Raw genomic sequence first — 138255 nt, 5'->3', positions numbered from 1 at the left:
GTGTCACTCAAACTTAACAAACTGCAATGATTCACTTAACGAGGGTGGCGAGCAAGGTCGTAAAACGGGGCAAATTTTCAACACATTTCTCCCTTGGCGACATAAATTTGGCACTCGGTGGCGGCCGTTAAGCTGAGGACTGACCTGTAACGACTTTTGCTTCCGTTGGGTCAAAAGAAAGGCCCAGGGGTCTTTACTAACTAACTGAGTGGGGTGGGGTGTCCCCCAAGGGAAGACCAGCTTAGATCTCCAGGGTCTACGAAGCCCGCAGGGACCTCTCACCTTATTCCGATGGATGTAGTAGAGTCCGTTCAGGAGCATCTGCATCACTTTCTTGATCTCCGAGAGCGTGAACTTGACGTGAGCGTTGCTGAGGAGGCCAGCCAGGTCGTGCTCACAGAAGTCGAAGACCAGGTAGATGCTGCCCTTGCAACGATTGTACGGGGAGGCTGCAGGGACGACAGGAAACCGGAACCTCAAATTTTACCGGCTATTCCAATAGCTTCATCTGTGTTCGGCCGTCTTGTTGGGCTCCATGGATTATATTAGCAATAGCATTTAGACTTATATGTCGCTTCACAGTGCTTTTTGCAGCAATCTCTGAGCGGTATACAGAGTCGAACAATGGCCCCCAACCATCTGGGGTCCTCGTTTTACCGACCTCGGAAGGATGGAAAGCAGAGTGAACCTTGAGCCGGTCAGGATCGAACGCCTGGCAGTGGGCAGAGTTAGCCTGCAATACTGCATTCTAACCACTGCGCCACCACAGCAGATAGGATAGATAGATAGATAGATAGATAGATAGATAGATAGATAGATAGATAGATAGATAGATAGATAGATAGACAGACAGACAGACAGACAGACAGACAGAAAGAAAGGCACCTGGTTTACATTCGGATGCTTGACAAATGACTCATATTTATGACGGGTTGCAGCGTCCCCGGAGTCATGTGATCCCTCTTTGCAACCTTCTGACAAGCCTGATTCACTTAACAAACTTGCTGCGAACTTAACAGCTGCAGTGATTCATTGAACAACTGTTAAGGTCGTAAAAAATGGCAACCCTCACTTAAAAAATTTCTCATCTGGCAGTAGAAATTTTGCACCCAACCGTGGTCATAAATGAAGGACTCCCTGTACTGAAATGACATTATGACAACAGCGACATCCAGTTCAGATTTAACAGCCATTTGATCGGAACACAGAGGCCTTCCCTTGCAAACTATCCATTAAATTGACATTTAGAATAGAATAGAGCTGTAAGGGACCTTGGAGGTCTTCTAGTCCAGCCCCCCACTCAAGCAGGAGAACCTATGCCATCTCAGACAAGTGACTGTCCAGTCTCTTCTTAAAAACCTCCAGGGATGGAGCACCCACAACTTCTGGTAGCAAGCTGTTCCACTGGTTAATTGTCCTCACTGTCAGGAAGTTTCTCCTTAATTCCAGGTTGCTTCTCTCTTTGATCAGTTTCCAACCGTTGTTTCTTGTTCTGCCCTCTGCTACTTTGGAGAACAATTTGACCCCCTCTTCTTTGGGGCAGCCCCTCAAATACTGGACCGCTGCTATCCTGTCTCCCCTGTTTCTTCTCTTCTTTAAACTAGCCAACCCCAATTCCTGCAGCCGTTCTTCATATGTTTTAGTTCTCCAGGCCTTGGATCACCTTAGATGCCCTTCTCTGAATTTTTTTTGCAAACTCTCAACATCTTTTTTCCGATATGGTGGCCAAAATTGGCTGCAGTTTTCCAGGCGTGGCCTCACTAGGGGTTTTCGTTTTAGCAGATAAAATTAAGCCCAGCAAGTTTGGATAACTTACCTTTAGTCCGGCATATTTCAATGAGGTTGACCACATTTTCGTGTTTCAACAACTGCAGGATTTTAATCTCCCGTAAAGCTGTGATTGGAAACTAGAGAGAACAGAGAGAGAACATATTTGCATCCAAGGTGGGAAGGCCAGGTTCCTTGGCTAGAGTTTTACACTGAAATCACAACTCATGGACAGACCTCACTATAATTTTCAACTGGGAAACTTGTGTCCTTCAAAAGAGAGGATTTAAAAGAAAACAGGAAGATCTCCCAAGGCCGGCTAATTATCACACAGATAAGCAGAGATTAACACAACTAGACCAACAATCAAGTAAACAATACCCCAGTCAAGGAACTACCAACTCATACAAACAATCAAACAATACCTTATCAGGGAACAATCGAGAACTCCCAGCAACAGTGATAAGAAAAACTATCAAGAGATAAAAGACAGAACGACTCCCCACTGACGATTTTCCCCAGCTGGGCAGAGAAATGTTTCCAAGAAAATCCCAAAGGTGCTGTTTTCAAGAGGCAACTGGACTTCCTTGGTTTTTTTCCTTGGAGACGCTTCGCTTCTCATCCAAGAAGCTTCTTCAGTTCTGACCGAATGGTGGAGAAGGGAAGGATTGATATGAACCGAAGAAGCTTCTTGGATCAGAAGCGAAACGTCTTCAAGGCAAACCAAAGAAAGTCCAGTTGCCCCTTGAAGAAAAACAAAAAAGCACCTTTGGGGACAAACCATGACCTGGATGGTTGAGAATCTCCCTAGAAAAAATAATAATAATAATAATAATAATAATAATAATAATAATAATAATAATAATAATAATAATAATAAGAAGAAGAAGAAGAAGAAGAAGAAGAAGAAGAAGAAGAAGAAGAAGTAGTAGTAGTAGTAGTAGTTGGAAGGGACCTTGGAGGTCTTCTAGTCCAACCCCCTGATCAGGCAGGAAACCCTATACCATTTCAGGCAAATGGCTGTCCAGTCTCTTCTTAAAAACTTCCAGTGTTGGAGCACCCACAACTTCTGGAGGCAGGTTGTTCCACTGGTTAATTGTTCTCACTGTCAGGAAGTTTCTCCTTAGTTCTAGGTTGCTTCTCTCCTTGACTAGTTTCCATCCGTTGCTTCTTGTCTTTCCTTCGGGTGCTTTGGAGAATAGCTTGACTCCCTCTTCTTTGTGGTAGCCCCTGAGATACTGGAACACTGCTATCCTGTCACCCCTCATCCTTCTCTTTGTTAAACTACACATACCCAATTCCAGCAACCGTTCCCGATATGTTTTAGCCTCCAGTCTGCAAGAAAACATCCCAACTCGGAGAGCGCCAAGGACTTCACAATACCGACTCATTCCAACGTGGTGACTTTTTAAAATAGAGTAAGTTCTATTACTGCTCTAAATTAAAGCTGCAAAAAAACATCATGGGGAGTCCCCACTGAATTCGTCGATTTGGTCACTCGGAGGAGGCAACGAACGGCGCAGCCACAGACACACAATCAGCTTGATCCCGAAAAGATGGTGAAGAAAGAAAACCAGCTTTGCAATCTGAGATAGTACATCAACTGATCAGGTTTACCTCTTTCCCAGAGCTTGGTGTGTAACGTATACCCTTTCCAATAAACTAAATGCTCACTCAAAAGAATCCATCGCAAAATAGGGGTCGATTTAGGCAGCTTGAAGAGGTTTAATCAGGTTTTAGGCTTGATAAAAATTAAAGAGGATAAGATCTGCCGAGCGGCACAGAGCCCAGATCAAAGTAACAGGGGCGGGTGGGGTGGTCCATGATGGTCTCTGAGCTTGCCGGGTTTTCTTGCAGACGTTTCGTTACCAAACTAGGTTACATCATCAGTGGTAGAAGAGTGGGGCTTGTGGGGAGAAGGAAAAAGATGGAAGAGGTCAAAGACAGGAGGAGAAAAGAGAAGAAAAGGGCTGTGAGCTTGGTGGTTTCCTTGCGGACATTTCATTCTCTCGTTGCCTGTTTATTCCACCCAGACGCGTGGGGCGAAGCCCGCACCACTCACCCCTTCTTTTTCATTCTCCATCAACACTTTTTTCAGCGCCACTTTTTTGCCTGTCTGCCGGTGCTTCGCTTTGAAGACTTCCCTGTAAGAAAAGCCAAGGAGGGCATGAAGAGGGGAGGCCGTTTAAGCAAAGAGGAGGGGGGGGCGAAAATGGGGGTGTGGGGTGTGTAAATGCGTGCACCATGCCCACCCGGCCGAGGAGCTGGGGATGATAGGTTAAGTGGGAGCCGGATGGAGGATGGACCCTCCCCCCCCCCCCCCCGGGCAGAAGAGCCACCGGATTCCATCCGGAATGTCCGCTGCTGGGAGACCAGCAACGCTGGAAAAGGCAGGGCTGCTTGGCCCACAAGCGGCAGGACGGAGGACCGGCTGGCTGAGCTCATGAGGTCTCTCTCTCCCTCCAGGCCAAGATTCGGAGGCGCCAGGGTGGGGCAAAGGGGGTCCCTGTGCTGGGTGTGTGTGTGTGTGGAGCAGATCTAAGGGCAGCTCAGCTCGGTCCATTCCAGGAGGGGCGCTTAAAGGCCATACAAAGGGGAAGCCCCCAGGGTTGTGGGTCTGGGTTTGTGTGTTCGTGTGTGTGTTGGGGAGGATTAAAGGAGGAAGAAGACGGTCAAGAGATTTGGGGGGGTGGGAAAGGCGCAAAAGGCGACTAAGCTGGCCCCCAGCTTCCTGCACTACAGACCCCATCTTCCTGAGCTAGGAGACCGGGGTGGGGGCTCTGGTTGGGTGGGGGGGCACAGAGGGGGCACCCCAAGGCGGGTGGGGAGCCCAAGGCTGCCCCACTCCAGGTGGGAGGGGCGCTCCCGGCCGGGAGCGATGGGTCTCCGTCCCTCCCCTCGCAAGAGAGCCCCAACTCGGACCCGCAGGGCGGCGGTGCAGCATGGGGGCGGGGGTCCTGCCCCTGCCAGGGCGAGCAGGGCGCCAAGCGGCTGGGGCCGGGCAGGAGGGAGGCTGCAGTCCGGCTGGGGAGGAAGGAAGGGGCTGGTAGCCTGGCGGGGCTCAGCCCGATGGGCTCTGGGGTGCCCCCAGCCACGTGGGAGGGCCGGGCCGGGCGCGCCTTACCCGAAGGTGCCCTGCCCGATCTTGGCCAGCTTCTCGTACTTGGAGACCTCGTCGCAGTACGGGCACTCGGCCGCGTCGTATTGCTTGGCCATGGCCGTCCCCGCGACCCCCAAACGCCGCGGCCGGCCGGCAGCCTCCCTCCCCCGAGCGCGCAGGGGCGCTTCCGGTCGCGCTTCCGCCCGGCCGCGCCCTCCCTCAGCACTTCCGGCGCGGGCGGGCGGGGCCGCCGCGGGGCAGCCTGGGAGGCGTAGTTCGCAGCCGGCCGAGCTCGGGGAGGGGAAGAGGGGCTCTGGGGGCGGGGGGGATGGGCTGTGGGAGGGGATGTTGGGACTGTGGAAGGGGATGATGGGCTGTGGGAGGGGATGATGAGCTCAGGGGCGGATGATGGGCTGTGTGGAGGGTGATGGGCTCTGCGGGGGATGATGGGCTCTGCGATGGGTGATGGGCTCTGAGTGGACGTTGGGCTGTGGGAGGGGATGATGGGCTCTGCGGGGGATGATTGGCTCTGGGAGGGGATGATGGGCTCTGGGAGGGGATGATGAGCTCAGGGGCGGATGATGGGCTGTGTGGAGGGTGATGGGCTCTGGGTGGATGTTGGGCTGTGGGAGGGGATGATGGGCTCTGCGGGGGATGATTGGCTCTGGGAGGGGATGATGGGCTCTGGGAGGGGATGATGAGCTCAGGGGCGGATGATGGGCTGTGTGGAGGGTGATGGGCTCTGGGTGGATGTTGGGCTGTGGGAGGGGATGATGGGCTCTGCGGGGGATGATTGGTTCTGGGAGGGGATGATGGGCTCTGGAAGGGATGATGGGCTGTGTGGAGGGTGATGGGCTCTGGGAAGAGATGGGTTGTGGGAGGGGATGATGGGCTCTGGGAGGGGATGATGAGCTCAGGGGCGAATGATGGGCTCTGGGGGGATGATGGGCTCGGGAGGGGGTTGGGGGCGAGGCTTGACCCTTCCTCCTCCTTTTTTGCAAGGGAAGAATCCTGAACCAAGATTTCCTGGCCTCTGCAGGGATGCAACCTCGCAAAGATTTGTGCAATTAATTTGGGGGGGGGCAAAAAATCCTTATATGGGAGGCTTTTTTGGCTCCTTGCAAAAGGGCCTGCCTGCCACAAACCACCCTTGCGAAAAGGAGGCTGCATCTCCCAGTTTGGACTTTGGGGCTTCAGGTCCGCAGTGCGAGAAACGGGAGACGCGCCCAGGGGAAAGTAAGGGGAGAGTAAGTTTCCCTCCCTTTTTAACTGCATGGCAGACGTGAAATCCCTCAGCATCCTCAAAACCTCCCATTGTGATGGGAGGGGACGATGGGGTGCAAAGCCAAGTTGCAGGCCGACAAATCACACACACACACACACACACACACACACACACACACACACACACAAACAAACAGAGAAGCTTGGAAAAGCTCTCAGCCAAAGTTGCCCACAAATGGACTTGTCTCTCTCTTCTTTCTTTTTCTTCTTTTTTCCTTTTCTCCATTTTCCCCCTTTCGTTTCTCCCTTTCCCCCCTTCTTTTTCTTTCTTTTTCTCCCTTTCTCTCTCTCTCCCTCCTAACCCACTCCTCTTTTGAAATACGGTTGCAAAACGTAAAAAAAAAAAGTGCCATTCCTGCCTGAGAAATAACTAAACACAGGACTGCTCTTTTAAAAATAAGCCTTGATGAAACCAAGGGAAAGCGGTAGAAAAGATGTGATGCAATTTCAACCCTGAGTATTTTTCCTAAAAATAAACAAAAGCTCTGCCTTGTTAAGTTGTTTCCTCTTATCAACTCAACAAGGAACAGAAACACTTATTTTATTTTTTTATTTATTTTAATCCCATTTATACCCCGCCCTTCTCCGAAGACTCAGGGCGGCTTACAAGCTTAGCAGTAGCCTTCATTCTATGTATATGCCTGCTTGTTAGGGCTTTCACACACACACCCCAAGCGGCATTATTACAAAGTCAGCTTAATTGCCCCCAACAATCTGGGTCCTCATTTTACCTACCTCGGAAGGATGGAAGGCTGAGTCAACCTTGAGCCTGGTGGGACTCGAACCTGCACTAATGGCAGGCAGCTGGTGTTACTTAAGGAGGCATCAGCCCACTGCTCCACCAAGGGGGGAGGAGAGTTTTTTTTTGTTCCCCCCCCCCTTACAACCCTGTCTCGACTCAAGATGCGGCTTTGTCCCTTTTTTTTTTAGCCTATTTTGTTAAATTTTAACCCCGGCGCGAGCCAGATTTATCTCACGCTGGAAAAGCTGGGTTGTGGGTTTTTTTTCACGCTTTCTCCACGTAAGATCAAGGAGTTTGGTATGCTGGAGAAATCAAGAAATCAATCCCTTATAAATGCAAAAGGCATCTGGTTCTGTTCCTCCCCAGTTTCCTTTTTTTTTAAAAAAAAAGCCTTTGGAAAACCAAGAGAGGAGGGGAAAAAAAAAAGAACAGTTTTGAGAGATCGGCAGGGTGCAGGCGTGTCTTGTGCGAGAAGGGAGAGCGAGGAAGGGAGGCGTGGGTAGGTGGCTGGGTGGCTGTGGCAGAGGAAGAGAGGCAAGACAATGTGATGACACATCACTTGCAAAACTTCTCCGGGCCGAATCGGAGGGCCAAAAAAAAAAAAAATGGCTGAGAGCCAGAAGAAAAAAGGTGCCTTTAAAAGTAAGTTGTGGCATCAGGTGTGTGTGTGGGGGGGTAAGAGGGCAAGTAGAATTTAATGGTTTGTTCACTTGGGGCAAAAAAAACAAGCCAGGAGCCAGACTGGACGTGTGCGTTGAGTGGCTTGCACGGATGCTACTTGGGAGGGACTCAAAACAGGAGACCTGCATTTTTTTGCCCCCAGCAAAACTCCTGGATTGGCCAACACCCCCACCCCACCCCGGTCCCCATCCCCACTTTCCCCCCCCCTGTCGTGTGAATGTTCAAGCTGGGGAAAATGTACAAAGGGACGGGTAGTTTAAGCAAAAAAAAAAAAGCTCGCTTTTGCAACTTTGGGGGATAACGCAAAGGACTTGTGGCGGGGGGGGGGCCTTGAATTTTTCCTGGAATTTGGCAGCTGGATTAAATGGCTCCTGCTTTTGCCTGAGTGAGAGAGAAATTCCTGATTTAAACTGCCGCTTTTATGGGTTGGTGGGACAGTCAGGATGTTAAAAGAGGTAAGTTTCTAGCTCTCGTGATTCCGGGGCAGAGCTGCCAGGTTTGGGCTGAGCTGTGCCAAAAGGAAAGGGGAAATTCAGAACAAACTCGGCGCTAAGCGTTAGCCGGTAATTGCCTTGGCAGCAATGCAGAAATGATTTACGGTTGGATCCAGTGCTTTACCATTTACAATTCCACCCAATGTTTTAACTTGGTCTGCTTTATAGCCTGGCGTTTCCCTTTCTAAATCCAGCTTAAGTGCCTTGAGTGTGTATGTCAGCTACAGCGGTTGTTTCTCAACATGGTCTACTTTGTGATGTAGGGACTTCAACTCCCATAATCCCCCCAACGGCTGGGAAATTCTGGGAATTAAAATCCACACGTTTGCAAGTGGATAAAGTTGAGAAAACGCCGAGCTGGAAGCTGCGGTATAAACATTTGCCCACAAACTGGAGAAGAGTCCCTGTATCTCAGGAGATTTTAAGCTGGGCTCGACTTCAGGAGATTACCTCTCGGTGTGCTACGGCATTGATCGACCTTTCCAAGAGGCTAGTCCACATCGGTCTGAACGACGAACCTACAAAGCTTGGTTCCAGCAGCTTGGATGCTCGGCAGATCTTAGCCAGATACAACCGCTGCTTTTCTTAACAACCATGCCGCTAACTTAACAGCTGCAGGAAGGTTGTAAAATGGGGCAAAACCAGTGTCTCATTCCACAACAAATTTAAGCTCTTGTGGTCGTAAGTCGGGGACTTCTGTAGCAACTACAAACGGAGCAGAGTTGAGGCCTCGCTCTTTCCGAAAGCAGGTGTAGGCTGAAGGAAGCGTGAAACAGGAACCCACGCCAGGAAGTGGGCAGATTTTGATCTGCACCGCAGGCACGTCGCTCGCTCTTTCTGCTCCATAATCTCTGGGTTCTGTGAGCCCCAAAGACTGGCTTCCTGCTGCGTGGAACTAACACCACCATCCTCCCCGGCCAACTGCGGTTGTGGAGTCCACCTCTAGGGAAGACGGCGCTCAGACCTTGTGCCCGTCACGTGAAGCCCAGATGTGTCGAAATAGTGTTTATTCCGCAAGGTAACATTGGCAGGGTGTTCAAACGCGTGCACCGACTCAGAGGATTTTAAAGACAGAATTAGAATAGCATAGAATTCTTTGTTGTCCATGGACAGCACTGGACACATGCAAGGTGCAAAAGCTCTCAGTGTGCACGCAAGCAACAAGTGATAAATCGCGATCATAGTCATCGTAAAAATACTTTCATCATAAATCATAAGATACAACACTTAGTGATAGTCATAGGATGCCGGATAAGAAATGAACATAAATTAGGCTAGGATACTAAATAATGAGGGACGCGGTGGCTCAGTGGGTTAGGACGCTGAGCCTGTCGATCAGAAGGTCGGCAGTTTGGCGGGTCGAATCCTGAGTGCCACGTAACAGAGCGAGTGCCTGTTACTCGTCCCAGCTTCTGCCAACCTAGCAGTTCGAAAGCACGTAAAAATGCAAGTAGAAAAATAGGGACCACTCCGGTGGGAAGGTAACAGCATTCCGTGCGCCTTTGGCGTCTAGTCATGCCGGCCACGTGACCACGGAGACGTCCTCGGACAAGCGCTGACTCTTCGGCTTTGAAACGGAGATGAGCACCGGCCCCTGGAGTCGGAAACGACGAGCACGCATGTGCGGGGGAAACTTTACCTTTACTAAATAAAACAATATAAATTGTTAGATGCAAGCAACAAACTTCTAGTCCTAAATAGATTAGGAGGTAGGGAATAGGAAAGATCAGAAGAAGAATAGTAATACAGCCTTACTAGATACTTTGACAGTGTTGTGGGAATTAGTTGTTTAGCAGAGTGATGGCATGGGGGTGGGGGGGGGAAACTGTCCTTGTGTCTAGTTGTGGTGTGCAATATCCTATAGCGTCATTTTGAGGGTAGAAGTTAAAACAGTGTATGATGTGAGGATGTGAGATATTTTCACAGCTTTCACAAATATGATTCATGTGCAATCGAAATTAAATCATTTCCTTTGGGATTGATAAATAAAAAGTTGGGGGGGAAACGTTGCTTTTAGACGTGATAATAATGGTAGCAAGATGTTTGTGTGCACAAAGATCGAAAGATTTGGCAATACATACGACAGGGATGGAGATGATCGTACTTGCTGAAGGGGTTAAATTAAACATTGATTAGGGGGGGGGGAAAGACATTATCTACATTTATCGGTGGCTGGGAAACCCCTTGTGGACTTTTTGTGAACACCAAAACCAAAATGAACTCACAGATCTCTGGTTTTGACGCTTTGTAGAAAGAGTCACCAAGCCAACTTTAGCAGTAAGTTGACATAATTCTCAACAGAATTATATTCAAAAACAGAAAGAAAGAAAAAACACACCAGGCTGATTTTCTGCATCCTCCTGTTAAAACAGGAGAGGAGAATTTGTTTAAAATAAAAAAATATATAACTTTTGAAAATCACGCTAGGAAAAGAGAGAGCAACGTCTCTGGGGAGGGGGGATAAAAATTAAATAAATAATCCCAACGGTTTCCGATTAATTAGAGACAGTCGCAACGGGTAGAAATATGTTCGGGGAAGCTTGGGGAGGGGGAAAAAAAACACCGCATCTTGTAAATCTCAGCCAGTCTCGTTCCTGGGAAGTAAGTGACCCTCTTTCTGGTTTTTTTTTATTATTATTATTATTTCAGAGTTTTTTAAGCTCAAGGGGTTTGGAAGCCTGAGTAGCATTCCTCGCAGCTTGGGCTTCCGCAGAGTCTCCGTTGCCCCCAGACTCTCCGAGTCCTACGGAGGGGGGTCCCTCTCTTCGAAAGGCTTCCTGACCCTCAACTTTGAGATCACGCAAGACGACTTGGGGGCTGGCCCCAAAAGCCCCTCGCATTATGCCCGCTCCAGCCACATGTTCACCCACATGGGCACCATGCCCAGAGCCAGCACAAGACAGAAGGCCGGGAGCCATGGGGCCGAGAAGGCCTTGGAGCCAACGTTGCCCAGGGCCACCGAGCTTGGAGATGTGGTGAGGGCTGCTGTTGCTCCACAGACAGGTTCTCCAACGTGGGGAGAAGGAGCAGAAGCCAACGCGAAAGAGAGGTCATCGTCTGTGGTCGACATTGGCCCAAGCAGCTCCCCAGAAGCGATGGTCCAGGCTGAGAAATCTTCTCAATGTTTCCTTGAGCCTGGAGGGGTGTCCAGCCCAGGAACAAAGGAGAAAGAACAGCATGGAGCAACTGGACTCCTCGAGAGGGCCCAAGGTGACCTAGAAGTCTTCCCCTTAAGTCCATCTCACTACGCCCAGTCTTGTGATGCCTACAGCCACCTGGGCACCATGCCGAGGGCCCGTGTTGGGCAGTCCAAGAAATCCGTCAAAGAGAAGAAGCCTACAAAGACTCAGCAAGAGCTCAACCAAGATCTGCCCCCAGAAGCAATCCTGTCCTGTGAGGAGAGGGTCAAGGAGGCTAGAGACCAAGAGACGGCAGAGACAACCTCGGAGGAGGACCCAGAACAAAGGTGAGATAGGACTGTTGTGGAGCTCTGTTGGAACCAAGGTCTGGGTGGATGGTCCATCACCCACTGGTTCTCTTTGGGTAATGTGGATCTAGCTCGGGGTGTGTGTCTTCAAACCTGGCCCTTTGATGACTGGTGGACTTCAACTCAGCGTTGCTGGCTGAGGAATTCTGGGAGTTGAAGTCCACCAGTCATCAAAGGGCCAAGTTTGAAGCCCCCCCACCCCCGAGCTAGCTCCATTTCAAAACTCCCTCACTCTTCCCACCCCACCCCCCCTCCCAAGAAAAATTACAGCCGGGGAGGTCCTCTGGGATGGTGTACCTCAACCTCAGCAAAGTTAACATGGGTGGACTTCTTTCTCTGGCTGGGGAATTCTGGGAGTTGAAGTCCACCCCTCTTAAAACTGCTGAGGTTGAGAAGCTCTACCCTGTAGGGTAGAGGTTCATCTTACTGAACTAGGTTGCGGCCGAGGGAGACCAGCCCTACTCCCGTAGTGAGGGGGAAGCCCTTACGTCAGGCAGAAGAGGGACAGACGGGAGGGAGGGAGGCATCGCTGCAAGTTGGGAGAGAAGAGGACAATCCACCTTACACAAGCGACACCACCCCTTTGGGTGGTGGACAAGACAAGGTCAAGGAACCAGGCGGGAGATTTTTGCTACCCGTTGCAAAAAAGAAGGAGGAGGAGGAGGAGGAGGAGGAAGAAAAGAAAGAAAGAAAGAAAGAAAGAAAGAAAGAAAGAAAGAAAGAAAGAAAGAAAGAAAGAAAGAAAGAAAGAAAGAAAGAAAGAAAGAAAGAAAGAAAGAAAGAAAGAAAGAAATTGGTCTCCTGCCACCCAGTTGTCCTCAACGGCCCAAACATGGCTGGTGCTTCTATGCTCCAGATTCTCTCTCCATCAAGGGATGGACGCTAGGCACACACACCCTCCCAAGGGGGGGGGGGGCTTTGTGATCCCAGGAGACTGGGATTAGAGAAGGTTCCAGATCTAAGTGGGCAACCAGGAATGTCCCCCGTGCTCAGCTCCCAGGCTCTGCTGGGCTGTGCCTTCCAGGGGAAGAGGGAGGGACGGGGACTCGGGGAGGGGAAACCGAGGCCCAGAGGAAGGGAGGGAGGGGCCTGGATGGTCAAGGCTGGCAGAGGCCGAGGAGACGGAGCAGCTGAACAGAGGGGTGGGGGGGTCAGCGTGGAGAAGATCCCCACTTTCTCCTTCCTTCTGGGGTACAACCTGGCAGGAGGAGCGATGGCCGAAGTGGGGATGCGATGCCCCATCCTGGACCCAGTCAGGTAAGGCCAGCGGGATTCGTTTGGCCAGAACTGGCATTTGTTCACCTCTCAATGCTGAGTTGGGTTCTTCAGGTGTTGTTCTGGAATCCCACTAAGGTAGACGGACCCACAACATCTCAACCAGGGTCTGGCACAATTGACCATTGTTGCAACAGTACCCTAGCAATCCTGGTTTGGGCCACTGCGCTAAGCTGCGTTTTTTTTCTTTCCCCTTTCTAACTACGGGGGTGTCAAGTAAGTGACGTTAACCTTATTCTAAAAACGGGCTTTGCAAGCTGCAAGGGCCGCGCTCTCACAGGTGGGATGCCTGTGTTTTTCAGACTGAAACGGGCGGGGTCACAGGTCAGGGCTAAGCCAGGAATCGTGGTTTACGAACCAGAGTAGCCAGGTTTACATGCCAGCTTAAAAAAAATGAAAGCACGCAAAAGACTAAAAACATTTGGGCTGTATTCTCTTGTTCAGGGTTAGCTTTCCCACATTTCAAACCCGTCTCCACCTTTTGAACTATTCAGAAAGTCTCTCCACATCCCCGGTCCATCTCTTTAGGCCGCTGTTCTATTTACTGCATTTTTAAAAATGAATAAATAAATAAATAAAAATAAAAATGCAATTCTCTTCTCTTTTTCGCCCTCTTTTCTCTGCTGGTTCATCTCTAACTTCTAGCTAACTTCTAGGTGTCTTCTAGCTAACTTCTAGCTAACTTCTAGGTGTCTTCTAGCTAACTTCTAGCTAACTTCTAGGTGTCTTCTAGCTAACTTCTAGCTAACTTCTAGGGCTAACTTCTAGGTGTTTCTACCCTCTTCCTCCATATTCTTCTCCCCGCCCCACCCCCACTCCAGAAAAAAAAGAAAATAAAATAAAATCTGTGCATGTTTGAATCAAAGGACCCGATTGATCCCTTCGGGAGGAGAAGCCTGGGCTTCCCGTTAATCTCAGAAACGTTTGGGGTTTCCCGTCTGCTTAGAGAAATAAACGGCGAAGTTTTTCAAATAAATAAATAAATTAGAAAACAGTGGTGAGTTTCAAAAAAAACCAACAACAAACAGCCGTTGAAAGAAAAAAAAGAGAGGCCGGCTGTTTTGATGGTCCGACACAAGAGAGCAAGGAAATTGGAGGGGCCGATATTTTTTTCCCCACCCTAACAACGAATCTTTTGGAATCAAATGGATTCCTCCAGAGCCGTTTGCTTAGGATGGCGGTGGCTTATTAGGACGGTGGCTAGGAAACCCCGATTAATGGCGTTACAGCTATTTCTATCGTGAAAATAGCAGAGATGCAGGAAAGGTGACACCTTATTTCGGGTTTACTCTAAGCCAGAGGTCCCCCAACCTTTCGGGCAACAGGGATCACCGGTTCCGCGGAGAGAGGTTTTTCCGCGGACCGGAGAGTGCGTGGGTTTGTGTGTTGCCTGCATCCCACGGATGGGGCTTTGCTTGTTGGTGCGGACCGGCTGCTGGCATGCCGCGGCCCGGTACCGGTCCACAGACCGGGGGTTGAAGACCTTTGCTGTAAACCTCCTCTCTGCACCGTTTTGTGAGGTATAGCTTCACAACAACCCTGTGAGGTAGGCCAGGCACCAAATTCCCCCCCCATGTGAATATAACCCTGGTGGTTTTTTTTTCTGTTCTGTTTGAGTTCAGCCACTTAACCGTCTCTCCACTCCCTTCCTAATACTCGGTTGCTTGTGTCCCAATCTTACACCCCTACTTTGTGAGAGAAACGGCAAAGATCCTACTTCAGTCCCATTGCTTTGGGGTGTAATTGCACCCTTGCTGGGGAAGATGGGAGGTGTGTTCCAGGAGTAAGAGCATCTGGTTGGGACAATACAGATAATCCACAATTGAGCCAAAATCTCTCTTGTTATAAGTGAGATAGAAGCAAAACTGGCTTAGCAGCCTATTTTGCGGACCTTTCTCCCGCCCACAGTTGTTAAGTTGTTAGTAAGGCAGTTGTTAAGTGGCTCTTAAGTTTCCCTGGCTTGTCAGAAGGTGGCAAAAGGGGAATCATGTCACCCCGGGACATTGCAACGGTCATAAACGCGAGTCAGTTGTCAAGCATCCCCAGGTGAATCGCGTGGTCATTTGGGGTGCGGCAACGGTCGTCAGTGTGAAAAACGGCCGTATAAGTCACTTTTTTCAGGGCCGCTGTAGCTACGAATGGTCACTAAATGAAAGGTTGTAAGCCGAGGATTATCTGTACTTCAGATACTTTGTTTTTATTCGCTTACATCGGTTTAAAGGCCACGTTGTCTGGTTCCCACACGAGTCCTGTAAGCCTCTGGGATTTGTAGGTCAGATTGATGCCTTCCGGGGGTGGGGTGGGGGGATAAACAAGCCCAGCCTGTTGGTCTTTCAGCCCCCCCTCCCAAAAAAAACCCCAATACTTTAGCATCTATACAGAGTATCGTTAGGCTTTCTTGTACCCTAAAAAAATGATTTTATTTGGAAAGGCGCAGATTCAAAATTGCCAGGAAGCGTTGTGGCTTAAGCTGCACCCGCCACGATCGGGCTGACCCCCTCCCCAGCAGGGCCGTAAAATCCCCCACCCCACCCCGCCCTTTGACCGGCCAAGGAAAAAAGCGGGTCAGCTTCCTTCAAAAAATTCCCACCATCCTTTCCTTGCCGAATTACCCGAGCCAGCTTTTCCCTGGGAATCAAGACGCTGGCTGAGAACATCTGCTAGCAGTTAGGAGGCCAAAGAGACAGATATTATACACACACACACACACACACACACACACACACACACACACATATATATATATATATATATATATATATATATATATATATATATATTTAAGTATTTGTCAAGGCTTTTTGAATGGACCTTGTTAATTAACTCTTTCATTCCTGTTTTGGCCCGACTAGGGCTTATCCACAGGACATAGTCAACTTATGACAGCTCATTATTTGTGCAAATTATTCAAATTGCTAATAAAGAATTCGGGAGGCTAAGATGATCATTTCGAACTCTTTATGTTCTCATCAGTTAGTCATACCCTTTATCTGAGATTTGAACCTGGGCTGATTATATATCAGCCTTCTTTATTAGCAATTTGAATAATTTGCATATATATATATATATATATATATATATATATATATATATATATATATATATATATATATATATATATATATATATATATATATATATATATATATATATATATATATATATATATTATTCCCTGCGTGGGAGTCTGGGGGGTGGAGGATTTGGGGAAGAGTTTTTTTTTAGCAGGGCTTAAGATGACAAGCAAGGAGAGGGATTGGGGGGGGCTGTCTTAGGAAGACAGCAGACGGAGGATTTCTGCTTTTTTCAGATTTAGTCCCCAGTTGCTCTCCAATTCTTGGTTTCCTGCCCAGAATCCCCCCCCCACACACACACACCACCCTCCAGCCAGATTCGCAACCTTGGAATTTTTCTCACGGTCCCCCCCCCACCACATCCCCAAAGCCTGTCTTCTTCTGGCGCTTCGCGCTGGGTGGAAAACTTTGGGGGCAACTGGGGTGGGGGGCTGCAAAAAGGCCCACGAAGTTCGGAATGAGGTGACGGTAGCAAATTTGGGGGGGGGGAAGAGCCCTTAGAGTTGCGGGGTGGGGGGGTTTGTTCCGAGATCAGGAGAGTCTGCTTGTGCTTTTGCAGATTGGTTCCCACGCTTCTGACCTTACCCTGACAACCCAGGGTTGTCGGCTGGTTCAAAACTCAGCCGAGCGTTTGAAACAGCAGGGCCAGGCAAATCTGGCCTATCGCGGGAGAAGGGGGGGGGAATAAACTATGGTTAACGAAAAACCAGGACATCGTCGTCTCCCCTGGAGCTCCCTCCGGCTCCTCCCTTCCTTCGCCCAGCTGTTGTTCGGCACAAGATGCTCTTTATTTTTTATTTTTTTAAGCCATTTCGCTCTGAAATGGAGATCCAGCCTTTGCATTCATCTCTGAATGAGTCACTGTTCGGTCTCTTTCATCCAAAGGGCTCCCGTGCTGAACTTTGCACGTCTGAAAAAGGCCCTTCGGCTGGGCAGGGAGGAGGCAAACAGCTCTTTGTGGATGGTGGCCTCTCCTTCCCTCCAAGGCAGATAGACTGCCCCTGGATGTGGAGGCTCCAAAGGAGCTAACGGGCGGTGTGGGCTGGCAGCCACCGTGTTACAAGAGCCTGTATTTCAGCTCGCCTTCACAGCCGTTTTAGAATTATTATTATTATTATTATTATTATTATTATTATTATTATTATTATTATTATTATTATTATTATTGCTATTGTTATATTGATGTGTGGTTTTTTAGCGAGAACGACCGGAACACCGAGCAGAAAAACACACGTACTCTCCTAAGAGGAATTATTGCTATAGTAATCATTAAAAAAAAACCAGACTGAGATCATTCCTCAAATGAAGGTGGCTTGTTGAATATTTAAACGGCAGACGCCCTGCTAGCCTCCCCCATCTAACCTGTCTCCTGGCTTCCCAATTTATCTCCCGCATCAGCAAGGACTTTGTTGATCTCAGCCTAACTTTAGACCCAGTTTAACCACTTGGCCGAAACCAGACGGAGGAAGATCCTTAAGTTCAGGGACTGTTTCTTCACTTGTGTGGGTGAAAAAACAACAATAATCAAATGTTCCTTTGGTGGCACTACAAGTCTTTTTTTCCCCCTGTTCTTTTATAGCCTGTCCAACTGAGTTGCAAATGTCATTTTCTGGATTGTGTTCAAGAGGGCAGAAGCGATGGCCGATGGGTGGGAGACAAACAGACTGATAGCAAATCATATAAGTTAGCCGATAAGCTGAGGGTAGAAGAGAGAGGTTAAGGGGAGAATAGAATAGAATAGAATAGAATAGAATAGAATAGAATAGAATAGAATAGAATAGAATAGAATAGAATAGAATAGAATAGAATAGAATAGAATAGAATAGAATAGAATATGGAATGGAACAGCATAGAAATAACAATAGAATAGAATAGAATAGAATAGAATAGAATAGAATAGAATAGAATAGAATAGAATAGAATAGAATAGAATAGAATAGAATAGAATATGGAATGGAACAGCATAGAAATAACAATAGAATAGAATAGAATAGAATAGAATAGAATAGAATAGAATAGAATAGAATAGAATAGAATAGAATAGAATAGAATAGAATAGAATAGAATAGAATAGAATAGAATAGAATAGAATAGAATAGAATAGAATATGGAATGGAACAGCATAGAAATAACAATAGAATAGAATAGAATAGAATAGAATAGAATAGAATAGAATAGAATAGAATAGAATAGAATAGAATAGAATAGAATAGAATAGAATAGAATAGAATAGAATAGAATTCTATTCTACAGTATTCTATTCTATTCTATTCTATTCTATTCTATTCTATTCTATTCTATTCTATTCTATTCTATTCTATTCTATTCTATTCTATTCTATTCTATTCTATTCTATTCTGCCAAGTGTGATAGACACACAAGGAATTTGTCTCCAGCGCATAAGTTCTCAGTGTACATGCAAAGCAACAGAGTAATAATAATCACAATATCCAACTAATAATAATAACAACAATAATGATACCAACAAGAGAAGGTAGTGGAATAGACGAGAAGGATAAAAGTAATTCAGTCCTACTCCACGGATAAATAGACGCACGGGTAAACATACTTAAACGTATTTAAATTTATGTTCAAATACACTTAGACAAGGGGAGAAATGTGCAAGCAGAAAAAAGAATAGACCGATGCGTTCGGGTGTAAAAAAAAAGGTTTCCTGCCCCAAGAAAACAATTTAACCTGTAGAAGAGACAGGAAAAATGTCCTCATATTTAGCCACATCCTACTTCTCCATGGAGAAATTGGCCCCAAAGGGGAAAAGGATGAAGACTAACCACTTCCAGCACAGGAAGCCCGCCTGGTGGCTGACCCCAGGACCCTCCCAGCTATTTTCGTCCCTCTTCTCCAGCCCCCACAGTTTCCATCCTGCAAGATGGGCCATGGTGTTCCCGCCATTCAGGAACCCGTCGGAGGGAAACAGATGGGGCGGGGTGAGCCGGCCAGGGAAGCAGCGAGGAAATGGGTGTTGCGCACATCTATGCATTCCTCGCTTCCTCCCGGATCCTGGGGGACAGGCAGATAAACAGAAACCCAGCAAAAGCACGTGTTGAATCAAAGTGTGTGTGTGTGTGTGTGTGGGTGTGGGTGTGGGTGTGGGTGTGTGTGGGTGGCAGGGGGAAAAAGACCCCAATCGTCCTTGCCAAACAGCCCGGCTGTTGACAAACAGTGTGCAGGCCACCAGCTTTGTCTATCGTATTTTTTAAATGTCCAAATCGCTTTTTAAAATAAGAATAATAATAATAGTTTTTATTGGGCATTGCTGTAGATTGCGATGTTAAAGAAACCAATCTGATGTTGAATTTGATAACAGCAGCACGGTTACTGGTGGGACAATATTGGAAGAAGGATAGTTTGCCTACCATAGAAGAATGGGTGTTTAAAGTTTCGAATCTTGCAGAAATGTCTAAGATTTCTGCTTATTTGAAGGATCATTCACAAGAAAGATGTATTTCAGTTTAGAGGAGATGGATAGATTATATTCAGAATAAATATGGGACTAAAAAGCTCCATTTAGCTTATGAGTAGATTTTAGAGGGATATTGTTATTAATTTTAGTGTTAGTACTTTGTATGTATCTATGTTAAAGGGGAGTTAAAGCACATTATGAAATTGGTTAATTTTATATTATGGATAATCTTTAGTTAGAATATGATTATTATAACTATAACCCTGTATTTAGCTCTGGGAAGTGGGGGGGGGAAGGGGGTGGTTTGGGGTGGGTGGGATTTGGGAATGTATTGTAAAAAAATTTTTTGTAAAACTCTTTAATAAATAATAATAATAATAATAATAATAATAATAATAATAATAATAATAATAATAATAATAATAAGTCTCAACGGTAAGAATAGACCCACTTTTAAGCCATGTTGATGGGATACCTGGCTAGATACGCCAAAGAGGTTCCTATTATTTCTGGGACAGTACAGGCAAGTCCTTGACTTATCGATCGCAACTGAGGCCAAACGGTCTGTTGTTAAGGGAGACGTTTGTTCGGCGGGTTTCGTTCCGTTTTATGACCTTCCTTGCCGCTTCCGCGCTCAAGCGAATCGCTGCCGTTGATAAGCCAGGAACACAGTCATTCATTGCATACGGCTTTCCCCATTGGCTTTGCTTGTCAGAAGGTTGCAAAAGGGGACTCTCACGTGACCCCGGGACATTGCGACCGTCATAAGTATGAGTCAGTTGTGCCAAGTGTCTGAATTTTGATCACACGATCCTTGGGGACGCTGCAAAGGTCGTAAGCGTGAAAAAAAGTCATGTCTTTTTTTTGCTGTGCCATGGTAACCTTGAAACTATCTATTACTATCGGCTTGCTCTACAGGGTTGTTGTATCACTGATTGACAGAATATGTTAAACCCGGTGTTCTGAATTCTCCAAAGAGATACATACAGGAATGCCAAGGCTGGAAAAGAGCACAGTCGGTGATACGTAATTATAAGGAAAATATCCCAAGACTTTATTAATGCAGTGATGTCATTGTTCAATTTTCAAGGTGCAAAATGGAAAGAAAGAAAAAAAAAACTTTGCTGGAAGCTTTCAGTGGGTTTTTAACTAGAAGGCACTCAAAGCAAGAGAAAAATATTCATTGATAGATATATAGCATAATATGTCTGAGAGCCATCAGAGATCATTCAACGGAAGACATTCATTGCCCTTAAGCCAGGGTTTGCTGCAATGTAGGCTTGTGCCTATGCTGGGTTCAGCCTGTGGATTGACGGCTTCTAAACCAGGGTGGTCAGTCTAGAAACCTCCGAGGACCCCTTTCAAAGGAGCGGGGGTCAGGTAGCCGAGGTTGAGCTTTCAAAAAGAAGCACCTGGCAGTGAGGCATATAATTTTAATAAGCAACATAAATAAAAGATGATTTTGAATACCTAAAAGGGGGGGGCGGGTTAACGGTTTGCGCGTTTTGTCCGCTACTAACTGTGGCCTGTTAAGTTTCCTATTGGTTTATTTTAGCAATATTTCTGCACTTCGCCTAAGGTTTCGCCAAATTGCCATCTGTATTTCGGCCAGCTTTGCCCATTTTGTAACGATGTTCTCGTTTTTTCTAGGCATTCCGACGGATTGGGATCCTCGAGTGAATATGTTAAGGTAGGGAAGCCATTCTCTCTCCTTTCTCCTCTTTCGGTAACCTGGGATTACAAGGCATCTGGATCTTATCGATGCCCTCAACCCCGCCCAAAATGCGTTCCTTAAGCTTTGACGCTCGCACTTCATTGCTTCGGCTTGGGATATCTGGGATTTCAGGATTTGAACCTGTCATGATAAGACAGCAGGTTGAGCCCCTGACCACAGGACCTTTGTTTGGCTGGATGCCTGCTGGCCTTGCGAGGGTCACAATTGTCCTGGCGCAACAATTCAGGCCGCAGAGCCGCAAGCCTGACCGAAGGGTGAAGGAGGAGGCATAAATCTGGCCGAAGGAAATGAGAACTGGGTGGGGATGAGGATTGTAGGTCAAAAAAAAACCACCACACCGATTATTGCAAAGGGAGTAACAGAAAACCTATAAAGGTAAAGGTTCCCCCTGCACATGTGTGCTAGTCGTTTCCGACTCTAGGGGCCGGTGCTCATCTCCGTTTCAAGGCCGAAGAGCCAGCGCTTGTCCGAGGACGTCTCCGTGGTCATGTGGCCGGCATGACTAGACACCAAAGGCGCACGGAACGCTGTTACCTTCCCACCGGAGTGGTCCCTATTTTTCTACTTGCATTTTTACGTGCTTTCGAACTGCTAGGTTGGCAGAAGCTGGGACGAGTAACAGGCGCTCACTCTGTTACGCGGCACTCGGATATATTCGACCCGCCAAACTGCCGACCTTCTGATCGACAAGCCCAGTGTCCTAACCCACTGAGCCACCACGTCCCTAGAAAACCTATACGGGGAAGTAAATGAATGCAATGCTGGCAAAACCCAGCTTTGCTTGCAGCCAATCCCTACAAAGGGCACCAAAATAAATTTTCAGGCGGGCATCGCCGGCTTCTGCCTCTGCATAGGAAGGCGCCGTGCTCCGAAGCTGCCAAGCCTCAACCAGAAGGTGAGAATTCTTCTCCAACCACTTCAGTCCCTGCCAACATTCTTGGCTGCCTGGCATCGCGTTCCAACCCGGCTGCCACCTGGGTCCCCAAAACAGGCAAAAGGAAAGAGCTGGCAACTCTGCTTTTTTTTAGCAAGGGAGAAGCCACGGGGCTGAGGGGGCCACGTCCGTGGCCCTGAGAAGCAGAATTAATGCCGAAGCTGGAAAAGGGGGTGATGGTTGGCGGAGGCCGAGCCGTACTCCCCGATGGGGACAGGCGGACCTGGGACATTAGGCAAGGAAATTAAGATTGCAATCTAAATGGGAGGGATTGCCAAGCAATTTGCAACCTGCTCTGGGGACACCGGGAGCGAAAGACACACACACACACACACACACACCGAACGGCTCATGCTCAAAACAAAGCTGAGCGAAATGGCTGCACTTCAGGGAAATAATTCTCAGAATTCTTTGGAAATAATTCCAGCTATTTTGCGCAGCCCGAAAGAGAGCCACGGTTGCTGGAACTGGGTGCGTCTAGTTTAATGAAGAGAAGGACGAGGGATGACATGATAGCTGTGTCCAAATATCTCAGGGGCTGCCCCAAAGAAGAGGCAGTCAAGCTCTTCTCCAAAGCGCCCGAAGGCAGGACAAGAAGCAACGGATGGAAACTAATCAAGGAGAGAAGCAACCTGGAACTAAGGAGAAACTTCCTGACAGTGAGAACAATTAACCAGTGGAACAACCTGCCTCCAGAAGCAGTGAATGCTCCGTGGAAGTTTTTAAGAAGAGACTGGACAGCCGTTTGTCTGAAATGGTGTAGGGTTTCCTGCCTGAGCAGGTGGTCACTCCCAGGCTGTGGAACTCCCTGCTACAGGAAATAAAGCTACCTCTCCCTCCTCTCTCTTTCAGCTAGAGGTAAAAATATGTTTCTTTAGATGGGCCTTTGGTGGGCAGGCAGGTTTTAACTGCTGAGGTTTTTTTGGAACCAGAGTCCTGAAAACTTCCCCTAATTTTAATTGGGCTCCGATCCATATAATTCCAATTTCTCTCAATATGCTCTCAAGCTCTTCATTTGTTTTCCCTGCCCCCCACAAAAAAAAAACATTACTTCTAAATCGTTGGGACATCTGGCTAAGGATGATGGGCATCAAATGCCCACTTTCCTGGCTTCAGAAAGCTCGTGCTGGGGAGAAAGACACCCGTTCTTCCTCGTCCGGTTGGGCCATGAGCCCTTCGGCGGACAGTGGGGCAGAATCTGCCAGAGGGCTGGAAAAACTAAAAAAGCAAAAAAAAAAAAAAAACACAAAACAACACAAAACCCTGCTTGGAGACATTAAAATGATATTTAATGCAGCATTGTCGAGAATCAGCCACAAGGTCAAACCTAGGATAAACTCTGCATTGAGTTTAATGCCTGGCAGCAGCAGGTGAGGGTTTTAAAGATTGCAATCGCCGTGCCAAGCCATTTCTGCCGCAGCGCCAAATCGGGCGTCCCTCGCTTAAGAGCCTCCCTGTTTAGCAACGGAAATTCGGACAGACACACACACACACCCAATCGTGGTCGTAAAGTTGAGGACTACCTATATAGGATCATTTTTCAGCTTCTAAGGGCAAATTACGGGGGCAGAAGCAGCTTTAGATGGGCACCGATGCTTTTATGTGTGTGCGTGCGCGCACGCGTGCGCTTTCCCGAACCCGCAGCCAGATTAGCACCAAACCAGGCTGATAATTCAGGGCTGACTTTTAGCCACAGGTGGTTTGTCTGTGGCAAGATCTTGCCCAGCAGCCCAGTGGCAAGATCTTGCCCAGCAGCCCAGTGGCAAGATCTTGCCCAGCAGCCCAGTGGCAAGATCTTGCCCAGCAGCCCAGTGGCAAGATCTTGCCCAGCAGCCCAGCCGCCGCGACCGACAATCCCAAGTTTCTTGGGCTGCAACATCCGGACAGGTCAGACTCGCAGGAGGTTGTGTGAATGCAACGGGGGTCTGTCTGCCACTACTGCAGGGAAAGGCAATCCCCTGATGGGCGTGTGTGTGTGTGTGTGTGTGTCTGTGTGTGTCTGTGTGTGTCTGTGTACACACACAAAGCAAAAAAAAAAGGGGAGGGGAGTGACCAAGCTGGGGGGGGGTCTTTGGAGACCGCAACCCAGGAATCAGCAGAGAGATAATGACCCCAACCTTGGTTGCATCCCGAGCATCCCGGGGCAGGGATGCTGAGGAGGCCAGGGGACCCCCCCCTCCAACGCCCCCCCCTCCTTAGGCTCCGCCCCCGCCCCGCCCCCGCCCAGCGATGAGGTAATGTGGGAAGCAGCCGCGGCTGAAGTTAAAGCGCTGCCGCCGCCGCCGCCGCAGGACTGGATCCCCAGCCGGGCGCCCGCCGCCGGACGGAGCCATGACGGACCGCTGCAGCCTCTGGAGCGCCCTGTCGGCCGCCGCCTGCTGCTTCTACCGCGGCTCCTTCATGCAAGTGCAGGTGAGGGAGGGTGGGGGGGTTGGGGGGGGCGCTTGGGACCCCCTCGCCGGGCGCTTTGCAAGCAGGGTTGGCTGGCTCTGGAAGCAACGCTTGGGGGGGGGGACGGGGAAGGCGCACAAAATTAAGGAGGAGGGGGGGACAGCTGCTGCGGATGCATGAATTGGGTGGGGGGTCGCAGGAGCATGCCTTCTCCAAAGGGTCTGCAAGGGGCTGCCTTTGTGTGGCTGCAGAAGCGGGAGCCGGCAGCCCCGGGAGCCGGCGGAGTCTGGCTGGCTGGGTGGGTGGGTGGGTGAGTGGGTGGGCCGGCGGGAGGCAGCGAGCCAAGGGATTCCCCGCTTTTCCAGGCGAGCTTTCCCCGCCCGGATGCTTTTTTTTGGGGAGGGGGGGAGCATCTCCCCACCCGTGTTTGCTGCCTGCGGGGATCCAGGTGGACGCGGCTTGGGTGGGTGGGTGGGAGGGTCCCTCCTGTCGGAAGGATGAGGGGTGGGCTTCCATTTCTGGATCAGGGGGGGGAGCGAAATTCTTGGGAGGGGGCTGGCTCCGTGGGTCAGCATCCTTCAGCCATCCTCCCCTCCCTCCCCCCCCCCCGCCTCTGTAAAAACCGGCTGCCTTCAGCCATCTCCAGCCTGGAGGGCCCTTAGGAAGTGTGCTCAGACTACAGTCCCCATCCTCCCCAGCCAGCGGGGAGGGTATGGGTTGGAGAAGGTGTGTGTCTGTGTGTGTCTTCGCCCACCTGCTTGGCCTTCCAGAGGGAGAGGGGGTGAAGAAGGGGCCTCTGGAGGAGGAAGAGGAGGAGTGGGTGGGTGGGTGGGTGGGCTTGCCTTAAGGGTCAGAAAAGCAGGTGGGAGGGAAGCGCTTACACACATACGCCCACTGACACCCACTCGCAACCCTGCTCCTCTTGCTTCTGTGCAGAAATCCGGGGTGGGTGGGGCAGGCCCCCCCCTCCCATCCCATCCCGTCACCTTAGCTAGCTGGGAAGCCTCTGCTCTCTTTGACCCAGGCTGGTTGCAGAGGTCAGAGGTCAGGAAAAGATCTCTACCCACCCACCCCCGCCCCAGCCTTGGGGGTGGGGGGCAGCCAAGCCGAGATTGACATGTGCCATCAGCCCCTTTTCTTTCTCCTAGCCTAGCTGGAGAGATACTGGCTCTCCAGAAGGATTTGCAAGCAGGGAATCCCTGGGGCAAGGGAGAAGCAAGAAGAATAAAGACAGACCGGAAAGAAAAAAAGAGGTTGGACTACAGTTCCCATGCTCACTCAGCCATGGGAGTTGCAGTCTTGCTTCTTGAGAAAGGGAAGAGGGAGCCAAGTCAGTCTCTCCATCCCTCCGTCGTATCCATCCCTCGCAACCATCTATCAGACAAAGATAGGCATAAGGGGTGCCCTTAAAGAGAAAAAAATAATAATTGTACAGTATTCCGATTGGAAGGATGGAAAAAGAGTGTGTGGGTTTGACACAGACACCCCCGTGTGTGTGTGTGTGTGTGTGTGTGTTCAAATATCAGTTGCCTATGATGTCACGGCAATGCAGGACTCCGAAATTTACATCTTGCCCTCACCCTGGGGCTGCAGCTCGTCATGCCTTGAATGACAGCTGCCTTCCCCACCCACCCCAGTCGCCTCCGTTTTGTCTCCTGCTTTCCTTGGAGGAGAGGGGTGGTGGTGGTCCTAGAGGGGGTTACCCTTTGGGGAAGGGGATTTCTGCTCGAACAGCACTCCCACTATTTCACACGCCTGCCCCCCCTCCTCCGGTTTAAGCAGAACCTCAATGCAGGGGAAGAGATGCTAAGAAAGAAAGAAAGAAGAAAGAAAGAAAGAAAGAAAGAAAGAAAGAAAGAAAGAAAGAAAGAAAGAAAGAAAAAAGAAAGAAGAGAAAAGAAAAGAAAGAAAGAAAGAAAGAAAGAAAGAAAGAAAGAAAGAAAGAACATAATTTTAAGGGGGCTGGTGATGACGTCCTTGCCAACCAGCGGAAAGAATGAAAATGATTTCTACGCCCACCCCTTCCTAAGCAGAATTTTGGCATTTTCTTAGTCATGCCAGCCAACCTGGGAAGTAGCCGAGCAGGGAATTAGCTGCTAGCAGGATCCTTCAGCAGAAGCATTCCAGATTTTAAAAAAGGGAATTGCTGGAAGGGAGCAGATAAACCTGGTTAATTCAGCTCATCGGAACTGTCCGCGGTGCTTAAAAAAGGGTCTTAAAAACCAGCTAAGTTGAAAAATTTTAAGAGAGTTCGCGGGAGGCTTGTAGGACTTCGAAGGAGATGGCTTGGCCCAACCTCAGTGGGGTTTCCACTGACTTAAGGTCAATTCCTGGTGATTAGATGGTTTGTACGGATGTTATCTCCTTAGAAATGAGTTCTGAGGGGTTTTTTTCCCCCCCTAGTTCAAAGATTTGGGATTTTATTTTATTTTTGCTCATCTCCCCTTGAAGTACTGACCCGGTCTAAATGTTGTTAAAGCAGGAACCAATGAAGATTGGTTAAGGGTGGCAGAGAAGAAATAAATCAAATTTCGGCCGAAATATTATTTTGCTGACGGTGGTGGAAAGGGCAGGCTAGCAGAACTGGGCCACCACCTATAATATTTTAATTATTTTGCTATTATTATTTTTTGCTTCTTGGCTTAGAATTCAACCAGAGAAGGTTGGTGCTGAAGACCCAGAAATTTGGTCTATCTTTTATTTACAGGTACAACCTCAGGGACTCACACGCTAGGTGGAGGCTCCATCTGTGGTGTTAAGAGAAACAGGAGACGATGGGTTTGGCGTCTCCTCTTTATGCAGGGACTTATCTTGCCGCGGTGAAGGACTCTGGGTTCCGATTCAGCCCATTTCTTGGCATTTCTCTCCGGGAACCTTATAGCAATCCCACGTATGTCAACTCAGAAAGCAGACAATGTCCCTTCATCTCCTCCACATCTAAACATCCGCTGCCCTTGAAGTCTATCCAGATTCAATCCTGGAACCCACTTGATTCCTTCCATCTATTGATCGGGCAATTCAGAGGCTGATTTGCCTGGAAAGAATTTTATTCTGACTTCTTGTGCCCTTCTTAAGAGCTTTGTGAAGCCGGATGGTTGGCCATTTACCAGGTTTAAAACTGGATTTTTGCCCACTTTTTTTTTCTTTCTTCAACAAGCCACTTTCCATCTTGGCTTGTCAGAAGCCAACTGGGAAGGTCACAGCCCGGGACCCTGCAACTGTCATATATACATACCAGTTGCCAAGAGCCCCAAATTTGGATCACGTAGCTGTGGGGATGCTGGGATAGTCGTAAGTGACATCTTGCAAGTCACTTTTACCAGTGTCGTAACTTACGATTCATTTAATGACCATTCTAAGTCGAGGACTAACTGTACAGCTCTGATTTGAGCAGCATATCCTTTTAATTTATTTTTTTGCATCCTCTTGTCTCCCTCTCTGCAGTCAAAGATTGGGGTTCCAGAGCCCCCCCCCCCACACACATAATTGTAGGACAGGGCCCTGTTTTAACATCTGGTCCTCTTGGATCAGTTTTGATCCTTCTCTGGCCCAACCATCATGGGCGACGTGGACGACTAATAGATTTGCTGGAGCTTTCCCCAAACTAGATCCTTGCAGACATCACACCTCTCCAGAGTAACACCGCTGGGATCTGCCACCCGGCCCTGTCTCTCCCCACCCACCCCCCATAACACCTAGGCTCCCCACCTGTTCTTTGGGGTAGAGACCTCTTTGCATATGTCAGTGGGTCTGGTTGCCTGCCTTGATGAACTCTGCGTGAATGACTTGGTGTGTGTGTGTGTGTGTGTGTGTGTGTGTGTGTTTCAGCTGACAGCAGCATCTCTGCCTCTCCCCACCAATGGCAGCGCAGCCGGTCTTTGAAACCATTACATCATTGGCAGCCAATGGGAAGCTGGGGAAGGGATGCAGCATTCAGAGCGAAAGGGATGGAGAAAGCCCATCGGGTGGAATCCAACTCTAAGTGAAACGGCAAGCCCTGTTTGTCTAGCTGAACTTCCTTTGGAGCCATTGAATCAAAGGGAATTTGAACCCCTGGCTCTTGTGCCCTCTCCTCCTCCTCCTCCTCCTCCTCCTCCTCCTCCTCCTCCTCCTCCTCCTCTCTCTTGGCCTGGGTCAAAGGCAGTTGGGCCCCAGGGAGCCAAGACATGACATCATTGCCTCCCCTTTCCCCTGGAGAGGCTGGGCAGAAATGGAGAGGGTGGGATTGTATGCTTAAGGCTCAGGTGTGGGCCAGGAAGGCAAAACTCATCTTTATGCAGAAGGTTCCCTATCAAAATCTGTCATTATTATTCATTACCCCAGCAGGCTTCAACCACGGAGGGGATTAACCCTTGGCAGGAGAGAGCCGGTTTGTTAAAGCTTTCCCCCACGACTCCCAAAGAAAGCAGATCCGACCTTTCCTCCTGCTCCTGTTTCCCCCCCCCAAATAAACACTCCCCACACAGGCAGCAGTTAGCACAGACCCCTTGACGAAACCCGTCCTTTCCGTATTTGCACCCCGAATACGAAAGCAGCAGAGTTAGTTTTGGTCGCCACACTATAAAAAAAAAGATGTTGAGGCTCTGGAAAGAGTGCAGAGAAGAGCAACAAACAAAGATGATTATGGGATTGGAGGCAAAAGCATATAAGGAACGGTTGCTGGAACTGGGTATGTCTAGTTTAATGAAGAGAAGGGTGAGGGGGGACAGGATAGCGAGTCTTCCAATATCTGAGGGGCTGCCCCAAAGAAGAGGGGGTCAACCTATTCTCCAAAGCTGCTGAAGGCAGGACAAGAAGCAACGGATGGTAACTAACCAAGGGGAGAAGCAATCGAGAACTAAGGAGAAACGTCCCGACAGTCAGAACAATTAATCAGTGGAACGACTTGCCTCCAGAAATTGTGGGTCTTCAAGAAGAGACTGGACAACCATTTGTCTGAAATGGTATAGGGCTTCAGGCCTGAGCAGGGGGTCAGACTAGAAGACCTCCAAGGTCCCTTCCAGCTCTACTCTGATTGATTGAGCTTGTATCGCAAACGTCACAATGCACGCATTGTCATCCGCAGCATTTAGGAATGGGCGTAAGGTCTGTCAGGTAGCTTGGACAGTTGACAGTAATTGGCCCAAAGTCTTCCAGAGTCTGGGGCCAGTTTGGCTTGTGCAGATCCTGGTCCAGCATCTTAATACTTCGCCATGGCGATCGGAGCAGTAGAAAAAATAGAAGGGGAAGAATTTTGCATGTGCTCAGCGTTCTCTCTCTCTCTCTCTCTCTGTCTCTTGGCTGCGAGGCTCATCTTCATGGGTTTTATTTTTTTTTCTCAGCTGAATGCACTCAGTTGACTAGGTAATCAGAGCACCGAGACTCGGAAGGGCCTCGGCGGTGTCTGCCTTCCCATCACGCCGCCGTTGGGATCGTGTTAATTTCCCACGTCTTTGTAAATGCATCCTCATGCCTGCGAAGGAAGCAAGCGTTTGCACCCACATACCCGTGCGCAATAGTTGGCAAACAGGTTGGGATTCATTCTGTGGGGCACGCAAGAAGTCTGCCCAGTTTGTTCCGGCTTTGTTGGCCGACTTGTCGGGTTGTTAGGAAGATTGTGAGCCAGGAAACCGTTTTGTCTCCAAAGGGGAGAGAAAGCAGAGCTGGGTGGCAAGCAATTAAAATTCCTTCTTTGCTTCGAGTGATGCTGTCATCCCCTGCCAATTTTTTTCCCCCCTTTTTAAACGAGGTGGAAGTCATGCTGTTGAATTATTATTGGTTGTTGTAGAAATGTTCCTCCTTCTAAGTGGTCTTCTGAGCTGGTGGGTTTAGGGTTTGAGGACCTCTCCTTTGAGCCAAATGCTAGTTCAGCTTATTACAACATTGCTACAACATAGGGTGGCACCCATCTCTAAATCCACGCGCAGTAAACGCCGAGACGATTGCCAGCAGAATTCAACGGCAACTCCGAAAAGCTAAAAGCAAAGAGGACGTTTAAAAAAAAAGACACACACGCACACCCCAGCTACTCTAGCAGCTGAAAAAGGGATATTATTTTTTTTAAGGGGTTGATGCCATTAAAGAGCACAGAATGGTGGGTAAACATTTTAGGAGGAGGAAGGCAGAAATGAGCCTTAACTTCACCATCAAGGTGGGCTTTCTTCTATACCGAGCGGGTCTGCCCCAAGCCCTCCGTGCTCACGAGAGCAGGGGAGGGAAGCAGCTGCTGCAATAATTGGTCAAGCAGGGTGGCGGGCGTGTGGTGGCCCTGCTGTGTTTGCCTGCTGGCAAAAAAACAACAACAACGTTGGCTATCCTCCATCCCTCTCAAGATGCTGAGCCCACGTCAGTGTCTCCCCAAATAACCAGCTCTGTGCTTGGAGAAGCAGAAGGAGGATTGCATCCTGCAGGAGAGTGACGGGTTACGAGGGAGACAAGCCTTCCAAGGAGGAGACTTGTTCTGGCTTTGGCTGCAGCCACTGGCTCCAATGCGCACCAGTCCAGGCCCTGGACAATCGAGCGGATCTCGCAGCCGAGGCGTCTGCTGCCAGCCGCCCATGCGCCGCCTTCCAAACCACTTCAACAACTCATGTTCGCCGGCAGGCCCGTTTCCTTTTGGCTGCCTTCCCATGTTTAGCAGGGATACGGCAACTGCGATTGGACGCGATTCAGGCATCGCCCCGTTCGTGCTGAACCGAAGTGGCCTTGCCGGTCCGCCGTCGGTTTGCGTTTGGGCGGCCTTTGCTTAAATGCGTCGCGAAAGAAAGAGCTGGGCCCAGCGTGGTTTTCTGCCTCAGAAGTTAAAAACAACAACAACAAAAAGCCCCATGGTTTGCAGCAGTGAAGTTAGATTGCGTGGCGGTCCCGAGACAAAACCAAGTTACTCAACTGCTCCGGTTTGCCTTTCAAACATAAGTGGACTGTCCGATCCAGCTAACTTTGAGGAATCAATCCGCCAGTCCTGTTCTTTTTTCCTAGTTTAAAAACAAAAAAAACCCATCAATCCTTTTTTCTTCAAGAGCTTCTGTTTTGAGGTGTCACAAGTATCTCTTCGGGGGGGGGGCTCTCTTCAAAAGCTCTACTTTTCATTTGGGGGTGGTCGGCGGCTGACTTAAAAAGTTCCCTTTCTTCTTCTCGGCAGTTCTCCAAGGAGAAGTACATCCTCGACTCTTCCCCTGAGAAGCTACACAAGGAGTTGGAAGAGGAGCTGAAACTCAGCAGCTCGGACCTGAGGAGTCACGCCTGGTATCATGGCCGCATCCCCCGGGAGGTGAGACCTTTGGCACGAGGGCACCTCGGGCCAACATGGGGTCGGGAGTTGGGTTGATCAAGAGAAGGGAGGGCAATCAGCTGGGTGGTGCTGGTGTCCCTCAGCCTGGTTGGAGAAATGGAGGAACGTGTAGTTGACTCTTTCCAGAATGAGGAGGCTGACGGTGTAGACGTAAATAAGACTGCACCACGAATTACAGGCCAGGTGGAAAGAAGATTAGAAAATTGGTTTTTTAATGATTGATGTAAATTTGTTTTGTCTGTAATTGTTCTTATTGGGTATTTTTATTGACACTACTGTTATGGATATCAAGCGGATGCTGAATTTAATTACGGCAGCAAGACTTTTAGTAGGGCAATATTGGAAGAAGGAAGAACTGCCGATTATAGAAGAATGGACTGTAAAAGTTTCCAACTTGGAGGATATGGCAAAGATTTTAGTGTACTTGGAAGACTATTTGCAACAGAGAAATACTGTGGAGTAAATATGGGACTAAAAAGTATTATCCAGCATTTGAATAATTATTGATGTGATATTTATACTGCTTGGAGTTAATTTATAAGAGTTAAAGTGCGATAGTTTTAATAGTTTATGATTGTTTGCATAAGGTAGATTATGATTGTTTGTATTCTTATACCCTGTACTTAGCTCTGGGAAGTCGGGGAGGGGGGAGGGGGAAGGGAGGGAGGGGTTGGGGAGGGTTGGGGAGTGGGAAGGGGGTGGGGAGGGGTTGTGTTTTGTTTGTTAAAAATAAAATGTATTGTAAAACTTTTAATAAAAAAAAATAAGACTGCACCACCTCCTTACTAATTGTACGGAGGAAAGAAATGTAAGCTAAAAGCTCTTTTGAGATGAGGTTACTGCTGGCTTCTAAATGGGGCCCAAGAGGAACCCTGTTTATTATTGGGGTAACCCAAGGGTGCACCTCAACGTCGGAGGCAGATACTCAGGGACAAGCACTCTCAAACCTTTCTAAAACCAAAGCAACCCGTCAAATGCTTACTCCTGCTTCCTTTCCAGTGTAGGGCCAGGCTTATATTCTCTGCAGATGCTCAGAGGAACTGCTGCAAACTTTGCACCCATGCTCTGGCGCTCAGAAGACTAAATAGCGCTAGCTAGGTTCCTTGGATAGTGGTTGTTTTTTTTAAGTTACTCATTGATTTTTGTATTTATATTATTAATCAAGTTTGGGCTCATCTCACGGACGGTTCTCATCCCCATCTAGATTTATTTATTATTTATGTGTAATTTTTTTTTCCCCAGGTGTCGGAAAGCCTGGTGCAAAGGAACGGGGATTTTTTGATCCGCGACTCGCTCACCAGCCTGGGCGATTACGTGCTGACGTGCCGCTGGCGGAACGAAGCCCTCCACTTCAAGATCAACAAGGTGATGGTGAAATCCGGTGAAGGGCGCACCCACATCCAGTACCTCTTCGAGCAGGAGAGTTTCGACAACGTCCCGGCCTTGGTGCGCTTCTACGTGGGCAACCGGAAGCCCATCTCGGAACAGAGCAATGCCATCTTCTATTGCCCCATCAACCGCACGTTCCCGCTGCGCTACCTAGAGGCCAGCTACGGACTGGCCAATGGGAAGCACAGTAGCTCCCATAGCCACCCTGGCCAGAAAGGGGGGCACATCAAAAGGAGGAGCATCACCATGACGGACGGACTGACTGCGGACAAGATCACGAGGAGCGACGGGTGTCCCACCAGGTAAAAAAAACCAAAAACTCTCGGAAAAACTCCCATCTTGGAGGATATGGAGGTTCCTGCCCAAATCCCAGAAGTGTGTGGGTGGGGGATTGTGGGGCAAATCCTGAGTTTTGCAATGGGGTTTACTCCAGCCCCAATGGAGGAGTTAAGCTGGAGAAAGACGGTTTTGTAAATTCAACCAGACCGGAGTTTCTGCTTTTCAAGGAAATGCAATTTCTGGGTTTCTTGTTTCAAAGCAGCCCTTCCAGCTGGGCTTCATTCAGTGGCCCCCATGCTACAACTCTGCTCAGTTCTTGGGGTGGTGGTGGATTTTCACCCATTTTAATCTCTTCCTCTCTTAGTGTCTCCTTGCCGCATCACCGGGACATCATTCGGAACTGCGCTGTCAGTGTGGACCAGATCCAAGACCTCCACTCCCCAATGTCACCCATCGCCGAGACCCCAGCCACTCCGGCTTATAGCACTGGTAGGCAGAGCATTGTCTAAAGGGGGCAAAAAAAGTTGTTAACCTGTACAGTACAAAAGATAGGTTTCAAAGATTCAAGACTGCATAATACCTTTCAACTAACCCATTTTCTGGGATTTGTATCACGCGTCCAACTAGAGAGGAACCTGCCTCTAACTACAACAATGCCCAAATGACAAAATGTGTGTTGTAGACAGCATGACACAACTTCAACCTTTTCGTGCGTGTGCTGTGATCTTGCAGGCAAGAATTTTGGGGCCTGCGATGTTGCAACACCCATTTTGTTACTTTCCTCTTGTTGCTCCACTGTGCAGAAAGTGGTCTGTCTGACCACAAGCACACTGGTCAGCTGGGTGCTTGTGGGAGGCTGAACCACAAAGATTCTAGCTGAAGTTCAGTTTTTTTTAAGCTTGTGAGAATGTAGCCTCCAGGTTTTCCCTGACCCAGATAAGCCTCTTGTTTTAAAGTCGCAAGCAGAGTATTCCACCATTAGGGAGGATAGGGTGATGATGAAATAAATTGTAATTGTCTAAGGGTGACTTGTAAGATGTCATTCTGTTCCTCGGAGACTTTAAATTTAAAATGCACTTAGACCAGACCACCATTCCAATTGGATATTCTTTTCTTTTTTTAAAAAAAAAGCAAAAATCATGCAGCGAATGTGATTATCTTAAAAATTATGACTCGAATGCCGAAGGCTCCAGTTTTGTAGCTTTAAGCTGAAGCTGAAACATTTGGATCCGCACTTACGAAGATATAACATTCCTAACTTTACCAGTTAAACCAATACATCTATTTGAAGAGTCCTACTAAGTTCATTCAGCTAGTAGCAACACCACTTTAACTCATATCACGGGCACAGTGTAAAATGTGCATTTCAGTTTCACATGCGCGCACTCTTTTCAGAGAAGTTGCATAATGTTGTGCTGAACTGTTCCTTCAGGCCCTGCAAATATGCAACCTTGGTTAAAAGCAGGTTTTTCTGCTTCTTTTTTTTTTTGCAGTTACTCGTCTCAAACCACAAGCGAGCCAAGCTGGCAACGGCGCCGCCCCGTCATCCCCGGTCATCCGACGCTCTAGCGAGCCGCAGCTATGCCAGGGGAACGGCAGTAAGAGCGAGCTGTCGGACAGCACCTACTCGACCTCTTCCCACGGATGCTCCAGGGGGTCCCCTTCTCCGTCTGCCAGCAGCTACAGCGACCCAGATTCAGGACATTATTGCCAGCTTCACCCGCCCTCTCCAGTCCAATGGGACAGGCCAATGCCCGACAACAAAGTCATGCCAACCAAGAGTTACGTGGAGAGGCTAAAGGGGGACGAATGCCAGCGAGGATTTGTCCTGAACGGTTCCGAAGGAGAAGCTGGGCCCAGGAAGAGGCCGGAGCAGGATATGATAGGCTTTGTGGTCCCAGTGGTGGAAAGGACATCGTCATTCAATCCGGCGCTCTTCCACTCGTTGCTTATTCCGGGGGAAAACAAACCTCTGGAAATGATGGTGCTGAAGAAGATCAAGGAACTGCTTGCCGAAGGGGACGCCAGGACTCTCGCCAAGCATATCACCCACGTGGATTGCCTGGTACGGGGAGGGGCACAGTGGGAGGGCTCGATAGGAAAGGGGATGCTCTGGCCTGGTCCTTTTCAGAGCCAATAACTGCGTCAGGCAATCCGCTTGGTCGCCTCTCGGCGGGGAGACGACGCAACCTGCACATCAGCAGAAAGTCCAACTCAGTCCCGCTCGGAAAGGCATCGGGCGGAAAATCGACAAGATTGCTAGAGGGAAGGGATTGCATGATCCCCTAGTCAAGATAAGAAATAGTTTACTATCATCTCTGTAGTCGTTGCTCCGCCCTCTCCCAAGCGTTATCTTTTATTTCAAGCACAGATTTTTGGGAAATGAACCAGTGTTTGCTTTTTTCACAATGGCGGTGTTTTAGGCCCACTCTTGTTTTCTTTAATCAGAGGCTAGTGGTGACCCGTGTGCTTGGAAAGTAAGTTCGAAATAAAGAAGGGAGGCTGTAGAGGTTAAGGTCTCAGTTAGGAACTGCGAGGCTGGGAGTTCTAGTCCTCCCATAGCCAGGTGCCTTTGGATTATTTTCTTTCAACCCAACTGGTGACAAACAGAGAAAGATAATTTAGGATTTTGTCTTTTTTGTGGTCAGATCTGCTCAGCTTCTCTATCTGCCCAGCATAGATTGCTCCAGATAAATCATCTTCCAGAAAATTGAGGGGGTGGGTGGGAGGTTGGCATTTATTGTAGGGTCTCCCTCCCCATTGTGCCCCCAAAGGCAATTTCATCCCTACCTCATTTTTTCTTTAGAAAAACAGGTGTGTTTTTTTCTTTTGAAGAGCAAGGGTGAAGTTTTAATACTGGACCATAGCGCTTGGAGATGGTTCTCTTTCTAGATTTTAATACAGATTTTGTTGATTGTGATGGTTTCTCCATGTAAAAGGCTCCCCTGAATCAGGCAGCATAAAAAAAAACCCTGTAATAAAGCCAATTTAAACGCCTGTGCTAGCAGAGCGCCCCTTTTCAATCTTCTTGTGATCAGCTAAGAAACATAACAGAATCTCCAAGAGATACGAAGGGCATCTAACCGATTCTTACTGTCTCCTGGGCGCTCTCCTTCCCTTGCGATTTTGCAGCACTCGTGATGTCATTATTTCACTCAGTGACGTCATGCGATCTGTCCTTCAAAGCTTACAGGGCGAGGCTATGTACTGAATCGAGAACATGAGTCATTCCGAGTTGTGTAGGATTGGAGAGAGGTGTCAACGGGTTTCCTGATGGGAGAAAGGCATCCCGAATAGGGGGTTGTCACTGCCGAGATTGCAAGGAGAAAAGGCAGGAGCAATTTATATTTTTTTTAAGCCAGTCTTAATCCACAACTTATTTATTTATTTATTTTTATTTTAATTCCATTTATATCCCGCCCTTCTCCGAAGACTCAGGGCGGCTTACAAGCTTAGCAGTAGCCTTCATTCTATGTATATGCCTGCTTATTAGGGCTTTCATACACACCCCAAGCGGCATTATTACAAAGTCAGCTGAATTGCCCCCAACAATCTGGGTCCTCATTTTACCTACCTCGGAAGGATGGAAGGCTGAGTCGACCTTGAGCCTGGTGGGACTCGAACCTGCACTAATTGCAGGCAGCTTATGACCTGCAGATTTACTTTTATCACACAGGGCATGAGAAGAGGCAATAAACTTCAGAAGGATTATGTTGGGGAAATCCTAAAAAAATGCATAGAGACTCTGATCCGGGTCAATAGACCAGAGCGTGCCTTGCAGAAGAAACTTTGGTTCCCATTTTATTTTTTTTTGCTGAAGCAATTTTTCTTCTTGCTACAGGCCAGGTCCTCCTGGGAGTATGAAAGCATGGAAAGGCGAGATAGGAAAGCAAATTTATTGCAATCATTAGGGTTCCCGTTTTTTCCCACCGTTCTTTGCGGAGATTCCCCTCTCCATCCAAGGACCGGGGAGATGAAACCACTTTGTCCTCTTTGTTGCAGGTTGCTAGGATACTGGGGGTTACCAAGGAGACCCAGAGGCTCATGGGAGTCAGCTCAGGGATGGAGCTGCTCACCCTGCCCCACGGACATCAACTTCGGCTGGATTTGTTGGAAAGGTAAGAGTGCAGAGCGTGACAAAGCAAAAGAGGCGAGAAGTGATGGGAAAGTGTGTGTGTGTGTGGGGGGAGAACAGATCTCCAAAGTTTGGTGGGTTTTTTGCCACTTCTTAGACACAGAATTTGGCCATTTCAGCAGAGCTTGCTTGCAGGTTTCTAGTCCTCAATACTCAAAGCGCTCGAAAGACATCTTGTTGCGCGGAATCCAGCCAAGGCTGCTAACAACACCTGATGGCAACTTCTTCCCGTTACGTCTTAGGTTCCACACCATGACCATCATGATCGCGGTGGATATTCTGGGGTGCACAGGCAGCGTTGAGGAGCGGGCCTCTCTGCTCCACAAGACCATCCAGCTGGCGGCCGAGCTGAAGACCATGGGCAACATGTACAGCTTTGGCGCTGTGATGAACGCGCTGGAGATGACCCAGGTATCTTTCAGGAAAGCTTCAAAAGATGGCAAAGATCCCTGGACATCCTGAAGCCTTAGAGAAGCTCTGCCTAGTCTTTACTTAAGTGTCACTCCAGATTCTTATTTTCTTATTATTTTTCTCCCCCCACTGCTGAGCTTTTTCTTGCACAGGCCCCTTATATTCTGAGCGTAAGACCATGCCACCTTCCCCAAATGCTATCTGCTGGGGCCCCTGGACCAGAGGCGTCGTCGTGCCCTGTCAGGTTAGTGTCGCTGACCCACAGCTGGCTATTTCCCTTTCTTCTTTTGCCCTTCAGATCTCCCGCCTGGAGCAAACCTGGATGGTTTTACGCCAGCGTTACACGGAGGGCGCCATTCTTTACGAGAAGAAGCTGAAGCCTTTCCTCAAGAGCCTGAACGAAGGAAAAGGTGAGCCGGGTAGCTTTTCGTAGACTGATTTTTTGCACACCAGCTTGGTGAGTGCACTCCGTTGTTTTTTTTAAAGGAGTTCAAAGAATTGGTTTGCAACTTCCCTCGCTCTGCCTTTTCATTGCGCACGCCCACAATCGCAGGTGCATTCCTGGGGGTTTTTTTGCGCAAAGAGCTTTTCCATAAAATAAGGAGAGCTGAGAGAAGATAAGGTAGAAATGGGAATTGAGGTGCCTTCCAGAGCTTGGTCGGTTGAAATGAAATTATCTGAATCTGCCTTTTCTTGTCTAGTAGCCAGTGGCTTTAGCGGTCACTAACGTAGCCCTTAATTTATACATTTTGGGGGAAATCGGAATGGGGACAATTTAGGAAAAAAAGAAACCTTTGTGTCTGAAGAGGAGAATTTGTAGCTACTTAGATCAATAAGTAAGTAGAAGTATTAAGAAGAGGTTCTCCCCATCCTGTCCATCTTAGTTCTGGGTTTCGGTATAGTTTTAAAATCTTAGTGTAGTTTCCGCATTTCAATCATTTTTCTACTTGCTTTGTAAGGTGCCCAGAGTCCCCTTTATAGGGAAGATGGACGGCATAAAAATTTAATAAATAAAGGCAGAATGTGCACCCTCCACAAATCCTTCTTCTAATGTTGCCCCCCCACAAGCCAGGATTACAGATGATGCCCGAGGAGACAATCCAAGAGAAGCAACCCCCCCTTTTTTTAATCCACAAAGACCCTCTAAAATTTTGAAAAGCAGAAGCCCTCCGCGGGGAAGGGCTGACCCTGAGGAGCAGTTACGTTGCTTGAATACCCAACCCCCTCTCTTTCTCCTTCCAGAAGGACCCCCCTTATCTAACACCACCTTCCCTCACATCGTGCCTCTCATTACTCTTCTGGAGAGAGACACGGCACTGCCGGAACACCCTGAAGCCTGGGAGAACATGGACAACAGCGTGGAGGTAGTTATGGCCCATCTGGAGGCAGCACGCACGGTGGCTCACCACGGGGGACTGTACCACACCAATGCGGAGGTGAAGCTGCAAGGTAAGTGATACAAGCTGAAGCCCACCTCAGAGGTGTGAGAGAATTAAGTCTGTGGGCCACAGAGGAACAGGGCAGGGAGGGCGGAGGGAGAGAAGCCCTAGAAGAGGTAGCTGGGCACTTCCAAGCAGCTAGAGATAACGCAGCTTATTGTTAGAGAAAAAGCAAAAATGAGCGAAACGGGGTGTTTTGTAGAAAGAGGGTTAGCGTTGCAAGGACGGACGTGGGAAGGACTTGGCTTTTTCAGGGCTGTACGAAAGCGTCTCAGACTTTGAATCATTTTGACGGGATTTCACAATTCCTGACTTTATACAGTTACGGCCCAAAGGCATCTTGCGGCAAGATGGGTGGCAAACAAATGTAGTAACCTCGATTTCGTAAAGGTAAAAGGTAAAGGTTCCCCCGCACATGCGTGCTAGTCGTTTCCGACTCTAGGGGCCGGTGCTCATCTCCGTTTCAAAGCCGAAGAGCCAGCGCTTGTCTGAGGACATCTCCGTGGTCATGTGGCCGGCATGACTAGATGCCAAAGGCGCACGGAACGCTGTTACCTTCCCACCTGTTACCTTCCCACCGGAGTGGTCCCTATTTTTCTACTTGCGTTTTTTACGTGCTTTCGAACTGCTAGGTTGGCAGACGCTGGGACGAGTAACAGGCGCTCACTCTGTTACGCGGCACTCGGGATTCGACCCGCCAAACTGCCGACCTTCTGATCGACAAGCTCAGTGTCCTAACCCACTGAGCCACCGCATCCGATTTTGTACCTCGGCCTAAAAAGGTCATCCGAGAAATAAAGAGGGGACGGCTGGGTCCAGACCTCCAGAGAAGCAAGTAAAGCAGAGATGCTTGCAACAGCAAAGAGATTTATAAAAAGTTTGAAAAGGAAAGAAAGGTTTAGAAGAGATGCTCGTTAACCGCTAGAGGGCATTTGTTGATCAGGTTCCAGACAGAAGTGCGCCCTGTGGAAATTGCAAATCCTTTCCTAGGAGTTTGGTGCCGCTTCCCCCACGCCTGAAACTACAAAACTGTTTGGTCGTGACCCAATTGTGGCGTGTAAGCTCTAGTCAGTGAGTAGGATGTGACCTCAGCAGTGGCCATTGTGTCAGGGTGCTGTGAGGGCACACAACCGATCAGCTTAACTAGTGGCGTAAGCTGTATTAACAACAAAGAATCTAAAAATGTAAATTTGTCCCGCTGGGCAGGATTTTATTTGCATTGTTGTCTCCTTGCAGGGTTCCAGCCACAACCGGAGCTTCTGGAGGTTTTTAGCACCGAATTTCAGCTCCGGCTCTTGTGGGGGAGCCGGGGGGCCGAAAGCAGCCAGAGCGAGCGCTACGAGAAGTTCAACAAGGTCCTCACCGCCCTGTCCCACAAATTGGAGCCAGCAGTGCGTTCGAGCGAGTTGTAGCCGGACAACAACGGGCGCAAGATTGCAACGAATGCGCCTGCAGCTCGCTTTCTGGCTGCAGCGGTTCTCGAGCCATGCTGAGGTGGCAGGGTTGGACCAAAAGGGATGCAGCTGAGACCCACACACACACACACACACACAAAAAGAGGCCTTTCCAGCATGAAATACTGACAATCACTGGGTTGACTTTGTTCCTGCAAAACTTGACAACGACCGAGTTCCTCCAGGCAAACCATGGAAGAGAATGCACTGGTGGCCAAGCATGTTAGATATCAGCCATGCAGATTCGTATTGAAGATCTGCACCGCAGCTCATGAGAGCGGCAAAACTTCCGAGTTTAAATTCAGCAACGATTCATAGCCAATTTCGTGCCCGGGTTCACAGTGGGGTTTGAAACCAAGAGTGCCAGAATCTTCTCTCTGCTCCTTCCGTTACTTTGAGGTTCCACCGTTCTCTTTTCCATCACCATGAATTGGAGAAGAGCAGTTTCCACCAGCTTTGGGGGCTGATCATGGTTTGTTTAGTGCCCCAACCTCAGAAGGACCTGGGTGACAAGGCACACCCCACAGACAGTAAGGCAGCCCCCAAATTTAGCTTTTCTATTTTCATGGGCATCTCTGATCATCGCTAACATTCAATCTGCACCCAATCCATCAACCATAAGACTCCCAGAGTAGCCCCATGACAAGATGGATGGTAAATAAATGTAATTATAAATTTAAAAAAATCAGGTAAAGTTAGTCCACTGCCATCTTTCTTTCCAGGGATCCCCAAGTCCCAATCTCAGTCCTTCCATTGACGCCAAGTAACGTTCCTTTATTTCCTTAAAGTGTCTTTTTCTTTTGCTTCCCTCCATTTTGATGCAGGGAATGAGGGTGGTTTTGTAAATTAAAAAAAAATCCATGTGGGGTGGATATGTACCTATAAATATATATATATATATATACATATGTATTCAGATCTCATATGTAAATAATTGACATTGTTCTTTTCGGTCTTGTAAATGAATGTACAGATCCAATGAAGTGTCTTTCCTCAATTCTTGCATACAATAAACTTTTATGCTTTTTTTCTTCAAAAGTACCGTAGGCTTCATGGTAGATTTAAACACGCTTTCTCACCGCTGCATATGTCTTTTTGAAATGATCTTTACAAATTTCTTTGGGAAGAATGGAACTGTGCCTTTTTTTAAACAAGAACAGAAAGGAAAATGCAATTTAGGCACTTGGAGGGAACTGTCTCCAATTAGATCAAGGATTGTTTTGTGACTACATGCCCTGCCTTTTTCGACATCAAACCCTTTTCATGTCCTAAAAATAATAATAATAAATCCTTCTTTCTTTCCAAGCTTGAGCTTAAAAAAAAGAGTAGCATTCTTTAAACCCAGTGGAGCTGACTACATAGGATGCAACTTGAAAAATGCAAATTTCTTGTCTAAAACCCAGATTCCCGTTTTCGAAAGAGAAATAGCTCAAGAAGGGCCATTACTTATTTTAAAGAAAGAAAATGCTTTCAAATTCATTTAAGAAAACCACTGGAAACCCTGAAAGAATTCCCTTGAAATGTGAAGATGGGTTGATATTAACAAAAGCTTATTTTCCCCTAGAGTAGACCTGCTTAAAATTGGCAGGAAAAAAACCAGCAAAAACTTTTATTTTCCTCCCCAGAGCAAAATTAACCAGAATTATCAAAGCGAGCCTGAAAGTGATTAGAAATTGAAACAGATTTCCCAGGGAGTACTGAATTGACTAATGAAGTTGAAATTGATTAATTTCTTTTGGAAATTTGACTAAATTCTAATACTAAATTCTACTAATTTCTGAATGAAAATAAACCAGACATGAGTTTTGTTGGGAGGGCTTGATTTGGCATTTCTTAGGGCTTCTCTTGAGGAAGACCATGGTTTGTTTCGATCCTGGCTTGTTTTTGGTGCAAACATCCCCTTTTTCCTCCAGTTTTACATTTCCACCTGTTTTTCTCCCTTTAGCTTATTTTTCTTCTATTTGCCTCTGAATTGCACTTTCAAGCTTTTTTTCAGCCACTTTCCCACCTATTTCTCCTTCATTTCTAAATAAACCCCACATTTGCCTACATTATCTTCTCCTCCATCCTCTCCTGAAGCCATTTTCCCTTTAAAATGCCTTTTTTGTCTCCTCACCACCTCCTGCCTTTTATATACTTCAGTATTTTCTCAAACTCCTTCTCATAAATGTCTTGTTTTTTTTCCTTCTTTTTTCCCATTTTCCTTGAGATATTTCCCTATTTTCCTTCCTCGTAATTTTTTTTTACTCCAGTTTTCCTCGCGACCTATTGCCCTTCCCTAAAATAAATTAAAATCAAAATAATTTTAATCTCCCCCAGCCACCCACTCATTTTCCCCCCATTTTTCTTTAGCTCCTTTCCCTTCTTCGCTTTAGAATGTATATTTTTTTTATATCTTTAATTCCTTTCCCCCCCTTCAAGCTTCAGGCTCCCCCCTTCACTGTCTTCCAAGTGCTGTAATAATAATATTTATTTTTCATATATATTTGGTTCCAATACTTTTCCCCCCTTTCAGAAACCGTTTTATTCCCGCCCTTTTTTTTTGAAAAGGAAAAAAAAAGGGAACGGTTGGGGAGGCGGAGCCTTAAAATACCTGCCCTCGGCGAGCCCCGCCCCCTGGGGGCCCCGCCCCTTCGCGCAGCGGCTTGGCGGAAGCCAGGAATTCCATTCGCTCTCCGCCTGCGACCACGAGCCGGGCCGCGGGGCACGCTGGGAGTGGGCCGCCGCACGAGGAGACGCGGGAGCGCGCTTCCCGACCCTCTCGTGGCCGGACAGCCAACATGGAGAGGGGCGGGGGCGTCCTGGCGGGAACGCGCCTGCTGCTGCTGCTGCTGCTACTGCTGCTGCCTCTGCCGGGGCTGCTGCTCTCGGACGCCCTCTGGGGGCCGAGCGCCTGGCATTGCAGCCTGTCGACGTCCTGCGAATGCGATTTCTGGCCTGATTTAACGGGTGAGGCTATGCAGCGGGTGGGCGGGCGGGGGTGTAGTGCTGAGCGCGGCCGCTGGGGGGCGCAGGGAAGCGAGTTCGAGTTCTACCCGCCCCCTCCCCATCCAGCTAACAGCCCTGCTAGGTAGGCTGGGATGAATAGAATAGCAATGAATAGAACAGCAATTGTGTATGTGTGTGTGTGTGTGTGTGTGTGTGTGTGTGTGTGTGTGTGTGTATATGCAAATTATTCAAATTGCTAATAAAGAATTTTGGGAGGCTGAGATGATCATTTCGAACTCTTTATGTTCTCATCAGTCAGTCATACCCTTTATCTGAGATTCGAACCTGGGCTGATTATATATTAATTAGGCAGTTGTTTTAACTTCCTGAGCCACAGGTTCTTTCTCTCTTTTATTAGCTAGAAGGCAAGGCAAATGTGTGTTAAGTATTTGTCAAGGCTTTTTGAATATATATATATATAAACACCAAGGTTGAAGACCCCATTCTACTGCCCCTGTCCTACCCTGCAGGGTTGTTGTGAGATGCAAAGTGGTTCAATTTATGGGCTCTCTTTGGGGGGAGGGTCAGCCCTAATTTTAAAGCCCAGGATCGGGCAAGAAGGCGGGGGGGAGAGGAAATTGGGGTCACAGAAATAGCAGTAAGGGTGATACCAAGGGGCACTGGGCATCGTGGCATCGGACCTCGCCTTCTCAATACATATATGTGTGTATGTGTATGACTATTATTATTGTTGTTTTGTTATTATTAATTTTGGTCACGTTTACATAAGTGTATATTGGAGGTAAGTTACCCTTTTGAGAGCTGCATGCAATGAAATCTCATTTTAATTTATTAATGGACATTTAAAGTGACAATAAAGTTATTACTCTATTCTATTCCATTCCATTCTTCTCTTCTCCTCTATTCTATTCCATTCCATTTTTCTCTTCTTCTTTTCTATTCCATTCTTCTCTTCTCTATTCCATTCCATTCTTCTCCTCTTCTTCTCCTCTATTCTATTCCATTCCCTTCTTATTCTCCTCTCCTCTTCTCTTCTCTCTTCCATTCCATTATTCTCTTCTCCTCTCTTCTATTCCATTTTCTTCTTATTCTCCTCTTCTCTTTTCTCCTCTTCTCTATTCTATTCCATTCCGTTTTTCTCTCCTTTTCTCCTCTTCTCTATTCCATTCCATTCCATTCTTCTCTTCTCCTCTATTCTATTCCATTCCATTCTTCTTCTCCTTTTCTCTTCTCTTCTCCATTCCATCCCATTCTTCTTTTTTTCTATTCCACTCCATTCTATTCTTCTTCTCTTCTCTTCTCTCCTCTATTCTATTCTATACTCTCTTTTCTATTCTTATTCTTCGCCTTCTCTTTTTCCCCTCCCCAGGTCTCGAGTGCGAGTTAGCCCTGCGCCTGGTGGGGCAGCCTCTGGCCAGGCAGCTGGTCATCCAAAGCCTGAAGAAGTTTGTGCAGGATCCCGAGCCCACCAAGCCCCTGATCCTCTCTTTCCACGGCTCGACGGGCACCGGCAAAACCTTCCTGAGCTCCTTGATGGCCCAGCGCCTCTTCCGGACGGGCCTCCGGAGCCGCTACATCCATCGCTTCTCTCCGTTGGTTCACTTTCCCCACGCTGACCACCTCCAGCAATACAAGGTAAGAGAGGCCGGGGTGGGTGGTGGTGGTGGTGGGGGATGGCGGGGGGTCTGTTCCTCACAAACCGCGTGCAAACGCGTTCCTTTTTGAAAAAAAATTTTTTTCTTCCGTGTGGCCGCGGAGCGGACGCGCCAGCCTTGCGAGGTGGGACTTTCGCCAAGCGGGACAGCCCTCCGATCTCCACCGTCGCTTGCTTTGCGGCCCGTTTGAGCCCTAGCAGGCTTGTCTGGTCAGTGGCCGGATCCCAGGTGAAGCCTGGGTGTGGATGATGGGATCTGGAGTTCCCTGCTTGGCTCATCCCCATCGGCAGTTTGTGAGCGTAGCTTTTCTTGGCCACCCTGTTCCAGTGTTGATTTCTCTGTCTCTCTCTCTCCCATTTTTTCCTTCTGCGTAGGACAATCTCAGAAGTTGGATCCAGGGCAACCTGACCCAGTGTAGCCGTTCTCTTTTCCTCTTCGACGAGATGGACGATCTGCACCCAGGCTTGATCGAGGTCATTGCGCCCTTCCTGGGACCTTCCTGGGTGGTGTTCGGGACCAACTATCGGAAAGCCATCTTCGTCTTTATCAGGTAACGAGGGCGGGGTGGGTGGGTGTTAAGACACAAGGCTGGGTGTCCAGAGTGAAAACGTGTGACAGCTAGTTAGAGAAATGAAACCTCTCCAGTTCTTCTGATGTTTGTTGAGACATAGAATAGAACTGAACAGAACAGAATAGATTGTAGAGTAAGCTAACTAGACTAGATTGTAGAATAGAATAGAATAGATTATAGGATAGAATAGGATAGGAAATGGATAGAATAGAATAGAATAGAATAGAATAGAATAGAATAGAATAGAATAGAATAGAATAGAATAGAATAGAATAGAATAGAATAGAATAGAATAGAATAGATGGAATGGAATGGAATAGATGAATAGAATAGAATATAGAAATAGAATAGAATAGAATAGAATAGAATAGAATAGAATAGAATAGAATAGAATATAGAAATAGAATAGAATAGAATAGAATAGAATAGAATAGAATAGAATAGAATAGAATAGAATAGATGAATAGAATAGAATAGAATAGAATATGGAATAAAATAAAATAGAATAGAATAGAATAGAATAGAATAGAATAGAATAGAATAGAATAGAATAGAATAGAATAGAATAGAATAGAATAGAATAGAATAGAATATGGAATGTAGAATAGAATAGAATAGAATAGAAGAATGAAATAATTAGAATAGAATAGAATAGAATATAGAGTAGAGTAGACTAGAGTAGAATAGAATAGTAGAATTGAATAGAATAGGAATAGAATAGAATAGAATAGATGAATAGAATAGAGTAGAATAGAGTAGAATAGAATAGAAATAGAAATAGATAGAATAGAATAGAATAGAATAGAATAGAATAGAATAGAATAGAATAGAATAGAATAGAATAGAATAGAATAGAATAGAATAGAATAGAATAGAATAACAGAATTGGAAGGGACCTTGGAGGTCTTCTAGTCCAACCCCCTGCTCAGGCAGGAAACCCTACACTATTTCAGACAAACAGCTGTCCAGTCTCTTCTTAAAAACCTCCAGTGTTGGAGCATTCACAACTTCTGGAGGCAGGTTGTTCCACTGGTTAATTGTTCTAACTGTCAGGAAGTTCCTCCTTATTTCCAGGTTGCTTCTCTCCTCGACTAGTTTCCATCTGTTGCTTCTTGTCCTTCGGGCGCTTTGGAGAAGAGCTTGACTCCCCTCTTCTTTGGGGCAGCCCCTGAGAGATTGGAAGACGGCTATCATGTCCCTCCTGGCCCTTCTCTTTGTTAAGACTAGACATACCCAATTCCTGCAGCCGTTCTTTATACGTTTCAGCCTCCATCCCTCTAATCCTCTTCGTTGCTCTTCTCTGCACAAAGATGTATGGTAACTTTTCAAGGGCATTCTAACTGCGGCGAAGCAGACGATTCTCAAAACGAGAAGGTGTTTACGTGACCTCCGTGGACATCTGGGAGTTTCTCGTTTTTAGATGTCTCGGGGTTTTAGAGTTAAGTTTTCCTTCGCCTATATAGCAGGGGCCTCCAACCTTGCCCACTTTAAGTACTTGTGGACCTCAACTCCCAGAATTCCCCAAAGCTGCTTGAGGATTTCTGGGAGTCGAAGTCCACAAGTCTTAAAAGTTGGCAAGGTGGGAGGCCCCTGGCCTAAACCGTGTCGTGTATTCAATAAACCAGTAAGCTGTGGGAGAGGCAATCCTGCTGGGCTTCAGCTGCTCTCCTCTTGACCGTCTTAGCAATACGGGCGCGGAGCGGATTAACCGGATCGCTTTGGACCTCTGGCGGGAGCGCAGAGACCGCGAGGAGATCAGTCGTCGGGATCTGGAAGCGTCGATTTCGGAGGCCATCACTAAAGACCCACGAAGTGAGTTATCTTCGGAAGGAGAAAAAGAGGAACACTTTGGTGGGACCTTTGGGATCTAAAAAAAACACCGATCCGCGGTGATTTGAGGGAGTCCTCGGCATACAACTCTGATGGACCCCGCCCGTTAAGGTCATAAAATGGGTCAGTCTCCTGCCCCGCCCGATTTCACTGTATTTTTTGTGGCGGCTCATGAAGCAAACATTGCCTTCGTAAGTATTGAACACAAATTAAATAATGGATGTCAACAAAAACATTGCAAAACACAGTCAGTGTAAGTGCCAATGACTATTGGGGGAGGGGGGGAGAGAAGGAGTGGGTGGAAACCCGACTACCAAAACTTTGGATCCGGCCTGTAAGTCCTAGCTTTTTCAGGTAGGTCGTATCTTCAGACAGTCATTAAGCAATCAGTCGTAAGTTGAAGACTATCTCTCTGCCTGTTTCTGCCTTCGGCAACCCAGTTTTGCCCGGTTTGGTAAAATCTGTGTGGCCAAGTTTAACCTTAACCCAAGTGGTTCTCAACTTGGGGTCAATTCACATGACCGGACTTTGTTCGCTCGGCCGTGTATTGCAGTTACGTTGACTGTCTTTTCCAACGGTTTTGTCGAAAACTCTCCCTTATTTGCGTTCGCGCTTAGGAGAAACGTTGTGAAAATTGAATTGCTCAATCAATCAGTTAGGATAGAGCTGGAAGGGATCTTGGAGGTCCTCTAGTCCAGCCCCCAGCTCAAGCAGGAGAACCTACACCATCTCAAACAAGTGACTGTCCTGTCTCTCCTTAAAAGCCTCCAGTGATGGAGCGGCCACAACGTCTGGTGGCAAGCAGTTCCAGTGGTTAATTGTCCTCCCTGTCAGGAAATTTCTCCTTAATTCCAGGTTGCTTGTCTCATGGAATAGAATAATAGAATAGAATAGAATAGAATAGAATAGAATAGAATAGAATAGAATAGAATAGAATAGAATAAGAAATAGAAATAGAAATAGAAATAGAAATAGAAATAGAAAATAAGGAATAGAATAGAATAGAATGGAATAGAATAGAATAGAATAGAATAGAATAGAATAGAATAGAATAGAATAGAAATAGAAATAGAAAATAAGGAATAGAATAGAATAGAGTAGAGTAGAGTAGAATAGAATAGAATAGAATAGAATAGAATAGAATAGAATAGAATAGAATAGAAGAATAAGAAATAGAAATAGAAAATAAGGAATAGAATAGAATGGAATAGAATAGAATAGAATAGAATAGAATAGAGTAGAATAGAATAGAATAGAATAGAATAGAATAGAAATAGAAATAGAAAATAAGGAATAGAATAGAGTAGAGTAGAGTAGAATAGAATAGAATAGAATAGAATAGAATAGAATAGAATAGAATAGAATAGAATAGAATAGAATAGAATAGAATAGAATAGAATAGAATAGAATAGAATAGAATAGAATAGAATAGAATTAATGGAATGGGGAATAGAATAGAATCTGGAAGGGACCTTGGAGGTCTTCTAGTCCAGCCCCCAGCTCAAGCAGGAGAACCTATTCCATCTCAAACAAGTGACTGTCCAGTCTCTTCTTAAAAGCCTCCAGTGATGGAGCGCCCACAACATCTGGTGGCAAGCAGTTCCACTGGTTAATTGTCCTCACTGTTAGGAAGTTTCTCTTTAATTCCAGATTGCTTCTTCTCCTTGATTAGTTTCCATCCGTTGCTTCTTGTCTTACCTTCTGGTGCTTTGGAAAATAAATTGAACCCCCCCCTCTTCTTTCTGGCAGCCCCTCAAATACTGGAATCCTGCTATCATGCCCCCCCCCAGTCCTTCTTTTCTCGACTGGCCATTCCCAAATCCTGCAGCCGCTCTCCACAGATCCTTGGGGAGGCAGGGGGTTGCACAACGTCATCACGCGGAGTCTGCAATGTCATGATTTGAAATCTTGAATTAAGTCTTGGGGGTGTGTGTCCGTGGCCACAAAAGGTATTTAAAGGGGATCCCGCGGTAGAGAAAAGGTTTAAGAACCACTGCCTTAATCAAACCGGCTTCGAAGCAAACGTGGATAACGTAGAAATTCCTGCCTGTAACAGTTAATTTCACCCTCGTCCTTTTTTTTGGTCTCTTTTAGACGGATTCTGGAAATCCGGGATCTTTGAGCAAAACCTGATCGACGTCTTGGTGCCCTTCCTCCCCCTGCGACAGCACCATGTGAAGCAGTGCGTGGTCAACGAGATGGCCGGCCAGGGTCTTCCCCTTCGGCCGGAGGTCGTGGACAGGGTAGCCGGCAGTTTTTCCTACTTCCCCGAGGAGGAAAAAATCTTCTCCTCCACCGGATGCAAAACTGTATCTTCCCGCATCCCGTTTTTCCTATGACCTCTTTGGAGACGTTTCCCCCCGGTTTCCGGAATGGAGTTTTACGGTTTTCTTCCGAGCGATGAGCCTTCCTGGGTTCCGAAAAAGTCACTCGGAAGGACCAAGGGCCGTTTTTTTTTAAAGGCCAGGAATGATGATGGCTCGATCAAACATGACCAGGCCCCCTTGCGACTTGGACCCAGAATCCGGCTTTTTAAAAAAACTCTTGAAGGAGAAGAGGATTCCGTGGGGAATCTTGCCTCGCTTTTAAAACCCTGTCTCTCGGATGTTTTTGCAAATTCCTGCCGTTAGTGCCGTTTAAATTAATTTGTGTGTTTTTTTCCCCCCTACACGGTCTTAAAATCCTACCTCTCAAGTCAAAGGATGAATCTGGGGCACCCTATGATTTTCCCCCCCCTTTTAATCCAATAAGGTGTATTTTACAATTCTAATTCAGGGATGGGTGTGTGTGTGTGTTTGTGTGTTCTTTTCAGGGCATTCTCTGTTGTGTCAACCAGAACTTGATGGACTGAGATGTGGCTTGTTGCAACAAGTTACACAAAAATGCAGCTACTTTTAAAAGACTTCACAGAGCGAGAGACTGTTTTTCTTGGAGCCAAAGAGAGTATTTCTTCTCTCTCTCTCTCTCTTTCTTTTTTTTCTATTCCTTTTGGTGCAGAACAACAGACTTGAACAACTAAGAGACTCCGAATAATATATCGCAATCCGCTCAGCGTTGAGTGCTGCTAGTTTTAAAAAGCGGGGAAGGTTAGAAATAGTGATAATTTTTGGGGGGGGTTGTTGTTTTATCACGGAAATGGATGGCGTCTGAACAAAACCTTTGGGAGACGTCCCAGCCCGATTCAAATCCGTGGCCCACAAAAATGTGGGTCCTTCTCTAGAGAAGATGGAGGAAGCCTTTTGAAAAGTAGAGTCTCAGAGCTGCAGGCAGAAAAAAATACTTTGACGGCCCCTTCTTATCCTGAGTTTCTTGCTGAACTGGGCACACAATAAATGTGAAAAACCTGGAGGTACCTCAAGGTCTTCAAAAGGTTGCTTTATTTAAATAATAATAATAAAAAAACAACAGGAAAGGCACGACTTTATAAAGTCTTTTCCAAAGTCTAGAAAAAAAAACCGCAAAAGAAATAAGCTGCAAATTGCCAGTCCTTCTTTGTGGATCCTTGCAAACCCAAGAAGAAATCACGAGGGGGAATAAATCCTGGTGCTAATTGCATCATCCCACTGGGTACCTTTTGCCCTGTGGGTCTGCCAAAAGTCACTCTGAGACCCGAAGGGGAGAAAGGGTGGCATCACCCCAACCTTTTCCAAGATTTGGGGGTCCCGGTTACAGAAACGAAGCCTCTAGCCAAGCAAAATCCGGCAAAGGGATCCTACAATTTTTTTAACGGTGAATCCAGATAGTTAAAAGTTGTGTGGGGTTGTTGTTGTTTTTTTGTCGTTTTTTAGCAGGCGAGCTCAAAATGACTGGGAGAAACCTTGTGTGACTCGCTAGAAATTCAGGATATTTAGGGGAGGTTTCCGTCCCAAGGGCGGTGCTTCAGATGGGCCTAAAACTGACCCGACGCCGCCTTAAATTTTTCTCCAGCAGAACGGCTCCTTGGGGCATTGCTTGGGGGGCAAGCGAGGGCAGGGGTCTATCCAGACGGTTTTGGATTCCAGAGTCGGCTTATTTTGACACGCTTCCTTCAGCTCTTCGTCGGCCTGCGAGACACACCGGATAATTCGATAATTCCCGCTTTCCACGCTTGACAACTTAGCGGTAGCGAAGTTGAGACTGTTGGCCTCTTGCCTTTCGGAATGGGGCAGCCTCCGGGCAGACCTAAACTCCATTTCTTCTCTGACTTGAGAGAGTGGGAAGGGACCTTGGAGGTCATCTAGTCCAACCCCCTGCCGAGACAGGAGGCGTCATTATTAGTACCCCAGACAAATCTGTTCCGTTTGGGAGCTGGGGTGAGATGGAAGGAACTGGTCCTCACCCCTGGGGGTGGAGGGTCCTAAAAATTACAGCCAGCCCGTTTGTCTGAAGTGGTATAGGGTTTCCTGGCTGATCAGGGGGGGTGGGCTAGACTAGAAGACCTCCAAGGTCCCTTCCAACTCTGTTATTCTGTTAAAACAGGCCAGCTGCGAAGCCCATTGCAACAAAAATCGTTAAAAAACAAAACAAAGCAATGGGTCAGGTGATCGTTTGGATTAAAATGCATCCAAATATACCAAATAATACACAAAAAGCCTTTTTCAGAGGGAGGAAAGTTCCTTTTGCGGTGTTCTGAAAGAGAACAAAGAGCTGGATAAAAGACTAAACACCACCACATCTTTTCCTGATCCAGAGCTGTTTTCTTATTAGCTATATCTGTGACCTTCTGCAACCTGTTAGTGGTTCTGAGATAGCTATGAAAATCCAAAAGCCACCCTACTGCTGCCAGATTACAGGAGGGAAGGGCGTCATATAAATTTAATAAAAACAAATAAAGAAATGAAATATCCCGTTTTCCTTCCCGGAGGCAGAGATACCTGGTGTGACTTTTGCTGACATTCGGCCAGTCTCTTCTGCAGCTTTTTTTCTTCAGAAACCTCCTCCTCCTCCTTCTTGGTTGCCGACACCTCGTCCTTCTGTTGGTCCTCGATCTGAACGTACACGTTGGTTGGGAGTTCGGATCCTGACGATTTCAGAGGCCTGGAAGAAGGTGGAAAGGCAGAGAGAGAGAGAGAGAGAATGAGAAAGAGAGACACAGACAGGAGAGAATGAGAGAGAAAAGAGGACAAGAGAGAGAGAATGAAAGAGAGAACAAGAGAACGAAAGAGCCAAGAGAGAACGAGAGGAGAACAAGAAAGAAGGGCAAAAGAAAGAGGAAAGAGAAAGGAAGGAAGGAGAACGAGAAAAGAGGATGAGAGAAAGGAGAAAATGAGAGGAGAGAAAGGAGAGAACAAGAAAGGGGCAAAAGAAAGGAAGGAGAAAAAGGAAGGAGAACGAGAAAGGAGAGAAAGAAAATGAAAGAGGAGAGAACGGAGAGCGAGAAAGGGGAGAGAGAATGAGAGGAAAGAAAACGAGAAAACGCGAGAGTGAGAAAGGAAAGAAAGGAGAGAAAGTGAGAAGAGAGGATGAGAGGAGAGAGGATGAGAGAGAAGAAAGAACGAGACAGAAGGGAAAGAGGAGAGAACGAGAGACAGAACAAGAGAGAGACACAGAGCACCCTCGGCACTTGCGGGAGGTGGCAGGGCGGACTCTGCCAAGCACCCTGAAATTTATCCTCGTTTTGTATCGACTGGATCTTATTGATTGGGCTGCTCTTAATTAAGGGATGCCGGTGCTGAAAAAGAATGCAAGGGACTTGATGTTGCCCAGAAACAAACGGGGCCCGTGCGTGCGTGTGTGTGTAAATCTCCAGCCCTGCAGACTACAACTCCCATCTGCTCTGGCGCGGTTGCCGGCTTTACCGGCCCGAAAGCCGAAAGGCAGGAAAGAGATGGGTCCCACCATCTCCCCCCCCTCCCCACAAACACCGGCTTTTTTTAAAAAAAAAATCTTGCTTGGTGGCAACGGAGAACTTGCCAGGTGGCAACGGAGGAGGGGGGCAACGAGATTGGTTTGAGCGACCCCCCCCTAAACATGTCAGCTCCCCCGCTCCCCCGAAATGCGATCAAGCTGCCCGTGGTTTCGATTCCACACCCTTGCAAGGGCTTCCCCCCCGCGGGGAAAGCTTTCAGCTTTCGATCCAGAAGAGTTTTGGTGAAATCGCCAACTTTGCTGTTGAGGAGGGATTCTGCGCTCTGTCCGGGAAACAGGTTAACCATCAAGGTCCGGACCTGGAATTCAAAAATAAATCACTTTTTTAAAAAATAAAATAAAATGAAAAACTATACTCGAAATGGAGAAGCTTCTATTTGGGGAGATATCCCCACAAATTTGGGGTTTGTTTTTTTTTCCTTCAGCGTACAGTGTTTCTTACTTCTTACTGCTTTTAAGTGCTGGGACTTCAACTCCCGGAAAGCTTAAGGTGGGTGGACTTCAACTCCCAGAATTCCCCAGCCAGCACGCTTGAAAATGGGGGGGACTTCGACTCCCAGAAGCCTTAAGGTGTCTGGATTTCATCTCCCAGATTTTCCCCAGCCAACACACTTGAAAATGGGGGGAGTTCAACTCCCAGAAGCCTTAAGGTGTCTGGATTTCATCTCCCAGAATTCCCCAGCCAGCACGGTTGAAAATGGGGGGACTTCAAGTCCCAGAAGCCTTAAGGTGTCTGGATTTCATCTCCCAGAATTCCCCAGCCAGCACGCTTGAAGATGGGGGGACTTCAAGTCCCAGAAGCCTTAAGGTGTCTGGATTTCATCTCCCAGAATTCCCCAGCCAGCACGCTTGAAAATGGGGGGGACTTTGACTCCCAGAAGCCTTAAGGTGTCTGATTCCATCTCCCAGAATTCCCCAGCCAGCACGCTTGAAAATGGGGGGACTTCAAGTCCCAGAAGCCTTAAGGTGTCTGGATTTCATCTCCCAGAATTCCCCAGCCAGCACGCTTGAAGATGGGTGGGCTTCAAGTCCCAGAAGCCTTAAGGTGTCTCGATTTCAGCCCCCAGAATTCCCCAGCCAGCATGCTTGAAAATGGGGGGGACTTCGACTCCCAGAAGCCTTAAGGTGTCTGGATTTCATCTCCCAGATTTTCCCCAGCCAGCACACTTGAAAATGGGTGGAGTTCGACTCCCAGAAGCCTTAAGGTGTCTGGATTTTATCTCCCAGAATTCCCCAGCCAGCACGCTTGAAAATGGGGGGACTTTGACTCCCAGAAGCCTTAAGGTGTCTGGATTTCATCTCCCAGATTTTCCCCAGCCAGCACACTTGAAAATGGGTGGAGTTCGACTCCCAGAAGCCTTAAGGTGTCTGGATTTTATCTCCCAGAATTCCCCAGCCAGCACGCTTGAAAATGGGGGGACTTTGACTCCCAGAAGCCTTAAGGTGCCTGGATTCCATCTCCCAGAATTCCCCAGCCAGCACGCTTGAAAATGGGGGGACTTCAAGTCCCAGAAGCCTTAAGGTGTCTGGATTTCATCTCCCAGAATTCCCCAGCCAGCACGCTTGAAGATGGGAGGACCTCAAGTCCCAGAAGCCTTAAGGTGTCTGGATTTCATCTCCCAGAATTCCCCAGCCAGCACGCTTGAAAATGGGGGGGACTTCAAGTCCCAGAAGCCTTAAAGTGTCTGGATTTCATCTCCCAGATTTTCCCCAGCCAGATGCTTGAAAATGGGGGGGACTTCGACTCCCAGAAGCCTTAAGGTGTCTTGATTTCATCTCCCAGAATTCCCCAGCCAGCACACTTAAAGATGGGTGGGCTTCAACTCCCAGAATTGGTACCGTCTTAAAAGTTGTTGGGATTAAAAAACTGGCAGAGAAGGACGAGAAAAATTAAGCTATCCTAAACATTCAGCCCCCGAATCGGTGGCCATCCATCTGGGGTCAGAGGTGAATCAAGACCCTGCAAGAGGTGGCTGGACACAGACAGGTAAGTCCTCGACTTACGCCAGTTCATTTAATGACCGCTCACGGTTACAACGGCACTGGGAAAAGCGTCTTAGGACCCTTTTTCAGCCTTAAGACCGTCGCAGCGTCTCCGTGGCCGCGGGATCAAAATTCAGACGCTTGGCCGCTGACTCGCATTTACGACGGGGTCAGCAGCCTCCCGGGGTCAGGTGATCGCCTTTCGCCACCTTCTGACAAGCAATGGGGGAGCCGGATATAAACTGAACAGCCGTGTGTCACTAGTTTAACAACTGCAGTGACCGACTTAACAAACTGGGGCAAAAGTCACTTAAGAAATGTCTCGCTTGGCAACGGAAACTTGGGGCTCCGGCGTGGTCGTAAGTGGAGGACGGCACGCGCTCACCTCTTCCTTGCTGGGGTTCAGCAACAGGGCGCTGATCATGTCTTCCTTTGCTCCCAGGAACTCTTGCAGGAACACGCGTGTCTTTGCCCTGTTCAGATAATACTTCACTTCCCACGGGTCATTCTCCACTGCGGAGGAGAAGTGCGTTTCAGCCTGCAGATACAGCCTGAAAAACACACACAGACACACAAACACACAAAGGTCAATAAATGCGTGGCCGCTTGTCTGTTTTACGGGACTGTTGCAAAAAAAACCCAAACAAAACAAAAACCCAGACAACCAAAGGGAATAAAAGTGGGATGACCAGGCCCTCCAGATGATCTACTACAGGGATCATCTTACAGATCAAGCGTTTCCCCCTCCAGGGAAATCTTGCCCCGGGTCCTCCGACAGATCCCGGCCTACTTTCTGCGGAAGTCTTGCAATCCGGTCTCGTTGGAGAGCCAAGCGATGCGCCGGCGGAGTTTGGGGTCTAAAGGACGCAGCTCTAAAGCCTGTTGGTAATCCGCCATGGCAAAATTCAGCTGGCCCAATTTCAGAAAACAGTCTGCAGAGAGGGAGAGAAGAGAAAAAGAGAGAGACAGAGAGGAGAGAGAGAAAGAGAGAAGAGAGAGAAGAAAGAGAGGAGAAAGAGAAGAGAAAGAGAAGAGAAAGAGGAGAAAGAGAGAGAGGAGAGAGGAGACAGAAAGAGGAGACAGAGAGGAGAGAGAGAAAGAGGAAAGAGAGAGAGGGGGAGAGAGAAAGTGAGAGAGAGGAGAGAGAAAGAGAGGAGAAAGAGAAAAGAGAGAAGAGAGAGAAGAGAAAGAGAGGAGAAAGAGAAGAGAAAGAGGAGAGAGAGAGAGGAGAGAGGAGAGAGAAAGAGGAGACAGAGAGGAGAGAGAAAGAGGAAAAAGAGAGAGAGAGGAGAGAGAAAGAGAGACAGAGAGGAGAGAGAGAGAGGAGAAAGAGAGAGAGGAGAGGAGAGAGAAAGAGAGAGACAGAGAGGAGAGAGAGAGGAGAAAGAGGAGAAAGAGGAGAAAGAGGAGAAAGAGGAGAAAGAGGAGAAAGAGAAGAGAGAGGAGAAAGAGAGAGGAGAGGAGAGAGAAAGAGAGGAGAAAGAGAGACAGAGAGGAGAGAGAGAGGAGAGAGGAGAAAGAGAGGAGAGGAGAAAGAGAAGAGAAGAAAGAGAGAGAGAAGAGGAGAAAGAGAGGAGAAAGAGAAGAGAAAGAGGAGAAAGAGAGAGAGGAGAGAAGAGAGAGAAAGAAAAGACAGAGAGGAGAGAGAAAGAGGAAAAAGAGAGAGAGGAGAGGAGAGAGAGATGAGACAGAGAGGAGAGAGAGAGAGAGGAGAAAGAGAGACAGAGAGGAGAGAGAGAGAGGAGGGAGAAAGAGGAAAGAGAGAGGAGAGAAAGAGAGGAGAAAGAAAAGAGAAAGAGAGGAGAAAGAGAGAGAGAGAAGAGAGAGAGAGAGAAGAAAGACAGAGAGGAGAGAGAAAAGGGAGAGAGAGAGAATCCATCAGCAGGCAAATGGGAATGGCTGTCAGGCCCAAAGAACCAAGAACGAAACGCAAGTAGTTTATTGTCATTCGCCTACAGACAGAATCTTGCCAGGCTAAAGCAATGCTCTGCATAACTACAGAGAGACTCTGTGAGTTGCTGGGGAGGGTCCATCCTTGCCTTCTTCCTGCCCACCAGACATTCCCCCTCCCTGCATGCAACCATACATCTAATAAAGGAGAATATTTGTACTTCAGGGTTGAAATGCGGGGCCCTTGGTGCTCTCTGAGCTGGGTGGTTTTCTTGCAGACGTTTCATGACCCAACTAGCTAACATCATCAGTGCTAGAAGGTTGGGTGCGAGGAAGAGGAGGAGGAGGAAGCGGAGTTCTCTGAGCTTGCTGGTTTTCTTGCAAAGGTTTCATTACCCAAGCTAGGTATCAGCGAGCACTGATCTTACTTAGTTGGGTAATGGAAGGTCTGCAAGAAAACCACCAAGCTCAGAGAGCACCACAAGGACCCCACAATCCTCCTCCTCCTCTTCTCTTGCAGATGTTTCATGACCCAACTAGCTGACATCATCAGAGCTAGCAGGGGGTGGGGTTTGCTCTCTCTACTAGCACTTGCCATTCCTTTCCAACACTGATGATGTTCCCTAGTTGGGTCATGAAACGTCTGCAAGAAAGCCACCCAGCAAAGAGAGCACCAAGGACCCCACAGTCCTCCTCCTCCTCCCTGCAAACCCCCCTCCTCCTAGCACTGATGATGTTACCTAACTGGGCCGCGAAACGTCTGCCCGAAAAAAGCCACCCAGCTCAGAGAGCACCAAGGGCCCCCTTAGCCATAGACCTGGAGACCTTGTGCCTGCCCCCTTCCCCTCCCAAACACCACACCTTGTGCTTTTTCTCCGCGGAGACCACCAGAGGCAGGAGGTGACGGCGGGAAAGCCGAGACGCCTCCTCCACCTACCCCCTCGGTTAATGTAGAGGCCGAATTCGTTTTTCTCCCCTGTGATGGCTTTGTTCAGCAGCAGCACCGCCTCTTCGTAGCAGCCCTTGTAGTAACAGTGGACGGCAAAGTCGTTGTAGCTCAGCAGGACCTGCTTCTCGGCCTCACGCCGCACCTCGCTGGCCTCATCCACTCGGCACAGCTCGACGGCTTTCAGGTAGTCATCGATGGCCGCGCTGAAGTCCTTCAGCCTGCGGAGGAGGGTGCCTCTTGCAGGATTGAGGGAGGAAAGCAAAGCGACAGAGGTGAATCCAGGGCGTTCGCAATGATTAACTGGGAGAGGGATCTCGGAGTCCTAGTGGACGGTCCCTTAAAGAGGAGCCAGTGGTGTGCGGCGGCTGAAAAATCCTACTAGGGCTTATTTATTTTTATTTTATTTATTTTATTTTTATTTGCCGGCTGGGCCTTATTTTCAGTGTCAAGTTTCCGACGTATGGGCTTTCCAAGTGACTCTGAGGCATTGTTTCCCTTAAAGGTAAAGCTAAAGGTTCCCCCGCACATGCGTGCTAGTCGTTTCCGACTCTAGGGGCCGGTGCTCATCTCCGTTTCAAAGCCGAAGAGCCAGCGCTTGTCCGAGGACGTCTCCGTGGTCATGTGGCCGACATGACTAGACGCCAAAGGCGCACGGAGCGCTGTTACCTTCCCACCGTAGTGGTCCCTATTTTTCTACTTGCATTTTTACGTGCTTTAGAACTGCTAGGTTGGCAGAAGCTGGGACGCGTAACAGGCGCTCACTCTGTTACGCGGCACTCGGGATTCGACCCGCCAAACTGCCGACCTTCTGATCGACAAGCTCAGCGTCCTAACCCACTGAGCCACCGTGTCTAATACACCGGCAAATGCTTGCTCGAAGGAAGCTGGAATCTGAAATCTCTGCCCCCTTGCACAATATATTAAAACCCAATTCTCCACCTTTCTAATTTTGTCATTAATCATATTCTCCAATTAATTTAAAGAATCCGTTTCCCTTCCTGCCCTTAGAAGACCTGCCAATCTCTTATCTTCTTAGTTAGAGAGATGGCCTTGAAGGTGCAATCCTACTCATCTCCCCCCTCCTAACTTTAAACTAAAACAAGACACAAGTCTTAAAGCAATACACAAGTTTAACATGTGAAATAGCTACTTCTTCATCTCTTGTCAAGCAAGAACATTCAATGTGAGCAGCGCTGATATCCGGGGAAACACGGTCTGTGGCTAGGCATATATTTGCTGGCGCTTGATTTAAACGACGTTTGCGTCTCAGTGATCGCATGAGTGCTGCAGATGCCATGTGCCAAATGAAGAAAATAAATTATGATTTCTGCCCTGGGTGAGGAAAAACCCCAAGCCCGGAAACCCAACTTCAATGGGTTAAGAGGGGTAAGAGTTCTCACAAGAGGTGCTTTTGAGCTACAATATGCGGTTCCAATCTGTTCTCCATCCCAACGTTCCTCTCTTTAATTTACACCTTCTGCAGAATGGAGGGAGGGGGTCCCCCAGCGCCCAAACAGCCAGCCACACCTGAGGGAATGGACTAGGGAGACGCAGGTACCTGAAAAGGAAATATTTTTCATCCAAGGGGTTGTAACTGATGGCTTGGTTGATCTTCAGCAAAGCCCCCTTCAGGTTGCCTTTGATAGCCAAGGTCACCGCAAAGTCTTTAGATCTCTCCGCCTCCTTGGTCATCTTCTTCAGCAGAAGCTGGGCTTCGACGTGGCCTGGATCCAACGCGAGGGCCTCTTGGATGTTGCAGAAACAGCAGCTTGCCTTGGAGGGGGGAAAAGCAGACTGTCTGAATCCATTTATATCGCATTCATAAATGTATGTTTAAAACATTATTCCCCCCTCCTATGGATTCTACCAACTCCCGAGGAAGGAGGAGCGGGTGTGGATTCAGCCTGCCTTAGGTTATTTCAAAGACCAAGGGAAACCTTTTGAACTGGGGGAACAAAGGGGAGGGTTAGGGAAGGAGGCATCTGGCCTGTGTCTCCATTTTAATCTGTAAAGGAAGAAGGCAATAACCGTAAAGATAGGAAGTTCCCTTTTTCCCACGAAAGGGATGAAAGTGATGACACGAAGTAAATGATGGGGGGCTGACCAAATGGGGTTGAAGGCATGGGGTGGTTAATAGTCTACAGAGAGCCTCCATCGTCCAGGTCATGGTTGTCCCAAAGGTGCCTTTTCAGGAGGCAACTGGACTTTGTTTTTCCCTGAAGACGTTTCGCTTCTCATCCCAGAAGCTTCTTCAGTTCTTCAGGAGGCAACTGGGCTTTCCTTGGTTTTCCCTGAAGACGTTTCGCTTCTCATCCAAGAAGCTTCTTCAGCTCTGACTGGAGGGTGGGGAACGGGAGGATTTATAAGTGCCAAGTGGCCTCAGTGACTCTGTAAAAGGAGGCAAATGACCAGCTCTGTCTGCAAGGAGTATAAATCCTCCCATTCCCCACCATCCAGTCAGAGCTGAAGAAGCTTCTTGGACGAGAAGCAAAACCTCTTCAAAGAAAAACAAGAAAATCCAGTTGCCTCCTGAAAAAAGCAGCTTTGGGACATGTGGTGGTTAAAGGAATTCAACTTCCTCCGCCAACTTGCCTTGTCGGATGCCAGCTGGGGAAGAGAAGAGAAGAGAAGAGAAGAGAAGAGAAGAGAAGAGAAGAGAAGAGAAGAGAAGAGAAGAGAAGAGAAGAGAAGAGAAGAGAAGAGAAGAGAAGAGAAGAGAAGAGAAGGAGAGGAGAGGGAAGAGGAGAAGGAATAGAATAGAATAGAATAGAATAGAATAGAATAGAATAGAATAGAATAGAATAGAATAGAATAGAATAGAATAGAATAGAATAGAATAGAATAGAATAGAATAGAATAGAATAACTTTATTGCCACTTTAAATGTACATTTAAGGACTCCCTGTGTGTAATTAATGGGTGGCTGAGAGAAGATTTCTCAAAGAATAATCAGGTCGTTTTTTCACCTTCCCAAAGTATTCGAAGAGACGAGCCCTCAGGACAAAGAGATCAGCGTTGTTCTTCTCAAGTTCCACCTCCTCATTGACCATCTGAAGGCAATCGTTGAATCGGTTCATCGCAGCCAGGCAGGCAATGCTGGTGGGGGAAAGGAGACTTTTAAGGTTTTACTTATGTTCAGAAAAGATTCTGACAGGCCTCAAGGCCCCCTAATCCTTCCAAGTTGTTGTTGTTGTTGTTGTTGTTGTTCTTCTTCTTCTTCTTCTTCTTCTTCTTCTTCTCCTTCTCCTTCTCCTCCTTCCTTCTTCCTCTTCTTCTCCCCCTCCCCCTCCCTCTCCCTCTCCTCCTCCTTTTTGCAACAACTCTAACCCCTTGCTTACCTCCTTATGCGATAAAGCGTGTTCTGAGGCTGGAGCTCGCAGGCGTGAGTGAAGGAGTGGAGAGCATCCAGATAAACTTTCTGCTCGTACAGAGACTGGCCCTGGGGAGGGAAGGGATAATGGGCCCTGTAAGGAACAGGTTGCAGGAAAACGGCCCTTCCAGTTTCCTCCCATCCATGCAGAAGTCTCAGTGCCTTTATTATTCAGCCAGGTGAGATAGTGCTGGAAAGGGGAAAGGAGGGAGGGGAGGGGAGGGAAGGGAAGGAGGGAGGGAAGGAAGGAGGAGAAAAAAAGGAGGGAGGGAGGGAGGGAGGAAGGAAGGAAAGAAGGAAAAGGAAGGAAGGGAGGGAGGAAGGAAGGGAGGGAGGGAGGGAGGGAGAAGCAGAAGGGGGAAGGGAAGGCAGGCAGACAGGAAGAGAGGACGGTGACAGCCCTTTCCACAAATATCCTCAACTCCACCTGTATGAAGACAATGAAGGCCAGCCGTTCTCGGATCTCCTCCTTCGGCGATAGCCGATAGACCTTCCGAAGGTGCATGGCGGCAGACTGGAAGTCACACAGCTGGAGAAACGCTTCCGCTTTCTTCTCGTAAAGTTCTGCCTAGGGAGAAGAAGCCACCATGGCCTTCAGAAGCTCCTTGGTGTAGTTGGTCCAGCCTGGGGCATTCTGGGGAGTTGTAACCCACACCTCTTAAAAGTTGCCAAAGGTGTTGAGAAACACTGGCCTAGCCTCGGCTTCTCTCCTGGCGGGTGAATTCTCAGAATGGACGGGAAATTCCATCCCAGCAGGAGAACCAAGGCCTCGCCCGTCACTGAGAAGGCCACGCGTGGATCTTTATTGTTTTTATACACACACACACACACAGAGTCTCCCTTTAATTCTTTGTTAGCAATCCAAAAATTTACACAAATATGAGCTGTCACTGTTGTGACTACAGCCTGTTGATAGCCTTGGGTTAGGCTGAAATAGGTAATAAGATTTGCCCCGTGTTTGGGGACTAGCAAGATATTCTAAATACTTAACAAACACTTAACGTATATGTGTCTCTGTGTGTGTGTGTGTGTGTGTGTGTGTGTGTGTGTGTGTGTGTGTAAATTTTTTGGCTTGCTAACAAAGAGACACCGATATGATCATTTCAAACTTATCATATCGGTCTCCCTTTATTCTTTGTTAGCAAGCCAAAAAATTTACACAAATATGAGCTGCCACTGCTGTGGCTACTGCCTGTAGATGGCCTTGGGCTAGGCTGAAACAGGAAATAAGATTTGCCCCGTGTCTGGGACTAAGCAAGTGTATTCTGAATGCTTAACAAACATTTCACACACACACACACACACACACACACTTATTTATTTATTTATTTTAATCCCATTTATATCCCGCCCTTCTCCGAAGACTCAGGGCGGCTTACAATCTAAAGCACAATGTGCTTAGCAATGTATGTATGTATGTATGTATGTATGTATGTATATATGTATATATGTATAAAATCTCCATCCCCACATCTACCTTGTTGGGATCCAGATTCAGAGCCTTGGTGTAGCAAGTGATGGCTTTCTCCCATTCCCCTTGGGAGAAGTAAAGCTGACCTTCCTGGCAACTAAAAATAAAAAAATAAAAAGGAAATCAGAGCTGTTGGGACCAGAGGCCCATCCTCCTCATCTTTGCCAGCCCCGAAACATCTTGGAAGAATTAAAGACCAACCATTTGCCCATCCAGACAGAAACATTCAATTTTCTCTTTAGACAAGGGGAAGATTATAAAAGGGAATAAGCATCGCTTCTTTCTTTTTTGGTTACTCCTGCCTGGATCCTCTTTGGGCCGATTGGAAGCTGAGGCCTGATCAAAAAAATCAAACCCCAAATTATTGTTGTTATTATTATTGGTCTGTCGCACAGGTCGTCAGATGTTCAGACTAACCATCGAGTCCTTTCCAAAGTCTCACATCCATAAAAAAAAGAAGCAATAGCAAGGAAGATTAAACAAAGCGAAAGTTAAAAAAAAGAATAATAAAATAACCAAGGAAAAAGAAGACAAAGAAAATAAGGAAAATAGATCGATATGATTAGTAAAAAAAAAAAAAATAGGCACAATCAAATGCTACAAGCCTATTTCTTCACCACCCCAAGACACAATTGCCTTCATTAATACAAACCTCACCCAGTTTTAAGCTAAGCTTTAAAAATTAAAGCAAATTACGGATTATTCACTTATCCTCATTTATTGTGTTTTAGGGAAGAGACAGTTAACACTTAAAGGTAAAAGGTAAAGGTTCCCCCGCACATGCGTGCTAGTCGTTTCCGATTCTAGGGGCCGGTGCTCATCTCCATTTCAAAGCCGAAGAGCCAGCGCTTGTCCGAGGACGTCTCCGCGGTCACGTGGCCGGCATGACTAGACGCCAAAGGCGCACGGAACGCTGTTCCCTTCCCACCGGAGTGGTCCCTATTTTTCTACTTCTATTTTTACGTGCTTTCGAACTGCTAGGTTGGCAGAAGCTGGGACGAGTAAGAGGCGCTCACTCTGCTACGCGGCACTCGGGATTCGACCCGCCAAACTGCCGACCTTCTGATCGACAAGCTCAGCGTCCTAACCCACTGAGCCACCGTTTCCCTTAGTTAACACTTACTGCTCATCTATTTTCCTCTTCAAAATGCTTTCAAAATCTCCTGCTCTCTGGGGGTTTTTAACCTTCATCAAAGTCTTTGCGGGCCCAAAAATACGAGTGATGGCTTTTTCCTTGGATTCCTGAAGCTTTTCTTCAGTGACAGCCGTGGGGAAGAGTGTCAGAACGACAGTTGACATCTTCACCTCCTGTAAGAGTAGGAAGGATGAAAAATTCAGCAGGTCCTCTGGACATATGCAGAGAGTTTTCCCCCCCGCAGGCCAAGTAGAGCCGCTTGGTTTTGATAGGAATATAATAATATAATAATATAATATAATATAGTAATGAAAGGGATATAATTGGGTTTTAATTTAATTTCAGGGACTGTAATTTAATCATAGTTTTTAACTGCTTTTAATTTTTGTATGCTATGTATTTTAATTCTCCCTGTAAACCGCCCTGAGTCCTACGGGAATATGGCGGTATATAAATTTAAATAATAAATAAATAAATAAATATCCAACCTATTTGAGTAACTAACACAAAAGTGCCTCTTTAAAAGCACATTTCTACCCAGGGACGCCTTCGAAACCCCCCCCAAAAAAACTGGTTTGGTATTTCTGCAAAATTATTATGGGAAGAACTGCAAGGTATGGGGCAGGATTTCCCACATAATTTTGAGAGGAAAATTTTGCATGCAACATCACTACAAGGTGGCAGATGATATATAGACAGACAGACAGACAGCCTTTGTTGTCATTTTTTTACTTTGGGCACAACGGCACCCATTAAAAATAAAATCTAGTTGCTTGCTCTAGTTGCTTGTACCCATGCATAACACACATTTAAACATACTACATACAAAATATGTATAGACCAACATCCTTACATATAAGTAACATATAAATATTACTCGGTCTCCATCTTGAATATATAACGGAAGGAGGAAGCTTGGGAGTTCACAAGGTTTAATACTGTATGGAACAAAGCTGTGGCTGAATCTGGATGTTCTGCTTCGGGGACCACGGAGCCCCTTCCTCCCAAAAAGGGAACGAGGAAAACAGGTTGTGAAGAGGGTGAGCAGCGTCCCAGACAATCCTGCAGACCCTGCTCAAGCAACGCTTATCTGCCATGTCCTGGATGGGAGGGAGGGAACTGCCAATGATCTTTTCTGCTGTCCTCACCACTCTCTGCACCGCCTTCCTGTCCGAAGCAGCGACACTTCCAAACCAGGCTGTGATGCTGTACGACAGGACGCTCTCAATTGTCCCTCTACAGAAAGTGGTGAGGACAGAGGGAAAGAGATGTGCCTTTCTCACGCGACGCAGAAAACGCAGGGGCTGTGGTGCCCGCTTTACCAGTGTCTCACTGTGGAGCAACCAAGCCAGCCTACTCCTTAGCTGCACACCCAGGTATATGATAATTACCTCCACAGGTGAATCATTAATGCACTAGAAAAGGGTGGCTGTGCCTGCCTTTTCTGGTTCTGCTGCTATTCTCTCTATCAGTGAGTCCTTAGGGAGAAGGGCGGTATACAAATCAAATAAATAAATAAATAAATAAATAAATCTCCTACTCTATCCAACCCATTTGCTCTTGGTTGGGGTGCAACCTTCTCACCTTCACTTTTGCTTTGGATTCTTCGACCTCTTCTTCCTCCTCCATTGCTCCTCCAGCCGCTCTGTAATTTGCGTCCCCTGGTCTCTATGTCAACAGCTCGGCGGGCTCAAACTTCCCTAGTTGGCTGCTAAAGAGCAAAAGAGGATTTTTTTTAAAAAAAAAGAGACTTTCTTGTCAGGCTTCCACGTCTTCAGGACAGTGGTTCGAAGGCGCGGGAAGATTGCATGGAAGAGACTTCAGTGTTAATATTCTCCCAAGCCAAATTCGTAACTTCGTTCCTTATTACCCTGACTTTTTGGGGGGGAAAAAAACCTGGTTCAGCTCTTCCCTAAAAGGATTTTCAAAGCAACTTCCAGATTTAAAAGCTACCAAAGGGCCCCAGAAAACGAAAAGAAGCCAACGCACAAGGCCTCGGAGACATCTCTGAAAGAAGACAAGTGCCATCTTTCCAGGATTTTACACTGGTCTGTTAGATGCCAACCTTCTTTCCCAAGCACAGGTAGTCCTTGTTTTAACAGCTACCTCAGTTAGCAACGGCTTTCAGTTACGGCAGCGATCAAAAAGTAACATTAGGGCCAATCCTTGCATTTGGCACTTTTGCAAAGACTGTACAGCTTAAATGAGATCAAAAGCACCATCACGGTTTCATTTAGGAACCTCTTTGCTTAACAATCGAGTTGCCGGTCCCAATTGTGGACACGAGACAAAGACTACGTGCACTTCACAAAATGGTTAACATCTTTATATGCGCTTTGTTCTGAGAGGTTGCCTTGGTTTTCGGTAAAGGATGTTTTCCAATTTTTTTTTTTACATCTGGAAAACCATCCCTCTGCTAGAACTGGGAACCAGTTTTGTCAGGCTGCCATACAGGAAAAAGCAGGCCATCTGCCTCAAGGCTGCTTTTTTTCATTAAGGTGTCCCACATTTTCAGCTATGACCCCCAAATCGGTATTATTTTTATTCCTATTTAAGTACACATATAACATGCATTTATAGTACAAATTTAGTAACTTTATATTATTTACTAAACAATATATTTAATATGTTTATTATTATGGCATGCATTTATAGTACAAATTTAGTAACTTTATATTATTTACTAAACAATATATTTAATATGTCTATTATTATGGTGGGCGCACAGTCAGCCAGACTTCTAGACTGGATTTGGCATTTTTATCAACCTACCAAGTTTTTCCCAAGGTGGTATTAACATTGTTGTTGTTGTTATTATTTCCTACGAACTCCTTCCCAAGGTATTATTATTATTATTCCTATAAAGTCCTTCTAAAAGTAGTAGTAGTAGTAATAATAATAATTATTATTCCTATGAAGTCCTACCCAAGGTATTTTATTTTTATCATTATTCCTATCATGTCCTTCCCAAGGTATTTTATTTTTATTATTATTGTTGCTGTTGCTGATGTTGTTGCTATTATTCTTATCAAACCTGTCAAGTCCCAAGGTATTATATTATTATTATTATTATTATTATTATTATTATTATTATTATTATTATTATTATTATTATTATTATTATTATTGCTGTTGTTATTGTTGCAATTGCTTCCTAGATGCCGTGGCTTTGATTTTTAAAGAGCAAAATAGCAAGTTAGGTATTTCTATCTTCCTAAGAATTTTGATTATATTTCACGGCTGTGATTTGCGCCTGACTTAAAAAAAAGACTCCAGCTTCCGTCCTTAAGCAAAATGGCGGCCGAAACCTTCCCGCCAGGCCTCCCGTGATAGGCCACAGGGCTAGTGACGTCACACTAACTGAACCAAGAGGCAAAGGCGGAGCTCGGCTTTTTTTTTTCTTTTCTGTTTCTGTTTTAACTTTACGGCCGGCACCGGAAGTGGGCCTTCGGGAAGGAGGAAGAGGCGAAACGGAGAGGCCATGACGCGTCCTCAGCCCCTCAGACAACTCCTACGCTGGGCTCTGGGTCACCGCGGCGACGAGCTACAAACCGTTCGAAAACGGGTGATGGTAAGACAGCCGCTTTTGCAAGGCGACGCCATGATGGCCAGGCTCCTTCCGGTTTGGAGTCGGTCGCTTCCGGGTTGGGTGGGGTCAATGCGACCGGGCAGCCCAAAGAGGTAAAGCAAGCGTGGCAGTCACGTTAGCCTTCCGGTTCTTTGTAACAGAAATCTTCCATATGCGGGTCGAGAAGGGAGAAGACGTTTAAATAAAAGACAGGGTAGTGGGCCAGCTGTTCCTTCCAGATGCTCTGGACAAGACTTGCATTACTATCCAGATTAGATCTCAGCTTAGAAGAGTTGCAGCTGTTGTCCCCAGTTTCCACCTCTCCCAATGCAATGTTCCATCTGGCTGCTTTGCAAGCAAGGAAAAGACGGATTTAAAGGGAATTACAATTGGGGGATCTTGCCCAACTTGCCTTCCAGATCTTGAGGTCCCAGCCCCAGCCCCGAAGCTTGGGGACAATGTGATCTGAAGACCATCTACAATATAGACCAGGGGTAGGCAACCTTGGCTGTTTTATGACTTGTGGACTTCAACTCCCAGAATTCTTGAGCCAGCATGGGGGAACTTTGGCCCCCTCATGACTCGTGGACTTCAACTCCCAGAATTCTTGAGCCAGCATGGGGGAACTTTGGCCCCCTCATGACTCGTGGACTTCAACTCCCAGAATTCCTGAGCCAGCATGGGGGAACTTTGGCCCCCTCATGACTCGCGGACTTCAACTCCCAGAATTCCTGAGCCAGCATGGCTCAGCTTGGAAACCTCTCCCTTTCCCCTCAGCATGGCTGGCTCAGGAATTCTGGGAGTTGAAGTCCACAAGTCATAAAAGAGCCAAGGTTGCCTACCCGTGGTATAGACCAGGGGTAGGCAACCTCGGCTCTTTTATGACTCATGGACTTCTGGGAATTGGTCCATGAGTCATAAAAAAGCCAAGGTTGCCTACCCGTGGTATAGACCATCTGGTGAAGGTTAGAGAAGATCATTAAATCCATCACTGTGGACCATCCTCCTCCTCCTTTGCAGGTGGCCGGCCTGGGCAACTACACGCTCCCTGGCACCCGGCACAGCGTGGGCATGGCAATGCTGAACCACTTGGCCTCCAAGCTGAATATGGGTGACCAGTGGAAGAGAGACAAGCAATGCTGCGCGGACGTGGCGGTGGCCCGCCTAGGAGAGGCTGAGCTTCTGCTGATGAAACCTCGCAAGTTCATGAACCTCAATGGGACCTCCGTGGTCACAGCTGGTACGACAGGCTCTGCTTCGTCCTCTTCACTTGCCAATGGAGGTCCACCTCCTTCAAGGTCCATATGCTAGCAGGCGGCGGAGCCGCGGGTTGTTTCAATGATGGTTTGTTGAATGCACCATCCCGGATGGGAGTCACTCCGCCGTTCCAAGAACGATTCTTTCCCGTGGTTGGCCAGCTTTGGGTTACTCAAGTCGCTCCGTTAGTTTATGGGTCACGCGATGAATTGAACCGTCCGTGGATCACCAAGCAAGAGTAGCACGTTGGTGGCTGAGTTAGGGACACAGTTAAGATAGAATGCGTGGTTTTCCCAACATTGTCTGCTGGGTCATATTGTAATGTGTGAATTATACAAGATGGAGGGAAGGGGAAAGGAGTAAATGGATGAAGAAGGGAAGGGAGGGGAAGGGAAGGGAGAAAATGGATGAAAAAGAGAAGGGTGTGATGAATCCACATCGCAAAAACTAAACCTATTCAAACCAGTTGTCTCCAACTAGATTGGTCTCTCCCATCTCTGACCATCTGTTCTGTCGCCAGCGGAAAAATTCAGCCTCAATATTGAAGATATTTATCTGGTCCACGATGATCTGGATAAGCCTCTGGGGAAGATCTCCTTAAAACTGGGAGGCAGTGCAAGGTACCTGATGCCAAACAATTATATTTTTAGTTTATAGACACCCGCAGGCTCCTTAGTCGTAGTACAGGTATTCTAAAGTGGCTGGCTCATTCCGGGCTTAGTGTGAGTTTAGCCAGGTCTTTTAAGTCACAATTAAGCTAGGATTACTGAAATAAACCCATCCTGAAGGAAAGCCAGGATCTCACAAGCCTTGTTTTCTCTTTCAGAGGTCACAACGGAGTCCGTTCCTGTATCAGCTGCCTGCACTCTGACGTAGGTCTGAATTTCGCTTTCCGATCCCTTCCTTACGCCCTCGTGTTGCCATCGGAACTGTAGATCCTTGATTGCCAGTCCTGCGAAACGGCATCTCGGCTTACCGCGAGCGAACCCCCTTTGCCCGCTTGGCGTAGTTTATTTCTTGCTTGGGGGGGGTGTAGAGCCCGGTTAAAGAGGGCCACGGATGTGGTGGTTGCCAGGCTTAAAAAGCAACGCTGTGCGTGGTTTGAACTGCCCGTCTGCCTGCACGCAAGTCCTAGTCAGTTTCCCTCTGCTGAGCGGGGGATGCGAATTGGGGCAGGGCCCTATTGAGAAGAGAAACGGCTTGGCTGATCTGATGATGCATGAGGGGTTTAGGGAATCTGTCCCCCAGGTGCAGCTTTTCCACGCCTTCTCTCTCCGCAGCGTATGGCGCGGCTGAGGATCGGCATCGGCCGTCCGACGGGGAAGGCAGCCGTAGAAGACTACGTCCTAAGCCAGTTTACCAACGCGGAGCAAGAGGTTTTGCCGTCCCTTTTTGAGCGAGCAACCATGATCCTTCTCCAGCATCTTCAACAGAATTGTGGCCAAAGGGAGTCCCCGGGTCCCTGCGATGGACTCACGAGCCCCCCAGACAAAACAGAAGGCAGAGGGCCATCTCGAACCGACCTATAAGAACGGCCAAGGAAAGCAGCCGAGTGATGTGTTTGTGTGTGTGTGCTTGTGTGAACTGTGGCTGGGCTTGCCCAGTGGTTGCGGCTTTGCACAATGGACAAATCTTACTCCAAGAATTTAGGGTTAGGGTCCTCTAAGGGGCTGCGGCCGGATAATCCAACTACCAGACTGTGGTGAAAACAGGGTGGGGGTCTTACAAAAGCAAAAGGGAGGTTGAGGATTGGGCAACACACACACACACACACACGGCGTAATATTTTGTTCTTTGGTGCCTGTGGAATTACAGTTTTAGGAGAAACAAAATCATGTTTCTAGTTCTTACGAAGTCCCGCTTTGAATGTTTGTGTGTGGTGGGGGAAGGTCTTTCCTGATGCCCGAGCCGTTTGTGATGAGAAAAATGTAATTTGCACAGACAGTCCTTGACTTAATGACCGTCAGGGATCCTGCCCGTTAACGGCGGTCAATAAGCGAGGTGCCGGCGGGATCGCCCTGCAAGCTATCCTGGATCTCCGGAGCGAATGCCGAGAGCCCAGACCGTAATCGTACAACCAGAGGGCCACTGCGAGGTGGCTGTCCGGATGCCGTAATTTAGAACCATCGTCCTAAGTTGAGGACTACCTGCGGTCGGTTCCTCCCCACCCCGGGAGCGGCGAAGCGCTTCCCTTCTCCGCCCTTTTTGAAAAAGGAAGACTTTGGGGCGCCGAGATCGAAGGCTACCGTCCACTTTAATTTGGCTACAAGACAGGAAAAAAAAAAGCAACAGCAGCCAATTGGGGGCGAGTGGCAGGTTGCCCCCCCCCAGCACCCTGGCAGCGGCCTGTCACATTCTCCACCCCCCCACCCCCACCCCCGGCCGGTTGGGTCTCTGCCAGGGATGGAGCCATTCTCATTTCCCACTCCTGGCTACGAGGCGCTCTGGTTGTTTCCGTTTTTATCCGGGTTTGCACAGGTCAATTCCATGTATTTTTTTAAAAGAATAAAGCCACCGTGTGCGCGTGCCGTTTCCCTTTTCCCCCCCCCAGGAGGAATAGCTTCGGCCCCCCCGCCCCTGGTCTTCTGCCCTACTTGCTGAGCAGTTCCTGCCTGGCAAGGTGGGTCACTATTTCCGGCAAGTCTTCACGGATCACCACCTCCTCCGATCCTTGCCCGCTTTCCGCTGGCACGTGGGCAGCACTCCTGGCTGCTGGGTTGCTGTGGCTGCTGCTGTTATTCTCGCCTCTCCACGACGATAAAGACTGCGGAGGGAGAAAGCGGGGGCGGGAGGGGGGGGGCGGAAGGAGGAGAAATTTAAGGTGTGGGTGCTGTTTTCATGAGGGCTACCGGCCCCGTTTTCTAACGGCTAGAACTCCTGCTTCAGGAGGACTAGACTCCTAGTTGGCGAGGACTAGCATCCTATTTCATGAGGAGCAAATTCTATTTCATGAGGTCGAGACGCCCTCTGTTTCGTGAGGACTAGGCGCCCTGTTTCATAAGGACTAGAAACCCCAACCCGTTTCAAGAGGACTAGACAGAATCCTATGTCCCGAAGACTAAAAAAAACCCTCTTTCAGGAGGAACAGAAACCCTCCGTTTCATTTATTTATTTTATTTTTTATTTTAATTCCATTTATATCCCGCCCTTCTCCGAAGACTCAGGGCGGCTTACAAGCTTAGCAGTAGCCTTCATTCTATGTATATGCCTGCTTATTAGGGCTTTCACATACACCCCCCAAGCGGCATTATTACAAAGTCAGCTTAATTGCCCCCAACAATCTGGGTCCTCATTTTACCTACCTCGGAAGGATGGAAGGCTGAGTCAACCTTGAGCCTGGTGGGACTCGAACCTGCACTAATTGCAGGCAGCTGGTGTTACTTAGGGAGGCATTAACCCACGGCTCCACCAAGGCTCTTATATATAGCATAGTTTTAAAATGCAAAAATCCATAATATTAACCAAATGAGTTTTATAATAATTGAAAACTCTTAGGATCCCTATTTCACGAAATCTGAACCCCCTCCATTTCGGGAGGACTAGAATCCCTTTTTTCACGGAAGACTAGGAGCCCTCTCTTTCATGAGGACTAGAAACTCTCTCGTTTGGACGAGGAGCAAAAGCCACGGAAGCAAACCACAGGGCAGCCAGCCATCCTCACCTCCCGCCAAGGCCCGCCCCTCCCCAGCCCCGCTGACCACCCACCTCATTGGCGCTGCCGTAGGGCCGGAGGGGGACCAGCTGGCTGGAGGAGAGGGACTCCACGGAGGGCAGGCTGTGCACCGGCTTGGGCAGCCGGAAAATGTTGCAGTGGGAGATGGTGCGCGAGGCCTTGGTGCGGCACTCGCTGGAGAAGCTGCGGAGGGAAGCGCCGGATCAGCTCCGGGCAGCGGAGGGTGTGGGTGCGCTTGTGTTGGGGTGTGTTTGCGGCTGTGCATGGGTCTCAACCAGCGGGAGCCAGGCTGCAGACCCCTTCCCCACCTCCCTTCGGCAGCCCTTTCGCCTCCGTTTCCCGGGACCCGTTTTCAAGGCTGTGCTTCTCCCTTTCCCCGCTGCGGACAGAAAGTACACCTTATCCTTGACTTAACAGCAGTTCGTTTAACGGCCGTTCCAACTTACGACGGCACTGGAAAAAAGGGACTCGGGAGCACGGGTCACGCGACCACGGCACCATCCCCTGGGTCACGTGATCAAGGATCAGACACGTGGCAACCGACTTGTACTTACGACGCGGTTGCAGAGTCCCGGGGGGGGGGGTTGTCGTGCGATTCCCCCCTTTGGCGGCCGGCAAAGTCAACGGGGAAGCCGCAGATTCGCTTAACCGCCGTGTCGCCACCTTTAACAGCTGAAGGGTGGCAGGCAAGGTCGTAAAACGGGGCCGAACCCCCCCGAACAAAGGTCTCGCTTAGCCGCGGAAACGTTGGGCGCAAAACAGGACGGCCTGTTAACGCCAGCTGTTCCCCTGGCACCTCAGCCCCATTTGCCAGCACGCAGCCAACGCTTCCCGGTTGGGTGGGGTTGTGCGGGTCCCCGCCAACCTCCAGCTTTGGGGATCCCGCCGGGGAGGTGCCCCGCGGTCTCTTTGGCGGCTCTCGCACCTTCTGGATAGGTTGGTGACTTTGACCACCTTGCTCTCGATCCCGTGGAGGCCCTGCTGAGTGTCCAGGCGGGCGACGCCCCTTTGCACAAAATGGAGGATGCCCTGCAAGGTGTTTCTGCGCCGCAACTGGAACAGCACGTCAAAGTCCCCGTCTTCCTCCTCCGGCAGTGGCTGCTCCTGAGCAGAGAGGAGAGTGGTCAAAGGAGGGAAGCACAGCCTGGAATGAAGGGGAAACCTCCTAGCGGCGAGGGCAGTTAACCGGTGGAACAGCTTGCCACCAGAAGTTGTGGGCGCTCCTGGGGGCTTTTGAGAAGAGACTGGAGAGCCGTTTGTCTGGAATGGTATAGGTCCTCCTGCTTGAGCAGGGGGCTGGACTAGATGACCTCCAAGGTCCCTTCCAGCTGTGTTATTCTATTCTATTAATATTCTATTCTAATTTCTATTCTATTCCATATATTCTATTCTAATTTCTATTCTATTCTATTCTATTTTCTATTCTATTCTATTTTCTATTCTATTTTCTATTCTATTAATATATATTCTATTCTAATTTCTATTCTATTCCATATATTCTATTCTATTCTATTTTCCATTCTATTCTATTAATATATATTCTATTCTATTCCATTCCATTCCATTCCACTCTATTCTCTATCCTTATTCTATTCTATTCTATTTTCTATTCTGTTAATATCTATTCTATTCTATTCTATTCTATTCTATTCTATTCTATTCTATTCTATTCTATTCTATTCTATTCTATTCTATTCTGCATATCCTAACATTTCACCCAGTAATAGTAAAGCACAATAAAATATAAACGTCCAAGTACGAATGTCAGGGCCAACTAACCGTTTAATAGAAAAAACATTGTTTCTATTAAAAAAGAATCAGAGGAAGGAAAAGAGCTCAGATTGCAAAGGAAACTAACATTGTTGGTGTGACGCTCGGGTTCTTTTCGTCCGATCTGCACACACACACACGCACAGACACGCAATGCAACCTGGGTTGTAAAAGCACTTTCCCCTGCTACCCCCTGCTTTCCAATGTTCTAGTTGTTAAGCAGCACAAAGTAGACCTTACCTCCAGAGAGTAAGGGGGGCTCTGAAGAGGAGGGGATTTCTCCATCCAAACTGGTTGCGAGAATGTCTTTAGTGTCCCCCCCCACACACACACACACACCCCTGCCTAAACTCCCGGCTTTGGGCCAGCCGCATTCAGCCCGTCCTACCTGGCAGGGCTGTTTTAAGTCTGTGGGGATTAAAATGGGAAGGAGGAGCCCGGTCCGACCATGAGTGACACAAAACTCCCTCTGGCACAAGCGTGACTCCTGGCTGGATTCGAACTCCGGCTACAATTGGTGTCTCATTGATGCCTGGAGCGGTGCTGCCCCCCCCCGCCGCCGCCGGCATTCCGTCCCGGGGGTCCAGGTGCCCCCCCCCTCGGTGGAAGGCTCACCACCAGCGCTTCCTTCAGGCCCTGCGCCGTGTGCTTCAGCAGCCTCTCCGCGTTGGCCCGGCGCTGCTGCTCGCTCTGCAGTAACTTCAGCTGATCGTGGTCCTTGGCCATCTTTTGGCCCAGCTCTTCTTTCAGCAGGCTGAGTTCTTCTCTGAGGGAGGGGGGAAAAAGGGAAGGAGAAAAAGGGAGGAAGAAAAAAGAAAGGGAGGGAGGGAGGAAAGAAAAGGAGGGAGGGAGGGAGGGAGGGGAAGAGGGGAGGGAGACAGGAGGGAGGGGAGGAAGGAAGGAAGGAAGGAAGGAAGGAAGGAAGGAAGGAAGGATGATAGGAAAAGAGAAAAAGAAAAAGGGAGGGAGGGAGGGAGGGAAGAAAGGGGGAGGAAGAAAAAGGAAGGAAGGAGAAGATAGGAAAAGAAAAAAGGGAGAGAGGGAAGGGAAAGAAAGAAAGAAAAAGGAAGGAAGGAAGGAAGGAAGGAAGGAAGGAAGGAAGGAAGGAAGGAAGGAAGGAAGGAAGGAAGGAAAAGGAGGAAGGCAAAGCAAGGGAAGGAAGGAAGGAAGGAGAAGATAGGAAAAAAGAGGGAGGGAGGGAAGGTAAAGAAAGAAGGGAAGGGAAAGAAAGAAAGAAAAAGAAAGAAAGAAAGAGGAAGGAAGGAAGGAAGGAAGGAAGGAAGGAAGGAAGGAAGGAAGGAAGGAAAAGGAGGAAGGAAGAGCGAGGGAAGGAAGAAAGGAAGGAGAAGATAGGAAAAGAGGAAGAAGGGGGAGAAGAAAGATAGAAAGAGGAAGGAAGGAAGGAGAAAGAAAGAAATTTCAGGAAAGAAAGATGTTCTCTTTCCCTCTTCCCTCTCCATCCTCTTTCCCTCTCCTGCTGGGCCTTCCCTGAGACGGCAGATGCTCCAGAAGCCGCCAGCCTCTCCACCCTTCAGGCCGCAGGCAGAAAAAGGGGCTCCGTCATAAGGGACAGGAGAGGAATTTATGGCCAGGGCCCCGTCGGAGTGTATCCCGCAGCTCCCGTCTCGCTATTCCGGAGCGAGCGGGGCAGGCGGGGAGATTTACCGGAGGAGCAGGTTCTGCTGGAAGAGGGTCTCGCTCGACTTCTGCGCCTTGGCCAGGTGGGCTTTTGTCTTCCGCTGCTCCTCCAGCTCACTCTGCAGCTCTTTGCATTTCTCCGTCAGCATCCAGATCATCTACCCAACAGGGAAGGCGTGCAAATATTCACATTTTGGAGTTTCGGCCCTCCAGCCCAGAGGAGCAGCCCGCGGTGGCTCAGGGTCAGCTTCTCCGGGGAAAGGAGAGTCTGATCCGGGACGTTAAAGGCGAGTCCTCGAATTATGACCGACACGGAGCCTGCCCGTCACAATCGCTAAGGCATCACGGTCGTAAAACGGGTCGGTAACATGACCAGCTTGAGTTTACAGCTCTGTTGGGAGCTTCCAACGCTCGTTTAGCAACCAGTTGCAAGCCGAGGAATACCTTTAATACAACGGTAGGTCTGTTTGTAGCTTCAAACACTCGTTTAGTGACCAACCGTAAGCCGAGGACTACCTTTAATACCATGGTAGGTCTCTAGCTTCAAACACTTGTTTAGTGACCGGTTGTAAGCCGAGGAATACCTTTAATACAACGGTAGGTCTGTTTGTAGCTTCAAACACTCGTTTAGTGACCAACCGTAAGCCGAGGACTACCTTTAATACCATGGTAGGTCTCTAGCTTCAAACACTCGTTTAGTGACCGGTCGTAAGCCGAGGAATACCTTTAATACAACGGTAGGTCTGTTTGTAGCTTCAAACACTCGTTTAGTGACCAGCTGTAGGCCGAGGACTACCTTTAATACCATGGTAGGTCTCTAGCTTCAAACACTCGTTTAGTGACCGGTCGTAAGCCGAGGAATACCTTTAATACAATGGTAGGTCTCTTTGTAGCTTCAAACACTCGTTTAGTGACCAGCCGTAAGCCGAGGACTACCTTTAATACCATGGTAGGTCTCTAGCTTCAAACACTCGTTTAGTGACCGGTCGTAAGCCGAGGAATACCTTTAATACAATGGTAGGTCTCTTTGTATTGTAGCTTCAAACGCTCGTTAAGCGACTGGCTGTTAACTGGGCACCAGAGAGGCCAACTCGGGGCCAAGGAGCCAGGCTGCTTGGCCCGAGGGGGGGCGCCGTTGCCGACCCCGGGGGATGAAGGCACCTGCCTTCTGGTGGCCGAGGCTGTTCTTGACCATCTTCTTCTCGTTCTGCTCCAGCAGCTGGAGCTGCTTGGCAGCCTCGGCGTGCGCCCCCTTCAGGCGGTCGTTCTCCTGGATCAGCTGCAGGCTCTGCTCCGTCACCTTGGTCAGCTGCAGGCTGATGGCCACGTTCTCCCGGATGGTGCGCTTGGTGGTCTCCGCCATCTGGTTGTTGGCCACTTTGCGGAACTCGGCGGCCACGGCGTTCACCCGGTGCAGCATGTCTTTCTTCATTCTGGGGAGGAGGAGGGGGGAGGGCTTACGTGTAAACGAGCTGACAGGGCGAACATATCCAACGTGCCGTCCCCCTCCTCCTATTTTGCCCACAGCAGCAACCCCTGCGAGGTAGGCTGGGCTGAGAAGCGGGGACTGGCCCAAAGTCACCCAGTGGGCTTTCATGACTAAGGAGGCACTACAACTTACCCTCACCTGGTGATTGGCCCAAAGTCACCCTGCTGGCTTTCATGGCTAAGGCGGGACTAGAACTCACTGTCTCCTGGTGATTGCCTCATGGCTAAGGCGGGACTAGAACTCACCGTCTCCTGGCGATTGTCTCATGGCTAAGGCGGGACCGGAACTCACCGTCTCCTGGTGATTGTCTCATGGCTAAGGCGGGACCGGAACTCACCGTCTCCTGGTAATTGTCTAATGGCTAAGGCGGGACCGGAACTCACCGTCTCCTGGTGATTGTCTCATGGCTAAGGCAGGACTAGAACTCACCGTCTCCTGGCGATTGTCTCATGGCTAAGGCGGGACTAGAACTCACCGTCTCCTGGTGATTGTCTCATGGCTAAGGCGGGACTAGAACTCACAGCCACCCACTTTCTAACCTGGTTGCTTAACCACTAGACCAAACTAGGGTCATTGAAATCACAAGGAAGCAACTAATTTAGCAGGTAAAAAAAATAATAATCCCCATTTTTTTTTTAAAAAAATGCCAGTTTAGAACGAGCTGCTGACCTCTCTTTATCGATCACGGCCTTCCGTTCGAGGTTGTAGATTACGTCCTTGTGTTGCTCCTCTTCCTTCCTCAGCTGGTTTTCCCGCTCGGCAAATTTTGCCAAAATCTCGTCTTTCTGCAGCCGGAATTCCTCCAGCGCAGCCAACTTCCCACCTGCGCCGGAGAGAGAAAGCATCGTTTCCACCGTGGATTCGTCTCAGATGCCAAACACACACAAACCCACCCCCACACACCCCCACAGACACACAGATGTGCATTGCTCGAAAGTGTGAATGCAGAACAGGATAGACTTTGATAAAACCTATTTTATCCGAACGTCCAGATTGAGTCCCACTTTTGTTCCATGCAGAATCAGCCTTCTGAACTCTCAAAGCTTCCTCTTTCCACTTTGTATCCAAGATAAATAGGGATTAACATTTATACGTGTTTATGTGTAAGGGTGCAGCTGCATACATAGGTATGTACATAGCATGTCTATATGTGTGCTATGTATGTGTACACCTTTAAGAGCAGGCAACGCGATTTCATTCTTAATGTGTGCCAGTGGGCCCATAGTAGAAAATGACAACAAAGGTTATCTTATCTTATCTTATCTTATCTTATCTTATCTTATCTTATCTTATCTTATCTTATCTTATCTTATCTTATCTTATCTTATCATCTTATCTTATCTTACCTTACCTTACCTTACCTTATCCTATCCTATAACCTATCCCATAACCTATATCCTATCCTATTCTATATCCTATTTCCTATCCTATCCTATATCCTATCCTATATCTTATCCTATCCTATATCTTAGAATAGAATAGAAGCAGGAAGGGACCTTGGAGGTCTTCTAGTCCAGCCCCCTGCTCAAGCAGGAGGACCTATTCCATCTCAAACAAGTGACTGTCCAGCCTCTTCTTAAAAAACTCCAGTGATGCAGCACCCACAACTTCTGGTGGCAAGCTGTTCCACTGGTTAATTGTCCTCGCTGTCAGGAAATTTCTCCTTAATTCCAGGTTGCTTCTCTCTTTGGTCAGTTTCCAACCATTGTTTCTCGTCCTTCCCTCTGGTGCTTTGGAGAATATCTTCTTTGTGGCAGTCCCTCAGATACTGGAACGCTGCTATCCTGTCTCCCCTATTTCTTCTTTTCTTTAGACTAGCCATACCCAAGTCCCGCAGCCGTTCTTCGTATGTTTTCGCCTCCAGGCCTTGGATCATCTTAGTTGCTCTTCTCTGTACTTGTACCTTTGATTTTTCCTGCCCAGATGTAAAACTTGGCTTTTCTCCACATTGAAACCCCATTCTTGTTCCGTCCCGTCCGAGTCCACCCAATATCCCATCCTATCCCATCTTATTCTGTGCAAGTCTGCTCAGGCACTTCATTTCGCATTTCTCTCCAATGCCATTTATTATTATTATTATTATTATTTTAAGGATTGGACCGGATGCAACGGAGCTTACTTAGCAGCATGTTCTCCGCAGTGAGCTGGTCCTTGGTTTCTTGGAATTCGTGCCTCAGTTGGACCAGCTGGGTCTCAAAGGCGTCCTTCTCCAGGTCTTTGGCCTGCTGGAGGTTCTGCAGCTGGACGGTCAAGTCGGCGATCTCGTCCACGCGCTGGTTGAGCGCCTTCTTCAGGAAGGCCACGATCTCCTTGTTGTCCGTCAACATTTTCTCATATTCGCTCCGGAAAAGTTCTTCGCTTACCTGCAGCTGGTCCCACTTCTGCTGGTACCTGTGCAAAGCGACAGCCGCCACCCACCCCCACCCCACCCCAGGCGCCCCAGATCAATCTACGGGGAGTCCTCGACTTACGACCTCAGATTTGGGTCACTAAGCGAGGCAAGTAGTTTCGCCCTGTTTGACGGCTTTTCTTGCCCCGTTTCTTACGTGAATCACGGCTGTCGTTCGGTTAACAACCCGGTTGTCGCGTGATTTGGGTTGTCAGAAACAAGACAGCTTTGCCCTGCTTGACGACCCTCCTCGCCCTTGCCGTCCCCTGCGGTTGTTAAGTTAGTCACACGGTGGCTAAACGAATCTGGCTTCCCCACATTGACTTTGCTTGTCGCAAAAGGGGATTGTGTGACACACACACACACACACACACACACACACCGGGGGACACTGCGGCCATCGTAAATGTGAGTCGCTTGCAAACCAGCCCAGTTTTGATCACGGGGATGCTGCGACGGTCGTTAAGGACAGCTGGTCCTTACCACACTTCACTTAGTGACTTGTTTCGAAGTTAACAACGGCCCTGGAAAAGGCGACTTATGTCTCTTTGTCACCCTTACAACGCACATGGTCACCTGGCCAAAATTCGAGCCCTCGGCAACTGACTCACATTTACGACGGTCGCAGCGTCTTGATCCCCTTTTGCAACAATGGGGGGAGCCAGATTCATTTAGCGACCGTGTGACTAACTTAACAACCGCCGGGGACAGCGAGGGCAAGAAATGTCGTAAGACAGGGCCAAACTGTCTTGCTTAGTAACAGAAAGTTCGGGCTTCATTGGGGTCGTATGTCAAGGACTTCCTGTACGAAAAACGGTGATACGTCATTTTCGGGGGGAAAATGTGACTTTGTGACTTCAAACGGTCATTAAACAAAAGTCTGTAAGTCGAGGACTGTGTTAAAACACTCCGACACCCACCACAATCTTCCCCTTACCAGGGGTCCTTGCTTCCAGAGGCGCGGACCTCTGTTCCCAGAATTCCCGGCCCTCGTGGGCATTACGGAGGATTCTGGGAGTCAAAATCCAGTAGATTTAGGGCTTTGTGGAATTGCAACTTTAAAAAACCCTCAGCCGTCGGATTCCTACAGCTGCTCCTGATGCACCATAAAATCTCCAATTTTTGCAATAAGGGGTTGGGGTGACCGGTAGAGGTTTTTTTTTCCCCTCCCCCCCCCAAAAAAATGGGTACCAAACTCGAGAATTTCAACCCCTCCATGAATAAATCCTCAGCCAGAAACCAGAATGAGGGAAGGAACCCCCAAACGCAGAGGGGTGTCTTGGCCAAACGTTGCCAAGCTCTGATTTGCCTTGCCCAAGATGGGGCGACGAGCTATTAAAAAAAAAAATAAATCCGATTCTCGGGTGCTTTCGATCCCCTTCCAGTGGACCCAATCCTGTGTTTCGGCAGCGACTTGGGAAAAGAGAGACGACTCGGGAGCTGAGCAACGCCCGGATCCGAAATGAAATTTTTTTGGGGGGGGGTTAAACCACTTGGGGTTCACTGCCTTCCAGCCTGCCCCCCCCCCCACTCCACCCCGGTCACCCCGCAAACTCACCGGGCCAGGCGCCCCTCCAGATCCCGTATCTGGATCAGATAAAATTCTCGGCTATGTTCTGGCACGATACTGTCATCCACCTCTGGCTCTTTCGGAGCCTCTTCTTTTTTGCGCCCCCTTTTTTTGGGCGCCATGGCTGACCTTCCGTTAAAGAGTTCTGCCCTTCCGGAGAGGCGAGGGGAAAGAGAAGAAAAAAAAAAAGAGAGAGAGAGAGAGAGAGAGAGAGAAAGAAACGGGAACAGGGGCTCTTTAAAAGGCAGAATGCCGGCCCGGTTGCTAGGCGAAACGGATGTACACAGCAACACAGCCGCGGAATCCAACAGAGCCAGGCATCCATTCCAGAACCAAACCTCTGTCTGGAGCATTGAAGGCGGCAGCGCCAGGATTCCACTCCGGGCCCAGCCTTTGAAGGGCCTTCCGCAAAGGCTTGGACTACAAAACCCCTCGTTCCCAGCCAGAGGGAATCTTAACAGAGCCAGGCGTCCACTCCAGAACCAAACCTCTGTCTGGAGCATTGAAGGCGGCAGCGCCAGGATTCCACTCCGGGCCCAGCCTTTGAAGGGCCTTCCGCAAAGGCTTGGACTACAAAACCCCTCGTTCCCAGCCAGAGGGAATCTTAACAGAGCCAGGCATCCATTCCAGAACCAAATCTCTGTCTGGAGCATTGAAGGCGGCAGCGCCAGGATTCCACTCCGGGCCCAGCCTTTGAAGGGCCTTCCGCAAAGGCTTGGACTACAAAACCCCTTGTTCCCAGCCAGAGGGAATCTAACAGAGCCAGGCATCCATTCCAGAACCAAATCTCTGTCTGGAGCATTGAAGGCAGCAGCGCCAGGATTCCACTCCGGGCCCAGCCTTTGAAGGGCCTTCCGCAAAGGCTTGGACTACAAAACCCCTCGTTCCCAGCCAGAGGGAATCTAACAGAGCCAGGCGTCCACTCCAGAACCAAATCTCTGTCTGGAGCATTGAAGGCGGCGGCGCCAGGATTCCACTCCGGGCCCAGCCTTTGAAGGGCCTTCCGCAAAGGCTTGGACTACAAAACCCCTCGTTCCCAGCCAGAGGGAATCTAACAGAGCCAGGCATCCATTCCAGAACCAAACCTCTGTCTGGAGCATTGAAGGCGGCAGCGCCAGGATTCCACTCCGGGCCCAGCCTTTGAAGGGCCTTCCGCAAAGGCTTCGACTACAAAACCCCTCGTTCCCAGCCAGAGGGAATCTTAACAGAGCCAGGCGTCCACTCCAGAACCAAACCTCTGTCTGGAGCATTGAAGGAGGCAGCGCCAGGATTCCACTCCGGGCCCAGCCTTTGAAGGGCCTTCCGCAAAGGCTTGGACTACAAAACCCCTCGTTCCCAGCCAGAGGGAATCTTAACAGAGCCAGGCGTCCACTCCAGAACCAAACCTCTGTCTGGAGCATTGAAGGCGGCGGCGCCAGGATTCCACTCCGGGCCCAGCCTTTGAAGGGCCTTCCGCAAAGGCTTGGACTACAAAACCCCTCGTTCCCAGCCAGAGGGAATCTTAACAGAGCCAGGCGTCCACTCCAGAACCAAACCTCTGTCTGGAGCATTGAAGGCGGCAGCGCCAGGATTCCACTCCGGGCCCAGCCTTTGAAGGGCCTTCCGCAAAGGCTTGGACTACAAAACCCCTCGTTCCCAGCCAGAGGGAATCTTAACAGAGCCAGGCGTCCACTCCAGAACCAAACCTCTGTCTGGAGCATTGAAGGCGGCGGCGCCAGGATTCCACTCCGGGCCCAGCCTTTGAAGGGCCTTCCGCAAAGGCTTGGACTACAAAGCCCCTCGTTCCCAGCCAGAGGGGCCTGCCCTGGGGGATCCTGGAGGGAGGGAAAGAAAAAGAAAAAAAAAGGGAGGGAAGGGAAGGGAAGGGGAAAAAAGGGGGAAAGGGGGAAAAGGAAGAGAGGGAGGAAGGGCGGAAAAGTTGGAGGAAAGGAAAGGGAGGAGAGAAGGAAAAGGGAAGGGGAAAAGGGAAATGGAGGAGGGAGGGAGGGAGGGAGGGAGAAAAAAGAAAAAGGAAGGAAGGAGAAAGGAAAGGATAGGCAAGGAAGAGGGAAGGGAAGGAGAAAGGAAGGAAAAGGGGAGAAGGGAGGAAGGGAGGGCGGAAAAGTTGGAGGAAAGGAAGGGAGGAAAGAGGAAAAAGAAGAGGGAAGAGGAAAGGAAAATGGGGAAGGAAGGAAGGAAGGAAGGAAGGAAGGAAGGAAGGAAGGAAGGAAGGAAGGAAGGAAGGAAGGAAGGAAGGACAGAGGAAGACTGGAGAAAAGGAAGGGAGGAAAGAGGAAAAAGAAGAGGGAAGAGGAAAGGAAAATGGGGAAGGAAGGAAGGAAGGAAGGAAGGAAGGAAGGAAGGAAGGAAGGACAGAGGAAGACTGGAGAAAAGGAAGGGAGGAAAGAGGAAAAAGAAGAGGGAAGAGGAAAGGAAAATGGGGAAGGAAGGAAGGAAGGAAGGAAGGAAGGAAGGAAGGAAGGAAGGAAGGACAGAGGAAGACTGGAGAAAAGGAAGGGAGGAAAGAGGAAAAAGAAGAGGGAAGAGGAAAGGAAAATGGGGAAGGAAGGAAGGAAGGAAGGAAGGAAGGAAGGAAGGAAGGAAGGAAGGAAGGAAGGAAGGACAGAGGAAGACTGGAGAAAAGGAAGGGAGGAAAGAGGAAAAAGAAGAGGGAAGAGGAAAGGAAAATGGGGAAGGAAGGAAGGAAGGAAGGAAGGAAGGAAGGAAGGAAGGAAGGAAGGAAGGACAGAGGAAGACTGGAGAAAAGGAAGGGAGGAAAGAGGAAAAAGAAGAGGGAAGAGGAAAGGAAAATGGGGAAGGAAGGAAGGAAGGAAGGAAGGAGACTGGAGAAAAGGAAGGGGGAAAGGGAAGGATCCAGGAAGTGGCTCTCCCATTTTTCTGTGCAAAAATCTTTATTGCATCAACAAACGTTTGGCTGGACTTGCCCGATGGAGACTCTGGTCCTTGCCCAGGGAGGCCTCCTCTCCAGCAGACGGGCGAGCCCAGACGGGCCTCCGGTCCTTGCCCAGCCCACCATTCCCCCCCTCCCGGTGTCTCTTGGGGACAAAAAGCGCAATTCCAGCCCCAAATCCATCTTTTTTTTTCCTCCCCGGATAAGAGAACCTGGAAGAGAAGAGAGAAGGCACCGATGAGTCCCACAGGGCCTTCAGACACAACACCGGTCAAGGCAAAAAAAAAACAACCCACGCCTCCCCCCAAGCCGAAACTGTCAGCTTTCCTCTCCTTCATCCGTTTACTTTTCTTTTCCTTTTTCTGTCCTCCTCTCCTTCCCTTCTCCTCCCTCCCTCTTTCTTTTTCTTTCTTTCTTTCTCTCTCCCCCTCTCCTCTCCTTCATCCATTTACTTCCTTTCTTTTCCTTTCCTTTTTCTGTTCTCTCTTCTCCTCTTTCCCCTCTCCTCCCTTCTTTCTTTCCTTCTCTCTTTCCTCTCCCTCCTCTCCTCCCTCCCTCCCTCCCTTTTCTTTCTTTTTCTTCATTTCTTTCTCCCCTCCTCTCCTTCATCCATTTACTTTACTTTCCATTTGTTTTTCTGTTCTCTCTTCTCTCCCTTCCTCTCCCCTCCCTCTTTCCTTTCCTTTCTTTCTTTCCTCTCCCTCCTCTCCTCCCTCCCTCCCCCTCTTCCTTTTTTCTTTCTCTCCCCTTCATCCATTTACTTTCCTTTCCTTGTTTTTCTGTTCTCTCTTCTCCTCTCCCTTCCCATCTCCTTCCTTTCTCTTTCTTTCTTTTTCTTTCCTCTCCTCCCTCCCCTCCCTTCCTTTCTTCTTTTTCTTTTCTTTCTTTTTCTCTCTCCCCTTCATCCGTTTCCTTTCCTTGTTTTTCTGTTCTCTCTTCTCCTCTCCCTTCCCGTCTTCTCCCTCTTTTTCTTTCTTTCTTTCTTTCTTTCTTTCTTTCTTTCTTTCTTTCTTTCTTTCTTTCTTTCTTTCTTTCTTTCTTTCTTTCTTTCTTTCTTTCTTTCTTCTTTCTTTCTTTCTTTCTTTCTTTCTTTCTTTCTTTCTTTCTTTCTCTCTTCTCCCTCACTTTTCTTTTTCTTTCTTTCCTTTTTTCCTTCCTCTCCTCCCTCCCTCTCCCTTCCTCCTTTCCTTTTTTCCTTTCTTTTTCTTTCTTCTCCTTCTCCCTCTCCCTCCTCTCCTCTCCTCTCCTCTCCTCTCACCAGCCAGATGTTACAGCTCGTCCCGGGCTGCTGTGGGGAGGGAGCGACTGACGGGGCCCATGTGGCTGATGCCGCGGGCGTCCTTCAGGGTCTTCCGCGAGCCGCTCCAGGCGGTTTCCCGCGAATCGTCGTCCCAGATGGTGGAAAACTCCGTGTCGCTCATCCACCCGGCGTCCCCTTCCCCCGCGTAATGGGCAGGATAAGCCAGGTAGGGCTGGATGGAAAAGGCCCGCAGGTCCCGGCTGCTGAAATGTTTTTTGTAATCCTCGCTGGGGGAGACAGGAAAGGAGGGGAATTACGCACGGCCTTTGCTGCAAAAACACAGGCAAGTCCTCGACTTACCCATCTGGAAAAGACCTTGTTTGCTGCTAAACCGGAAGTTCTCCTTAAGAAGCAAATAAACCTGAGTGCACCGGGTTCACACAAAATGAATGCCATCTAGCTTTGCGCCAAGGTCAAGGGCAGCTGGAAGGAAATCTGGTTACACCTATTGTAGAAAGCCATGGCAAATCTAGACAGCACACTAAAAAGCAGAGACATCACCCTGTCAACAAAAGTGCGTATAGTCAAAGCTGTGGTCTTCCCAGTTGCAATATATGGCAGTGAAAGTTGGACCATAAGAAAGGCTGAGCACCAAAGAATCGAGGCCTTTGAACTCTGGTGCTGGAGAAGACTCCTGCGAGTCCCTTGGACTGCAAGGCGATCAAACCGGTCGGTCCTAGAGGAGATCCACCCTGACTGCTCTTTAGAAGGCCAGATCCTGAAGCTAAAACTCAAATACTTTGGCCACCTAATGAGAAGGAAGGACTCACTGGAGAAGAGCCTAATGCTGGGAAAGATCGAGGGCAATAGAAGAAGGGGACGACAGAGAATGAGGTGGCTGGATGGAGTCACTGAAGCAGGAGGCGTGAGCCTAAATGGACTCCAGAAGATGGTAGAGGACAGGAAGGCCTGGAGGAACGTCGTCCATAGGGGTTGCGATTGGTCGGACACGACTTCGCAGCTAACAACAACAAATTGTAGAAATGTTAGTCTTCGTGCCAGTGTATGGATCCAGCTTACACATTCCAGGTCAAACATCTATGGAGCCAGGGTTGCCCCCAAAGATGCTTTTTCAAAAGGCAACTGGACTCTGCTTTTCCTTGAAGACTTTTTGCTTCTCATCCGAGAAGCTTCTTCCAGTTCTTCAGAAGGCAACTGGCTTTTTGTTTTTCCTTGAAGACTTTTCCCTTCTCATACGAGAAGCTTCTTCCAGTTCGTCAAAAGGCAACTGGACTCTTGTTTTTCCTTGAAGACTTTTCGCTTCTCATCGGAAAAGCTTCTTCCAGTTCTTCAGAAGGCAACTGGACACTGTTTTTCCTTGAAGACCTTTTCCCTTCTCATACCAGAAGCTTCTTCCAGTTCTTCAGAAGGCAATTGGACTCTTGTTTTTCCTTGAGGACTTTTCCCTTCTCATCCAGAAGGCAACTGGACTCTTGTTTTTCCTTGAGGACTTTTCCCTTCTCATCCAGGAAGCTTCTTCCAGTTCTTCAGAAGGCAACTGGACTCTTGTTTTTCCTTGAGGACTTTTTGCTTCTCATCCAGGAAGCTTCTTCCGTTCAGAACTTGAGAAGAAGCTTCTTGGATGAGAAGCGAAACGTCTTCGGGAGGAGAAAAAAAACCCTCCAAAACGCCCCTTGCCTTTTGAAAAAAAACAAACCCTTTTGGACTTCCAGGTCAAACCTTCCTTGCAATTTCGGCTGTGGGGAAGAGACCCTTTTGCCCTGCTCCTCCGCACTCAAGGACAGGAAAATTACACGTCTACGAGAAACAGAAATATTTCTAAATTATACGCTGCCTTCCTCCCTGGCCTGCCCCTGACACTGTCCTGATCTAAAACGAGTTGATTTCTGCCCATCATGTCGGCGGGCTCCAAAAACCTTCTACCATTCACGGCTCATTTGGTCATTTGCCATAAGTCGTCTTCTCCTCCCCAAGCAGCTACGAAGATCATCAAAGAGGACCTACAAAACTCTGTCCTCCATTCAGAAGGAGAATCAGAATAGAGTTGGGAGGGACCGTGGAGGTCTTCTAGTCCAGCCCCCTGCTCAAGCAGGAGAACGTATATGATCTCAGACAAGTGGCTGTCCATTCTCTTCTTAAAAACCTCCAGGGATGGAGCACCCACGATTTCTGGTGGCAAGCTGTTCCACTGGTTCCACAATTGTCCTCACTGTCAGGAAGTTTCTCCTTAATTCCAGGTTGCTTCTCTCTTTGATCAGCTTCCAACCATTGTTTCTTGTCCTGCCTTCTGGGGCTTTGGAGAATAGTTTGACCCCCTCTTCTCTGTGGCAGCCCCTCAAATACTGGAATACTGCTATGATGTCACCCCCCACTAGTCCTTCTTTTCTCTAGACTGGCCATTCCCAAATCCCGCAGCCGTTCCTCGTATGTTTTTGCCTCCAGTCCCTTAATCGTCTTAGTTGCTCTTCTTTGCATTTCCCCCCCCCCTTACAAAGCCTCATATTTATCCTCAAAGAAAGCCTACAAAAACTGTGCCAAGTTATGGATTCGGCCCAAGGCCAATCTGATTTTTCGCAATTCCCCCCTTGCTCCATTCCGCACGTTCTGCTTTTTTTTTGGAAAGAGACGGTTGAGGTTTAGCAAAGGCAGAACCTAACAAGAAGCAGATGAAGATTGGCTAGTAAGCACCAGCCCAGCTTGGATGGGGAAAAAAAAACAAACCTCAGAATACGGGCTCCGTTTTAGCTTGTGCTAAACATAAATTGCTTTTGCATGCAGTCTGGAAGGGAAGCCAAATGGCTTGGCTGGGAGCCTTACAAGCTGGAAACTCATACGTTTTCCCTACTCCAATGTTACTCGCTCGAGCAGCAAGGAGTCTCGTTTGTTGGCGAGGTCACTTCTTACAAATTTGGAAACGGCCATTTCAGATTTGGGGGGTCGGAGAGGCAGAGATATAAACTATGGACTTTCTTTGGCTGCAATAGCCTTTTTTTTTTAACATTTATTTTTCTTCCGTATGTCTCCATTTCTCTTTCATTGCTGTGTTTTTACGGATTCGGTTTCCACCGCCATCTCGTGCTCTCTAAAGTCTTTCCCCACCGGCATTTTTCAACCCGAGACGCTCCTGATGTGGTCATGGATTCCGACACCCATCGCTCTGAGCTGCACTTTCTACAGGCCACCCTCGGTTTACCACACTTCCTTTAGTGAGCGTTGCAAGTCACAACGGCGCTGGGGGAAAAAATGACTCGTGACTCGCTTTTCGCAGTCGCAAACTTTCCATGTCAAAATTCGGACGCTTGACCAGGAAAGATATATTTCAGTTTGGAGGAGATGGATAAATTATATTCAGAACAAATATGGGACTAAAAAGTTCCATTCAGCTTATGAGTAGATTTTAGTGGGACATTGCTATTGGTACTTTGTTTGTAGTTATGTTAAAGGGGAGTTAAAGCGCATTATGAATTTGGTTAATTGTATATTATGCATAATTTTTATTTAGAATATGATTATTGTAACTATAATCCTGTATTTAGCTCTGGGAAGTGGGGGGGGGAAGTGGGTGGGTTTGGGGTGGGAGGGATTTGGGGATATATTGTAAAATTTTGTTTTTGTAAAACTCTTTAATAAAATAAAAAAAAAAATTCGGACGCTTGACAACTGGCTCCTCTATACGACCATCGGAGCGTCCTGGGGGAAAGCACGTGATTTCCCCCCTTTGCGAGGAAAAATGGAGCGAAATTCAAAATTCTGGGCTCCCTTCCCTCCTCTTCTGCAAAAAAGGAAGGGCCACCGTTCCCCCCCCCCCAGGCATCCAACGGGCCAAAACTATCAATCCAGGCGCCAGCTTCTGCCTCTCAAAGGAAGCCCCGGCGCTCGGATGCCTTTGCGCCCTTCTTCCCCCAGGCAGGGCGTCTTCCGCACAACCTCAAAGCACCCAAGAGAAACAAGGCAGAAACTCTGGCCAGCCAAAGCAAGAGACGGAGCCAAAATCTGAAGGCCAATGACCTCAGCCCTCAGCAATGAGGCTAGTTAAGGAGAGCCCGGCCGATTTTGCACGGCTCAACATCTGCCCTCCAGATGACTCAGGACTGCAAAGGCCCAGGATTCCCAGCCGGGTTGTGCAAGCAGTAAAAAATTCATCTCTCCCCCCACTCTCTCTCTCTTTTCTTTCTCCCTCCTTCTGCCTCTTCTCTTTTTCTTTTCTTCCTCCTTCTCTCTCTTCCTCTCCTCTTTTCTTTCTGTCTCCCCTCCTCTCTTCTCTCTTTTTCACTCCTTCTATCTCTCTCCTCTCCTCTCTTTCTCCCTCCTCCTCTCTCCCTTCTCTCCTTTTTCTTTCTCTTTTTTCTCCTTCCTTGTCTCTCTCTTCTCTTTTCTCTCTTTTCTCTTTCCCCCTCCCTCCCTTTCTTCCTCCTCCTCTCTCTTCTTTTTCTCTTTTCTCTTTCTCCCTCATCTCTCTCTTCTCTTTTCTCTCTTTTCTCTTTCCCCCTCCCTCCCTTTCTTCCTCCTCCTCTCTCTTCTTTTTCTCTTTTCTCTTTCTCCCTCATCTCTCTCTTCTCTTTTCTCTCTTTTCTCTTTCCCCCTCCCTCCCTTTCTTCCTCCTCCTCTCTCTCCTTTTTCTCTTTTCTCTTTCTCCCTCATCTCTCTCTTCTCTTTTCTCTCTTTTCTCTTTCCCCCTCCCTCCCTTTCTTCCTCCTCCTCTCTCTTCTTTTTCTCTTTTCTCTTTCTCCCTCATCTCTCTCTTCTCTTTTCTCTCTTTTCTCTTTCCCCCTCCCTCCCTTTCTTCCTCCTCCTCTCTCTTCTTTTTCTCTTTTCTCTTTCTCCCTCATCTCTCTCTTCTCTTTTCTCTCTTTTCTCTTTCCCCCTCCCTCCCTTTCTTCCTCCTCCTCTCTCTCCTTTTTCTCTTTTCTCTTTCTCCCTCATCTCTCTCTTCTCTTTTCTCTCTTTTCTCTTTCCCCCTCCCTCCCTTTCTTCCTCCTCCTCTCTCTTCTTTTTCTCTTTTCTCTTTCTCCCTCATCTCTCTCTTCTCTTTTCTCTCTTTTCTCTTTCCCCCTCCCTCCCTTTCTTCCTCCTCCTCTCTCTTCTTTTTCTCTTTTCTCTTTCTCCCTCATCTCTCTCTTCTCTTTTCTCTCTTTTCTCTTTCCCCCTCCCTCCCTTTCTTCCTCCTCCTCTCTCTTCTTTTTCTCTTTTCTCTTTCTCCCTCATCTCTCTCTTCTCTTTTCTCTTTCCCCCTCCCTCGCTCTCTCTCCCCTCCCCTCTCCTTTCTTTTCTCTTTCTCTCCCCTCTCTCTTTCTCCCTCCTTCTCTCTCTTTTCTCTCTCTCTTTCCCCCTCCCTCTTTCTTCCTCCTCCTCTCTCTCCCTTCTCTCCTTTTTCTCTTTTCTCTTTCCCCCTCCCTCGCTCTCTCTCTCTCCCCTCTCCTCTCTTTCTCCCTCCTTCTCTCTCTCTCTCTCTTTTCTCTCTCTCTTTCCCACTTCCCGCAACCAGCAACATTAGCTCAAAAGCTTGCTTTGGCCATTTTCTGGCCCTATTTTTTACTAAAAGAACTGTTTTTTTTAAAATAAATAAATAAATAAATAAATAAATAAATAAATAAATAAATAAATAAATAACGGAACCGTTGCAGGGAAGAGGGAGTGAAAAGTGAGGGGGGGGGAATAGGAGCTGCTATAAGATGTACCCGGTTTTCCTGAAAATAGGACCCAAGTGGAAAAGAAGCCTTAACCTGACTTTTTTTTCAGGATGCTTGTAATATAAACCCTAAACCCCCCCCCCAAAAATAAGCCCCAGTTTAAGATCCTCAGCCAGACGGACTCATTTAGTACCGTATTTCCCTGAAAATAAGACCTGCCTGGAAAATAAGCTCTAATGCATCTTTTGGAGCAAAAATTAATATAAGACCCGATCTTATTTTTTTCCGGGGGGGGGGGAGGGAGGAAAATATGATAAGAGGGTTCGATTTTGGCTGGAGGAGTCGTGAAATGTTTCTCCAAGAAAAGGGGTCGAAATCCTAATAAATGCAAACTCCCCATCTCTGAGGGTTGTTTTTTTTTTAAAAGCAGAATGAGGGAGAAGAAATGGACAGGGTGCAAAACAAAACGTCTCCCAGAAGGGCGGGGGAGAAATCTGCAGGAGATGGAAGGGAGGGTCCCATAAAAGGGCTCAGCTGACTGGCTGGCACACCAGGTTCTTTCCCTTTTTTCTTTTTTTTTCCTTTTGCCAACATTTTCAATAGGAACGTGCCTTTTTAAGAGGGGAGGGGGTTCCTCTCATTTCGGGCGAGGAGGAAGGTCAATCCTTACTTGGGGTGTTTGTCGTACATAATGGGCAGGAATTCATCCACGGGCAGGATTTTAGACAAGGGCCGTGCCTCGACCAGCTTCTGAGCCCCCCGTCGCGAGAGGACATAGGCCAACGTCCAGTAGGAATATTCGGGCACCACCAGATTGGGGATCTCCGCCACTGCTTCCTCCTTGTCGGAGTTGACTTGTTTCCTGCCCAAGTAGCTGAAAAGAGAGAAGAACAGAACAACAGAGCTGGAAGGGAGCCTGGAGGTCTTCTAGTCCAACCCCATGCTCAAGCAGGAGCTCCAATATCATACTGGACAAATGGTTCTCCGGTCTCCAGGGATGGAGCACCCACAACTTCTGGTGGCAAGCAGTTCCACTGGTTAATTGTCCTCACGGTCAGGAAAATTCTCCTTAGTTCCAGGTTGCTTCTCTCCTGGATTAGTACGCAACTGTTGCTTCTTGTCCTGCCTTCAGGGGCTTTGGAGAATGGGTTGACCCCCTCCTCTTCTTTTGGATATTGGAACATTGCTATCATGCCACCCCTACTATAGAATAGTATAGAATGACGGAGTTGGAAGGGACCTTGGAGGTCTTCTAGTCCAACCCTCTGCTCAAGCAGGAAACCCTGCAACATTTCAGACAAATGGTTGTTAAAATCTTGTTAAAAACCTCCAGTGTTGGAGCACCCACAACTTCTGGAGGCAGGTAGTTCCACTGGTCAATTGTTCTCACTGTCAGGAAATTTCTCCTTAGTTCCAGGTTGCTTCTCTCCTGGATTAGCTTCCATGCGTTTGCGTCTTGTCCTGTCTTCCAGAATCACAAGAGTTGGAAGGGACCTAGTAGGTCATCTAGTCCAACCCCCACCCCCCCCACCCCCGCCCAAGCAGGAGACCTTACACCATTTCTGACAGATGGCAAATTGCACAAAGCACGTGACATACATCAGCTCCCAATGGAGTTGCGTCCGTTCCAACTCGTCCATCAGCTTCGCAAGGCGCCTCTTGAAGTAAGCCTCAAATCGGATGTCATCTTCCAGCACAAGGGATTTTTCCAGCCCTCTCTCGACCATCTGAATGACACGCACAGCAGACATCAGTGGAGATTGGAGGGGAATAATAATAATAATAATAATAATAATAATAATAATAATAATAATAATAATAATAATAATAATAATAATAATAATAATAATAATAATAATAATAATAATAATAATAATAAATAATAATAACAATAACAACAACAACATCTGGCTGACTGTGTGAATAATAATAATAATAAATAAAATAATAACAATAACAATAACAATAACAATAACAACAACAAAACAACAACAACAAAACAACAACAACAACAACAACAACAACAATAATAATAATAATAATAATAATAATAATAATAATAATAATAATAATAATAATAATAATAATAATAATAATAATTGGAAGGGACCTTGGAGGTCATCTAGTCCAACCCCCTGCTCAGGCAGGAAACCCTATACCGTTTCAGACAAATGCTTGTCCAATCTCTTCTTAAAAACCTCCAGTGTTGGAGCGTTCATAGCTTCTGGAGGCAGGTTGTTCCCCAACCTGTTCTAACTGTCAGGAAATTTCTCCTTAGTTCCAGGTTGCTTCTCTCCTTGATGAGTTTCCATCCGTTGCTTCTTGTCCTGCCTTCAGGGGCTTTGGAGAATTGCTTGACTCCCTCTTCTTTGGGGCAGCCCCTGAGATACTGGAATGCTGCTATCCTGTCCCCACTCGTCCTTCTCTTCATTAAACTAGTCATCCCCAATTCCAGCAACCGTTCTTCGTATGTTTTAGCCTCCAGTCCCCTGATCATCTTTGTTGCTCTTCTCTGCTCTCTTTCTAGAGTCTCAACATCTTTTTTACATCGTGGTGACCAAAACTGGATGCAGGATTCCAAGTGTGGCCTTACCGAGGCCTTGTAAAGCGGTATTAACGCTTCACCCGATCTTGATTCTATCCCTCTGTTGAGGCAGCCTAGCACTGTGTTGGCTTTTTTGGCAGCTGCCGCACACGGCTGGCTCCTCTTTAAGGGATCGTCCACTAGGATTCTGAGTCTATTGCAAAAAGCTCCTCTGCTCTCCCCAGCCTGATCTCCTTTAGTGTCGTGCCCGCTCAGAGGATCAACCCGAAAATTGGGAGGGTCTGGTTTGACTGATTGGAAACCCACCCCTCCTTGCTTGAAGAACAGAATAAATTCGGTTTAAACGTTGAGGAAAGGTTCGGCAGCCCTGCCAGAGTGAAAGCTGAATGATCCTGTTTGATGCTTAATGAACGGGAGAAGGAAAAGGATTAAACAGACCAGGGGATAAACTGACCAGCAGCCATTTTTTTTCCTGAGATGAAACATACTTTGAAATTAAGTCACGTTTAGTTCTGATTTCGCTCATCCCGGTCACCAGGATGGCCTCGAAGAGCGAGGAGGGCGCTTGGTTTGAAAAAAGGAAAGACAAACCAGGTTTTAAACCTGGGTCGCACCTCTTTCCAGACATGGTGGTGACTGAGGAAACAGCCAACTTCCCCTTTGGTGAGGGTCCTCCCCGAAAAGGGGTCATAATATCCGGGCAGTAAGTCAACACCGAGCTTCTTGATGCTGCTGCTATTCAGGGCTCTGGCGGAGAGAGAGAGAGAGAGAGAGAGAGAGAGAGAAATCAAAGTATTGCTGTGCCTTTTGTGAGATTTGGAGACTTTGGGAAGGCGTTTGCGTCCCAGGCGACGCTTAAAAGGTAAACTGCTGCTGAAGCTGGAGGCTTTGTCACAGCGTTTGGCAAAGCTTGGCCTTGCGTTCCGCCTCTTGGCCACCACCCGAAAGTGGGTTCTCTCGGAAAGGCGGCCAAAGTCCAGGACCCCTGCCAGGTTGGGAAAGACAACGTAACCCATCAGCCACCTTCCGTCTACGGCGTCAACCAGCAAGGGGTCTATTTCCAGCTCGAAAAGGGCCTCCAGCATGCGCTGCCGCCGGTCCGGGCATCGGGCCAGGTTGATAAGAAAGACCTGTGCGAAAAAGGGGGACGATGAGGCGTTAAGATTGGGAAGGGTCTTTCGAGGGCATCTAGTCCAACACACACACACAGACACACACACACACACGTTGCCCAGTGCAGGCAAATCCGCTTGCTGTTCTTTCCCTCACCTCATCAAACCCGATCTTGGTTGGATGCTTTGGGGGGACGTAGAGGTGCCTGGAGCGGGACATGGGGGGCCCATCGACTGCAAGGGAGAGAAACAGGCAGAGAGGAAGCCACCTTGATTTAAAACTTTTCATTTTCTTTTCCTTTTTTTGCTTTCTTAGAAAGCTTGAGAAGGAAAGGAAGGGAAGGGAAGGGAAGGGAAGGGAAGGGAAGGGAAGGGAAGGGAAGGGAAGGGAAGGAGGGGAGGGGAAGGGAGGGGAAGGGAAGGGAAGTGAAGTGAAGGGAAAGGAGAGGAGAGGAGGGGAGGGGAGGGGAAGGGAAGGGAAGGGAAGGGAAGGGAAGGGAAAGGAAAGGAAAGGAAAGGAAAAGAGAGGAGAGGAGAGGAGAGGAAAGGAAAGGAAGGGAAAGGAAAGGAGGGGAAAGGAAGGAAGGAAGGAAGGAAGGAAGGAAGGAAGGAAGGAAGGAAGGAAGGAAGGAAGGACACAGAAAAAAAAAGAGACGTCATTTTTTTCAGTGCACTCAGATACAAAAATAAAACAAAAATGCAGCCTCAATGTTTGGCCTTACATTTCACACCCGTTCAAGCCCTTTCCAAAATCACAACGCCATTCCAGTCCTCAAAACCTACCATCCAAGCTCAGTTATAAATATTCATCCTTGGATAACCTAAATCCTGGCTGGCATTTTAAGTTACGTTTACCACAGCAGGATCCCAGCTCAACATCCCTCCCCCCCACACACACACCGAAAAGCTAGCATAATCCTCCCCCCCACCCCCTGAGACTCTATTGGGGGTAAAACGCCAGCAGTGCCCCCTTTAATACCAACCGATGGCCTCCAGGATGAGATGCACAAACTGGGTTTGTTCCTCTTCCAGCGTCTGGTGCGACGCCATCGGCACATTGATGTAGCCGAACCGCTCCTGATTGCACAGGAACATCTCAGCTCCTGGATGGAGAGGGGGAAAAAAAATCAGATTAAACATTTCCAAGCCACCTGCTGGCTTTCTTTCCTAACAACTGTCTGGCTTAGCAGTGGAAATTCTGCTGCACACCGCAAAAAATTATGGCTGTAATGTTGTTACCTTCTGGTGTGCTGAAGAAGAAGAGAATAACAGAGTTGGGAGGGATCTTGGAGGTCTTCTAGTCCAACCCCCTGCTCAGGCAGGAAATCCTAGACAATTTCAGACAAATAGCTGTCCAATCACTTCTTTAAAACTTCCAATGTTGAGCAGAGGGTGGACTAGAAGACCTCCAGGGTCCCTTGCAACTTTGTCATTCCGTTCTGAGAAATCCAGGCAACAGTGATATATAGATATAGATATAGATATAGATATAGATATAGATATAGATATAGATATAGATATAGATATAGATATAGATATAGATATAGATATAGATATAGATATAGATATAGATATAGATATAGATATAGATATAGATATAGTTGAAGGGACGTGGTGGCTCAGTGGGTTAGGACACTGAGCCTGTCGATCAGAAGGTCGGCAGTTTGGCGGGTCGAATCCCGAGTGCCGCGTAACAGAGTGAGCGCCTGTTACTCGTCCCAGCTTCTGCCCACCAATGCAAGTAGAAAAATAGGGACCACTCCGGTGGGAAGGGAACAGCGTTCCGTGCGCCTTTGGCGTCTAGTCATGCCGGCCACATGACCACGGAGACGTCCTCGGACAAGCGCTGGCTCTTCGGCTTTGAAACGGAGATGAGCACCGGCCCCTAGAGTCAGAAACGACTAGCATGCATGTGCGGGGGAACCTTTACCTAGAGAGAGAGAGAGAGAGAGAGATTGTATATAGATATATCTATATTGTATATATAGATATATATAGAGAGATAGATATATATAGAGAGATAGATATATATAGAGGTAGATATATATAGAGAGAGAGATAGAGATATATAGATAGATATATAGATAGAGACAGAGATATAGATAGATAGAGATATACACATAATAAAAGCACTTCTTGAAGCAAACACGTGGAACCCCGAGAAGACCACGTCAACGGAGACCACGGATGACTGAACTGAACTGGATGAAAAGGCATATTATTCCGCATGGCTCCACCTTTCGCTTCTCACCTGCAACTTGGCAAGAGAAGGCAAAGACGTTGATGTCGTCAAAGGGCCAGGAGTAGGAAGAGGGAGGCGGGTGGAAGGCCAGACTCGCGGTGTCGTTCTTTCGCAAATCGATCAAGAAGGTGGCGAAGACCATGGGCACAGCGAAGCACCCCAGACGCTGGCGGTTCTTGGTGGGGAAATAGTCTGCTGTGCGTCGGTAATAACCCTGGAGGGAGCAAGAAATTAAAAGCCAAATTCCCAGGAAGATAATTTATCCACCCAACGCCGCCAAGTAAAATATACGTAGCATTAAGCCCAATCGTTTCATCTCTCTAATCAGGGGATCCTGTTGACCCCGGGGGGGGGACGCTGCGACCGTCATAAATACGGGTCAGTTGCCAAGCGTCCGGATTTGGATCAGCTGACTGTGGGGGATGCTGCAAAGGTCGTGAAGTGTGAAAAAAAACACGTCCTAAGTCACGTTTCTCAGGGCCGCTGCAATTGCGAAGGGTCGCTAAATGCACCTGTTGAAAGTCGAGGACTTGCCTGTTTTCAAACCTGCCTGCTTACCTGCGGGGTGATCCCACACCAGAAATTAGAATAATACGTCTGGGAATCCATCATGGGGGCAACGACCGATTTGTTTTGTGCGATGAGGAACCTGAGGGTTTGGTTGTTGGTCAGGATGCTGTCCGTGTCGGCAAACTAGGGGCAAATGATACACCAGCTCAGTCAGAGAGGAGGAAGAGGAGGAGGAGGAGGAGGAGGAGGAGGAGGAGGAGGAGGAGGAGGAGGAGGAGGAGGTGGAGGGAAAAGATCGCTGTGGGGTCCTTGGTGCTTTCTGAGCTGGGTTATTTTCTTGTACATGTTTCATTGCCCAACTAGGTAACATCATCAGTGCTAGAAGGGAGGAGAAGTGGGAGGAAGAGGAGGAGGAGGAGAAGGAAGAAGAGGAGGAGGAAGAGGAAGAAGAGAAAAGGAGGAGGAGGAGGAGGAAGGAAGGATTGTGGGGTCCTTGGTGCTTTCTGAGCTGGGTTATTTTCTTGCAGATGTTTCATTGCCCAACTAGGTAACATCATCAGTGGTAGAAGGGAGGAGGAGGAGGAGGAGGAGGAGGAGGAGGAGGAGGAAGGAGGAGGAAGAGAAAAGGAGGAGAAGGAAGGAAGGAAGGAAGGAAGGAAGGAAGGAAGGAAGGATGAATGGATTGTGGGGTCCTTGGTGCTTTCTGAGCTGGGTTATTTTCTTGCAGATGTTTCATTGCCCAACTCAGTAACATCATCAGTGGTAGAAGGGAGGAGGAGGAGGAGGAGGAGGAGGAGGAGGAGGAGGAGGAGGAGGAGGAGGAAGGAAGGAAGGAAGGAAGGAAGGAAGGAAGGAAGGAAGGAAGGAAGGAAGGATTCTGGGGTCCTTGGTGCTTTCTGAGCTGGGTTATTTTCTCGCAGATGTTTCATTGCCCAACTAGATAATATCATCAGTGCTAGAAGGGAGGAGGAGGAGGAGGAGGAGGAGGAGGAGGAGGAGGAGGAGGAGGACGATGACGACGACTATGGGGTCCTTGGTGCTCTCTGAGCTGGGTTTTCTTGCAGACGTTTCATGACCCAACTAGGGACCATCATCAGTGCCAGAAGGGAGAGAGAGAAAGGGCAAATTCCACTTCTTTCTAGAACTGATGATATTCCCTAGTTGGGCCATGAAACGTCCTCCAGCGGGAAAAAATACCCAGCTCAGAGATCACCATAAAGAAACGCACAAAAATGCATCAAATCCTTTCCTTCAAAATTCCCTCAACGTTCTTCTTTCCCGCGACACGTTGTGCCCCCAAAGTATCCAGCAAGCCACGGTTTAAATGAGTTTAGCCAGCAGAATCCAGGGCACCACTCTGGACTTTGGCTGAATTTAGCCCGTGGGGAGTGTCTGTGTGTGTCTGTGGGCGGGGGGGGGGCAACTTTGGACCCAGATTGTTGGGGGCAATTAAGCTGACTTGGTAATAATGCCGCTTGGGGTGTGTGTGAAAGCCCTAATAAGCAGGCATATACATAGAATGAAGGCTACTGCTAAGCTTGTAAGCCACCCTAAGTCTTCAGAGAAGGGCGGGATATAAATGGAATTAAAATAAAAATAAAATATACATAGAATGAAGGCTACTGCTAAGCTTGTAAGCCGCCCTGAGTCTTCGGAGAAGGGCGGGATATAAATGGAATTAAAATAAAAATAAATAAAATAAATAAATAAATAAAATAAACTTTTTTTTTTGCCACTGGTCAGATTTACCAGAATGTAAGCGGCTTCGTGCGCTCGAGCAAAGACGAGGGCTTCCTGCTTTAGCCTCATGATCTGTTCGAAACGCTACTCCGTCCAATGTTTGGGTCCCACTTCGTTGGGATAAGAGCTGAGTGGGGGGGGAAAGGGGGGGGAGCAAAAGAATCAGAAGGGGCAGCTAGAAATATTTTATCAGGTTTGCCTAAAGCGTAACATTCCACCTTTGGTCAGGGAAGAGTTACACATATTTTGCCTCCGGAGGGGCGGGGGGGGGAGGAAAAAAAAAAAGAAAGAAGAATATTTGGATTCCACGGGGTGGAATTTTTCCGTGGCATCCGTTGGGCAAATTCAGAAAAGAGGCGCTCGGCTCAGGGAGGGATAGACTGCCTCTGTCCAGAGAGGCTCCATTGCAAGGCCTGAGACACAAAACATTACCTGGGCTCTTTCACAGCTCTCCATACGATAGACCGGTAATCTTTTTCCACCGCCCTGAGCCATTCCTGCAGCATTTGCGTGGTGTTGTCTACGTTGTGATCCGTGGCGCACCTGGGAAGAGAGGGAGGGAGGGATGGATTTGGGTTCTTCCCAAAAACCGAAGCTCTGTGTTCAAATTCACACGTTTGCGACTTAAAAAATAATAAAAAAAATTGGCTAGCCTCAAGGAGCACGACGTATTAAGGTGCCGGAGATTTAAAAAAAACACGAGAAGCCTTACGGCAGATCAGAGTTCCCTTTTGCCCTCTCTTCCCAGAAGCTTTGGACTCCAAGACTCATAACCAGCTGGCTGGGGATTATGGGAGTTGCCCAGCGCATTCAGGCCTCCCCATGTTGTCTTAAGGGAAGTCTGTTGTTCCCAATGGCTCCCATCAAGATACTTTCCCCCGAGCTCTTTTTCAACGTGACTGAGCCTAGAATTGTCCCCAGGCAAAAAGGAAAGGTCGCCACCGAGTGTAGACATCTCGGTTCAAACATCACCATGCTAGGTCTCCAATCCACAACTATTCCGACAACTGCATGGGGGGCTGCCTCCCTACTCGATCCGCAAATCAAATTGACCTTGGCGGTCCGGAATTTCTAGAGCCTTTTTTTCCCCTCCTTTTTTTTTAAACCAAATTCCTTATCGTTGGAATTCTACAGCCCCAAATCCCGCTTATTTATTTTTTTCCCCCTTCTCCGCGCAGGCTAGAAAATCAGCAGAAGGGTTGATCTGCTACGGGCCAAGATGTTCAGCCAGTTGCTGGAAATTATATGTTTACTTTCCAAATGGCTCTCTAGCTGAGTTCGGTTGTGCCAACACAGCGACTCTAAACGTATTTGTGGCACGTGGCGCCTTTACTCCAGTTAGGATCTGGATTGTGTTGCTTAGTCAATTAGCCACCCAAGACAGTCTCAGCCTTGAAGCCAAGGAAAAGAGGCTGTAATTGCAGTTTAATTGGAATTAGGAAGTCAGAGGGAAACGGAAAGGAGAGGACATTAAAGAATTTCCCAGAGATCCGGTGGTTGTAAAGTAACGGATGGGCAAAAGAGAGGGAGGGAGGGAGGGAGGGGGAGGATGGGAGTTGTGATCCATGCCCTCCCCTGGATTGGGAGATGGGTCCTCTGAGGCAAAGGAGGAGAGAAATTGTCTGGTGAAGAGGCCAAGGGAGACGAAGGCCCAGATGTTGAAGGAAGAAGAGGAAACAGAATAAAAAGGGGAAGGAAGGAAGGAAGGAAGGAAGGAAGGAAGGAAGGAAGGAAGGAAGGAAAAGGGAAGGAAGGAAGGAAGGAAGGAAGGAAGGAAGGAAGGAAGGAAGGAAGGAAGAGGAAGAGATGAACAAGAGGGAGAAAAGGAAGGAAGGAAGGAAGGAAGGAAGGAAGGAAGGAAGGAAGGAAGGAAGGAGGGAGGGAGGGAGGGAGGGAGAAGAAAAAGGAAGGAATGAACAAGAGGGAGAAAAGGAAGGAAGAAAGGAAGGAAGAAAGGGAGAAAGGAGAGGGAGGGAAGAAAGGAAGGAAGGAAGGAAGGAGGGAGGGAGAAAAAGGAAGGAATGAACAAGAGGGAGAAAAGGAAGGAAGGAAGGAAGGAAAGGGAGAAAGGAGAGGGAGGGAAGGAAGAAAGGAAGGAAGGAAGGAAGGAAGGAAGGAAGGAAGGAAGGAGAACGAAAAGGAAGGGATGAACAAGAGGGAGAAAAGGAAGGAAGGAAGGGGGGGAGGGAGGGAAGGAAGGAAGGAAGGAAGGAAGGAAGACAAATAGAAATTACTATACAACAGACTCCAGATAGTGGATTCTGATCTTCTGGAACTGTCCAGCGACATCCTAAAATTGCCTTTGTCGCTTTAACAGATCCTACAGATGGGGGGGAAAGCTCATCTCCTCCTTGATATTAAAAACCACCCACCCTTCTTGTTACATGGCTGGAGTTGGGAATTCTACGAGTTCCTAAAAAAAAAAGAGCCATACACTTTTTCTTTTTTTTTGGCCAGGGAGAAGCTTTGAAAGGCAGCAAAAAGGAGAATCTTTCCATCTTTGCAAGCCGCCCAGGTGGGAGACAGGTGAGCCATACCTGCCAGGCTGGGAATTGTAGCTGTTTGAGGGGCAGGGTGACGGGTGAGATGAGAGGGATGGCAGATCAATTCACCTGGCAAAAAATCCAATTTATTTGCAGCCTGGGGTTCCTCAAGGGCTTTAGGCACACGCCATAACATTAAACAATGTGTAGCATTCAGGATTATTATTATTATTATTATTATTATTATTATTATTATTATTATTATTATTATTGAAAAAAATGGCCTTATATCCCTCTCTCTCTCCTCGCACAAGAAGGCCGCAACCCGCCTCCCGATATTGTTTTAGAGGTCCTGGACTATAACTCCCATCGTGCTGGGATGCAGGAGGATGGGAGCTGCAGTCCGTGGTATCTGCAGGGCGGTCAAATTGGGCTGTGGGGAGAAAAGGGGATAGCCAGAAACCCCCACAAGGAAGATCACGGATGGGAGGGAAAACCACAGAGGAGCAAAACGAATCTTTGGGAAAAGCCAGATGAGGGCAAACAGCAGCAAAATATACCCGCCCACCCACCCCGGGAACCCCAGAAACGGAATTCTGCACCCCAAGTCAGCATCCATTAACACGTCCCCAATCCGTCTCTCAAATCCCCTAACGGAGAAACACCCCCCCCTAATCCTCTGTCCTTAAGCGGGGGGGGGCGCCCTCTTGATGTCTAGCACTGCATGCCCCCAGTCACCCCTGCCCCACACGGCCAGGTCTGGGGGCTCCAGAGTCAGGAAGGCACACACACACACACACACACACACACACACACAAAACGGGCAAGGGGGGAGCGCTTCAAAGCACCCCCCAGTCTTTCCCCAGCCAGCCTCTCCAACGCAGTGACCTGTTCAGAAACTCACCCCTCCTGCCAAGGAGACGTCCCACCCCAGACGCCCCCACCCCACCCCCAACTCATCTAGGGTCCCAGAGACCCCACCCTCCCCAAAGCCGACTCTGGAGAGAGGCGAGACCTTTCCCCCCCCTCTCCTTCCAGCAGGCAGCTGTCCAGCTAAGAAAGGGAGGGGGGGTTGTCGGTGCTTTGCAAGGAAGCCCCCCCCCGACCCCCGACCCCCGCGTCCTCTTACCAAATGGAGATGCGCTCGGCGGGGTAATCCAGGCTCTCCAGAGCCCCCAGGTAGTGGGGCAGCGAGTGCTGGGCATTGCGGGCCAGGATGGCGACCACCACGGTGGGCAGCTCCTCCTCCTCCTCCTCCTCCCCCCCCCTGCCCGGGGATTCCCCTTCCTCCTGCCTGGGGGAGGAGCAGACCCCCAGACCCAGGAGGAGAAGCGCCAGGGCGCAGCGCAGGGAAATCACGGGCGGAGGCATCGAGGCAGCCACGGAGGAAGAGGAGGAGAAGGAGAAGGAGCGGGGGGGGGAACACGGGGGGCAGAGGAGGGAGCAGAGGCGGGGGCGGAGCCAAAGGGAGAGGAGGGGCCAGAAAGGGGAGGGTGGGGGGGGGCTTGAATCTTGTTCCGCGGAACCGAAGCTCCTTCGCCTGCCCCCCTCCACCCACAGCTTCTTTATCTTTCCCCGGCGTACACGTGTCAGCGTGGGGGGGGCTGCCAAGACCCTTACTCTCTTTCCCATCCCAGCTGAGGATGATGGGCCTTGCCGTCGCTCTCCCGACACGATAACCAGTGGCGCAGCTTGCCGTCCGAAGGTGTGGAGGTTTGAGAAGAAGAGACTGGACAGACGCTTGTCTGAAACGGCGCAGGGTCTCCTGCTCGAGCCTAAGGGGCTGGACTAGAAGACCTCCGAGAGCCCTTTCCTGCTCGAGATTCTGATTCCGATTCTCGCCCTTTAGACCCGCGCCTTTGTTCAGCTGCTGGACGTACGTGTGTGTGTGTGTGTGTGTGTGTGTTTGTGTGTGTGTGTGTGTATTCGTCCACCAAAGCACTAGTCCTCATGAAGTTTGGGGGCAAAAAAAAAAGTTGTTTCTTATTTCAGACCGTCCCTCTCTCCCGATAAGGTAAAGGTAAAGGTTCCCCCGCACACGCGTGCTAGTCGTTTCCGACTCTAGGGGCCGGTGCTCATCTCCGTTGCAAAGCCGAAGAGCCAGCACTTGTCCGAGGACGTCTCCGTGGTCATGTGGCCGGCATGACTAGACGCCAAAGGCGCACGGAACGCTGTGACCTTCCCACTGTAGTGGTCCCTATTTTTCTACTTGCATTTTTACGTGCTTTCGAACTGCTAGGTTGGCAGAAGCTGGGACGAGTAACAGGCACTCACTCTGTTACGCGGCACTCGGGATTCGACCCGCCAAACTGCCGACCTTCTGATCGACAAGCTCAGCGTCCTAACCCACTGAGCCACCGCGTCCCTTTCTCTCCCGATAGTGACCTAATTTTGCCAGGGTCTAACCCTGCATTTCCTCCCCACCCTCCCACCCCCCAAAAAGTGGAAGCGATCCCATTTTTTCAAAACAATGGCACAGCTTTGCCGTCTTATTATGCTTTTTGAGTGGAATCTGCTTGGGGGTGGGGGAAAGAAAACTGAGGATTTTTTTTAAAAAAGGTGATTTCATGAAAATAGCTTTAAAAATGGTCGGTTCACACGTTGCACCTCTACGCGTCCTTCAGTTGCTCTCTACAGGCAAATCTTGACACCCCCCCAACCAAAGCTTTCAAAATTCTTTGTCCCTCCTCTCCATCCTGCAGTTTAACAGGACCCGGTGGCTGAGCTACACGTTACACTCTCTCGGCCAAAACACGACACTGAGATAGGACACAGTAAACTGAGATTCAGCTCCATTTCCACTGAAAGGATAAACCGTGAAAACGCTGCCATCTACCGGGTAGACAAATACCCTTCTAATTTGATTTTTCTGCATCTTTTCCACTGATATACAGGGCAGGCAGTCTCATTTAGTGGCTCATCTGTCCCAATTTGGTGACAGTTTGAAGTTGTGATGCTAAAAAACCCCGAACGAAACGAAAGAAAAATAACAATCCATGGTCACTCCTCCAGGATAAGTGGGAAGGCTGAATTTGGCTGTCTTTTAGGTGCCATGAAATCTTAAGTCTGCTTGCCCATTGACTTCCCTTCATCTCTCCCTTTAAAATTTTTGTCACCCTCAAAAGTTGCCCCTCCATCCTTAGGAGAGAATCTCTCCGTCTCCACGGAGCCATCACATCGAAGCCCCTGTCCGTGGTCCTTGCCAATCCAACGGTCCACTTAGAGACCTTCGGGAACAGATCCCAACCTTCAGATCTAAGGATGGACAGCTGGTCCTTCACATAGATGGATGCTAACTGTGTATCTTCAGCTGACATTTACCCTTCAGAAGAGATAATACCATCTAATGATAACCCAGCTTGAGACTACAATTGTGCTCAGGACTGAGAAAATGTGTTGTTCCACATCAAGGAATTAGAATTGGAATCAGAATTGAGCTGGAAGGGACCATGGAGGTCATCTAGTCCAGCTCCCTAGCCTAGATCATTTCAGACAGGTGGCTGTCCAGTTTTTTTTCTCTTAAAAATCTCCAGTTATGAAGCACCTACTACTTCTAGTGGCAAGCTGTTCCACTGGTTAATTGTCCACACGGTCAGGAAGTTTCTCCTTAATTCCAGGTGGCTTTCTCTCCTCGATTAGGAAGAGATGCCTGTCTCTTTATTTTTTTTTTTAATTTTAATCCCATTTATATCCCGCCCTTCTCCGAAGACTCAGGGCGGCTTACAAACTTAGCAGTAGCCTTCATTCTATGTATATGCCTGCTTATTAGGGCTTTCACACACACACCCCCAAGCGGCATTATTACAAAGTCAGCTTATTGACCCCCAACAATCTGGGTCCTCATTTTACCTACCTCGGAAGGATGGAAGGCTGAGTCAACCTTGAGCCTGGTGGGACTCGAACCTGCACTAATTGCAGGCAGCTGGTGTTACTTAAGGAGGCATTAGCCCACTGCTCCACCAAGGCTCATGATGTAGGTCTCCAATGTGAGCAGAGGGCTGGACTAGAAGACCTCCAAGGTCCATTCCAACTCTGTTATTCCATTCTGTTACGATGGGTAATAACTCCTCCGAAGCAGGCTTTCTTTTGGGGAAGAAAAAAGAAAGGACGTGAAGAGAGAATATGAAGAAAAGTCAAATATTCTACTTTAGGTTTATGTCTCCAAGCTCCTCTGTGGTCTCAAGTCTTTTTCCCTTCCATCTCGATGTTCCCCAAAGCCTGGATACTGGCTGATAAACATGGCCCTTGCAGTTCTGCATGCTCCCCAGAAAGTTATTTAATTATCTGGCTGCTCCAGAAAAAAGAAAAGAAAAGAAAAGAAAAGAAAGAAAGAAAGAAAGAAAGAAAGAAAGAAAGAAAGAAAGAAAGAAAGAAAGAAAGAAAGAAAGAAAGAAAGAAAGAAAAAAGAGAGTAAGAGAAAGAAGAAAGAGTAAGAAAAAAAAGAAAAAGAGAGAAAAAGAAAGAGAAAGAGAAAAAAGAAAGAAGAGTAAGAAAGAAAAAGAAGAAAGAAAGAAAGGAAAAAAGGAAAGAGAAAGAGAGAAAGGAAAGAAGAAAGAAAAAGAAAAGAGTAAGAAAGAAAAAAGAGTAAGAAAGAAAAAGAAAGAAAAAGAAAGAGGAAGAGAAAGAAAGCAAGAAAGAAGAGTAAGAAAGAAAAAGAAAGAAAAAGTAAGAGAAAAAGAAAGAGAAAGAGAGAAAAAAGAAAGAAGACTAAGAAAGAAAAAGAAAGAAAAAGAGAAGGAAGGAAAGAAAGAAAGAAAAAGAAAGAAAGAAAGAGAAAGAAAAAAAGAAAGAAAAAAGAGAGTAAGAGAAAGAAGAAAGAGTAAGAAAAAAGAAAAAGAGAGAGAAAGAAAGAGAAAAAAGAAAGAAGAGTAAGAAAGAAAAAGAAAAAGAAGAAAGAAAGAAAGGAAAAAAGGAAAGAGAAAGAGAGAAAGGAAAGAAGAAAGAAAAAGAAAAGAGTAAGAAAGAAAAAAGAGTAAGAAAGAAAAAGAAAGAAAAAGAAAGAAAGAGGAAGAGAAAGAAAGCAAGAAAGAAGAGTAAGAAAGAAAAAGAAAGAAATAGTAAGAGAAAAAGAAAGAGAGAGAAAAAAGAAAGAAGAGTAAGAAAGAAAAAGAAAGAAAAAGAGAAGGAAGAAAGAAAGAGAGAGAGAGAGAGAGAAAGAAAGAAAGAAAGAAAGAAAGAAAGAAAGAAAGAAAGAAAGAAAGAAAGAAAGAAAGAAAGAAAGAAAGAAAGAAAGAAAGAAAGAAAAACTTAATTAGCCTCTCCTTTGGAGAAGAAAAAAAAACAAACAATAATTCTTGCAGGTGTTTCAGTGTGACTGCAGAGGGCAACACCACACCAAAACTGCCAGAGACAAATGTAGCTTTATTGCCAAAGGAAGAAGCAGGGGCTGTTAAAAACAGCCAACGAGGTGAGAAAACCCAGCATCCCATCATCCTGAATCAGGGAATTTATCAGGGAATTTTGCCCAGGGACTCAGCCCAGCCTCTCGATATTTAGTGAATTTCTCCACTCTCAAGACACGATTCACACATGCAAGTCTCTTCTGCATTGGTCCTGTTAGGAGGGGAACTCTTAAATGTAATTATCCGGCTTCAAAATATGGCTTAGGATAGCTTTTCCCCTGTGATGTCTTCTGCAGTTCTGGGACTGCAGCTTCCAGCATCCACAGCCAGCCTTGTGGGAGTTGTAGTCCAACATTTCCCAAAGATGCTGCAATGGAAAAGCAGGTTGGTAAACCAGGACCGGTGCGGGGTGACTCCAACCGAAAAAGATTTATTCATTAAACCGCAGTCGCGTTTAGTGACTTTATATGAATTTTTCTCCTTTTCTTGCACGTCACCTCAAACGAATTCCGAGTTTTGCTTTCCAAAGTTTTTTGGGTTTTTTTTTTCCCCCCATCCGGGATATCCTAAAAGCTTTCCTTGGAAAAGCACCGCTAAAAATCTGAATTAAAAGAACTCTCTCGGGGCGTAATACGAACCGGGAAGTTGCCATATTATATAAGGATGTCCGAAAAAACACACCCAAAAGCTTTCCAAAACTTCTCGTTCAACTCTTCTTGCTATTCCTAGACGGATCCAAGCATTCCAGGTTTAAAATATCCTCCAGGTTTCTGCTAAACTCATCTGCCGCCTGGCCTGGCTCAATCGTTTGCAATTTTGGAAAAAGTCAAGAGCTGTTGGTTTTTTTTTGCCGTGTCAGAATCAGGCTATTTTTAGGTAGAATAGTTTTTGGGTGTGTGTTTTTTTTTTAAAAAAATGCATGATTTGTCTTCTTATATTCCCTGTTACTCATAAATCCTTTGACATTATAAATGCTTTTTCTCTCCTCGGCCAGATAGAACAGGCAAAATTTCATGCTGGTGGAGATTTTTTATTTTCCTTTCCATTCTCCAAAATACAGAAGAAGAAGAAAAAAAAAGAAAGAAAGTCAGCAATTTCACCCGGGATAGTTTGAAAATGTCATTATTGCGGGGGGGGTGGGGTGGGGTCGTTCGCACAGCCAGCTAGATGTTTTAGACTGACGTTTGGCCTTTTTAATCCCCCTTTCAAGACTTTTCTCCTGATTGTTGCTATCAGGAGTCCTGTAAAGATAGACTGCCCCTTCCTAAGGAGGTTCAACTCTTGGCTACCATGCACTCCTACGAAGATTCTTCTTGCACCCAACGAGACGCCATGCCCCACCATCCCTTCTCCAGCCTGGCCTCCTAGCAATAAGCCTTAAACTCGGAACATAGAATCGTAAGGCCGGAGGGGACCCCAGAGGCCTTCTAGACCGACCCCTTGCTCAAGCCAGGAGACCCCGTACCATCCCAGCCAAATGTTTGTCCCGTCTGTTTTTGAAAATTTCCAGCGATGGAGTACCCGCAACATCGGGAGGCGAGCTGCTCTGTTAATTAAAGGCCAAGCTTTCCACCCGGGAAACGATTAATATTAATGCCGCATTTCGCTCGCTTGCTCAGCCCGCTTTATCAAAAGCAAAGGAATAAGATAAATTTTTTTTTAAAAAAAATTAAGAAATCCTCCCAGGCTGGAGGAAAACTTTGAAACCCCTTCCTATCTGACGCAGATCCCTTGGCAAGCTGCCATCCACCCCTTTCGGCGAAGACAGAGAAAATTGGAAGCGCTGGTCGTCCTCCGTTCCAACAGTTCCTTTATAGCGACCGTTGAAAGTTACAAGGGCGTTGGGAAAAGAAAAAAAAAAGTGACCTAGGGCCCTTTTTCACACTTGCAACTTGGCAGCCTCCTTCCACCACCAGCCCCGGATCACGTGATCAAAATTGGGACGCTTGGCCAACGGCTCGTACATATGACGGTCCCGGAGTCGCGCGATCCCCTTCCGCGACCTTTCGGACAAGCAAAATCAACGGGGAGGAGAGCTGGACTCGCTTAAATAAGCCGGTTCCCCGTTTTAAGAACCCGCAGCGACGCGCTTCGGAAAGCGCCCGGCGAGAAAGGTCGCAAAACGGGGCAAAGCTCCCTCCAGCAACCGCCTCGCTTTGCGACGTAAAACCTTGGGGCGCAGCTGGGCACTGCCCGCCTTCCCAGGTTATTTCCCCCCACCTACCCACCCACCCCCCTGCAAGGTGCTTTTTAATCTGGGGGCAAAAGTCTCTTCCTTCCCTCAAGAGCCTTGGTGGAGCAGTGGGCTAATGCCTCCTTAAGTAACACCAGCTGCCTGCAATTAGTGCAGGTTCGAGTCCCACCAGGCTCAAGGTTGACTCAGCCTTCCATCCTTCCCAGGTAGGTAAAATGAGGACCCAGATTGTTGGGGGCAATTAAGCTGACTTTGTAATAATGCCGCTTGGGTGTGTGTGAAAGCCCTAATAAGCAGGCATATACATAGAATGAAGGCTACTGCTAAGCTTGTAAGCCGCCCTGAGTCTTCGGAGAAGGGCGGGATATAAATGGAATTAAAATAAATAAATAAATAAAAATAACACACACACACACACACACACAAACCACTCTCCATCCTATATCAACCTAGACTGCTTCTTCACTTCTTTGGGTTCCCCCCCCCCAAAAAAGACACATTTTCTCTCTTTTATGTTTCCCACACACACACACACACACACATACGACCACCCCTCTATAAATTCTTCCTTAATGCTTCAGCTGGGCTGTCTGAAGTTTGGGGGGAAACCCATTTCGGTCTTCTGGAAGGGGTGGGAAAAAAAAGTAGGGGAGGGGGCCTTCCTCGGAAGCACTGACCCGTACAAAGGGTCCCCTCCCACCGTCCCCCTCCTCTCCTCCCTTTCTCTCCCACCCACCAGGCCCTACGGTCAGTTCCAGCCCAAAGCAGGGGGGCAGCTGTGATGGAAAACAAAGCTATCGGCCACACAATGGCCTTCTGTCCGTTGGCAGATGCTGACCGGTACGGTGGACAGAGGCCTGTCCGGAGCCATTCAAGGGCCGTGCCAGGGTCCTGCTGGCGAGAGACAATCTCCGCCCGGTGATGGAGAGTCGATATTTCAAAAGGTTTTGTTGTCAGATGACCCAAGGAGATGGGGCTGACCCTGGGGGGGGGGAGAAACCCCACGCCCCGCCACCCTGCCAATGGCAGCCAGGCGCATTCCTGACCTCGGGAGGGAAAGGGGGGGGGAAAGTTTAAAAAACTCCAGCCGGACAAACAATAACCGTGTCATGGAGCTGATTTAGAGGACCACTTTCCATTACAAAAGGCAGACAAAGGGACTGGGAGGTAGGGAAGGAACGGAGGGAAAGAGAGAGAGAGAGAGAGAGGGAAAACCAGGGAACGAATCAAACAGAGAGAAGCAGAGGTGGTGGGTTGTTTTTTTTCTCCTCCTGGGGGTGGGGGGTGGACTTCACCTGTCCTCTCTCCCAGACTGGCCCTCCCATCTACCTTCTTAATTCACCTTTATCCATCCCAGTCTGCAAATCAACTCTGCAGATTTCTTAATCCTCTTCTCTTTTTTTTTTACTTCCCTGGAAGTAAAAGTTGGAAAGGCCTTAGACCTTGTCCCTAAAAAGCAGAGACGTCACCCTGCCAACAAAAGCGCCTATAGTCAAGGCCGTGGTCTTCCGAGTTGCAATGTGTGGCTGTGAAAGTTGGACCCTAAGAAAGGCTGAGCGCCAAAGAATCGAGGCCTTTGAACGATGGTGCTGCAGAAGACTCCTGCGAGTCCCTTGGACTGCAAGGCGATCAAACCGGTCAGTCCTAGAGGAGATCCACCCTGACTGCTCTTTAGAAGGCCAGATCCTGAAGCTGAAACTCAAATACTTTGGCCACCTAATGAGAAGGAAGGACTCACTGGAGAAGAGCCTCATGCTGGGAAAGGCTGAGGGCAAGAGAAGAAGGGGACGACAGAGAATGAGGTGGCTGGATGGAGTCACTGAAGCAGAAGGCGTGAGCTTAAATGGACTCCAGAAGATGGTAGAGGACAGAAAGGCCTGGAGGAACGTTGTCCGTGGGGTCGCGATGGGTCGGACATGACTTTGCAACTAACAACAACAACAACAACAACAGACCTTGTCCCCTTCCTCGGTTAAAAGGCTACCCCCAAAGCAAAGCTGGGTCTTCTCCCAGTTCCCCCTTCCCCAAATAAACCCAAATTGCTTCTCTACAGTCACAGAATAACAAATTGGGAGGGACCCTGGAGGTCATCTAGTCCAACCCCCTGCTCATGCAGGAGACTCTATACCCTTCCAGACAAATGGTTGGCCCAATCTCTTCTTGGAAGTGATGGAGCAGCCACCACTTCTGGTGGCAAGCTGTTCCACTGGTTAATTGTCCTCACTGTCAGGAAGTTTCTCCTGAGTTCCAGGTTGCTTGTCTCTTTGATGAGCTTCCATCCGTGGCTTCTTGTCCTGCCTTCTGGCGCTTTGGAGAATAGCTTGACTCCCTCTTCTTTGGGGCAGCCCCTCAGCTCATGTTTTGGATCATATTCAGGCAGAAATACTGGAAATTCTAAAAGGTTCACAAATGGGCCTGTGTGTGTGTGTGTGTTCCTCTGGATCACTACACAACTCATCGAGTTTCTGCACTGCAGGACTGTGTCTCTTTCGCGCCAAGTTTTCTATTCGGCTTCCTGGACTCATTTAAAAGCAATAAGCTCGATGTCTGTCATGAGGGTTAGGGTTAGATATAAACATAGTTACTTCCAAGGAGGGCCTGCTGAATAGCAGGGGACAGAACTATAAATAAATAAATGGATAAATGAATGAATGAATGAATGAATGAATGAATAAGCAAGCAAGCAAGCAAGCCAGCCTAGGACTGTTGAGAAGAACAACTGGTGGGTGAATAAGCAAGTTTCGTAGTTTGAAAATGGAAAGTGACTTCGAGGTAAGATATTTGCAAGGTTGTAATGTAAAGGTTCATCAAATGATAACCAGGATGGTAGCCCAACGTACGCAGAAGTGAGGATCCCAGCTTCTGCCAACCTAGCAGTTCGAAAGCAGGTAAAAATGCAAGTAGAAAAATAGGGACCACTACGGTGGGAAGGGAACAGCGTTCCGTGCGCCTTTGGCGTCTAGTCATGCCGGCCACATGACCACGGAGACGTCCTCGGACAAGCGCTGGCTCTTCGGCTTTGAAACGGAGATGAGCACCGGCCCCTAGAGTCGGAAACGACTAGCACGCATGTGCGGGGGAACCTTTACCTTTACCTTTACCTATATTTATATATACATGTATATGTATATGTATGTATGTATATATATGTATTTCTGCCAACCTAGCAGTTCGAAAGCACGTAAAAATGCAAGTAGAAAAATAGGGACCGCTCCGGTGGGAAGGGAACAGCGTTCCGTGCGCCTTTGGCGTCTAGTCATGCCGGCCACATGACCACGGAGACGTCCTCGGACAAGCGCTGGCTCTTCGGCTTTGAAACGGAGATGAGCACCGGCCCCTAGAGTCGGAAACGACTAGCACGCATGTGCGGGGGAAACTTTACCTTTAATGTAAAAGTTCATCAAATGATAACCAGGATGGCAGCCCAACGTACGCAGAAGTGAGGATTGTGAGTTTCGATCGAATTGGAAGCTAACTCAACTTATCCCCTGCAGCAGTGCATCATTTCAAACAGGAGAAACAGGATGGATCAAACAAAACGAAAGTCATCGTAGGTAAGATTTTACACTTAGGCAAGAAAAAAACAGCTGCATAGGTACAGGCTAGGTAAAACTTGGTTTAATACGATGAACTGGGAGAGGGATCTCGGAGTCCTAGTCGACAACAACCACTTCAGTGTGAGCCATTGAAGCGTGCAGCCACAGCCAAAAAAGCCAACGCAATCCCATTAAGAGAGGGATAGAATCAAGATCACGTGAAGTGTTAGTACCACTGTACAAAGCCTTACTACAGCCACCCTTGAAATATTGCATCCAGTTCTGGCCACCACAATATAAAACCGATGTTGAGATGCTGGAAAGAGTGCAGAGAAGAGCAACAAAGATGATCAGGGGACTGGAGGCTAAAACATACGAAGGACGGTTGCAGGAATTAGGTAAAGGTAAAGGTTCCCCCGCACATGCGTGCTAGTCATTTCCGACTCTAGGGGCCGGTGCTCATCTCCGTTTCAAAGCCGGAGAGCCAGCGCTTGTCCGAGGACGTCTCCATGGTCATGTGGCCAGCATGACCAGACGCCAAAGGCGCACGGAACGCTGTTACCTTCCCACCGTAGTGGTCCCTGTTTTTCTACTTGCATTTTTACGTGCTTTCGAACTGCTAGGTTGGCAGAAGCTGGGACAGGTAACAGGCGCTCAACTCTGCTACGCGGCACTCGGGATTCGACCCGCCAAACTGCCGACCTTCTGATCGACAAGCTCAGCGTTTAATGGAAAGAAGGACCAGGGGTGACACAATAGCAGTCTTCCAATATCTGAGGGGCTGCCCCAAAGAAGGGGGGGGGGTTTCAACCTATTCTCCAAGGCACCAGAAGGCAAGACAAGAACCAATGGATGGAAACTAACCAAGGAGAGAAGCAACTTAGAACTAAGGAGATATTTCTTTAATTGGGAGGACAATTCACCAGTGGAACAACCTGCCTCCAGAAGCTGTGAATGCTCCAACACTGGAGGCTTTCAAAAAAGAGACTGGACAACCGTTGGTCTGAAATGGTGCAGGGTTTCCTGTCTGAGCAGAGGGTTGGACTAGATGACCTCCAAGGTCCCTTCCAACTCTTTTTTTATTATTCTAGGTGCTGTGTTGGATGCTTAGAGCCCGCTGCAAAAATTTCTCCTGCAGCCGTGAGGAAAACTGTGTTGTTGTTTTTTTGTTCCTTAAAAAAAAAACACGTGTGTGTGTTCATTTCTAAAATCGAAGACAGATGCGCTCACGGGCACCTGCGCCTTTGCAGAACAGGGCAGGGGGAATTAACCTTTTCTTGCAAATTCCCCAAAGACCAAGAACAGACAGAGCCATGAATTTTGGACTGACCACAGCTGTCTTCCCCCAGATCAAGGTAAAGGTCAAGGCTGGGGGGGGGAGAGATTGCAAACTTGGAAAACTCCCACTTCACACCCATCACTTGGTTTTGAAGAAGGGATGGGCAGCCCTCTGGATAGAAAAGTCAAGGTCTGCATGGTGTGTGTGTGTGTGTGTGTGTGTGTGTGTGTGTGTGAAAACAGAAAGGCGGAATCACGGAAAAAAAGGAATATACGTTAGTTTAAAACTAGCCAGCCGGTTACGAACAGTGTGTAATTTGACGGTTGCTTTGCCTCCCCAAAAGAAGCTCCAGAAATAGGATTTTTTAAAAGTGGGGTGGGGTGGGGAGGGTACAAAATGATGTCCCTCTTTGCGTTTGGTGTAAAGATGCATTTTTTCGGACCCTAAATCCTAGATCTGGCCCTGGCACAACATTTGCCCCAAAGTGTGTGGGGAGGTAGGTAGGTGGGTAGGTGGGTGGGTGTGTGTGGAAGAAATATGAACTTCTGGTGAAGGAAAAGGTGTTTTTTTTTTGAAATTCTGGAACGGAAAGAGCTTCGTTGATAACCGAACCGGTGAGTTCTTTTCGTCTCTCTCGGAGGGAAAAGGGGAGCATCTTGTCCCCCAAAATTATGGGAGGGGAGGAAACGCCCCGTTCTCTGTAAGGCCAGGGTGTGTTTCTCCCCCCCCCACTTCCCCCTGCCCCCACTTCAGAGAAGAGTACGCCTCGTTCATTGGCAAACCCTGGTCAAAAGGCCTTTGTGAAAAGCTTTTAATTCTGGGGTTTAGCCTCGGAGAGGTTTGTTCCTTGCACCGCCAGACACACGCCAGCGAAACACGGGCGGGTCCCTTCCTCCCGATGGGTAGAGAGCGACGACAAGGACACAAGTCCGCACAAACCCTTTCGACTCACGGGGCGCAAGGTTGGCGTGAGCCGCAGAAGGCGGATCAGATTCCTTTGCAGAATTGCTCCCCGTCGGGGCAGACCCTAAGCCTATTTCTTCCCTGTCTTAACCTAAAAAGATCCATTTCAACTTTAGGAACGTAGGCCTTCGGTGCCTTCTTTTCCTCTGCCCTCACCTGGCTTTTTCCTCTTGTGCTGTGTCTTTTTAGCTTGCGCCTCTTAAGGGCTGCCTAACTTCCGAAGAGGGACGCGGTGGCTCAGTGGGTTAGGACCCTGAGCTTGTCGATCAGAAGGTCGGCAGTTTGGCGGGTCGAATCCCGAGTGCCGCGTAGCAGAGTGAGCGCCTGTTACTCGTCCCAGCTTCTGCCAACCTAGCAGTTCGAAAGCACGTAAAAATGCAAGTAGAAAAACAGGGACCACTCCGGTGGGAAGGTAACAGCGTTCCGTGCGCCTTTGGCGTCTAGTCATGCCGGCCACATGACCACGGAGACGTCCTCGGACAAGCGCTGGCTCTTCGGCTTTGAAACGGAGATGAGCACCGGCCCCTAGAGTCGGAAACGACTAGCACGCATGTGCGGGGGAACCTTTACCTTTACCTTAACTTCCGAAGGGCAGGAGCTCCTCCATTGCTAGAGTGACGCATCAAATAAATGAACAGGTGCCCCCCCCAAGGCTTGAAAAATTGCCATCCTGCATCTCTTTAACTTTTATGTTAAGGATGTTCTTAACATAATTTGCTGGAGTAAACTCTTTTGTTTCAGCCCTGATTTATCTCCCCCAGGAGGGAAAAAAAAGAAGCATAAATAAATAAATAGGTAAACATTGATAAAGGACTAAAATCTAAAGAAAATTCCAACTTAGAGAGAACTTCCGGTATTCAGCCCTTTATTTTGGAGGCTTCTGGGATTTTTATTTCACTTCTGCCCCGCTTTTAAAGCGGTTTGCTTTGTTCTGTTTTTATTAGAAAGGGAGGGGGGGAAATATTGTAAATAACTTCAGACGGGTTTTCGTTTTTTCCCTTCCCCCTCTTTGTATTTATGAGAGGAAAAACAACAGGAAAGAAAGAGGGGAAATATATATATATATATATATATATATATATATATATATATATATATATATATATATATATATATATATATATATATATATATATATATATATATATATATATATATATATATATATATATATATATATATATATATATATATATATATATATATATATATATATATATATATATATATATATATATATATATATATAACTGGGCAAATGTTACGGTATTTATTTAGCTCAAAGAATCAGCATTTGCCACCTGGGGATATTTAGAACAGTCTGATCTTTCTTTTCTAATTCTCTTCTGAAACGAAATCCCTGGCAGAGAAAAATCAATGTTTTAGTGGCAATTCAGGCCAAAATGAAGATGCTGCTGAATAACAAGATTTGGTTATTGTTGGTTGTTTAGACTATGGCAAAAAAAAAAAGAAAAAAGAAAGAAAGAAAATGTAGAAAGACAAGTTGCTAAACTCTTTGCTAAACGTTTGTGTGTTTTTTTTAAAAAAAAGATCAATCATCTTAAAAAGGGGAGTGCAATTTTTAAAGATAGGCTAAAGCAACACATGTGCTTCAGTTTGGCAATGGAATAGAGCCAGAGACAGGAAGAAAAAAAACACGTTTATGCAATGCAAAAGCTTTTAAAAAAATATCTTTTACAAATCTTTTTTTTTTTTTAGAAATCAAAAGTTAAAGAGTCGGACTCCAAATTTTAATCTAAAGGCTGAATTCAGTAGCATCATTTAAGGTTGAATTACAACAGGGGTCTGGCTGAGGAGTTCTGGGAGTTGAAGTCCACAAGTCATAAAAGGGCCAAGTTTGAAGACCCCTGAATTACAACATGGGTGAATTTCCCACAATGCCTCTCTCCCAGGACAGCAAGCATTGTGGGAAATTGCCAGAAAGCTGGCAACATTCTCAGCTGTAGGAATTCCACAATTATTCTATTAATATCAGTGATGGGACATCTACAACTTCTAGAGGCAAGCCGTTCCACTGATTAATTGTTCTAATTTCCAACCTCACCCCCTTTCTTTCTGCCCCACACCAGAGGTTGTGAATGCTCCAACGCTTGGAAGTTTTTAAGGAGAGATTAGACAACCACTTGTCTGAAATGGGATAGGCTTTCCTGCCTGAGCAGGGGTTTGGACTAGAAGACCTCCAAGGCCCCTTCCGACTTGGTTATTACTATTTCTGAAGTCTGTTTGAACTCAAAATTGACCGCCGAAAGCCCTCTGCTCCCCCAAAACTGGAGCTCAGGAAGACTGTGGGAGAATCTTGCAGATAATGTTTCAGAATCAGAATAGAGCAGAGCTGGAAGGGATCTTGAAGGTCTTCTAGTCCAGCCCCCTATACCATTTTGTGTGTGTCTGTGTGTGAGTGAGTGCTCCATCAAGCAGCTCGCGATGGATGAGTATAGATCAATTGAAAAACTTGCATGGAGTAGAGAAGATCTGGAGAATATCTGAGCTATCACGTCTCGGTTCTCCCAGTGCAACATCTCTACTTTTTCCTGGATGCTTCCCCCCCCCACCAAGAGTGACTCAGCTTCAGTCTCCATGCCAATAGCCTCCTTCGTCCCCTTTGCACCCCTCTCTACGTTCCCTTCCGTCAAGGATTTCCTTGATGGGCTTCCCTTTGACCCACCTACAGATCCAGACACAGCCTGTAGCCTGATCTGGATTAGAACAGGGTGGGGGTCTCGCCCTCCTTCTCGGAGCCTGACCAAAATTATTTGTCTTTCCCTCCCCAAAGGTTGCAAAATGCAACCTCACCTTGTTAATTTTGCAGAGGAGCTTGTCTGGATGCTGCTTAAGGCAAGTGCAGAGATCAAGCCCATCCTTTGAGCAGTGTGGGAAAAAGTACTTTACTAATCCATATTTATTGGTGCAAGAAAAGCAGGGGAGGGGGGGGGGTTTAGCCAGGGCAAAAGACATGAGGAGCATTTGAAGAATGATTTCTTACTACGGGGTGGGGGCGGCGGCGGTTACACAGCCCCCCAAACTTTGTCTTTGTCTCTGGATCGGTTACATTTTGTTCCTTTTTTTCCTCTTTTTTTTTTGAGGGGTTCCCTCCACCCATCAGAGGTTGCCAGGCAACAAGAGAAGACTAACCAAGATATTTTCTTTCTTACAAGTGGAGCAGAAAAGATTACAGAGGGGAAAGAAAGAAAGAAAGAAAGAAAGAAAGAAAGAAAGAAAGAAAGAAAGAAAGAAAGAAAGAAAGAAAGAAAGAAAGAAAGAAAGAAAGAAAGAAAGAAAAAGAAAGAAAGAAAAAGAAAGAAAGAAAGAAAGAAAAGAAAGAAAGAGAAAGAAAGAAAGAAAGAAAGAAAGAAAGAAAGAAAGAAAGAAAGAAAGAGTGAAAAAAGGAGAGAAAGCAAAAGAGGGAAAAAGAGAGAGAGAAAGAAGAGAGAAAGCAAGAGAGAAAAAAGAAAGAAAGCAGAAAGATGAGGACAAGAAAAGAAAGGAAAGAGCAAGAAAGAAGAGAAAGAAAGAAGAGAAAGCAAATGAGAGAAAGAAATAAAGAAGAGAGAAAGAGAGGAAAGAAAGAAAGCAGAAAGAGAGAAAAGGAAAGAGAAAGAAAAGAGAAAGAAGAGAAAGCAACAGAGAAAAAAGAGAAAGAGAGAAAGAAAGAGAGAAAAGAAGGGAAGAAGAATGAAAGAAAAGAAAGAAAAAAGGAAGGAAGAGAAAGAGAGAGAGAGAGACCTACAATTATTGGTTTGCTCACCTGGAACATAGGAAGGACAGCTGGTCGGATCAGTCCCAGATGGGCGCCTTTTCAAGTCTTTCCTTTAAAAATAAAAAAATAAATAAAATAATAGAATAGAATAATAATGGTTGGAAAAGTGAGATAAAGAGGAAGAACAATCAAGCAATGGAACACTTGACCCCAGAAGTTGTGGGTGCTCCATCACTGGAGAATTTTAAGAGGAGACTGGACATTCACCTGTCTGGGACGGTATAGATGACCTCCAAGGTCCCTTCCAGCTCTATTCTATTCTATTCTATTCTATTCTATTCTATTCTATTCTATTCTATTCTATTCTATTCTATTATTCTATCCTATCCTATCCTATCCTATCCTATCCTATCCTATCCTATCCTATCCTATCCTATCCTATCCTATCCTATTCTATTCTATTCTATTCTATTCTATTCTATTCTATTCTATTCTTCCATTATTCTATTCTATTCTATTCTATTCTATTCTATTCTATTCTATTCTATTCTATTCTATTCTATTCTTCTATTCTATTCTATTCTGTTCTATTCTATTCTATTCTATTCTATTCTATTCTATTCTATTATTCTATTCTATTCTATTCTATTCTATTCTATTCTATTCTATTCTATTCTATTCTATTCTATTCTATTCTTTCATTATTCTATTCTATTCTATTCTATTCTATTCTATTCTATTCTATTCTATTCTATTCTATTCTATTCTATTCTTCCATTATTCTATTCTATTCTATTCTATTATTCTATTCTTTCATTATTCTATTCTATTCTATTCTATTCTATTCTATTCTATTCTATTCTATTCTATTCTATTCTATTCTTCCATTATTCTATTCTATTCTATTCTATTCTATTCTATTCTATTCTATTCTATTCTATTCTATTCTATTCTATTCTATTCTTTCATTATTCTATTCTATTCTATTCTATTCTATTCTTTTCTATTCTATTCTATTCTTTCATTATTCTATTCTATTCTATTCTTTCACTATTCTATTCTATTCTATTCTATTCTATTCTATTCTATTCTATTCTATTCTATTCTATTCTATTCTAATTATTCCATTCCATTCCATTCTAATTCTAGTTAACTTTTATGACTAAGCAAAAATTAACCCAGACAACACCTTGTTCATTAAGCACAAATGAATTGTAATGATAAAAAACCTAATAACATACTTTAAAAAAAGAAAAGAACAATAACTTTATTGTCACTTTGAATGTACACTAATCCGCAAAACCCAGCTGATGAACACACCCTTCCAGGCCAAGCTTTTCACAGCTTAAAAAGGGGCTGACCGAGCCACCTTTGAATTTTTTTTAAAAAAAACAAAAAAACCACAAAACCTACAACTAAACATGATTCCAGCTGCAACTTCAACACCTGTAATCTGTTTCGCACCTTTGCATGCTCAGATCCAATCACCTTGCGTGGTTTGTGACGTAGCAGCATCAGAGGGGACTACACACCCCCGTGTGAAGATGAATGTAAAATACAGGCAGTCCTTCACTTAACGGCCATAATTGAGCCCGACATTTCTGTTGTTAAGTGAGACCTTTCTCAAGGGACTTATGTCCCATTTCATGACCTTCCTCGCCTCGGTTGCTAAGCGAATCACTGCAGTTGATAAGTCAGTAACTCGGTTGTTAAGTGGATCTGGCTTCCACTTCCGACTTTCTTGTCGAAAAGGTCGCGAAAGGGGAACATGTGACCCAGGGACACGGCAACCCGTCATAAACATGAGTCAGTTGCCAAGGGTCTGAATTTTGATCCTGTGATCGTGGGGATGCTGGAAAGGTCGTAAGTGTGAAAAATGGTGATAAGTCGCTTTTTTTCCAGTGCCGTTGTAACTTAGAACAGTCGCTAAGTGAACTGTCATTAAGCTGAAGGCTCCCTGTAACACTATAAGCTGTTGTTTAGCTGGTGTGTTTGTGCAGCTTCTGGAGCGAGGCTACAACAATGGCTACTTGTAATTCTTGACCTGGGTTTAAAACACGGAGAGGCCTGTGTACTTCTGTAAGGGGGACTTAACCTAGTTGCCTGCTCGGGCATCCATCCCTGGGTAAACCCACTATCAAAAAGAGGCTTATCACAAACCGACATCACCACAAGCCCGCGTTCAGCAACGCAGCCAGGCTTAACCAGAAAGGGACAGTTTAAGTGTCATGGCTGCCTCCTCTTCGGTCCAACTTTATACCCTGAAAGAAGGCAGCCAGCTTTGATCAAACCGCTCACCAATCTTGCAACGCCCGTAAACTGTGGTTAGAAACCCCAACGGCTGTATTAACCTAGCAGAGGTCCAATCAGCCCCCAGGGCAGCTGTGCCAACCCCCCCCCCCCAGAGAGTTAAGGCCATCCGTGGAGCGTGACCGAGGAGGTTTGTGTTGAAAAGCCAGCCAAATGCTAACACGCTCAGGGTAAGACGCGGGAGAGGAAGTGATGGCGAAAAGTCATCTCGCCAAATAAATGCTGGTTTCCTCCAAAAATCCAGTCCATTCATGGTGTGTCTGTGTGTACCAAAACTAGGAACTGCATTACTACAGCCCAGTCTTCTCCGAAAAGGAACTTCTCCAGCATCCTTTCCAGAGGAGATGCAAGTAGCCAACTACTTTCCTCCTAAAACGTGGTGTTTCTCCCCCCCCCCAAAAAAAATGCCATTCCTAAAAATCCGATGGACACACAAGCATGCTTCTTGGCTCCATCTCTGCTCAGCCGCATGGTCCAGCCTCGCTTCCCTCCAAGCCAGGCCAGACTGGGAGGGGGGTGGCCTGTGTCTTTAAGAGACACCCCGGCCTGCAGCTGCTGTGCCTGCGCTGTGAAAGGAGTCTGGAGATTCATGACCCTCTAAAAACACAATAGACATTTATCACCCTGTGGTGTTATTCAAATCCAGTACCAATTGAAGCTCATCTCGATTCTCTCCTTCGCCATCCTCTGCAACACACGCATTGTTGCCGGGCTCCACTAAAAACCCTGGCCTGGACACAGCAGCCTTCAGTTTGCTGGCGCTTTGGCGGAGGGGAGCGTGTGCTGTGCAGAGCCCAGCGGAGAGCTAGGGAAGAGAGCAGCAGAGAGAAAGAGAGAGAGAGAGAAAAAAAAAAGAGAGAGAAAAAAAAAAGAGAGAGAGAGAGAGAGAGAGAGAGAGGGAGCCTTTAGGCCCAGGAGAAAGAGCGAGACAGACAGTGAGGGGGAAAGAAAGAAAGAAAGAAAGAAAGAAAGAAAGAAAGAAAGAAAGAAAGAAAGAAAGAAAGAAAGAAAGAAAGAAAGAAAGAAAGAAGATGAAAGGGAGGAAAAGGAGGAAAGAAGGAAAAGGAAGAAATGGGAAGGAACGAAAGAAGGAAGGAAGGAAGGAAGGAAGGAAGGAAGGAAGGAAGGAAAGAGAGAGAGAGAAAGAGAGAGAGAAAGAAAGAAAGAAAGAAAGAAAGAAAGAAAGAAAGAAAGAAGATGAAAGGAAGGAAGGAAGGAAGGAAGGAAGGAAGGAAGGAAGGAAGGAAGGAAGGAAAGAAAGAAAGAAAGAAAGAAAGAAGATGGAAGGAAGGAAGGAAGGAAGGAAGGAAGGAAGGAAGGAAGGAAGGAAGTAGCTTCTCTACTTTCCATAGAGAGTGAATTTGGAGAAAAGCAATCCAGGGAATGGATAAAAAAAAACTCAGTTTGCCTTTGTAGATGGGAAGGAAGGAAAGGAAAGGAAAGGAAAGGAAAGGAAAGGAAAGGAAAGGAAAGGAAAGGAAAGGAAAGGAAAGGAAAGGAAAGGAAAGACAAGAGGAGGAGGATGTGAACGGCTCTGTGGGCGCCCATCCCTGCATCCCCGACAGCGAATGAGAAACAGCCAGGATGATGCTTAGTCTTGGAAAGCCGGAGCAGAAGACGAAAGCCGGGAAGCCAAGAGGACCAGTGAGGGGGACCACCCCAAGCGCCGGGGACCCAGCAGCCTGGAAGGGAGGGGAGAACCCAGGAGCAAAGCGGAGAGACACAGACGGAGGAGGAAGGATGGAGAGAGAGAGAGAGAGAGGATTCAGAAGAACGAGGAAAAAGCATCTTTTACCATCAATCTCTTCAGCCGCGTGGTTCTTCGGGGGGGGGGGTTCTCTCTGTCTTCTCCCCTCCTTCAATCTCTCTTTTCCCCTCTCTCTTTCCTTCTTCCCTTCACCTCCCTCCCCCCCCCCCAGACCACCAAATCCTGCCAGGACCTGTGGGCTACCGCAGGACAGGTATTTCCCCCCCTCCAAAAAAAAAAATTCTTGGCTTGGAAGAAGGCTAGAACCCCCCAGGTGTATTTGCAGAGCAATTGGGCTGTTGGGGAGAAAAAAGCCTCCCCCCAATCGATGAGGCAAGGCAGAGGGAGGGGGGGAGAACCTCGTCCATGGTTCAGGAGCAACAGCATGGCTGCTATTTTTTATTATTATTATTATTATTATTATTATTATTATTATTATTATTATTATTATTATTACTACTACTACTATTATTATTATTATTATTATTATTATTATTATTATTATTATTATTAATATTTAATTTCCTTCAATGCTTTAGCCTTCCTTTACAAGCCCTCCAGCTGACCAAGTCCAGCTGGCCAGGGAATTCAAGGCTGGGAGGGGCGTTAAATGGCGGGGGGGGGGTTTCTCCCCCCCTTCAAAGGCTCCTTCCCTGTTTTGGGGGCCACGTACCGTTAGCCAGCTTTGCCAGCCGGCGGGTTTGTTATTTCTCCCTCCTCTCTCGGGCTGGCTTGAGGTGGGTGGGTGGGTGGAAGAGGTTTGAAGCTTGGCCCCTTAATTTGGGATTTTATTTATTTATTCATTTATTTATTAAAAAAGAAGAAGAAGAAATTTCCTTCCTTCCTTCCTTCTTCGGCTTTCGCCTGCGTGCCTTTTCCTCGTGGTTTCCTCTGGATAATCCGACTTTTTCCCCCAAGCGGGAAGGGGGGAATTTCACGTGTCTGGGCGTGCAGGTGGGGACCGGGAAGAGCTGGGTCGGCGGTGTGTAAGCGTGGGTGCGTGCGTGCATACACACACCACACAGACACTCCTACACACAGACACACAGACACACACACACACACACACAGAGCTCCCCAGTTCGTGGCCACGCTTCCTCCGCCTTATGTAAGGCAGCATCCAAAGAGATCGAACGGCTTTCTTATTTTACTTGATATTTGGATTTAAGCTGCCTTTTCATAGGTATTAATTACTATTACTATTACTATTATTATTATTATTATTATTATTATTATTATTATTATTATTATTATTATTATTATTATTATTATTATTATTATTATTATTATTAATTATTATTATTATTATTATTATCATCATCATCATCATCATCATCATTATTATTATTATTATTATTATCATCATCATTATCATTATCATTATTATTTTCCTGTAATAGGGTTGGGGGGAGGGAAAGAGGAGGAAAGCCTTAAGTCAGGCAAACGGCTTTCATTTTTTTGGAAAAAATGAGAAGACTGGCAGCGGAGGGCGGGGGGGGGGAGGGAAAGGAGGAGGTGTTTGAAAAAAATTCCTGATCGGGAAGGATCGCTGGAAGGATCGTTGCGAATCTGTTTGGGATCTTCTCTTAAGTCTAGAGGTGCCGGGTGGGTGGTCGGGTGGGTGGGGGAGACAGGTAAACAAGCAAGTAGATTTTGATGGGGCTGTAGGTAGGGGAAAGAAAAGTTTTCCAGGTTGGGTTGTTTTAGTGAGATGGTGAGAGTCACCCCTCAGGGCGGAAGGAAGGAAGGAAGGAAGGAAGGAAGGAAGGAAGGAAGGAAGGAAGGAAGGAAGGAAGGGGAAGAGAAGGGAAGAGAAAGAGAAGGAAGGGAAAGAGAAAGGAAGAGAAAAGAAAGGAAAATATCCTGGGAAGGAAGGAAGGAAGGAAGGAAGGAAGGAAGGAAGGAAGGAAGAAGGGAAGAGAAGGGAAGAGAAGAGAAGAGAAAGAGAAGGAAGGGAAAGAGAAAGGAAAGGAAAATATCCTGGGTGTGAAGGAAGGAAGGAAGGAAGGAAGGAAGGGAGGGAGGGGAAGGGAAGGGAAGGGAAAGAGAAGGAAGGGGAAAAGAAAGGAAAGGAAAATATCCTGGGTATGAATGAAGGAAGGAAGGAAAGAAGGAAGGAAGGAAGTTCTCTCCTTTCCAGAGAGAGCGAATTTGGAGAAAAGGAAATGGATTAAAAAAAATCTCATTTCGCCTTTGTAGATGGGCCCATCTTTCCTAAAAGCAGAGGGATTCCTTTTAAAAAAGTCACATCTTCCAGTACCTGGGTTTTGTTTGTTTGTTTTTTGCAGTTGGGAGGATGGTCTGAGTTGGAATAATTAAGAAAGGAAGAGGATTTACACACACACACACACACACACACAACAACACGCCAATCGCCTCCTCAAAAGCTGACTTGGTTTCTAGGTTTTTTTTAAAAAAAATATATATTTCTCCGAAGAAAAAGTGGGAAATCCTTGTTGGAAGTGGGGGGGGCCCCGCAACGGTCTGCCCTCCAAATACAGTGACGGCGAAGCCTTTTTTTTTCCCTCCCATCCCTCCCTTTAAGGAACGCAAAGGGCTTTTCATTTTTAAGGTAGCCTCTTCACTGGAAATTAAAACACACACCGATGCTTCTTTTCCTGTCTTCACAGCAGTTTGGAAGGAAAAAAAAATGCGCGTGCAACGAGGGCCAAATTTTAAAAATGCTGATCTTGATTAATTCAATTCGTGTTTTTTTTTAAAAAAGGGATCTTCTTTCCTTATTTTTTTTTCAGGCATTGGGGGAAATTAAAGTGTGTGTGTGTGTGTGTGTGGGTGGGGGGGGGGGTGAAATCAGAGAAATAAAAGGCAGGAGAAGTTGCTGCTGAATAATTTGAAGAGGCACCTGACTGAAGAGCTTTTTAATTTTATTTTATTTTTTAAAAAAAATAATTCTATATCTGCCTTTTTTTTTTACAAAGCCTCGTCATGCCCAAAGCTGGAACCTTTGCTCCTGATTGTCCAAACGCAATTCTTGTCCAGAAAAACATGCAAACCAAGAATTGTGTCTGGACATCGGTAGCTGAGCCTTCAAAATCATCCCTTGTTGCCTGAATATTCGGAAAACGGATTTCCTCCATCTACAAGCAGATAGCCAGGTAATTCCCGCCTCTGTTTACTTACTTTTTTGGCTGTGTGTTCATCTCTGTGTCTTCTCTGGTAGGATAACGTCTTTTAAAAAAATCGAGATTTCTGCTTTAACCCTAAAAAGAAAAAGAAAAACCAGCAAATTCTCCTTTTTTCTTTCTTTAAAACCACTCAGACGTTTGCATGGGTCAAATAGCTATTGGGATTCGTTGCAAGTTATTTTGCTCTGTGGCATTAAAAGGAAATGCTGCCCAAAGGTTACATTTACTATTTCTAAACTGTCTTATTGGTGCATTTTACATCCTCTTAATTGGTGCTTGTGTCATTCCCACTGAATTGTTTAACCTGCAGGGTTTTTTTCCCCCCAAACGCGGAACAGGTTTTTTTATATATATAGAGGCTTCATTTTTGTTGGTGTTGTTGGTTTGTTGCGCGAAGCCACTGGGTTAAATTGTGGCATTTGGGATGGAATTATTTTTAAAGAAAGGGAGCCGTGTCTTTTGATAGACATTCCTTTGCAAGAATCAATTGGAAACGTAACCGTCGGAGCTTCCCCTTGCCTGGAATAGTTTTGCAAAATGCTCAGATTAGATGTGCATCAGATATTTTGTTTTTTAAGCTTCAGGTTATAAGGGGAGAAAAATAAGGAAAGTGGAGGAAAGATAGATGGATAGATGGATGGATGGATGGATAGATAGATAGATAGATAGATGATAGATAGATAGATAGATAGATAGATAGATAGATAGATAGATAGATAGATAGATAGATAAAAATAGGTAGGTAGGTAGATCTCTATCAAGGAAGGAAGGGAGGGAGGATATGTGTGTGTGTATATATATGTGTGTGTATATATATGTATATATATATATATACATATATATATACATATATACATATATATATATATATATATATATATATATATATATATATATATATATATATATATATATATACAGTCCTCCTCTTTCATGTCCACCCCCTTTCTTTCTTCATTATAAGAGGAGAAAATACCTTTATTTTATCTCTGTAATCCTTTGCAAGTGTTTTTCCTTGGTAAGCAGGGGGTTAAGACTGCAAAGGAGAAAGAGAGAGACAGAGAGACAGAGGAGAGAGAAAGAGGAAGGAGAGAGAGAGATAGAGAGAGAAAGAGACAGAGACAGAGGGGAGAGAGAAAGAGGAGAAAGAGGAAAGAGAGAGAAAGAGGAAGGAGAGAGAGAGAGGAGAGAGAGAGAGATGAAATTATACCAGGAATCAAAAGTGATGCTGCTCAATTTCAGGTAGGGAAGACAGAGGCAAGGGGATGCTTTGCCTGCTTCTTCATCTCTCTTTTTCCCCCCAATGATGTAATATCAGTGATGGAAGAAAAAAACAAAACGGGAGCGGAGATTTGCAGCCAACACGTGGGTTTAAATACTCTATCAAAGGCGACAGGGGACAGGAGGGAGGGGGAAAGAAAAAAAAATTCTTTCGCTTCTCCTGCACCACCACCACTCCATTTGCAGAATTTCCTTATCTTCAAAAATCACTTCTTCTGGATCTGCCCGCCCCTTTTAAACTCCCCCTCCACCAATTCTGCAAAAAAGAAAGAAAGAAAGAAAGAAAGAAAGAAAGAAAGAAAGAAAGAAAGAAAGAAAGAAAGAAAGAAAGAAAGAAAGGTGTTTGTTTTTTTCCTCTCCCCCACTTTCTCCGGACCCTTTTATGGTTTAATGGCGTGGATTTTTCTTCTTCTTTTTTTTCAAGGCAGCCTCTTTCGTAGCTCCCCATACCAACACCCACCCTACCCACAAACACACATTAGATGCACATCTTAACAATAGCCAGGGGGCTGCCTGATGGGTGTGTGTGTGTGTGTTTGTATCTGGGGAAAGGAAGCTAAGCTGAGCCAGGAAATTGGCCGAGTGTGGGGGGGGGCAGAGAGAGGGGGGGGGCAGAGAAGATACCGTAAGGGGAAAAAAAAAATCTGGTTTTTAAAACGCGCAAGGCCGCCTCCCTATTTTTCCGCCTTGTTTCCAGGAGACCCAAATCCAGCTGCAGAAAGGGGGAAAAAAATGGCCTGTTTGTGCATCTTCCCCCCCCACCCCAAAAAAACTAATTCTCAACTGGGGTCTACTCTGGAGCAAACTCCCCCCACCCCAGCCTCCTGATTGCCAGGGCCAGTGGCAAGTCAAGAGAGCTCCTGAATGAAATACACTCTGCCATTTATTTTTTTTTATGGACAGAACAAGCTTTGGAAACACCATCCTGCAGCTAGCTCTCTTTTTGAGAGCTGAATTTCTCCACTCCGCTAAGGAGTTAATCCCCAGGCCGCCCCCACCACCACCACCACGGGCCCAAATCTCCAAGCAAATAAATAAAACCAATAGCAATTTTTTTTAAAAAAAGCAAAGTTCTATGAACAGCCAGAAACCAGGGTTAGAAAAACACACACACACACAAAAACGAAAAACAAAACACAACCCAGTTAAGAAATAGAGGAAAAGGACAGATTTATTTCTGGACGTCTTAAAATCCTATGCATCCTTCTCAGGATGTATTTTATTATCTTCCAACTGTCCCTAGGGCAAAAAAAAATTCTTAATCCCTCAGTCTACCCATCTGTAAAATGGTCCCTTTCCAGGCTAAGAAAAAAAAAATGGGTGAATAGTCCCATGGGGCTGTGTTCCCACTCAGCAAAATTCTTCTCTCTTTTTTACTCCGAACACAGGACCGTCCAGTTGGGATGGGATGTCTTCCACGCTCCCCGAAGAGAGAAATCTAGCTGTGTGTGTGTGTGGGGGGGGAACCTAGCTCTCTGCTGGGTAAGGCTTGAGGCTCCCCCACCCTTGCATTCTAGCTTCTACGCCCAACATCAGAAGGAGACTCATAATTTGTGTCCACTAGGAGAAATAAAAGGGTGTGTGTGTGTGTGTGTAAGGTTTGTGCAGTGCCGGGGGTGGGTGGGGGACTCAAGTAGAACCACAGAGGCATTTGGCAAATGCATTTGAGAGCGTGGTGATTGCCATTTCATGTGATTATAGTAAGGACCAGATTCCCTGCCCTGCGCCAGGAAGCTGGCCTTTATCACCTGTTGTGTAGTCTTGCACACACAGTTTGAGGCCGCCAGAGCTGTCACACAACGGCTGTGCAAAGATCTCAGTCTCTATTGCCTTATATTAGCGGTCTGACTTTCTTTTTTTTTAAATTGCTGCTTGCTCCTGGCTTAAACACAAAAAAATAATAAAAAATCCCATTTGCTTCTTTGCAGGGCAAGCTTGCTTAATCCAGACGGGCTGGACTTCAACTCCCATGATCCCCTGTCAGCAGGGAATACGGAGTTATGGGAGATGAAGTCCAACCGATCGGAAGGGTATTTCAGACTGGGGAAAAAAAAATGGCTGTAGAGAGGTTTACTCATTCATTTAAGTAAAATACATCCCAGTCAGAGGAATTGTTTAAATGCAGATATGTGACTTGTCTGTTTGATTTTTTAAAAAATGCATTTTTTGTGGAAATACAAGGTTTTTGTTTATGGTGAGGGTTCATTTATTGCTTTGTGATGTTTTACTTCCTTTCCAAATGCATCTACAACAACGGTGCTTAATCCGTCATAGTGACTTTACACAATTAACACAGCAAATATTTTGGCATTATCACTGAGCTGGGTTTTAGTACCTGACTGACTCTACTAGGCCTTCGCAGTTTAAGGATTGATATTATATTATAGTTTAGACCGTGTTGTGTTCTGTTTCTGTGCAACTGGACAGACCTGGATGCCCAGTTACGATTTTGACGTAGATTTTATTTGCTATTTATCATCTTATTCTAAAAAATTTAACTGGGTATTCCTTGAGTGTTTTTAATGTGTTTTGGTCTTTGACGCTGGCGTGACTTGACAAGGAGTTATTGTATGTTTGTTTAACTGGCATTAAGTCAAAGAGCGTACTGTTCCCTAGCTCTGCTACCTTTCTACATGCAGAGCAGACTTTATTGGGAATCCGTTAATCTGATTTCTCTTTCTTTGCAATTGAAATGCTAGATAAACTTGTCCAGTTATCTCATATCTCAGGATTGCAGGCAAAACTCTAAATGGAGCAGGTTCAGTTTGAGGATCTGGATTCAGTGAAATTTGGGGATACAGTGTGTGTGTGTGTGTGTGTGTACACACACATACACACACACACACACACAAATATAAAACCACCATGTTAGCACAGCTATTCAGTAAATTGCTATCTCAAGATAACAATTCTTCTTCAAAACATGCCCACTTGCAGCAAAAGGATTATTTCCCTTCTTTTGTGTAACGAAGAAGCAATTTCAGAGGATTCAGAAATTAACAAATTGTGTTACAGGGACAAAACAATACTTTTCAATACAAACTTGTCTTAGCAGAGTAACTGTTAAGACAGCGGTCCTCAATCTTTTCTGCACCCCGGAGGACCCCCTTTAAATACCTTTTGTGGCCACGGACTAGGGCCGTAGACCCCCCCCCCACAAGCCCTAACTCAAGATTGAAATCCTGACATTTCTACAAGCCTTCACCACCCCCTGTGATAACATTGCAACACACACACCCCTCAAGGAGTCATAAGACATGATCAGAGAGAGAAGTGGATGAACTGAACACATCTTGGGGTGAGGGGAAATATTGAAGTGGAAAAATGGCAAGAAAGGTGAAAGTAAATTGATTTAACAAGGGAATTTCCAAGTACTGTATGTAACGCTGAAGAGCCAGAGGTAAGAAGCAACTTAAATATTGCAGTGGATAAACAACTAATTCATCCTGTATTTTGTTTTTTTTAGTAATATTAACCAGCTAAATTCAAAATTGACCAGAAAATTATTTGGAAAGAAAACAGGCCTGGTTTGAATGGCCTATATGAATTTCTGGAACTGGGTATTTTTTTTTTAATTTTTTCTGAAAGACAAACACTAGTTCCTATAACTGGGAAAATGCAGTTGGAGAACCACGTGCTATTTGCGCTGGTTTTTGCTTCAAAATTCACTAATCACTGACTAGTCAATGGTGCCAGGGATGGGCAAACTTTTGTGATTTTAATTTTAAAAAGCATTTTAATTTTGAAAAGCAGGGCTTCTGGTTCCAGAAGATAGAAACTGGAAACATGAGTCACACGCATAGTCTTTGTATAGAGCTACATCTCCATTCATCAAGGATTCAGAGCGTTTTTTAAAGCAATTTCCCTTCTGTTAAAAAAGTCCATCTTTATGGTCAATTTATGGCTTAACACACAGGCCTGGTTCAGGCCCGTGCTAAGATTGGAGGAAATTTGTTTCTTGCTGTGTTAAGCAACAACAATCGAGAATTCACAGAGTTTTTAGCTTGCATCCAAGTTTAAATAACTTTAAAAAGTTAATCAAGTTTATTTGGGTGCCACTGGCAACAATATTGCCATGGATTAGATCAAGCTGTTTTGTTTCTTTTCCACCCTTATTTTAACAAAAACCAAACAGTGGTTTGTTTGCAAAAGCGAAGCACCAATACTTCCCCCAAATAAGATACACAGAAACACAAAATGTGCTAAGATGTAACTCACACTAGTGGGTCCCACTCCAGGGATTACTTCCTGTTGGGGAGGGGGGGGCCTGCCTATTCAGTGCCCCGCCCCTTTTCCAGGCTCAACTTCCTGCATTTCTCCCCCCTCCCCATTTCCCAGGCAATATTTCCCAAATAATCTTATTGAAAATTTATTTTATTAAATGTATTTTGTATTAAACCGTTGTTTAACTGTTCTTGTGGCTTTGGGGACACAAGGAATGAGAAAGATGCGATTTTTTTTTAAAGCTGCATTTGGGGAGGATTCTTACTTTAAAAAAAAAGGTTTTCTTCTCATTTTAGTTTTTAATTCTGTTCTCCTGCACACCACGCTTTCCTGGGATGGCTATTTTAGCTAACTTGCGGATCCAGAAATATCAGCTTGTTTTTTAACTGGCTTCAACAAGCCGGAGTTAGTGAGTTCCACCCTTTTTTAAAAAAAATTTATGGGGAGCAACTTGTTTTAAAACTGCTGGTGATTAATCCCATTTGCTGCTTTGTGTGTTTTAATATTAAGAGAGGAAAAAAAATCAGCCTGTCTTCAGACAGGCAGAAGAGAGAAAAATCAACCTTGGTTGACAGAGGTGGTTGGACCAGAAGAGATGAGAAGAAATTTTAAAACAAGGCTTTTTTTTTGCCATTGTTAGTAAAAATTTGCTAGAAAATGAGATTATTTCAGAAGAGAATGTATTGTTCAGTCATTTGTTCTCTTGCTCTCATTCCCTGGAATTCAGAGTCTTTTAAACAGCTCTGCTAACTTTTTTCTTGGGGCCAAAATATTTTAAACATTCCAACGTTCTCCTTTACAAACATGCAGGTCACAGTTTGTCCCAAACGTGCTTTTTTCCCCAGAGGCAACTGGACTTACCTGTTATTCTTTGAAGACGTTTCGCTTCTCATCCCAGAAGCTTCTTCAGTTCAAAGAACAAGAAAGTCCAAGTTGAAAAAAAGCACCTTTGGGATATCTCTTTACCCCAAGCAAGTCTCTTAAAACATGGGCCTAAATTTCACCCCTGAAAGATTCGCCTTCTTTAAGCATCAGAAAGAATCTGGCGATACCTTTCCATACTCACGTATTTTATTTAAAAAGGCACAACCGTTCCTGAATTAGTTCATAAAACACGTTAGAAATTCCTCAGAATGGATCCCAAGACTTCTATCGTTGCCAGATTTTTTATTTTTTATTTTAATTCCATTTATATCCCGCCCTTCTCCGAAGACTCAGGGCGGCTTACAAGCTTAGCAGTACAAGCTTACAAGCTTAGCAGATCCCCGTCTCTGCAGGATTGTCACGTCTTAAAACTTTCCCAGATTTTTAAAAGCGCTCGGACGATGCCCCTAAAACTTTTACAAGCTCTGCTAAATAAAATGGGCCACTCTGCAGATTTTACTGGGCTGATTAAACCGGATACATTAAATCTGCTGATTCATATGATTGTTTTTTTTTGTTTTTTTAAAAAAAGGATTGACAGCCTTTTTAATCATCCTGGGACTTCCCTTCAGCTTTTATACTGAGGACCATGTATATTTTTACACATCCAGAATTTGAACAGGGATATTTGCTGGGTTGTTGTTGTTGTTTTTTTGCAGATCCAATAAACAGTCAATTTTGCCTTCCGGATTTAGGTTTTTTGAAGGACAAGTGTTGGCAGCCTTGGGGGAAAAAAAACAGAAGAGTTAAATGTGGCTAGTTCTTAAAAGTCCTCTTCTAAAAGCCTCGGGTTTGGATCCCGCCCACAAAAGGGCATTCCTGAGCATGTACAACAATCCCCAATTAATAGCTAACTTCTGAAGGGCTGAGTTCAAATCTCTCTGCATCTCTCTTTAACCAATGGGTTCTTGAGGTTGGCAAGCTGACAGGAAACCATTTTCCAGGCATTTTGAATTCCTTGTCCCACCCAGAAGCAGAAGCTGGACCTCATCCCTGCCCCAACAGGTCTTGAATGGAAAAAACCCAACAGCAAAGCGTCACCTAAAAGAACTGCGCCATCCTCTCTTAAGAATGCAATTAGCAGTTTTGAGAAAGATTGCTTGCAGAAAATAAGCTTGTGGTCTCTTGAGTCATTTTCTATTTGTTTCTCCTTTCTGCCTTGGGTCGGTTCACTTTCTGGCTGTCTCTAACCGTGGATGTATCTTGATTTTAAAAAAAAATCTAATAAAAATCGGAACTTAACTACGCACGCAGAGAAATACAATTCTGTGCCTCACGTTTGCAAAATGCGTTTCAGTTTTCAGTGAAACTGCTGCCTTGCCCAAGAATATTCAGTTCCGTTGCAGCATTTGGAGGAATGGTAAATGGCTAACGTAAATGGCATGTGCATAGAATGAAGGCTATTGCTAAGCACATTGGTTTGTGCTTAAATTGTAAGCCGCCCTGAGTCTTCGGAGAAGGGCGGGATATAAATGGGATTAAAAAAAAAACACCAAGTTGGACGGAAGCAAGTTTTCGGTCATATAAACGAATGCCCTGAACATTCGACAGCCTTTGTCCGAACTGGTGCTCTTCAGATGTACTAGATCTCTAGTCTCTAGAATACCTCAACCCTTCGGTTTGGGAAATGTAGAAGATTTTAACTGCTAAGGCTCTTCCTCAAATAGACAATCCACACAAGTCCGCCATTTGGCTTCTAGGCAGACCTAGCGACACTTGAGGAAACCATTACAAAAAAAACCACGTAATTATCTGCAGAGGACACACGAGCAGAGCTAGCCTTTTTATTCATTGCCACGGCAGCTGGAAACGGGAGTGGGGCCCTTAGCATCCCTGACAAAAGGATACACAAACCACGGTTAGCAGGTGAAATGTTAGCAAAGAGAGTTCCGCACAGTATTTATTTAAAATATACGTACAGGGGGGAAAAAAAGGCAAGCCAGGGAATCAGAATAAGAGTTGGGAGGGACCTTGGAGGTCTTCTAGTCCAACCCCTCCCCCCTGCACGAGGAGACCCTGGTCCGTTCCAGACTTTTGCACCTCCTTTGCATGCGCATAGACACCACATCCTAAATGTAAAGCAAGCCTTTGCAGATTGGATGCACAGAGGACTTTTCAGTTCAGCTACCAAAATGCTGGGGGGGGAGGCGGCCCTCTGCAGATCAAACTGAGGCAAGCAAAGGCAGACTGTGGTCCTAAGGCCTGGAAGGCTGGATCAGAGGCAGAGAAGCCCCCCCCCCCCCATCCCTCTGGGAGTGTCTCTTCTGGCCACTAAAAGACGGGCCTTCTTGTTCACCTGATAACAAACAGGCACTACAAATCAGAACAGGGCTCAGCTGCGGCCCTCTCGATTCCCTCGTCAGTTCTCAAGAGTCGCCTGACCCACAAACGAAGAGAAAGTGCTCCAGAATCACACCTTTCCAATCCCCAGCTTGGGATTCAACCCTGCAGAAGGCAGGCAAGTCCAGACGCTCCGAAAATCTGAAGAGGTTGGCTCCACCCAGAGAAAAAGAGGGATCTCTGTCGTCTCAAAGGCTGCTTAGTTTTGCGGTGGCTGTTTTGGGATATATACACATACACACACCCCGGCGGCCTAGCCACCGTGTAAGGTGGAGATGAAAACCACGCGATCCCGGTCTTGCAGTTGATAGTCCAAGTTGCCCTGAAGGAAGGAAGGAAGGAAGGAAGGAAGAAAGCAAAGGAGGGTCAATGTAGGAGACGAGCAGACAGAGCCAGAAGGCGGCGTTAAGTATGTCAGCAGTTTGGCATCCTTGCGCAGCCACAAGGGATCCATGTCCAGCCGCCATTGAATTCCGTATTTATTTATTTGCAAAATTTACCGGCTGCCTGTCTTACCCAGTTAACTCTTTCTGTTGACCCTTATCTAGCGCTGACCAATAAGTTGACCAGGTTCTTGTGCATCAGCTTAAAACAATAAATCTTTCTGAACTACCGCTCAACCCATGGTCCTGATCCTTTGCACCTGACAGTCAAGGGATGCCGTGGAAAGTCCCTTTTGCTCTCCTCCACAATCCAGGAGAAATGCCCCAAAGTGGCCAAGAGGGCTGGGCACCCCCAGTGGGCATCAAATAAGACAGGGATGGGGGCCTGATGGTTCATTTCAGCATCCAGCAGGAAAGCGAAGGGGCTCCCCCAAATCTGACACCGCAACCCCTTTGCCCTCCCTTCGGGCCACCGCAGAAAATAAGACCCCCTCCAAATAACCGAACTGGGACATACCATCAGCTCCCAATCGGCATCATTAATAAGCACCAGAATTCCTGGGCGCCTACGGGAAAACAGAGAAGCTGTTAAGAGACCAGATTTTGGGTCTAGCAACATGCGTGTTGTAGGATTTTGGGGGAGCGCACTCAAACCGTGTCTTTCCTCAAAGCTTTCATTGCCAATTTATTTCCGCTTTTGAAAAATTTCTCCCACGGTTCAGCCAAGACCTATTTTCCATAAGTGTATGTTTTAGAACTCGGTTATTCGAAATGTCGCCGTACTGTGGACCTCTCGCCCTTCCTGGTTTTAATTGTCTTCAAGGGAGAACAACCCCTTCAATTTACATGGCTTCCTTGCAGTCTTTACTCTGCCCTCTCTAACCGGCGACATCCATCAAGGAGGTCCATCTCAACGGTTAAACTACACATTTAGTCCAGCCTACTTAGCTTCTTACAGGCTGTGCTAGCCACTTCCAACCCGTTTGCAACAACTCGAGTTCACATCCATAAGGACTAAAGCTTTTTTTTTCCCCTGGAGGTTTTGGATTCTCCCACCTTAAGGGTTTTTGGGGGTGGTCCCATTTTGAAGGTCCGTGGGGGCTACCGCCTCCGAAGGCTGGGCAGCAGAGGGCCTGGAGGCCAAGCAACTCCGCTTAGCATCAGGATAGGCTGCGACTAATAGAGAGATACTCTCCCTTAAAACGCTCCGAGGCAGCACGTCATCAGCGGCTTGGTACAATCCTGTTCATGCCTGTAATTTAAATCTGCCTTGCGGACTGAGTGTGGGGTGGAGTGGGGGGGGTGGAGCCGATGTGGTGAAAAGCAGGCAGCCCCAGAGCCTCCGCGCGAAGGGCTGCCAGCAGCCTCGTGGGTCGAAAGGAATCCCCTATCTTTGGCTTCCTAGCAATTGTGTTCCCCAGGGATTGGGGGGAGAAGAAGGGAAAGACCTGGTGCCCCACTCCCCACCCTCCCATACCGAAGGGGGGGGGGGAAACGGGACGAATGCTAACCACGCCATCCTGGTTTCATTGCGGAGAGGAAATTCAGGAAGGGTGGGTGGGTGGGTGGGAGGAGGAACTTGAAAAAAAAGAGGAGGATTTCCACAAAGGCTGTGTAAGGCAACCCTCCGTGCTTAAAGGAGGCTAACTGTCGGAGGCGGACGGCGCCGGGCCTCTGCGTGAAGACACCCACCCGAAGCCATCAGCTACGGGAGCGATGCTGTCCCCCGGACAGGGGCAGTGTGGCTTGGTGGATTAGGAAGACGAGACCAGCCCAGGGAGAGATCACTGTTTTCCTTCTCTGCTTAGAACTGAAGGCGGAGGTTTAAGCCCTTAAAATCGGAGAGCGGCTGGCCGGGAACAGCCGTGTTTTTGGTTTTTAAAGAGCGTATCATAAAGAAGCTACAGAATTGATCCAGCCAGATCTTACAACAGGCACTGGCTGGGTTTCAGCTTTGAAAAGGGGGTAAACAGCCCTAATTGAGCAGCGCTTCCTCGCCACTTTGGCCTTGCAAGAGAATTTCCTAGAAGGAGGGGGCATTTTGATTGCAGTTTGCAAACGATGAAGCTGTTGAGTCTCCGTGCTCGGTGTGTGCGTGTGTGCGTGTGTGTGTGTGTGTACTCACACGGAGTCTCCTTGCACAAATAATTCGGGCCTCTCTTTCAGCAGATTCTCTTTAATCCACGTCAGCAAATGCCGGAGGTTCCCTAAAACAAAACAAAATAATAAAAAAAAAGAGATTTCACTGGGAGCCTATTATAAGCCCCAAGGTTGGCTTTTCTCCCTGTTCCTTAATTCAGCAAATCTTTTTTATTTTCTCTGTTTAGGAAAAGCCCCCCCCTGCACGCAGGGAGAAGTGTGGGGTGATTACCACCTTTCCTTGTTTTAGTATCAATTTGACTGATAAGGGGTGAAAACAATTTTCTTGGCCAGAAGATAACATCAGCTCATTTTTTCCTGGGGAGATGAGAAAGGGCGCGCAGAGGAAATTAATTGGTTAAAAAGGATCTTTAAAAAGAAGACAGGCTGGTAATACTTCATGTGGGTTTCCCCCCCTTACTGTTTCTGTTCTTTGTCTTCCACAGAGTTTGGTCCTTAAAGAAATCACTCAGCCTGGAGTCTCTTAAGGACACTGCATCAAACCCCCCCCCCATCCCTCTTTACACAAGGGTTTCAGACTGCGTAAA

At 47.2% G+C, this 138255-nt stretch overlaps 9 protein-coding genes across 11 annotated transcripts in view; 3 read left to right on the top strand and 6 right to left on the bottom strand.

The window, feature by feature from the left end:
- Positions 1 to 5050, bottom strand: part of CDK9 (cyclin dependent kinase 9) — a 9791-nt gene extending 4741 nt beyond the window's left edge. Inside the window, exons 1-4 of the mRNA XM_081339631.1 lie at positions 4892 to 5050; positions 3830 to 3911; positions 1817 to 1907; positions 283 to 449 (exon numbers count right to left, since the gene is read on the bottom strand). Of these exons, the coding sequence (XP_081195757.1) occupies positions 283 to 449; positions 1817 to 1907; positions 3830 to 3911; positions 4892 to 4983 (432 nt within the window). The 5' untranslated portion in view covers positions 4984 to 5050. The remainder of the gene's footprint in view (positions 1 to 282; positions 450 to 1816; positions 1908 to 3829; positions 3912 to 4891) is intronic.
- Positions 5051 to 7486: 2436 nt separating this feature from the next.
- SH2D3C (SH2 domain containing 3C) lies at positions 7487 to 40726 on the top strand. Of its 2 annotated transcripts, XM_081339910.1 has the most exons (12): positions 7487 to 7535; positions 10718 to 11534; positions 20979 to 21018; positions 31509 to 31637; positions 32901 to 33349; positions 33691 to 33815; positions 34820 to 35391; positions 37329 to 37444; positions 37704 to 37872; positions 38171 to 38282; positions 39115 to 39321; positions 40548 to 40726. In XM_081339910.1, exons 1-12 carry the CDS (start codon positions 7499 to 7501, stop codon positions 40721 to 40723), a joined length of 2949 nt encoding a protein of 982 aa, XP_081196036.1. In that variant the 5' UTR covers positions 7487 to 7498; the 3' UTR covers positions 40724 to 40726. The 2 variants fall into 2 exon arrangements, with proteins under 2 accessions (XP_081196036.1, XP_081196037.1); XM_081339911.1 differs by lacking the exons at positions 7487 to 7535; positions 10718 to 11534 and adding an exon at positions 12660 to 12812.
- Positions 40727 to 43277: 2551 nt separating this feature from the next.
- Positions 43278 to 50985, top strand: TOR2A (torsin family 2 member A). The gene is made up of 5 exons (XM_081339913.1): positions 43278 to 43714; positions 45084 to 45349; positions 45744 to 45919; positions 47625 to 47752; positions 49865 to 50985. The coding sequence occupies exons 1-5, from the start codon at positions 43546 to 43548 to the stop codon at positions 50107 to 50109; spliced, it is 984 nt and encodes a 327-aa protein (XP_081196039.1). The 5' UTR covers positions 43278 to 43545; the 3' UTR covers positions 50110 to 50985.
- Positions 50986 to 51130: 145 nt separating this feature from the next.
- Positions 51131 to 66913, bottom strand: TTC16 (tetratricopeptide repeat domain 16). Its single transcript, XM_081339912.1, has 13 exons — positions 65999 to 66913; positions 64403 to 64587; positions 63286 to 63376; positions 62236 to 62376; positions 61777 to 61877; positions 61405 to 61534; positions 59998 to 60212; positions 58428 to 58675; positions 56391 to 56532; positions 55986 to 56151; positions 53780 to 53916; positions 52624 to 52786; positions 51131 to 51999 (listed from the first exon to the last, which is right to left on the bottom strand). The coding sequence occupies exons 1-13, from the start codon at positions 66041 to 66043 to the stop codon at positions 51682 to 51684; spliced, it is 2082 nt and encodes a 693-aa protein (XP_081196038.1). The 5' UTR covers positions 66044 to 66913; the 3' UTR covers positions 51131 to 51681.
- A 621-nt stretch (positions 66914 to 67534) lies between these two features.
- Positions 67535 to 71064, top strand: PTRH1 (peptidyl-tRNA hydrolase 1 homolog). The gene is made up of 5 exons (XM_081339558.1): positions 67535 to 67985; positions 69003 to 69222; positions 69760 to 69859; positions 70066 to 70111; positions 70520 to 71064. The coding sequence occupies exons 1-5, from the start codon at positions 67896 to 67898 to the stop codon at positions 70766 to 70768; spliced, it is 705 nt and encodes a 234-aa protein (XP_081195684.1). The 5' UTR covers positions 67535 to 67895; the 3' UTR covers positions 70769 to 71064.
- Positions 71065 to 71548: 484 nt separating this feature from the next.
- Positions 71549 to 82346, bottom strand: CFAP157 (cilia and flagella associated protein 157). Its single transcript, XM_081339551.1, has 9 exons — positions 81757 to 82346; positions 79929 to 80200; positions 78479 to 78632; positions 77486 to 77753; positions 76348 to 76478; positions 75298 to 75448; positions 73838 to 74016; positions 72945 to 73095; positions 71549 to 72003 (listed from the first exon to the last, which is right to left on the bottom strand). The coding sequence occupies exons 1-9, from the start codon at positions 82269 to 82271 to the stop codon at positions 71830 to 71832; spliced, it is 1995 nt and encodes a 664-aa protein (XP_081195677.1). The 5' UTR covers positions 82272 to 82346; the 3' UTR covers positions 71549 to 71829.
- Positions 82347 to 85254: 2908 nt separating this feature from the next.
- CERCAM (cerebral endothelial cell adhesion molecule) lies at positions 85255 to 103552 on the bottom strand (the record flags this gene model as incomplete). Its single annotated transcript, XM_081339519.1, is given in 13 exon segments — positions 85255 to 86185; positions 92220 to 92423; positions 93149 to 93276; positions 94709 to 94841; positions 95118 to 95224; positions 95364 to 95440; positions 96190 to 96309; positions 97458 to 97662; positions 98007 to 98141; positions 99708 to 99782; positions 99786 to 99825; positions 100131 to 100241; positions 103311 to 103552. Coding segments are annotated over 13 exon segments (1836 nt in total). The 3' UTR covers positions 85255 to 85926.
- Positions 103553 to 106461: 2909 nt separating this feature from the next.
- On the bottom strand, positions 106462 to 126492 carry LOC308675010 (uncharacterized protein; the record flags this gene model as incomplete). Its single annotated transcript, XM_081339938.1, has 3 exons — positions 126412 to 126492; positions 119262 to 119323; positions 106462 to 107890 (listed from the first exon to the last, which is right to left on the bottom strand). Exon 3 carries the CDS (start codon positions 107611 to 107613, stop codon positions 106462 to 106464), a length of 1152 nt encoding a protein of 383 aa, XP_081196064.1. The 5' UTR covers positions 107614 to 107890; positions 119262 to 119323; positions 126412 to 126492.
- Positions 126493 to 132859: 6367 nt separating this feature from the next.
- URM1 (ubiquitin related modifier 1) overlaps positions 132860 to 138255 on the bottom strand; it is a 15019-nt gene continuing 9623 nt past the window's right edge. The window contains exons 3-6 of one of the 2 annotated variants that reach the window (XR_014028026.1): positions 137694 to 137775; positions 136086 to 136134; positions 135262 to 135507; positions 132860 to 133567 (exon numbers count right to left, since the gene is read on the bottom strand). Coding sequence is in view for 1 of the 2 variants with exons in the window: in XM_081339939.1 (XP_081196065.1) it covers positions 135439 to 135507; positions 136086 to 136134; positions 137694 to 137775 (200 nt within the window). In the remaining variant the exon portion in view is untranslated. Of the gene's footprint in view, positions 133568 to 134237; positions 135508 to 136085; positions 136135 to 137693; positions 137776 to 138255 lie in introns of those variants that run through there. The other variant, XM_081339939.1, reaches the window with a different exon arrangement.

Source organism: Vipera berus, assembly GCF_964194415.1.
Source record: "Vipera berus genome assembly, chromosome: 15".
Classification (NCBI taxonomy): domain Eukaryota; kingdom Metazoa; phylum Chordata; class Lepidosauria; order Squamata; family Viperidae; genus Vipera; species Vipera berus.
This window is presented reverse-complemented; position numbering and strand designations above follow the sequence as displayed.

Coding starts and splice junctions, on each gene's coding strand:
- CFAP157 (XM_081339551.1), bottom strand. CDS start 82,271: ATGCTCCAGACAGAGGTTTGGTTCTGGAGTGGACGCCTGGCTCTGTTA. Junction 76,479..77,485: donor ACAGCCTCGGCCACCAGAAG/GCAGGTGCCTTC, acceptor CCTGTTGGGTAG/ATGATCTGGATGCTGACGGA. Junction 72,004..72,944: donor CCTACGGCAGCGCCAATGAG/GTGGGTGGTCAG, acceptor CTCCCTCCGCAG/TCTTTATCGTCGTGGAGAGG.
- TTC16 (XM_081339912.1), bottom strand. CDS start 66,043: ATGGAGGAGGAAGAAGAGGTCGAAGAATCCAAAGCAAAAGTGAAG. Junction 56,152..56,390: donor TTGCAAGACTTCCGCAGAAA/GTAGGCCGGGAT, acceptor TGTGTTTTTCAG/GCTGTATCTGCAGGCTGAAA. Junction 53,917..55,985: donor TGAACCCCAGCAAGGAAGAG/GTGAGCGCGTGC, acceptor TTTGAATTCCAG/GTCCGGACCTTGATGGTTAA.
- TOR2A (XM_081339913.1), top strand. CDS start 43,546: ATGGAGAGGGGCGGGGGCGTCCTGGCGGGAACGCGCCTGCTGCTGCTG. Junction 43,715..45,083: donor TTTCTGGCCTGATTTAACGG/GTGAGGCTATGC, acceptor TCCCCTCCCCAG/GTCTCGAGTGCGAGTTAGCC. Junction 45,920..47,624: donor GCCATCTTCGTCTTTATCAG/GTAACGAGGGCG, acceptor TGACCGTCTTAG/CAATACGGGCGCGGAGCGGA.
- PTRH1 (XM_081339558.1), top strand. CDS start 67,896: ATGACGCGTCCTCAGCCCCTCAGACAACTCCTACGCTGGGCTCTGGGT. Junction 67,986..69,002: donor CCGTTCGAAAACGGGTGATG/GTAAGACAGCCG, acceptor CCTCCTTTGCAG/GTGGCCGGCCTGGGCAACTA. Junction 69,860..70,065: donor AAACTGGGAGGCAGTGCAAG/GTACCTGATGCC, acceptor TTTCTCTTTCAG/AGGTCACAACGGAGTCCGTT.
- SH2D3C (XM_081339910.1), top strand. CDS start 7,499: ATGGCTGAGAGCCAGAAGAAAAAAGGTGCCTTTAAAA. Junction 31,638..32,900: donor ATGGCCGCATCCCCCGGGAG/GTGAGACCTTTG, acceptor TTTTTTCCCCAG/GTGTCGGAAAGCCTGGTGCA. Junction 33,816..34,819: donor CACTCCGGCTTATAGCACTG/GTAGGCAGAGCA, acceptor TTTTTTTTGCAG/TTACTCGTCTCAAACCACAA.